The 117,255-nt window shown below is 47.0% G+C and overlaps 1 protein-coding gene across 1 annotated transcript; it reads left to right on the top strand.

Moving 5' to 3' along the window:
* The first annotated feature begins 11,331 nt into the window (after positions 1 to 11,331).
* Positions 11,332 to 96,485, top strand: asap3 (ArfGAP with SH3 domain, ankyrin repeat and PH domain 3). The gene is made up of 26 exons (XM_072457281.1): positions 11,332 to 11,522; positions 37,773 to 37,845; positions 39,959 to 40,104; positions 40,706 to 40,780; positions 43,008 to 43,057; positions 45,274 to 45,397; positions 50,227 to 50,312; positions 50,643 to 50,718; positions 55,658 to 55,744; positions 55,815 to 55,924; positions 63,141 to 63,210; positions 73,417 to 73,504; positions 74,698 to 74,746; positions 76,175 to 76,335; positions 82,561 to 82,694; positions 82,785 to 82,876; positions 83,682 to 83,868; positions 84,350 to 84,435; positions 84,533 to 84,648; positions 87,040 to 87,107; positions 87,359 to 87,466; positions 90,699 to 90,900; positions 91,173 to 91,431; positions 91,504 to 91,960; positions 95,623 to 95,754; positions 95,852 to 96,485. Exons 1-26 carry the CDS (start codon positions 11,394 to 11,396, stop codon positions 95,921 to 95,923), a joined length of 3,237 nt encoding a protein of 1,078 aa, XP_072313382.1. The 5' UTR covers positions 11,332 to 11,393; the 3' UTR covers positions 95,924 to 96,485.
* The last annotated feature ends 20,770 nt before the right edge of the window (positions 96,486 to 117,255 follow it).

Below are 117,255 nucleotides of genomic sequence, written 5' to 3'. Positions count from 1 at the left end.
AGTCTTATGCCAAAAGGGGGCAGTCTTATGCCAGTAGGGGGCAGTCTTATGCCAATAGGGGGCAGTCTTATGCCAGCAGTGGGCAGTCTTATGCCAGTAGGCAGTCTTATGCCAGTAGGGGGCAGTCTTATGCCAGTAGGGGGCAGTCTTATGCCAGTAGGGGGCAGTCTTATGCCAGCAGGGGGCAGTCTTATGCCAGTAGGGGGCAGTCTTATGCCAGCAGGGGGCAGTCTTATGCCAGTAGGGGGCAGTCTTATGTCAATAGGGGGCAGTCTTATGCCAGCAGGGGGCAGTCTTATGCCAGCAGGGGGCAGTCTTATGCCAGTAGGGGGCAGTCTTATGCCAGCAGGGGGCAGTCTTATGCCAGCAGGGGGCAGTCTTATGCCAGTAAGGGGCAGTCTTATGCCAGCAGGGGGCAGTCTTATGCCAGTAGGGGGCAGTCTTATGCCAGCAGGGGGCAGTCTTATGCCAGTAGGTGGCAGTCTTATGCCAGCAGGGGGCAGTCTTATGCCAGCAGGGGGCAGTCTTATGCCAGCAGGGGGCAGTCTTATGCCAGTAGGGGGCAGTCTTATGTACGTTTCCATGACGACAGAGGCTCCACATAAATCTGCTCCTAAAAGAAAAAACACTTAAATATTCCTGAAAGCAGCAGCAGCAGCACTGTGGACACTCTCACAACACATGAACACAGTCATCTTCATCGTTCTTAACGTCTTAATGAAGATGTTTTATACATATTTATATGTGTTTATTTCAATTGTAATCAACAGTTATTCAAATGACCCGTGCACCACATTCTCAGCAGAAACACATGGAAAATATGAGCTTTCTATCAACAACATCTGAGCCTGATGACCTCTGACCCTTCTGTGATCTCTGACCTCCTGTGACCTCATGTGTCTGTGTCCTCCTATCCTGTGACCTCTGACCCTTCTGTGACCTCCTGTGTCCTCCTGTGACCTCTGACCCTTATGTGACCTCCTGTGTCTGCTGACCTCATGTGACCTCCTGTGTCCTCCTATGACCTCTGACCCTTATGTGACCTCCTGTGTCTGCTGACCTCATGTGACCTCATGTGACCTCCTGTGACCTCCTGTGACCTGTGCAAAGACCATTTAAATTGTTATTTGAATATGTTTGGGTTGTTTGTATTTATGAGAATGTGAAATATAAAACCTGTCTTTTTGCTTCAAAAGAATGTGTTCTGAGGCCGCTGCATTTAAAGCTCCACCATGTAACTTTACTGCTGCTGTCTCCATGGAAATGTTACTGCATGTACACACACACGTACACATACATGTACACACACATGTACACACACACGTACACACACACGTACACACACACACGTACACACACATGTACATACACGTGTACACACACACGTACACACACACACGTACACACACACGTACACACACACGTACACACACACGTACATACACGTGTACACACACACGTACACACACACGTACACACACATGTACATACACGTGTACACACACACATATGTTCTCACACACGTACACACACACGTACACACACATGTACATACACGTGTACACACACACATGTTCTCACACACATGTACACACACACGTACACACACGTGTACATACACGTGTGCACACACACGTACACACACACGTACACACACATGTACATACACGTGTACACACACACACACATGTACACACACACGTACACACACATGTACATACACGTGTACACACACACACACATGTTCTCACACACATGTACACACACACGTACACACACGTGTACATACACGTGTACACACACACACACACATGTTCTCACACACATGTACACACACACGTACACACACATGTTCTCACACACATGTACACACACACGTACACACATGTACATACACGTGTACACACACACACACACATGTTCTCACACACATGTTCTCACACACACGTACACACACATGTTCTCACACACATGTACACACACATGTACACACACACACGTACACACACATGTTCTCACACACGTACACACACATGTACACACACACGTACACACATGTACACACACACACGTACACACACGTGTACACACATACACACACATGTTCTCACACACACGTACACACACATGTTCTCACACACATGTACACACACACGTACACACATGTACACACACACACACACGTACACACACGTGTACACACATACACACACATGTTCTCACACACACGTACACACACATGTTCTCACACACATGTACACACACACGTACACACATGTACACACACACACACACGTACACACACGTGTACACACATACACACACATGTTCTCACACACACGTACACACACATGTTCTCACACACATGTACACACACACGTACACACATGTACACACACACACACACGTACACACACGTGTACACACATACACACACATGTTCTCACACACACGTACACACACATGTTCTCACACACATGTACACACACATGTACACACATGTACACACACACACACGTACACACACGTGTACACACATACACACACACGTACACACACATGTTCTCACACACATGTACACACACACGTACACACATGTACACACACACACGTACACACACGTGTACACACATACACACACATGTTCTCACACACACGTACACACACATGTTCTCACACACATGTACACACACACGTACACACATGTACACACACATGTACACACATGTACACACACACACACACGTACACACACGTGTACACACATACACACACATGTTCTCACACACACGTACACACACATGTTCTCACACACATGTACACACACACGTACACACATGTACACACACACACGTACACACACGTGTACACACATACACACACATGTTCTCACACACACGTACACACACATGTTCTCACACACATGTACACACACACGTACACACATGTACACACACATGTACACACTGACAGCTGTGTCCTTCCTCCTGTTGCAGACATAAGCTGACCTCTTGACCCCTGTAAGTGACCTGTCCTATAAACTTGAAGAGTGTGTGTGTTGTGACTGTAGATAGTTCAAGTGAATTTATAATTTTGTTGTAATGATTTTTCAGTGAGAAATATTTTGCTATTTGTACTTAAATGTGTATTTATAGCTATTTCTGGAGTGTTCCACATGAATGTGACTCCAACTGAAGCCTTTGGTGTTGAATGACATGCAGCACTTAAGAGTTTGTAATATTGTGTGTCCAGTTTGAATAAATTCTGAAGCCATAACCTTGAGACGTGTCTTTCCTTGTGACGTCTCATACATGAGAGACCAGGCACAGCCCTGTCTGACCCCTCTGTCCAGAGTCAGTGGATCTGTCACATGACCATTGATTTTTCTTGATGTTGGACCATCGTAAAGAGCCCCAATATTTTGATTAAATAGTTGATTTGAAATTTTTTAGCACTTTAAATAAATAAGACCAGTTAACACAAGGGTGGGCAAACTACGGCCCGTGGGCCACATACGGCCCTTTGTCTTTATAATTCGGCCCTCCAAACATGCCAAGTAAAATTGAAAATATATATATATATATATATATATATATATATATATATATATATATATATATATATATATATATATATATATATTTTGCCCTCTGGCCAGACCTGGGCATTTGTGCCCCCAGGGGAAAGATGTGGCCCTCGGCATGTTTTAATCCGGCCCCAAAAAAGATTTTAGTTCCTATTTTTAAGCTGTCTGTAACATCTGTCTGCACTTGTGTCCTTAATAAAGATGTCATTAAATGAATTAAATAATAGATTCAAAAGGCTATATTTGACAGAAAAATGATATTTTATTTGATATTTATTTATTTTTTCAAACAATGATCGGGGCCGGCCCTCCACTACTTGCCTGGATTCAAATCTGGCCCTCGGAGGAAAATAATTGCCCACCCCTGATCTAACAGAATCAAAATCCTTCTCAGCGTCCAGACTTATGATCACATCTTTGTTTAGTTGTTTGTATTTGTCTCATTGTGTGTGAGGATCGTCTTATGTCGTCTTGTGTTTGTCGATTGTCATGAATCCTGTCTGATCTTTGTGGATTCAGTTTGGGAGGATTTGTTCCATTCTTTTGGACATAATTGAGGTGAATAAACGATAGTCCACATTCAGAATAGAAATAGTCTCTATGAGGCACAGTCCAGTCGCTCCTTCTCTTCTTTTGGTCTCAGGGACATGATGGACTCTTTCACACGAGGAGGGGAGGATGTTGTTGTTGTTGTTGTTGTTGTTTTATGGCGGTTGGCATCCGAGCATTGCATTACCGCCAGACTTTATTCCTCAGGCTTTGTCGCAGTCCTTAAAAGTTCTTATTCCATTGCTTTTGTTGTTGTTGTTGTTGTTTTATGGCGGTTGGCATCCGAGTGTTGCATTTCCGCCAGACTTTATTCCTTAGACTTTGTCGTAGTCCTAAAAGTTCTTCTTCCAGTGCCTTGACTTCCAGTGCAAGGTGACCCAGTCTGGGAGAGACGGGAGATGGCGGAGGAGAGTGGATCGGTGGTCGAAGACGTTCTGGACGGCGTGGAGGAGCAGCCTTTTCTGGCTGCACGTGCCCGGAAACGTAAAAAGTCCCTTAGCTCGTCCGAGGGTTCTGGGAATGAGCAGCAGGATGAGGCTGAAGCTATTGATATCCGGGGTGAGAGCAGAGGCTGTAAGGTGATCATAAAGCTTGCACAGGATAGTGCATCCTTTAAGGAGTGGAATTCAGTGGCATTGTCAAAGAGCCTAACTGTAGCTGTGGGAGTGATCAAGAGTTCGAGTGTCCTTAGAGATGGCTCGCTGCTGGTCGTGTGCAAGGACGCGGCTCAGCAACGGAAGGCGATTGGAACTAAACGTCTGGGTGGAAAGGACATTCTTGTGTCTGATGCTGAAAGAAACACGGTCAGAGGAGTTATCGTAGGTGTCCCTACGGCGACATCTGTGACTGGAGCTAAGGTGGTGGACGCTAGGCGGTTGAAGGTGACCCGGTCTGGGGTAAGATGTGACAGCTTTTCGGTAATGGTAACACTTGAAGGGAGGTGCCTGCCTAGTAAGGTGTTCATTGGGTTCATGTGCCATGACGTTAGGCCATATGTGCCAGCGCTTTGGGCATATTGCAGCGGTCTATAGAGGGAGGCAAAGATGTGGTAAATGTGCAGGAGATCACGAGTATGGGAAGTGTGACGTGGGAGCAAAACTGAAGTGCTGTAACTGTGGGGAAGAACATAGCTCAGCCTACGGGGGATGCAGGTTTAGCAAAAGAGCTGCTGAGGTGCAGAAAATAAAGGTCTCTCAAGGTATATCCTATGCAGATGCAGTCAAGAAAGTTTCAAGTAACGAGTTTAGAGTAAATACAGAGAGAGGAGCCAGCGCTGCTCCCAGCCAGGGCGAAATGAGAAAGGCCAGCGTGGCTCCCAAGAAGTGTGAAGGTTTCAAGAGTGGAGGTCCCAAGTGTGCAGGTTCCAGAATTAATGAGAATACCCTGGTTGTGGATAGAGAGGATTTTGTACTCTTTATGGTGGATGTTGTAAACTGTGCTGCTCAGACTCAAAGCAGAACTGAAAGGATCAGGATCATTGCTAAAGCTGCAGGGAGATTCCTTGGAACAAAGGAGCTTGATTGGGCAGATATAGAAAACAGGCTAAAGGCGCTAAATGGGAGTCGGAGTGATGGGGGTCTGCTTTTGGGGAGTCAGAGTGATCAGAGTGACGAGATGGGGGTGGGGGTGGTCTCCTGTCCTCGTCCAGTCTCGTAGACGCACGGCTACCAAGCAGCGACTTCAGTGGAAATATTAAAGCCTATAGAATGAAGCCTAAAGAATAAAGCTGTACGGTGGAAGCACCGAACGTCAAAGAAGGAGAGGAAGATGAAGAAGAGTCTCCCTGGAATAAAGCCGTTTGTTGTTGTTGTTGTTGTTGTTGTTTTATGGCGGTTTGGTCTCTGAAACAACAACAACTATTCTAGTCACAAAGACATATCATGACCTCATGGGCTTTGTAACACCAAAGCAATGGAAGGAGTTCTTTTACGGACTACGACAGTCTGAGGACTACGAAAAGTCTGAGGAATAAAGTCTGGCGGTAATGCAACAATTGGATGCCAACCGCCATAAAACAACAACAACAACAACAACAACAACAACAACCACTCTGAGGTGTGCCTTTGGAGCTTTATACACTCTGAGGTGTTTTTTTAGAGCTTTATACAACTCTGAGGTGTGTCTTTAGAGCTTTATACCACTCTGAGGTGTGTGTTTAGAGCTTTATACAACTCTGAGGTGTGTCTTTAGAGCTTTATACACTCTGAGGTGTGTTTATCGAGCTTTATACCACTCTGAGGTGTGTCCTTAGAGCTTTATACACTCTGAGGTGTGTTTATAGAACTTTATACCACTCTGAGGTGTGTGTTTAGAGCTTTATACAACTCTGAGGTGTGTTTTTAGAGGTGTGTTTTTAGAGCTTTATACCACTCTGAGGTGTGTCTGTAGAGCTTTATACCACTCTGAGGTGTGTCTTTAGAGATTTATACCACTCTGAGGTGTGTCTTTAGAGCTTTATACCACTCTGAGGTGTGTCTTTAGAGCTTTATACGCTCTGAGGTGTGTGTTTAGAGTTTTGTACCTCTCTGAGGTGTGTTTTCAGAGCTTTATACAACTCTGAGGTGTGTGTTTAGAGCTTTATACAACTCTGAGGTGTGTCTTTAGAGCTTTATACCACTCTGAGGTGTGCCTTTAGAGCTTTATACACTCTGAGGTGTGTTTTTAGAGCTCTATACAACTCTGAGGTGTATCTTTAGAGCTTTATACCACTCTAGGGTGCGTCTTTAGCGCTTTATACACTCTGAGGTGTGTTTTTAGAGCTTTATACCACTCTGAGGTGTGTGTTTAGAGCTTTATACCACTCTGAGGTGTGTTTTTAGAGCTTTATGCCACTCTGAGGTGTGTGTTTAGAGCTTTATATTACTCTGAGGTGTGTGTTGAGAGCTTTATACCACTCTGAGGTGTGTGTTTGGAGCTTTATACACTCTGAATGTGTCTTTAGTGCTTTATACCACTCTGAGGTGTGTCTTTAGAGCTTTATACCACTCTGAGGTGTGTGTTTAGAGCTTTATACCACTCCGAGGTGTGTGTTTAGAGTTTTGTACCTCTCTGAGGTGTGTCTTTAGAGCTTTATACCGCTCTGAGGTGTGTCTTTAGAGCTTTATACACTCTGAGGTGTGTTTTTAGAGCTTTATCCAACTCTGAGATGTGTCTTTAGAGCTTTATCCAACTCTGAGATATGTCTTTAGAGCTTTACACACTCTGAGGTGTGTTATTAGCGCTTTATACCACTCTGAGGTGTGTCTTTAGATCTTTATACCACTCTGAGATGTGTGTTTAGAGCTTGATACCACTCTGAGGTGTGTCTTTAGAGCTTTATACAACTCTGAGGTGTGTGTTTAGAGCTTCATACCACTCCGAGGTGTGTCTTTAGAGCTTTATACCACTCTGAGGTGTGTCTTTAGAGCTTTATACCACTCCAAGGTGTGTCTTTAGAGCTTTGTACCAGTCTGAGGTGTGTGTTTTGAGCTTTATACCACTCCGAGGTGTCTTTAGAGCTTTTACAACTCTGAGGTGTGTTTTTTAGAGCTTTATACAACTCTGAGGTGTGTTTTTTAGAGCTTTATACACTCTGAGGTGTGTGTTTAGAGCCCCCGACATGAGCCCCCCCTGACATGAGCACCCCTGACATGAGCCCCCCCTGACATGAGCACCCCTGAAATGAGCCCCCCCCGACATGAGTCCCCGACATGAGCCCCTGACATGAGCCCCCGACATGAGCCCCTGACATGAGCCCCCGACATGAGCCCCTGACATGAGCCCCCGACATGAGCCCCTGACATGAGCCCCCGACATGAGCCCCTGACATGAGCCCCCCCTGACATGAGCACCCCTGAAATGAGCCCCCCCCGACATGAGTCCCCGACATGAGCCCCTGACATGAGCCCCCGACATGAGCCCCTGACATGAGCCCCCGACATGAGCCCCCGACATGAGCCCCCGACATGAGCCCCCGACATGAGCCCCCGACATGAGCCCCCGACATGAGCCCCCCGACATGAGCCCCTGACATGACTCCCCGACATGAGCCCCTGACATGACTCCCTGACATGAGCCCCCCCTGACATGAGCCCCTGACATGAGCCCCCCGACATGAGCCCCCCGACATGACTCCCCGACATGAGCCCCCCGACATGAGCCCCCCCGACATGAGCCCCTGACATGAGCCCCGACATGAGCCCCTGACATGAGCCCCGACATGAGCCCCCCGAATGAGCCCCCGACATGAGCCCCCGACATGAGCCCCCGACATGAGCCCCCGACATGAGCCCCCCCGACATGAGCCCCTGACATGAGCCCCGACATGAGCCCCTGACATGAGCCCCGACATGAGCCCCCCGAATGAGCCCCCGACATGAGCCCCCGACATGAGCCCCCGACATGAGCCCCCGACATGAGCCCCTGACATGAGCCCCCGACATGAGCCCCCCGACATGAGCCCCTGACATGACTCCCCGACATGAGCCCCTGACATGACTCCCTGACATGAGCCCCTGACATGAGCCCCTGACATGACTCCCCGACATGAGCCCCTGACATGACTCCCCGACATGAGCTCCTGACATGACTCCCCGACATAAGCTCCTGACATGAGCCCCCGACATGAGCCCCCGACATGAGCCCCCGACATGAGCCCCCGACATGAGCCCCCGACATGAGCCCCCGACATGAGCCCCCCGACATGAGCCCCTGACATGAATCCCCGACATGAGCCCCTGACATGAGCCCCCCCCGACATGAGCCCCCCGACATGAGCCCCCCCGACTTGAGCCCCCCCCGACATGAGCCCCTGACATGAGCCCCCCGAATGAGCCCCCGACATGAGCCCCCGACATGAGCCCCCGACATGAGCCCCCGACATGAGCCCCCGACATGAGCCCCTGACATGACTCCCCGACATGAGCCCCTGACATGACTCCCTGACATGAGCCCCTGACATGACTCCCCGACATGAGCCCCCGACATGAGCCCCCGACATGAGCCCCCCGACATGAGCCCCCGACATGAGCCCCCGACATGAGCCCCCGACATGAGCCCCCCGACATGAGCCCCCGACATGAGCCCCCGACATGAGCCCCCGACATGAGCCCCCCGACATGAGCCCCTGACATGACTCCCCGACATGAGCCCCTGACATGACTCCCCGACATGAGCCCCTGACATGACTCCCCGACATGAGCTCCTGACATGACTCCCCGACATAAGCTCCTGACATGACTCCCCGACATAAGCCCCTGACATGAGCCCCTGACATGAGCCCCCGAAATGAGCCCCCGATATGAGCCCCCGACATGAGCCCCCCGACATGAGCCCCCCTGACATGAGCCCCCCTGACATGAGCCCCCGACATGAGCCCCTGACATGAGCCCCCCTGACATGAGCCCCCGACATGAGCCTCCGACATGAGCCCCCCCCGACATGAGCCCCTCGACATGAGCCCCCCCGACATGAGCCTCCCCCGACATGAGCCCCTGACATGAGCCCCGACATGAGCCCCCCGAATGAGCCCCCGACATGAGCCCCCCCCGACATGAGCCCCCCGACATGAGCCCCCCCGACATGAGCCCCCCCCGACATGAGCCCCCCCGACATGAGCCCCCCGACATGAGCCCCCCCCGACATGAGCCCCTGACATGAGCCCCGACATGAGCCCCTGACATGAGCCCCGACATGAGCCCCCCGACATGAGCCCCCGACATGAGCCCCCGACATGAGCCCCCGACATGAGCCCCTGACATGAGCCCCCGACATGAGCCCCCGACATGAGCCCCCGACATGAGCCCCCGACATGAGCCCCTTACATGAGCCCCCGACATGAGCCCCCCGACATGAGCCCCTGACATGACTCCCCGACATGAGCCCCTGACATGACTCCCTGACATGAGCCCCCGACATGAGCCCCTGACATGACTCCCCGACATGAGCCCCTGACATGACTCCCCGACATGAGCTCCTGACATGACTCCCCGACATAAGCTCCTGACATGAGCCCCCGACATGAGCCCCCGACATGAGCCCCCGACATGAGCCCCCGACATGAGCCCCCCGACATGAGCCCCTAACATGACTCCCCGACATGAGCCCCTGACATGAGCCCCCCCCGACATGAGCCCCCCGACATGAGCCCCCCCGACATGAGCCCCCCCCGACATGAGCCCCTGACATGAGCCCCCCGAATGAGCCCCCGACATGAGCCCCCGACATGAGCCCCCGACATGAGCCCCCGACATGAGCCCCCCGACATGAGCCCCTGACATGACTCCCCGACATGAGCCCCTGACATGACTCCCTGACATGAGCCCCCGACATGAGCCCCTGACATGACTCCCCGACATGAGCCCCTGACATGACTCCCCGACATAAGCTCCTGACATGACTCCCCGACATAAGCCCCTGACATGAGCCCCTGACATGAGCCCCCGAAATGAGCCCCCGATATGAGCCCCCGACATGAGCCCCCCGACATGAGCCCCCCTGACATGAGCCCCCCTGACATGAGCTCCCGACATGAGCCCCTGACATGAGCCCCCCTGACATGAGCCCCCGACATGAGCCCCCGACATGAGCCCCCGACATGAGCCCCCCCCGACATGAGCCCCTCGACATGAGCCCCCCCGACATGAGCCTCCCCCGACATGAGCCCCGACATGAGCCCCCCGAATGAGCCCCCGACATGAGCCCCCCCCGACATGAGCCCCCGACATGAGCCCCCCCCGACATGAGCCCCCCCCGACATGAGCCCCTGACATGAGCCCCGACATGAGCCCCCCGAATGAGCCCCCGACATGAGCCCCCGACATGAGCCCCTGACATGAGCCCCCCGACATGAGCCCCCCGACATGAGCCCCCCGACATGAGCCCCTGACATGAGCCCCCCGACATGAGCCCCTGACATGAGCCCCCCGACATGAGCCCCCCGACATGAGCCCCCGACATGAGCCCCTGACATGAGCCCCTGACATGAGCCCCCCGACATGAGCCCCCCGACATGAGCCCCTGACATGAGCCCCCCGACATGAGCCCCTGACATGAGCCCCCCGACATGAGCCCCCCGACATGAGCCCCCCGACATGAGCCCCTGACATGAGCCCCCCCTGAACATCTCTCACTCTGCGCGCCAGCAGCGCAGTCACGTGACTCTGCTAGGCCCCTCCCCTCAGTTCTAACTCTTCTCGGGCGCAGCGGCCTCTTGTCCCTCTTTTATGGGACTTTTCACGGTGGATTCAGCTCGTCTTTGAGCCGCTCTTCAGCTGGAAACATGCCGGACCAGAACATCACTGTGTCAGACTTCATTTTACTGACGAACGAGGATTTAAACTCGCCGAACACGTCCAGCTTCCAGTCCAGGATGAGCGAGTGTCGGAACACGGTCAGCGCCGTGGAGGAGGTGAGAACGCGGCACCACGGAACACACATTCTCACTCTGCGCCACACTCTCTCACTGTGCGCCACACTCTCTCACTGTGCGCCACACTCTCTCACTGTGCACACACATTCTCACTCTGCGCCACACTCTCTCACTCTGCGCCACACTCTCTCACTGTGCGCCACACTCTCTCACTGTGCGCCACACTCTCTCACTGTGCGCCACACTCTCTTCTTCTTCTTCTTCTTCTTCTTCTTCTTCTTCTTCTTCTTCTTCTTCTTCTTCTTCTTCTTCTTCTTCTTCTTCTTCTTCTTCTTCTTCTTCTTCTTCTTCTTCTTCTTCTTCTTCTTCTTCTTCTTCTTCTTCTTCTTCTTCTTCTTCTTCTTCTTCTTCTTCTTCTTCTTCTTCTTCTTCTTCTTCTTCTTCTTCTTCTTCTTCTTCTTCTTCTTCTTCTTCTTCTTCTTCTTCTTCTTCTTGAAAAATATTGATATTTTTCTATGAATTTTCAACATCAGTGTATAATTGCTGAAAGTTGGGCATGTCAGCACTTTGATACTTATAAGAGGAATGTATGATAAAGAATTTAAGATTTGTATATATCACACAAGAAATTAATCAAAACCAAAACTACAATTTCGTCTTAATATACAGAAAAATGTTTAATATATCAGAGTGAAATCCAACCTTCTTTTAAACAGTTAACAGTTCTTAAACAGTTCAGAATAAATCATTGTTACTATCATCTGAGTCCTCTACATCGGAAGCTTCATTTCCAACATCATCTTCCACTGTATCGTGACACAGGAGCATAGATCCGTACACGATATCTCAAGCAGGAGCATTTACCCCCTTTGCACATTCCGGCTTTGCACCCAGATTTCAGCACAGATTGTGGTGCTGGCTCCTGGGTCATCCATGTTTTACAGAGGTCCTGGTCCTCTTTCTTATGACAGCCATGTCTTACTGGATTAGGCGGGTCTATGTGCGTCTGAAGTGCCTTTATAATAAATGGCAGCCTGGTATGTCCCTCGTGTTCTTTTGTTGGTGGAAGGTCCTGCTCAGATGGTGAACTAAGGCAACATTAAAGGTCCCATAACATATAAAATCGACTTTTCAGAGCTTTTAGCCTTCTTACATTGGTATTTGTGCTTCATATATGTGCCCAGAGTGTTTTTTAGATTGATTCCCACAGTGTTTAGCTATATTACAGACTATCTCCTTTCCTCGAATCTCCAAACTGACGGGCGGTGGGTGCAAGACCGCGTCATAACCCCAGGCACGCATCATCATCCCCGCTCCCGCTTCCCGCCTGCCGCCTCCCGCCCCCTTCCCCCCGGCTCCGCGCTGCTGCAGGCTGCCGTGTCTCCCCATACTCCCTGCTTCTTCTTCTACTTCTTCTGCTTCGATTTACGAGGAAACACGGCTCAAAGAGAGTGGACCAGTGGAGTTTTCCAGACATTTAGTCATTATTATTTGTGTTATTGATACTATTATTATTTATATATATATATATATATATATATATATATATATATATATATAAATTATTATTTTTTTTTTTCTCACATGTCAGAACCATCCATGGTAGAACAAAGTACACACTTAAATGATGACACCATTAATAAGATAGATGATACAACTGACTTACTACAATAACTTAAATGATTTAAATGTAAAACATGGTAAATATGATGTTGAGAAGGAACTAGATCCAGATACTTATTGTAGTCAGACATGATTATTTAAGCTTATTCCCAAAGTTTAGTGTAGTTGCTTTTTCTGAAACATGGTTAGATGAGGATAAAGTCTCAGCTGTTGAACTGAAAGATATGAACTGTTTATAATGAATAGAAAAGACCGGAGGAGGTTGTAATGGTGTAGAAAGTACTACAGTTGATAATATGTTATATATGTTATATGAGTGTGTCACGGCTGGGATTCACATGGAGAAACAAACTAAAATAACAGACGACACCACAGTTTACTGCAGACGACACCACAGTTTACTACAGACGACACCACAGTTTACTACAGACGATACCACAGTTTACTACAGACGATACCACAGTTTACTGCAGACGATACCACAGTTTAGTACAGACGACACCACAGTTTACTACAGACGACACCACAGTTTACTACAGACGATACCACAGTTTACTACAGACGACACCACAGTTTACTGCAGACGATACCACAGTTTAGTACAGACGACACCACAGTTTACTACAGACGACACCACAGTTTACTACAGACGACACCACAGTTTACTACAGACGATACCACAGTTTAGTACAGACGATACCACAGTTTACTGCAGACGATACCACAGTTTACTACAGACGATACCACAGTTTACTGCAGACGATACCACAGTTTACTGCAGACGATACCACAGTTTACTACAGACGACACCACAGTTTACTGCAGACGATACCACAGTTTAGTACAGACGACACCACAGTTTACTACAGACGACACCACAGTTTACTACAGACGATACCACAGTTTAGTACAGACGATACCACAGTTTACTGCAGACGATACCACAGTTTACTACAGACGATACCACAGTTTACTGCAGACGATACCACAGTTTACTGCAGACGATACCACAGTTTACTACAGACGACACCACAGTTTACTGCAGACGACACCACAGTTTACTACAGACGACACCACAGTTTACTACAGACGATACCACAGTTTACTACAGACGACACCACAGTTTACTGCAGACGATACCACAGTTTAGTACAGACGACACCACAGTTTACTACAGACGACACCACAGTTTACTACAGACGATACCACAGTTTACTACAGACGATACCACAGTTTAGTACAGACGATACCACAGTTTACTGCAGACGATACCACAGTTTACTACAGACGATACCACAGTTTACTGCAGACGATACCACAGTTTACTGCAGACGATACCACAGTTTACTACAGACGATACCACAGTTTACTGCAGACGATACCACAGTTTACTACAGACGATACCACAGTTTACTACAGACGATACCACAGTTTACTGCAGACGATACCACAGTTTACTGCAGACGATACCACAGTTTACTACAGACGATACCACAGTTTACTGCAGACGATACCACAGTTTACTGCAGACGATACCACAGTTTACTACAGACGATACCACAGTTTACTGCAGACGATACCACAGTTTACTACAGACGATACCACAGTTTACTGCAGACGACACCACAGTTTACTACAGACGACACCACAGTTTACTGCAGACGACACCACAGTTTACTACAGACGACACCACAGTTTACTACAGACGACACCACAGTTTACTACAGACGACACCACAGTTTACTACAGACGACACCACAGTTTACTACAGACGACACCACAGTTTACTACAGACGACACCACAGTTTACTACAGACGACACCACAGTTTACTACAGACGACACCACAGTTTACTACAGACGACACCACAGTTTACTACAGACGATACCACAGTTTACTACAGACGACACCACAGTTTACTACAGACGATACCACAGTTTACTACAGACGACACCACAGTTTACTACAGACGACACCACAGTTTACTGCAGACAATACCACAGTTTACTACAGACGATACCACAGTTTACTACAGACGATACCACAGTTTACTGCAGACGATACCACAGTTTACTGCAGACGATACCACAGTTTACTGCAGACGACACCACAGTTTACTACAGACGACACCACAGTTTACTACAGACGACACCACAGTTTAGTACAGACGATACCACAGTTTACTACAGACGACACCACAGTTTACTACAGACGACACCACAGTTTAGTACAGACGATACCACAGTTTACTGCAGACGATACCACAGTTTACTGCAGACGATACCACAGTTTACTACAGACGACACCACAGTTTAGTACAGACGACACCACAGTTTACTACAGACGACACCACAGTTTAGTACAGACGATACCACAGTTTACTACAGACGACACCACAGTTTACTACAGACGACACCACAGTTTAGTACAGACGACACCACAGTTTACTACAGACGACACCACAGTTTACTACAGACGACACCACAGTTTACTGCAGACGATACCACAGTTTACTGCAGACGATACCACAGTTTACTGCAGACGACACCACAGTTTACTACAGACGATACCACAGTTTACTACAGACGACACCACAGTTTACTACAGACGACACCACAGTTTACTACAGACGACACCACAGTTTACTACAGACGATACCACAGTTTACTACAGATGACACCACAGTTTACTACAGACGATACCACAGTTTACTACAGACGACACCACAGTTTACTACAGACGACACCACAGTTTACTACAGACGACACCACAGTTTACTACAGACGACACCACAGTTTACTACAGACGACACCACAGTTTAGTACAGACGACACCACAGTTTACTACAGACGATACCACAGTTTACTACAGACGATACCACAGTTTACTACAGACGACACCACAGTTTACTACAGACGATACAACAGTTTACTACAGACGACACCACAGTTTACTACAGACGACACCACAGTTTACTGCAGACGATACCACAGTTTACTACAGACGACACCACAGTTTACTGCAGACGATACCACAGTTTACTACAGACGACACCACAGTTTACTACAGACGATACCACAGTTTACTGCTCGGGTCATAATCTTAGTGATGAGAGAAAAGTGCATAAACTAAACAACTGGTTTGCATTAAATAAATTATCATTGAACTTGAATAAAACTTAATTTATGTTTTTTAGTAACAAACATGTAGATAATGATATCAAAATTAAAATAAATAGTTATCAAATTGAAAGAGTCAATTATATTAAGTTTCTTGGAGTGATCATAGATTGTAAATTTACATGGAAAACACATATACAAAATGTACTGAAAAAAGTTTCAAAAACTACTGCAATTTTATACAAATTACAGTATATTTTGAACAAAAATGCTTTATATTTACTGTACTGTTTTCTCATTACACCATATTTAACATATTTAACATATCTAACATATGGTATTGAGATCTGTGGAAATACAAACAAAACTAGAACCAAACAAATTTTCAGTCTGCAAAAAAGGCCATTAGACTGATCAATCCTGCATCTTATAATTCACAGAGTAACCCTTTCTTCATTCATTAGCTTTTTTATGATTTGGTAGACCTGTTTACTGCCAAGTTTATGTATTTATTTCAATGTAATCAAATCCCTAAATTATTGAGGATAAAGTTTACCCAGAGGTAAAGTAAATACAATGTATAATATAATGTATAATGTAAGGGGAGCGTGTGTGTTTGACAGAGCTAATGTGAGAACCATGCCAAGGGTCATTGTTTGTCTACATTGCCATGAATTAAAAAATGCCACTTCTTTATTTCAGTTTAAAATGATCTTTAAGAAAATAATCATAGAAAAATATTTAGCAGAATGAAAATTTAGTTTTGTTGTTATAAAACCTTGAATGCTTGTGGAGGATACTTGTGTGCATACTGTTCAGTATTATGTAGTGTTGTTTTTGTTGAGGCTGAGCAAAATAATATGTCTGTTTGCCGTAACCCGACTGACCCGGTGTGAAAACGACTGAAAAAAGAATATCAGCATTTTGTTGAAAAAAACGTCAAAATCTTTTATTTTTCAATTATTTTGCCGACTCACCGAACGGTCTTTCCTAATCTAGTGTTTCGAAATTTTTTATCACGCTGGTAAACTTGATAACGCACTGCGCAACGCATGTGCATCTTCATAATCGATCCTACATATGCTTCTGTAACAAAACAGAACACGTAAAACGGAAATGGACTGCTGAAGCCTGACCCCTGGACTGTTGAGGCCCGACCCCTGGACTGTTGAAGCCTGACCCCTGGACTGTGGAAAGCCGACCCCTGGACTGTGGAAGCCCGACCCCTGGACTGTGGAAGCCCGACCCCTGGACTGTTGAAGCCCGACCCCTGGACTGTTGAAGCCCGACCCCTGGACTGTTGAAGCCCGACCCCTGGTGGTCACTCCGAGTTTTTTTTTTACATTCAAAGTAAAAAAAATAAGAATTTACCTACCGTCCGACCCACTTGAAAAATGTTGGCTCGGGTTACAGCAAGCAGACAATTTATTTGGGGCAGCCTAATGAACTGTCGATTGTGAACTCTCAACCAATGTTGAGACTTTGAGTGACAGGTCGGCACAATAAGCCTTGGCTTCTGCTACACCTGGTCAAATAACATAAATGTATCTCTAATTTTGTTTTGTGCTTGAATGTTGAGCGCCTTTTGTTTTTGACCAAACCACAATAAAATAATAATTAATTAATAATAATGTCTTTGTAGGAGCTCCAAAGAGCAAATGTAGGGTCACTATCATTCATCTCTTTGACATAGTTTGAATAACTTATGAACACTTCAGAGAATCTGTCTGAGGTCAGGACTATGTTTGTGCCATCAGAGGAATACTCCTGCATTCTATCTGCAATCACTGATAGAAGTCATCTCGGTTCTTCTCTGAGAGTGACTGAAGAAATGACTGGAAACGTAGTAGCTGCAAGGCCTCAAACAACAAGCTGTGGGTGCGGATGCTTCGATTATAGTGGTGATCAGTCAAGACTCCATTCACTGAACCCTGGGCAACAACTTCTGATTCAATAAGAATGTCTTGGAGGCCAGCTTCCTTGAAGCGCTTACCAATGATTGCCATAAACGCCATAGCAGTGTGGAATTCGCCTTATTACAGTCCTATTTGTTAGTACCTCACTTCTCCATCGAATCTTCTGAGCTTTTGCATAGATGGCCTGGTCAAAAACTATGACGATGCAGTCCAATTCCAATCGAGCAATGTCTGCTTCTCTGTAGGATGTATTCACAGTAGTCGTGTCTGTTGGAGACGCCTCAATCACAGGAAGAGAGTGGATGGAAGACTGGGGTAGGGGATTGTCACTTGAGGCAGCATTATAACCTGTCCTGCCAGGTATCGTATTGATTCATTTCTTGTGTGAGATATATAAATCTTAAATTCTTTATCATACATTCCTCTTATAAGTATCAAAGTGCTGAAAAAGTTTAAGGTGTTTACAAACACATACATACAAATACAATGTATTGAAAGTGGCAAAATGCTTAAATGATCATTTCTGACAACTTTCAGCAATTATACATTGATGTTGAAAATTCATAGAAAAATATTAATATTTTGAGAAAGTTAATTGTGAGACGTGGCAAAAAATGTTCAAAAGTTTTTAATGGCTCTTTTTGAAAATTTGATTTTGTGGCAATTTTCAGTTGTATTCATGTCTAAAGTAATAAAGCTACATTGAGGATTCTCTGGAATCCTTTTATTAGTAACAATGTGTAAGTGCTGACCTAGTTTGAGATTTCCATCTATTTCAGTTTCATCTAGTAATAGTAACTTGAAAATGGCAAACATGCCAAAAAGTCACAAAGCTGAGCATTTACCCAACTTCAGGCTCTTGTACCTCACTATTGTGTAACTTTCAGGTGGAGAACTTTTTACCCAGTAAAGAACATATATCTGAGATTACAAAAATGATCAAATTAGTTAGTGCCCCATTTCTGAGCATCTTTTGAGGTTGGGGTCATGTTATAGTTTTGACTTTTATAGTAAATCTAAAATCCATCCAGGGCCCATGCTCAATATTCACTAAGACATTTAAATAACAATAAAGTGACAACGACAAGTGTGGATGGTAATAAACTAAATATAGATTTTTAAAAAAGTAAAATACCTGTAAACCTTTTGGATGTGGCTGGAATTTTGTCAGGGAGAGTTTTAACTTGTGCAGCATCATCACGTCATGGCGTTCTCCTCTGTGGTCATGGCGTTCTCCTCTGTCGTCATGGCCTTCTCCACGTCTTGGTCATCATACATGACAAAGTCTGCATTTGTGACTGACCGTGGATAAACCAGTCACAAGTCTACCCGGAGACATTTTGAGTTATTCACAGAAAGTGTGAATTCAAAGCTATACAATGATGTCTCACTCATGCACTGATAATATTTGAGTAAGTTGTGGTCATTTGAATGTAAACAACTCTCAAAACCTTTCACTGAGAAAACGGCCTCTAAAGATTCTCACCTGAGTGAGCCCAGAGTCACAGGGGGCGGGGCTCATTTGCATCTCACTGAGATAAGCCCTCCCCCTGTCACACTGACACCACCTTCCCCTACAGCTGTCACTGAAGACTCAAGAGGAGTGTTGTTATTGATGGTAACTGGACTTGAATCAGAATTAGAAGTTACTACATTGAAATGGAAATACTTTGATGCTATTCAGGGCCTTTTATAATCCAAGAATCAGAATCAGAATCGGAATAGGGTTTATTGCCATTTGTCAATAAACAGAATTCACAGGTGATTCAGTGCAACACAAACAACAAAAGATAAGATAAGATAAGATGGCCTTTAATGTCCACACATGGGGAAATGTTGGTGTTACAACGCAGTAGATACAGAGGGAAAGGACAGATGACTTATAGGAAGTTTAAAAAACACTCATAAACAGATGCCAGGCCGGTATGCGAACTGCAACGAGTCCATGGCTTTGAATATATGAGATAATAGATATGATATGTACACCATCAGAGTCCTCTTTTGCACATTCGTCTGTGCTGTGACTCTTGGAGCTGGGCATGTGATGTCTTTTGCCTCGTCAGCACAGAAAGGCCTGATTTTTTCATGCAGATAGGTCTGCCTGTCAATGTTCAGTCCAGGTGGGACCAGGACATGGAGATTGTCAACCGGAGGCAGAACAGCTGAATTGCGTAGTAGCTGAAATTCCACAGGTTCTGCATCACAGTGACTTTTTGCAAGCACCACACCTGGTCTCTTGGCATCAAAGCTGTAAACAAATAACAGGACATTTAAGAAATGGCAAACTATTTCACATAAAACACAATGTGAGAGTTTCAATATAAATACCTGAAGTGCTGATAACTCTTGATCTTTGGAAGCCGTCTGAAGAAGGGACTCCGATGCTTCTGCCAGTCGAAGCTCTTGACAAACACTTTGCCATCCGCCGTTCCAACAAGCTGTGGGATATTGAGGTGACTCTCAGGAGAGCTGTTTTCCACTACCTGATGACAAGGGCGAAAATGTAAAAAAAAATAGAACAGAATAAATATATCTTAAGCAGAACAGAGAGCAGCACTGAAGTTTTGCCAGGCTAATGTTTACACATTACAGTAGTCAAATAATATAAACTAACCTCATTGATGTCTTCCAAAGTGTCAACCCTGGTCTTCATGTATGCTCGCTTGATAAGTCCAAAGCCGCAATCAGGGGAGAATTTGGTGTGGCCAGCAATGAGGAAGTGAATGAACACTCGCAATACTGACCTAACCATGTGCAATTCTGTCATATGTGCAATTGCTGTTGGAATTCATGTGCAATTCATGTGCAATTACTGTGAAATTCATGTGCAATCTATGTGCTGTCATGACACATATTCATGTGCAATTACTGTCATGATCACATGCAATGGTATTTATGTATGTATTTATTTATTTATATATGGGAGTTTTTATTTATTTATAGGAGATCTTCTACTGAAAGTGTTTTTCAGACTTCCTATAAGTGATCTGTTCTTCTGTATCTACCTGCGTTGCACCAATGAAATTTCCCCATGTGGGACAATAAAGGAATATCTTATCTTATGTCCATTGTGTGGTGAAGCTTGTGCCCAACACGCCAGGCAGCACCACAACATGAAATAGTTTTTGTTTTAGCCACTGCAGTTGTCACAATGAAGATCCACGTATTTTTCTCCAACACTGAAGTTGTTAAAGAAATGATGCATGTAGCTTATGACTTCATTGCTTCCCTTACTTGACGACATGCCTTCGTCAATCAGGAAATTGACCTGCTTTTGCATCCCTTCACAGGAGACACCAAAAAGGCCACATTTTCGTGGAGTCAGGAAATACATTGGCCCCGGCTGCAGAGGGTTCGACGGAAAGTGTATCTGTAGAAGACAGAGAGAGAGAAAGGAGATTAGATTAATACATATGACATTTGATTAAGACGTATATGTCTCTATAATTGCTATTCTGCATTTGCACTATTAGTAGTACCTGCTGTGCAAAGTGGAAGCTGTAATGCATCCTGATGTCTTTGCTTGCTGGCGGTGAGGGTCCGAAAGACAGCAAATTAGATTCAGTTGTCTGTCTGCAGCAGCAATCAAAGTGTTGTAAAAAGTCCTCTCATTTTGCACAAGGGCAAGATGATGCAATTGCTTCTGGACCACTTCAGATTTTCTTTCATCTGGGAAGTTAGCACTTCGTATCAGCAGCTCGTTGTTGCTTTGACACTGCCAACAGAGATCTGTGCGTGGCCTGCAGCTTCTGATGTGTGGGAGAAGCTGTTTCCACAGTGATCTGAAGCTTGATTTACAAACTGCAGGCTCACCTGAAAAAACAGATGTTGCTTATGGTTAATTATAGTCTAATCATTAAAACATGAAAATCACCAAAATAATGTTTTACACTTACCAAGCTCCTTAGCAGACTTCACGTAGAAACGCCAAACTGAGGCCTTAGTCACATGGGTTGGGAGCAACTTCACATGCCAGTCCCTATGGCCAGGATGTCAGCCCGGCAGCATTATGGAATGGACTTCTGCATAGTTTTTGATAAACTCCACAACGGTGTGGATCACTTCATGGCTGATGAACCTGGCTGTATGTGGCTGTGGCTGTGCACGCTTCTTCCTCAACCCCGGTGTTGCTCCATTTTCCTCATAGTGTTTGATTATGTCAGTCAGGGTGTCTTGGCCAATTCTGAAAAGGGGAAAAAAATAAGGATTATGGTTAACAGTAATATGGGAATAACACGCTTCACAGATAACAGTTCATATTGGCGGCGCACAAACAAACACACAAGCAGAACAGCACACCAAAACAGGCACTTTCAAGCGTGTTTGTAATGCCAATTATTCTGCATTATTCACATTGTGACGTTTACGTTGTATTTAAGATTAAAACGCGGAGAAATGATGGAGCATCGCCCCTAGGCTAGCGGCGCTAGCTAGCTAGCTTGAATTAGGAGGGGGGCCCCCGTGCCCCTGTATCGAAATTCCTCAAAAAAAATCAAGATTTAACTAGTAATTTGGCCATATTTGGGGCATTTTCATTGCTTAAATTTTGTTTTGACAGACATGCCACTTCGCAGTATTCTCGCTTCTCATTGGCCGAGCCGTGTCCGTGATCTAATTTCGATGAAAGCGGGCATCTGATTGGCCGCTGCGTTCGGTTGCGTTCGGATGTACTCGGAAATGCCCGGTCTAATTTTGCGCCAAAACAGTATATGGCGTGGTGGGACACAGTATATGGAGGGGTGGGACAGACAGTATATGGAGCGATGGGACAGACAGTATATGGAGCGATGGGACAGACAGTATATGGAGCGGTGGGACAGACAGTATATGGAGCGATGGGACAGACAGTATATGGAGCGGTGGGACAGACAGTATATGGAGCGGTGGGACAGACAGTATATGGAGCGATGGGACAGACAGTATATGGAGCGGTGGGACAGACAGTATATGGAGCGGTGGGACGGGACAGTATATGGAGCGGTGGGAGGGGACAGTATATGGAGCGATGGGACAGACAGTATATGGAGCGGTGGGACAGACAGTATATGGAGCGATGGGACAGACAGTATATGGAGCGGTGGGACAGACAGTATATGGAGCGATGGGACAGACAGTATATGGAGCGGTGGGACAGACAGTATATGGAGCGGTGGGACAGACAGTATATGGAGCGATGGGACAGACAGTATATGGAGCGATGGGACAGACAGTATATGGAGCGGTGGGACAGACAGTATATGGAGCGGTGGGACAGACAGTATATGGAGCGGTGGGACAGACAGTATATGGAGCGGTGGGACAGACAGTATATGGAGCGATGGGACAGACAGTATATGGAGCGATGGGACAGACAGTATATGGAGCGGTGGGACAGACAGTATATGGAGCGATGGGACAGACAGTATATGGAGCGGTGGGAGGGGACAGTATATGGAGCGATGGGACAGACAGTATATGGAGCGGTGGGACAGACAGTATATGGAGCGGTGGGACAGACAGTATATGGAGCGATGGGACAGACAGTATATGGAGCGGTGGGACAGACAGTAGATGGAGCGATGGGACAGACAGTATATGGAGCGGTGGGACAGACAGTATATGGAGCGATGGGACAGACAGTATATGGAGCGATGGGACAGACAGTATATGGAGCAATGGGACAGACAGTATATGGAGCGGTGGGACAGACAGTATATGGAGCGATGGGACAGACAGTATATGGAGCGATGGGACAGACAGTATATGGAGCGGTGGGACAGACAGTATATGGAGCGGTGGGACAGACAGTATATAGAGCGATGGGACAGACAGTATATGGAGCGGTGAGACAGACAGTATATGGAGCGGTGGGACAGACAGTATATGGAGCGGTGGGACAGACAGTATATGGAGCGGTGGGACAGACAGTATATGGAGTGAGACAGACAGTATATGGAGCGGTGGGACAGACAGTATATGGAGCGGTGAGACAGACAGTATATGGAGCGGTGGGACAGACAGTATATGGAGCGGTGAGACAGACAGTATATGGAGCGGTGGGACAGACAGTATATGGAGCGGTGGGACAGACAGTATATGGAGCGGTGGGACAGACAGTATATGGAGTGAGACAGACAGTATATGGAGCGGTGGGACAGACAGTATATGGAGCGGTGAGACAGACAGTATATGGAGCGGTGATACAGACAGTATATGGAGCGGTGAGACAGACAGTATATGGAGCGGTGGGACAGACAGTATATGGAGCGGTGGGACAGACAGTATATGGAGTGAGACAGACAGTATATGGACCGGTGGGACAAACAGTATATGGAGCGGTGAGACAGACAGTATATGGAGCGGTGAGACAGACAGTATATGGAGCGGTGGGACAGACAGTATATGGAGCGATGGGACAGACAGTATATGGAGCGGTGGGACAGACAGTATATGGAGCGATGGGACAGACAGTATATGGAGCGGTGGGACAGACAGTATATGGAGCGGTGGGACAGACAGTATATGGAGCGATGGGACAGACAGTATATGGAGCGATGGGACAGACAGTATATGGAGCGGTGGGACAGACAGTATATGGAGCGATGGGACAGACAGTATATGGAGCGGTGGGACAGACAGTATATGGAGCGGTGGGAGGGGACAGTATATGGAGCGATGGGACAGACAGTATATGGAGCGGTGGGACAGACAGTATATGGAGCGGTGGGACAGACAGTATATGGAGCGATGGGACAGACAGTATATGGAGCGGTGGGACAGACAGTATATGGAGCGATGGGACAGACAGTATATGGAGCGGTGGGACAGACAGTATATGGAGCGATGGGACAGACAGTATATGGAGCGATGGGACAGACAGTATATGGAGCGATGGGACAGACAGTATATGGAGCGATGGGACAGACAGTATATGGAGCGATGGGACAGACAGTATATGGAGCGGTGGGACAGACAGTATATGGAGCGGTGGGACAGACAGTATATAGAGCGATGGGACAGACAGTATATGGAGCGGTGAGACAGACAGTATATGGAGCGGTGGGACAGACAGTATATGGAGCGGTGGGACAGACAGTATATGGAGCGGTGGGACAGACAGTATATGGAGCGGTGGGACAGACAGTATATGGAGCGGTGGGACAGACAGTATATGGAGCGGTGGGACAGACAGTATATGGAGCGGTGAGACAGACAGTATATGGAGCGGTGGGACAGACAGTATATGGAGCGGTGAGACAGACAGTATATGGAGCGGTGGGACAGACAGTATATGGAGCGGTGGGACAGACAGTATATGGAGCGGTGGGACAGACAGTATATGGAGTGAGACAGACAGTATATGGAGCGGTGGGACAGACAGTATATGGAGCGGTGAGACAGACAGTATATGGAGCGGTGATACAGACAGTATATGGAGCGGTGAGACAGACAGTATATGGAGCGGTGGGACAGACAGTATATGGAGCGGTGGGACAGACAGTATATGGAGTGAGACAGACAGTATATGGACCGGTGGGACAAACAGTATATGGAGCGGTGAGACAGACAGTATATGGAGCGGTGAGACAGACAGTATATGGAGCGGTGGGACAGACAGTATATGGAGCGATGGGACAGACAGTATATGGAGCGGTGGGACAGACAGTATATGGAGCGATGGGACAGACAGTATATGGAGCGGTGGGACAGACAGTATATGGAGCGATGGGACAGACAGTATATGGAGCGATGGGACAGACAGTATAAGGAGCGGTGGGACAGACAGTATATGGAGCGGTGGGACAGACAGTATATGGAGCGGTGGGACAGACAGTATATGGAGCGATGGGACGGACAGTATATGGAGCGATGGGACAGACAGTATATGGAGCGGTGGGACAGACAGTATATGGAGCGATGGGACAGACAGTATATGGAGCGGTGGGACGGACAATATATGGAGCGATGGGACAGACAGTATATGGAGCGATGGGACAGACAGTATATGGAGCGATGGGACAGACAGTATATGGAGCGGTGGGACAGACAGTATATGGAGCGATGGGACAGACAGTATATGGAGCGGTGGGACGGGACAGTATATGGAGCGGTGGGAGGGGACAGTATATGGAGCGATGGGACAGACAGTATATGGAGCGGTGGGACAGACAGTATATGGAGCGATGGGACAGACAGTATATGGAGCGGTGGGACAGACAGTATATGGAGCGATGGGACAGACAGTATATGGAGCGGTGAGACAGACAGTATATGGAGCGATGGGACAGACAGTATATGGAGCGGTGGGACAGACAGTATATGGAGCGATGGGACAGACAGTATATGGAGCGGTGGGACAGACAGTATATGGAGCGATGGGACAGACAGTATATGGAGCGGTGGGACAGACAGTATATGGAGCGATGGGACAGACAGTATATGGAGCGGTGGGACAGACAGTATATGGAGCGATGGGACAGACAGTATATGGAGCGATGGGACAGACAGTATATGGAGCGGTGGGACAGACAGTATATGGAGCGGTGGGACAGACAGTATATGGAGCGGTGGGACAGACAGTATATGGAGCGATGGGACAGACAGTATATGGAGCGGTGGGACGGGACAGTATATGGAGCGGTGGGAGGGGACAGTATATGGAGCGATGGGACAGACAGTATATGGAGCGGTGGGACAGACAGTATATGGAGCGATGGGACAGACAGTATATGGAGCGGTGGGACAGACAGTATATGGAGCGATGGGACAGACAGTATATGGAGCGGTGAGACAGACAGTATATGGAGCGATGGGACAGACAGTATATGGAGCGGTGGGACAGACAGTATATGGAGCGATGGGACAGACAGTATATGGAGCGGTGGGACAGACAGTATATGGAGCGATGGGACAGACAGTATATGGAGCGGTGGGACAGACAGTATATGGAGCGATGGGACAGACAGTATATGGAGCGGTGGGACAGACAGTATATGGAGCGATGGGACAGACAGTATATGGAGCGATGGGACAGACAGTATATGGAGCGGTGGGACAGACAGTATATGGAGCGGTGGGACAGACAGTATATGGAGCGGTGGGACAGACAGTATATGGAGCGGTGGGACAGACAGTATATGGAGCGATGGGACAGACAGTATATGGAGCGGTGGGACAGACAGTAAATGGAGCGATGGGACAGACAGTATATGGAGCGATGGGACAGACAGTATATGGAGCGATGGGACAGACAGTATATGGAGCGGTGGGACAGACAGTATATGGAGCGGTGGGACAGACAGTATATGGAGCGGTGGGACAGACAGTATATGGAGCGGTGGGACAGACAGTATATGGAGCGGTGAGACAGACAGTATATGGAGCGGTGGGACAGACAGTATATGGAGCGGTGGGACAGACAGTATATGGAGCGATGGGACAGACAGTATATGGAGCGGTGGGACAGACAGTATATGGAGCGGTGGGACAGACAGTATATGGAGCGGTGGGACAGACAGTATATGGAGCGATGGGACAGACAGTATATGGAGCGGTGGGACGGGACAGTATATGGAGCGATGGGACAGACAGTATATGGAGCGGTGGGACGGGACAGTATATGGAGCGATGGGACAGACAGTATATGGAGCGGTGGGACAGACAGTATATGGAGCGATGGGACAGACAGTATATGGAGCGGTGGGACAGACAGTATATGGAGCGATGGGACAGACAGTATATGGAGCGGTGGGACAGACAGTATATGGAGCGATGGGACAGACAGTATATGGAGCGGTGGGACAGACAGTATATGGAGCGATGGGACAGACAGTATATGGAGCGGTGGGACAGACAGTATATGGAGCGATGGGACAGACAGTATATGGAGCGGTGTGACAGACAGTATATGGAGCGATGGGACAGACAGTATATGGAGCGATGGGACAGACAGTATATGGAGCGGTGGGACAGACAGTATATGGAGCGGTGGGACAGACAGTATATGGAGCGGTGGGACAGACAGTATATGGAGCGGTGGGACAGACAGTATATGGAGCGGTGGGACAGACAGTATATGGAGCGGTGAGACAGACAGTATATGGAGCGGTGGGACAGACAGTATATGGAGCGGTGAGACAGACAGTATATGGAGCGGTGGGACAGACAGTATATGGAGCGGTGGGACAGACAGTATATGGAGCGGTGGGACAGACAGTATATGGAGCGGTGGGACAGACAGTATATGGAGCGGTGAGACAGACAGTATATGGAGCGGTGAGACAGACAGTATATGGATCGGTGGGACAGACAGTATATGGAGCGGTGGGACAGACAGTATATGGAGCGGTGGGACAGACAGTATATGGAGTGAGACAGACAGTATATGGAGCGGTGGGACAGACAGTATATGGAGCGGTGAGACAGACAGTATATGGAGCGGTGGGACAGACAGTATATGGAGCGGTGGGACAGACAGTATATGGAGCGGTGGGACAGACAGTATATGGAGCGGTGGGACAGACAGTATATGGAGCGATGGGACAGACAGTATATGGAGCGATGGGACAGACGGTATATGGAGCGGTGGGACAGACAGTATATGGAGCGATGGGACAGACAGTATATGGAGCGATGGGACAGACAGTATATGGAGCGGTGGGACAGACAGTATATGGAGCGATGGGACAGACAGTATATGGAGCGGTGGGACAGACAGTATATAGAGCGATGGGACAGACAGTATATGGAGCGGTGAGACAGACAGTATATGGAGCGGTGGGACAGACAGTATATGGAGCGGTGGGACAGACAGTATATGGAGCGGTGGGACAGACAGTATATGGAGCGGTGGGACAGACAGTATATGGAGTGAGACAGACAGTATATGGAGCGGTGGGACAGACAGTATATGGAGCGGTGAGACAGACAGTATATGGAGCGGTGGGACAGACAGTATATGGAGCGGTGAGACATACAGTATATGGAGCGGTGGGACAGACAGTATATGGAGCGGTGGGACAGACAGTATATGGAGCGGTGGGACAGACAGTATATGGAGTGAGACAGACAGTATATGGAGCGGTGGGACAGACAGTATATGGAGCGGTGAGACAGACAGTATATGGAGCGGTGAGACAGACAGTATATGGAGCGGTGAGACAGACAGTATATGGAGCGGTGGGACAGACAGTATATGGAGCGGTGGGACAGACAGTATATGGAGTGAGACAGACAGTATATGGAGCGGTGGGACAGACAGTATATGGAGCGGTGAGACAGACAGTATATGGAGCGGTGAGACAGACAGTATATGGAGCGGTGGGACAGACAGTATATGGAGCGGTGGGACAGACAGTATATGGAGCGGTGGGACAGACAGTATATGGAGCGGTGGGACAGACAGTATATGGAGCGATGGGACAGACAGTATATGGAGCGGTGGGACAGACAGTATATGGAGCGATGGGACAGACAGTATATGGAGCGATGGGACAGACAGTATATGGAGCGGTGGGACAGACAGTATATGGAGCGGTGGGACAGACAGTATATGGAGCGGTGGGACAGACAGTATATGGAGCGATGGGACAGACAGTATATGGAGCGATGGGACAGACAGTATATGGAGCGGTGGGACAGACAGTATATGGAGCGATGGGACAGACAGTATATGGAGCGGTGGGACAGACAGTATATGGAGCGGTGGGACAGACAGTATATGGAGCGATGGGACAGACAGTATATGGAGCGGTGGGACAGACAGTATATGGAGCGATGGGACAGACAGTATATGGAGCGGTGGGACGGGACAGTATATGGAGCGGTGGGAGGGGACAGTATATGGAGCGATGGGACAGACAGTATATGGAGCGGTGGGACAGACAGTATATGGAGCGATGGGACAGACAGTATATGGAGCGGTGGGACAGACAGTATATGGAGCGATGGGACAGACAGTATATGGAGCGGTGGGACAGACAGTATATGGAGCGATGGGACAGACAGTATATGGAGCGGTGGGACAGACAGTATATGGAGCGATGGGACAGACAGTATATGGAGCGATGGGACAGACAGTATATGGAGCGGTGGGACAGACAGTATATGGAGCGATGGGACAGACAGTATATGGAGCGGTGGGACAGACAGTATATGGAGCGATGGGACAGACAGTATATGGAGCGATGGGACAGACAGTATATGGAGCGGTGGGACAGACAGTATATGGAGCGGTGGGACAGACAGTATATAGAGCGATGGGACAGACAGTATATGGAGCGGTGAGACAGACAGTATATGGAGCGGTGGGACAGACAGTATATGGAGCGGTGGGACAGACAGTATATGGAGCGGTGGGACAGACAGTATATGGAGCGGTGGGACAGACAGTATATGGAGTGAGACAGACAGTATATGGAGCGGTGGGACAGACAGTATATGGAGCGGTGAGACAGACAGTATATGGAGCGGTGGGACAGACAGTATATGGAGCGGTGAGACAGACAGTATATGGAGCGGTGGGACAGACAGTATATGGAGCGGTGGGACAGACAGTATATGGAGCGGTGGGACAGACAGTATATGGAGCGGTGGGACAGACAGTATATGGAGTGAGACAGACAGTATATGGAGCGGTGGGACAGACAGTATATGGAGCGGTGGGACAGACAGTATATGGAGCGGTGAGACAGACAGTATATGGAGCGGTGGGACAGACAGTATATGGAGCGGTGAGACAGACAGTATATGGAGCGGTGGGACAGACAGTATATGGAGCGGTGGGACAGACAGTATATGGAGCGGTGGGACAGACAGTATATGGAGCGGTGGGACAGACAGTATATGGAGCGATGGGACAGACAGTATATGGAGCGGTGGGACAGACAGTATATGGAGCGGTGAGACAGACAGTATATGGAGCGGTGGGACAGACAGTATATGGAGCGGTGGGACAGACAGTATATGGAGCGGTGGGACAGACAGTATATGGAGCGGTGGGACAGACAGTATATGGAGCGGTGGGACAGACAGTATAAGATCTCCTTGTGTCAAATGCTGTAAACAGTATTTATTTTGTATCTTAGAAACATTATTATATTGAATTAAACAGTAAAGATCATGAGCTCTGGCTTATAGGAATTCAGTATTTGTGCTCTTCATATCAAATAAAAGACCCTCAGCCCTCAGACCCACGTCCCTCAGGTCCACGACCCTCAGACCCACGGCCCTCAGGTCCACGGCCCACGGCCCTCAGGTCCACGACCCTCAGACCCACGGCCCTCAGGTCCACGGCCCTCGGCCCTCAGGTCCATGGCCCTCAGGTCCACGGCCCTCAGGTCCACGGCCCTCAGGTCCACGGCCCTCAGATCCACGGCCCTCAGGCCCACGGCCCTCAGGTCCCCGGCCCTCAGACCCGCGGCCCTCAGATCTGTGGTGGTCATTAGTTCCATGATCTGTCCTGCTATTAAACCTACAGATCCATATTTTTATAGTTTTATAGTTTTACGCTCTGATTGGTCTAGATCAGGGGTGGGCAATTATTTTCCACAGAGGGCCATATTTGATCCAGGCAAGTAGTGGAGGGCCGGCTCCGATCATTGTGTGAAAAAATATAAGAATAATAATTAAATATAAAATAAAATATCACTTTTCTGTCAAATATAGGCTATTTAATCTATTATTTTAATAATTTCATGTCATCTTTATTAAGTGCAGACAGATGCCTAAGGGCGAAACATTTTTTTTACATTTATTACTTGGCATGTTTGGCGGGCCGGATTATAAAGACAAACGAGCCGTATGTGGCTCACGGGCCGTAGTTTGCCCACCCCTGGTCTAGACGGTCACCGCTCTGACCAATCCACATACGAGCTGGGCTAGAGCGACGCCCGGAGCAGGCGTCCCCAACCACCAATAATCCATCAGTGACATCATCTTCTCCCACGTGACTCTGTCCCTCATGACATTCATGAGCTCGTCTGTGGAGATATACTGAACAGCCTTATGGGAAATCGCTATGAAATCCATTAAATATAATGTAAGTATATTATGTCTCTGCTCTTGTCCTGCGTGAGGACATCACTGATACATGTATTATACGTGATACGTCATCGCGGATGCGTCGCATCAAACACGCTGCCCGAAAGTAGCTGACATTTTTATGCACTTATTTTTTCCATATTTCTCTGAGCTTCACAGTCAGAAGAACAGTGAGGACACGTGTAACTGTCCCTTATGTCACTGATCTTTTGGTGTGGTACACTTGATAATGTACAAACGCGTCTTTTGAGAATATTTTGCCTTCCGAGCTGAAGCGAATGGAAGCCTAAGCCCCGCCCACTTCCGCGCAAGTTAACCTGAGCGCGACATAACCTTGCACACCGGTCCATGAAAATAAAACTTACATTACTGTGGTCCGTGAAAATAAAACCTACATTACTGTGGTCCATGAAAATAAAACCTACATTACTGTGGTCCGTGAAAATAAAACCTACATTACTGTGGTCCGTGAAAATAAAACCTACATTACTGTGGTCCATGAAAATAAAACCTACATTACTGTGGTCCGTGAAAATAAAACCTACATTACTGTGGTCTGTGAAAATAAAACCTACATTACTGTGGTCCATGAAAATAAAACCTACATTACTGTGGTCCGTGAAAATAAAACCTACATTACTGTGGTCCGTGAAAATAAAACCTACATTACTGTGGTCCGTGAAAATAAAACCTACATTACTGTGGTCCGTGAAAATAAAACCTACATTACTGTGGTCTGTGAAAATAAAACCTACATTACTGTGGTCCGTGAAAATAAAACCTACATTACTGTGGTCCGTGAAAATAAAACCTACATTACTGTGGTCCGTGAAAATAAAACCTACATTACTGTGGTCCGTGAAAATAAAACCTACATTACTGTGGTCCGTGAAAATAAAACCTACATTACATAAGAATTGTTGCTATATCTGACATTTCTGTCAGCTGTAGGCCCCTGTCAGCTGTAGGCCCCTGTTACATTGCGCTCTTGGGAAAAAAAGCTTTCGGGCCACAGGATTTCTGTGGCTGCAGAACCACTGGAGTGGCTGCAGTACCACTGGAGTGGCTGCAGTACCACTGGAGTGGCTGCAGTACCGCTGGAGTACCAGTGGAGTGGCTGCAGTACCACTGGAGTGGCTGCAGTACCACTGGAGTGGCCACCGGGGGCGACTTGCTGCGGCGAGCCACGCCCTCCAGATGATATAATAGATCCATGGTTCAGACGCATAAAAAACAAGGACATGCTTTAAGTCTGCTGCAGTGGGAGGCTCCAGTGTGTTCGGGTTTGTGATGAATGAATTCATACATTATCAGAGAATGAAAGAGAGAAATCATAATGAGTTTAATTTGTTTCAGAATGTGTCACTTTTGCTGTATATTTTGACATCTTACAGTCTAATTTCAAGGACAATATACATTAGTTGCGTAAAGTGATTATGATTCTGATTTCAATTGAAAGGTTAACTATGTAAATACAGATCATTTTGTGTGAAACAGAAACATCTTGAAACAAATACAAATATTTAAATATCTACATAGTATCTAAAGCAGTGTGCAGACAGAGTGAGCGTGCAGTGTGCAGTGTGCAGACAGAGTGAGCGTGGAGCGTACAGTGTGTAGACAGAGTTAGCGTGTAGCGTGCAGTGTGTAGACAGAGTGAGCGTGTAGCGTGCAGTGTGTAGACAGAGTGAGCGTGGAGCGTGCAGTGTGTAGACAGAGTGAGCGTGGAGCGTGCAGTGTGTAGACAGAGTGAGCGTGGAGCGTGCAGTGTGTAGACAGAGTGAGCGTGCAGTGTGTAGACAGAGTGAGCGTGGAGCGTGCAGTGTGCAGTGTGTAGACAGAGTGAGCGTGTAGTGTGCAGTGTGTAGACAGAGTGAGCGTGGAGCGTGCAGTGTGTAGACAGAGTGAATGTGCAGTGTGTAGACAGAGGGAGCGTGCAGTGTGTAGACAGAGTGAGCGTGCAGTGTGTAGACAGAGTGAGCGTGCAGTGTGTAGACAGAGTGAGTGTGTAGTGTGCAGCGTGTAGACAGAGTGAGCGTGCAGTGTGTAGACAGAGTGAGCGTGTAGTGTGCAGTGTGTAGACAGAGTGAGCGTGCAGTGTGTAGACAGAGTGAGCGTGTAGTGTGCAGTGTGCAGACAGTGAGTATGTAGTGTGCAGTGTGTAGTGCGTAGACAGAGTGAGTGTGTAGTGTGTAGACAGAGTGAGCGTGCAGTGTGTAGACAGAGTGAGCGTGGAGCGTGCAGTGTGTAGACAGAGTGAGCATGCAGTGTAGACAGAGTGAGCGTGGAGCGTGCAGTGTGCAGTGTGTAGACAGAGTGAGCGTGCAGTGTGTAGACAGAGTGAGCGTGTAGTGTGCAGACAGAGTGAGCGTGTAGTGTGCAGACAGAGTGAGCGTGTAGTGTGCAGACAGAGTGAGCGTGTAGTGTGCAGACAGAGTGAGCGTGTAGTGTGCAGACAGAGTGAGCGTGTAGTGTGCAGACAGAGTGAGCGTGTAGTGTGCAGTGTGTAGACAGAGTGAGCGTGCAGTGTGTAGACAGAGTGAGTGTGTAGTGTGCAGACAGAGTGAGCGTGCAGTGTGTAGACAGAGTGAGTGTGTAGTGTGCAGTGTGTAGACAGAGTGAGCGTGCAGTGTGTAGACAGAGTGAGCGTGTAGCGTGCAGTGTGTAGACAGAGTTAGCGTGTAGCGTGCAGTGTGTAGACAGAGTGAGCGTGGAGCGTGCAGTGTGTAGACAGAGTGAGCGTGGAGCGTGCAGTGTGTAGACAGAGTGAGCGTGTAGCGTGCAGTGTGTAGACAGAGTGAGCGTGTAGTGTGCAGTGTGTAGACAGAGTGAGCGTGGAGCGTGCAGTGTGTAGACAGAGTGAGTGTGCAGTGTGTAGACAGCGGGAGCGTGCAGTGTGTAGACAGAGTGAGCGTGCAGTGTGTAGACAGAGTGAGCGTGTAGTGTGTAGTGTGCAGTGTGTAGTGTGTAGACAGAGTGAGTGTGTAGTGTGCAGCGTGTAGACAGAGTGAGCGTGCAGTGTGTAGACAGAGTGAGCGTGTAGTGTGTAGTGTGTAGTGTGTAGACAGAGTGAGTGTGTAGTGTGTAGACAGAGTGAGCGTGCAGTGTGTAGACAGAGTGAGCGTGTAGTGTGCAGTGTGCAGACAGAGTGAGCGTGCAGTGTGTAGACAGAGTGAGTATGTAGTGTGCAGTGTGTAGTGCGTAGACAGAGTGAGTGTGTAGTGTGTAGACAGAGTGAGCGTGCAGTGTGTAGACAGTGTGAGCGTGGAGCGTGCAGTGTGTAGACAGAGTGAGCGTGCAGTTTGTAGACAGAGTGAGCGTGGAGCGTGCAGTGTGCAGTGTGTAGACAGAGTGAGCGTGCAGTGTGCAGTGTGTAGACAGAGTGAGCGTGTAGTGTGCAGACAGAGTGAGCGTGTAGTGTGCAGACAGAGTGAGCGTGTAGTGTGCAGACAGAGTGAGCGTGTAGTGTGCAGACAGAGTGAGCGTGTAGTGTGCAGACAGAGTGAGCGTGTAGTGTGCAGTGTGTAGACAGAGTGAGCGTGCAGTGTGTAGACAGAGTGAGTGTGTAGTGTGCAGACAGAGTGAGCGTGCAGTGTGTAGACAGAGTGAGTGTGTAGTGTGCAGTGTGTAGACAGAGTGAGCGTGCAGTGTGCAGTGTGCAGACGGAGTGAGCGTGCAGTGTGCAGACGGAGTGAGCGTGCAGTGTGTAGACGGAGTGAGCGTGGAGCGTGCAGTGTGTAGAAACAGTGAGCGTGGAGCGTGCAGTGTGTAGAAAGAGTGAGCGTGGAGCGTGCAGTGTGTAGACAGAGTGAGCGTGTAGTGTGCAGTGTGTAGACAGAGTGAGTGTGCAGTGTGCAGTGTGTAGTTTGTAGTGTATAGTGTGCAGTGTGTAGACAGTGAGCGTGCAGTGTGTAGATAGAGTGAGCGTGCAGTGTGTAGATAGAGTGAGCGTGCAGTGTGTAGATAGAGTGAGCGTGCAGTGTGTAGACAGAGTGAGCGTGGAGTGTGCAGTGTGTAGACAGAGTGAGCGTGCAGTGTGTAGTTTGTAGTGTGTAGTGTGCAGTGTGTAGATAGAGTGAGCGTGCAGTGTGCAGTGTGTAGACAGAGTGAGCGTGGAGTGTGCAGTGTGTAGACAGAGTGAGCGTGTAGTGTGCAGTGTGTAGACAGAGTGAGCGTGGAGTGTGCAGTGTGTAGACAGAGTGAGCGTGCAGTGTGTAGTGTGTAGACAGAGTGAGCATGGAGTGTGCAGTGTGTAGACAGAGTGAGCGTGTAGTGTGCAGTGTGCAGTGTGTAGACAGAGTGAGCGTGGAGTGTGCAGTGTGTAGACAGAGTGAGCGTGTAGTGTGTAGTGTGCAGTGTGCAGTGTGTAGACAGAGTGAGCGTGGAGCAGTGGAAAGCTGTTTGTTGTGTAAATGTGAACAGACGGTTGAAACACTGGGCGTGGACTTGACAAACCGCTTTCTCTGAGCGCTGTGTCACTGTAACCATAGTGACAGTGGGAAAGCAAAACTGTTGCATCATGACATCAAAGAATGAGGATTATTTAAAATGTTTTCATTTTGTTATTATTCTACAAAAAAATCTAAATTTTAATGGTGCAAATTTTAAAAAATGGAACAAAATTTAATTGTGACACGCACGTTGTCTAAAGTAACGTCTGCTCTGAAGGTCAATGACCTGACTTAAAGAGAGTACTTTAATCTACAGTCTCATTAGAGCATAGAGCTCAATCCAACTGCACCTGTGCAGATGACATCATTCTCACGGGCGCAGCACTAGTGACTACACTGTCCCAAAGGGGAGGAGTTCCAGGCTCCTGCCCCACCCCCAGTTCTGTCACCCACATCGCCTTTGTGCTCCTGCTGCGTTCTGTCACCCACATCACCTTTGCACTCCTGCTGCGTTCTGTCACCCACATCGCCTTTGTGCTCCTGCTGCTTTGACAGAGGAGCAGTTCTGTCACCCACATCGCCTTTGTGCTCCTGCTGCTTTGACAGAGGAGCAGTTCTGTCACCCACATCGCCTTTGTGCTCCTGCTGCTTCAACTACTGTGCCAGCGTTTGAAATAAGTTGTAAAACACTCTTGAATGACTCGGTGTCAGAGACGCTCTAGTGTAACTTATGTCATAAATCTGTTCATGTATCATACCACATCCTCCAAGCAAACTATTGAAAAAGCAAATATATTTGGGATTATTTGTCTCTATTTGTTATTTGCACAGCATTAAATGATTTGTCGCTGTCAGACCTTGTCACAATAAAACTTTTTCTGTAGCCGTAAACACAGAGCCCTTTAATTTGTAAGTGACACAGGAAGTGTTCAGTTGCAGTTAGCGCAGCTTCCACAGAAGTGTGTTCTTTAGCCATAACTAGAAAGCACATTTTTGAATCAAAGGAAGCTCCGAGCGTGAACGTGGCTGCAGCGTAGAAAACAGCAGCGTTAGCATTAGCGTTAGCATTAGCGTTAGCATTGTTAGCTTGTAAGAGGGTCGTCTTGTTTAGCTCCCAAAGCGTTAACTTGCTCCATGTCTTTTGGGATGTTATGTGTAACATGTGCAGGCTCTGTGCTGCACATCTATCATGAGGGCTCTAGAGTTTGTCTGTGTTTGCAGGCTCTGGACTTGGACCACAACAGCCTGCAGAGGATGAAGAAGAGCATCAGAGCCATCCACACATCAGGACTGGGTGAGTGTCTCTGAGAACATGGAGCATGTTCTGCTCAGACCTGCAGCAGCTAGAGCTCTACAGAGAGATAGCTCTACAGAGAGATAGCTCTACAGAGAGAGAGCTCTACAGAGAGAGAGCTCTACAGAGAGAGAGAGAGCTCTACACAGAGAGGGAGCTCTACAGAGAGAGATAGCTCTACAAAGGGAGAGACCTCTACAAAGAGGGAGAGAGCTCTACAGAGGGAGAGCTCTACAGAGGGAGAGCTCTACAGAGAGATGGCTCCACAGAGAGAGAGAGCTCCACAGAGAGAGAGAGCTCCACAGAGGGAGAGAGCTCCACAGAGGGAGAGAGCTCTACAGCGAGCGAGACCTCTACAGCGAGCGAGAGCTCTACAGCGAGCGAGAGCTCCACGGAGAGAGAGAGAGCTCCACAGAGAGAGAGCGCTCTACAGAGAGATAGATCTACAGAGAGAGATAGCTCTACAGAGAGAGAGAGCTCTACAGAGAGAGAGAGCTCTACAGAGAGAGAGAGCTCTACACAGAGAGGGAGCTCTACAGAGAGAGAGAGCTCTACAGAGAGAGAGAGCTCTACACAGAGAGGGAGCTCTACAGAGAGAGATAGCTCTACAAAGGGAGATAGCTCTACAAAGAGAGAGAGAGCTCTACAGAGGGAGAACTCTACAGGGAGAGAGCTCCACAGAGGGAGAGAGCTCCACAGAGGGAGAGAGCTCCACAGAGGGAGAGAGCTCCACAGAGGGAGAGAGCTCTACAGCGAGCGAGACCTCTACAGCGAGCGAGAGCTCCACGGAGAGAGAGAGAGCTCCACAGAGAGAGAGAGAGCTCCACAGAGAGAGAGAGAGCTCCACAGAGAGAGAGAGAGAGAGCTCCACAGAGAGAGAGGTCCACAAAGAGAGAACGCTACGGAGAGAGAGAACGCTACGGAGAGAGAGAACGCTACGGAGAGAGAACGCTACAGAGAGAGTAGAGCTCTACAGAAAGAGTAGAGCTCTACAGAAAGAGTAGAGCTCTACAGAGAGAGTAGAGCTCTACAGAGAGAGTAGAGCTCTACAGAGAGAGTAGAGCTCTGCAGAAAGAGAGAGCTCCGCAGAAAGAGAGAGCTCCGCAGATAGAGAGAGCTCCGCAGATAGAGAGAGCTCCGCAGATAGAGAGAGCTCCGCAGAAAGAGAGCTCCGCAGAGAGAGAGAGCTCCACAGAGAGAGAGAGCTCCACAGAGAGTACGAAACAGTCTGCCATGACGGCAGAGGCTAAAGTGAACGGCACACGGAGCTAACCCTGCCACACGACTGCAGAGCTACAGCTCTAAACACGACTGCAGAGCTACAGCTCTAAACACGACTGCAGAGCTACAGCTCTAAACACGACTGCAGAGCTACAGCTCTAAACACGACTGCAGAGCTACAGCTCTAAACACGACTGCAGAGCTACAGCTCTAAACACGACTGCAGAGCTACAGCTCTAAACACGACTGCAGAGCTACAGCTCTAAACACGACTGCAGAGCTACAGCTCTAAACACGACTGCAGAGCTACTGCTCTAAACACGACTGCAGAGCTACAGCTCTAAACACGACTGCAGAGTTACAGCTCTAAACACGACTGCAGAGCTACAGCTCTAAACACGACTGCAGAGCTACAGCTCTAAACACGACTGCAGATCTCTAAACATGACATATGTTTCTGGTTAATTAGTCAGTAAATATATTCAAACAGAACAGTTTGGACTAAAGTGAAATGTTGCTGTTTTTAGGACAAACTTATGTGAAATCAATAATACAATGTTTTATTTTAAGCAGAAACTCCTCATTTTCTTTTATTTTTTCCTTAACGTTTTTTGAAATATTGAAATGATTTCAAATATGCTTTTGAATGGTTTATGTAATTTACAGAAATATTAACTCATCACTTGTATCAATAATAATAATCAATAGAAGACATGTCCAGGAACTGGAGACAAAAGACAAATGTGCCAAACCAATGAAAGAATCTACTGCATGTTTTATTCACTAGAAACATGTTGTTATGTTTGAACTGCATCTGAGTTCATTTACATCAGTTTAACATCTGAGCGTAAAAGACTGAACTGATGATGTAATGAGCATGTGTTGTGTTCAGCCCACGTGGAGCACTCGGAGCAGTATATGGACGTGCTGGAGGACCTGGGCAACAGTCACCTGAGCCAGGACAACCACGAGGTGTCCACAGGCTTCCTCAACCTGTCCGTGTTCAGCCGCGAGGTCAGCGCTCTGCTCAAGAACCTGGTGAGAAACATCATCACATACCTCATTGTTCTTATTCATCAGAAGCAGTACAACAGCAGTACACTTTTTATGAACTCGCTAGCTCTGATTTCCAAACCATCTACACAGTCAAAGCCACGCCCCAGTCACACCCCAGTCACACCCCAGTCACGCCCAAGCCCCACCCCAGTCACGCCCTAGTCACACCCCAGCCACAGCCCCGTCCCAGTCATACCCCAGCCACGGCCCAGCCACAGCCCCGCCCCAGTCACACTCCAGCCCCGCCCCAGTCACGCCTCAGTCACACCCCAGTCAAACCCCAGTCAAACCCCAGCCCCAGTCACGCCCCAGTCACACCACAACCCCGTCCCAGCCACACCCCAGCCACACCCCAGCCACGCCCCAGTCACGCCCCAGTCACACCCCAGTCACGCCCCAGCCACGCCCCAGTCACACCCCAGCCATGCCCCAGGCCCACCCCAGCCCCACACCCGTGCCAGCCACACCCCAGCCGTGCCCCAGCCGCACCCCAGCCACGCCCCAGCCAAAGTGGTCTCTACTCCCACACGTGCTGTACCAAACATAGAGAATGCTAGAGTGTCATGTGTGTTCTTTGTTCCAGGTGCAGAACCTCAATAACATCATGGCGTTCCCTCTGGAGAACGTGCTGAAGCTGGAGCTCCGGGACAGCAGGCTGGTCAGTTTACGTCATACATTAAGTTTTGGTTTGTTCAATGGCCCAACCAATTATTTGTTTTGCCAATTCAATCTGCCAATTTAGGAGGTTCGTTAGACATTGGCCAGGGGCCGATCTGCCACTGATGTCACCAATGTTTGGGATTGGTTGAATTAACACATTTTTTACACTTTTCAAACCTCCAAATCTGGACATGCCATATTTGAAATCTCTGATGTTTGTCTGACAATCCCAAAAGAAATAGTTGCTTAACATGCATATTAATTACAATTTAAAACGCGTCCAAAGCAGGTCTAAAACAGGTCAAAAACAGGTCTAAAGCAGGTCTAAAGCAGATCTAAAGCAGGTCTAAAGCAGGTCTAAAGCAGGTCTAAAGCAGGTCTAAAGCAGGTCTAAAACAGGTCTAAAGCGGGTTAAAACGGGTCTAAAACGGGTCTAATGCAGGTCTAAAATTGGACTATAGCTGGACTATAGCGGGACTATAGCTGGACTATAGCGGGACTATAGCGGGACTATAGCGGGACTATAGCTGGACTATAGCGGGACTATAGCGGGACTATAACGGGACTATAGCGGGACTATAGCGGGACTATAGCGGGACTATAGCGAGCGGGACTATAGCGGGACTATAGCGGGACTATAGCGAGCGGGACTATAGCTGGACTATAGCGGGACTATAGCGGGACTATAGCGAGCGGGACTATAGCGAGCGGGACTATAGCTGGACTATAGGAGGACTATAGCGGGACTATAGCGGGACTATAGCGGGACTATAGCGGGACTATAACGGGACTATAGCGGGACTATAGCGGGACTATAGCGGGACTATAGCTGGACTATAGCTGGACTATAGCTGGACTATAGCGGGACTATAGCGGGACTATAGCGGGACTATAGCGGGACTATAGCTGGACTCTTATAACTATTACAATCTGACGTATATTGATGGAGAAATGATCATGAATTTAGACGCGTCTAAAACAAAAACGCACATGTCCCGGGACGAGACCGCGGCCCACCTTTCATGACCAGACCTGTGGGACAATCTGCACATCACGCACAGATGTCTGACGTACCGTGGACTCGCGCAGGTCTTTCAATCCAACGACGAAGCCTGGAAACAGGCTGTCCTCCTCCGGTGCCACGGCGCGTAAACTTAACAAGCAGACTTCCAATCGCTCAGCGCACACGGTCCTTACGCGTGTCACATTTACACCAAATCATCCATAAAGCTGTTCTTCACTGTGTCTGCAGCACCAGACGTTTAACAGTGTTTCAGATGAACTGGAACGCTCTGGCAGCCGGGACCGTGGTGCGTCGCGGAAGTGCGACAGATTAAAAAAGATAATTGAATTTTATTACGGGAAACTTGGTCTCAGGCCAGAGCTTCGGGTCCTGACTAGGCCCGCGGGCCGTCTTTTGGGCCGACCCTGCTCTAGAATGTACGGTCAAATATTAACTTGTGGATAAAGTATAGAGGCTGTGAACATACATGGATGGAAGAGCCATATGTTTTATCTATTTCTGTTCAATTTTTTTTTTTTTTTCAATTTAAGTTTTGTTAAACACAAAACACACATTAAATAAATCAAACATCACAGCTCAGATAATGAGTCCCATCTCGTCCAGAGTCTTTGTTGTAAGCACAGATTTTACCCAGGAATAATAATTGAGCATATTTACGACTGATCTAAGTCTCATTTCCTTGTGGCGTGGACAGCTGAGTAGTGTCAATCATTGTCAATGTAAATCATTCCCTGCGTGCTACTGCACACCTGCAGCCTGGTTCCCATAGCAGCAGTTTCCCTGGTTACACATGTGTGGTTGATATGTGTGTGTGTTTAGTGAGTTCCTTCAGTTACAGGACAAACATGACACAGAAAGACTGTGATCGAGCTCAGAAGCGATGATGTGATGATGTGCTTCTGCACGAGGTTTGATGGGAGGCGGCCTCTGGGAAAGGAGGGTGGGGGGTGAGTGTGCGCATGCGCATTTAAAGAAAAATTCTATTCGAGTATATTTTTTCTCCATAATTGTTGATGGTCTCTATCAACACTTAAATACACCTTATTATTTATAGTAATCAGCACTGTTTTGTAATTCATGGTTTAAGGATTGTGATTCATTGGAGCAATGATTTATCCCAGTTACAGATGAGTCATTTCTAACATGGATGAATGACACGTGTGTGTGGTGCAGCCTGACTGACTTTGACCTTCTCCTCCAGGAGCTGAAGAAACAGATGGAGAAGAGCTGGAGGGATTATGACCTCAAAATGTAAGGACACTGAGCAGATTCTGAAGCAGGTGCATTATGGGTAATGATCTTCTCTACCGAGCGTTCTCCCCCGAGCGTTCTCCCCCGAGCGTTCTCCCCCGAGCGTTCTCCCCCTGAGCGTTCTCCCCCTGAGCGTTTTCCCCCTGAGCGTTTTCCCCCTGAGCGTTCTCCCCCTGAGCGTTCTCCCCCCTGAGCGTTCTCCCCCCTGAGCGTTCTCCACCCTGAGCATTCTCCCCCCAGAGCGTTCTCCCCCCAGAGCGTTCTCCCGAGAGGTGACTGAGCTCCAAACCACAGTGCCAGGAGCGGTGAGCGGTGATTGGTTGTAGACGTCCTCTCTGAGAGACGTGTCCTTGTGTGTCCCTGAATGAACTGGACATAATGCTGCCACTAAAGAGTGATCCTCTGATTATTTATTTAATGAGTTAACTAGTCAAACGATGGTTTCTACTGTAAACTGAGATTTGATCAAATAAAGGGTAAAATGTGGATATAGAGAATATTAATAAATTGTTCATGAAAATTGAAATCCGGTGGTGCTGATCGAGTGGTTGGGACGCGGTGTCGTGGATTGGCTAAGATGGCGCAGCTGGTGGCGGCCTCGGCGTTCCAGCGGAACAGGATGTTAACAGACTATTACTGACATCCAACCCTCGAAAAGCTGCTGGACCAGACGGTGTCTCTCCCACCACCTTAAGACACTGTGCAGGCGAGCTGGCCCCTGTCTTCACTGGCATTTTTAACACCTCCTAGAGTCATGCCACGTCCCAGCTTCAAGTCGTCCATCATTGTCTCTGTCCCCAAGAAGCCCCGGATCACTGGACTTACTGACTACAGACCTGTGGCGCTGACGTCTGTCATAAAGTAATTTGAGCGCCTGGTCCTCCCCACCTCAAGTCCCTCACCTCCCCCCTGCTGGACCCCCTGCTGCTGGACCCCCTGCTGCTGGATCCCCTGCTGCTGGACCCCCTGCTGCTGGACCCCCTGCAGTTCACCTACAGAGCCACAGGTCTGTGGACGACACCATCAACCTGGCTCTCCACTTCACCTGCAGCACCTGGACTCCCCGGGAACTTACACCAGGATCAACACCATCATCAACACCACCTCCTGCTCTGCTCCAGGACAAGCTCTCCCAGCTTAACGTGCCTGACTCCACCTGCAGGGGGAGCGCCGACTCCACCTGCAGGGGGAGCGCTCACTCCACCTGCAGGGGGAGCGCTCACTCCACCTGCAGGTGGAGCACCGAATCCACCTGCAGGTGGATCATGCAGGTTTCAAGTTTGCGGACGACACCACCCTCATCACCATGACGACTCTACCCTCATCGGGCTCATCTCGGACGGGGATGAGTCTGTCTACAGGAGGTGGAGCGGCTGGTGTCCTGGTGCAGCTCTAACAACCTGGAGTTCAACGCCCAGAAAACAGTGGAGATGATCGTGGACTTCAGGAAAGTCACAGCCCCCCAGCCCCCCTCACCATCTCAGACCCCCCCATCTCCACTGTGGACTCCCCCCACTTCCTCTGCTCCACCATCACCAGGACCTCAAGTGGGAGCCCACCATCACCAGGACCTCAAGTGGGAGCCACCATCACCAGGACCTCAAGTGGGAGCCACCATCACCAGGACCTCAAGTGGGAGCCCACCATCACCAGGACTCTGGGACGAACAGGTCGGATCACAGCCGACCCTTCTTACCCTGGACACGGACGATTTGAGCCACTCCTCTCAGGCAGGAGGCCACTCCCCTCAGGCAGGAGGCCACTCCCCTCAGGCAGTAGGCCACTCCCCTCAGGCAGGAGGCCACCTCCCTCAGGCAGGAGGTTCTGGACCAGAACCTCCCTCCACTAGAACAGTTTCTTTCCCTCTGCTGTTGGACTCATGAACACTTCTTAAACACTGTCACTTTAACTATCATTTAATCACTGTTCACTTTCTGCTCTACATATTTAAACTCAGCTGTACAGTTTTTATAATATAATAAGCCTATTTTTGTTCTCTTATATCAGATTTGAATTGTGTTTCTTTTTTACTTTTACAGTTGTTTTTGCATTGTTCATTGTTTGATGCACTTGGGGCTAAGAGCCCACCTTGTGGCGCTTGGGCCTGATAATAATGAGAATCTGAGCATATTTTATAGTTAAGTTGTAATATTATTATAACGTGGTGAATCGTATTATGAGGTGAAAATGTCAGTGATGTGGTTGTGTTTGGTCAGAGGGAAACTGGAGAAGGAGCGAAGAGAGAAGAGCCGAGCGCTGAGCCTGATCCGCCTGGAGAGCCCGGAGCAGGGGGAGGAGCTGGAGAGGGAGAGGAGGGGCTTCCAGCTGCAGATGTGTGAGGTCAGACATCATTAAAGGTGGTATAGACGATTTTTTTCAGCAAATTTTTTGTCATATTTCCTCGTGGCGTGGATAAATCATTTGTCCTGCCACGTATCAATCATAAAACGCACCTATCGCTCACCTGCAGCCGCGTCAGGCTCGTCCCCACGTTTCCGCGTGCCTAAGCGCATGGATCTATCATAATATAGTTCCCTCAGTGTACGGGGCAAAATGAAGACGGAGAAAGACAGTTCGAGCTGACGCAGAAATCTACGGGAGACGAGCAATGCGATGCGCTCCGTTGCGCTAATAAACAAACGCACGTGTGTGTTGTATCGGTCCGCACGGGGTCTTCCGCCTGCGTTCTCAAATCGCCGAAAAATCGTCCATACCGCCTTTAAGGGCGTGGTACTTGAACAATACCTGCTTTTGATGCCACTTCCTGAATGGTTCTTTTTTCTGTGCAATTGTGCAAAAGCTAAAACAAACTTGTGTGACGTTTGTCCAGTTATAACTGTGTCTCATGTCTCTGTCTGTGAGTGTCACAGGCAGCGCTGCACCGCACATGCTCATGACACAGGCTTTGAATGCATGTTTACTGCATCTGCGTTACCCACATTGCCACATGTTCAGAAGGGTTTACTGCCATCGTCAATGAACCACATTCACAGAGGAACGTGGTGCATCTTTATACATCTTTACGCAGAGTTGCTCCACGCTGGATTCTGACTACACCAGCAGTGTTTGGTGGTGTTACTTTTAAAAGTAACTTGTTACATTACCTCGTTACTGCCCTGGAACGCACTACTTTTATAACACAGTAGCACGTTCCAGGGCAGTAACGAGGTTAGAGTTCTCTTGTGTTATCAATAATCATCATTCTTGGATAACTTTCCCTTTGTGTTCATTCACGCACAGTAAAACGGAGGTCAAACCCAACTGAGTACTCCTCCGAACACCAGGCTGTCATTACTGTTCTATAACACCAGGGGGCGAGCCTGACAAACACAGTGACATTATCATTAAAATATCAGATAAGCAAAGTAAATGCATTTAATGAGCTTTATTTCTCTTTTCTGTTGAAGATGAGCACAACACAATGTCATCAATAAACACGTTTCGTGCTCCAGCAGTGAACAACATGAGCAGCGACGCACAACAACACAACACACTTGTTTAACTGTAGTTTATTTAAATCACACTCACCACATCGCTGGTACTTACATTGACTCCTCACATACTAAATAGTGCTGAGAAAGAAGGAGGAGGACCCAGGCCCAGCTCTGGGACTGTGCTGAGGACACGCCCATCTCTGGGACTGTGCTGAGGACACTGTGCCGAGGACACGCCCGGCTCTGGGACTGTGCTGAGGACATGCCCATCTCTGGGACTGTGCTCAGGACACGCCCATCTCTGGGACTGTGCTGAGGACACGCCCATCTCTGGGACTGTGCTGAGGACACGCCCGGCTCTGGGACTGTGCTGAGGACACGCCCGGCTCTGGGACTGTGCTGAGGACACGCCCATCTCTGGGACTGTGCTGAGGACACGCCCGGCTCTGGGACTGTGCTGAGGACACGCCCGGCTCTGGGACTGTGCTGAGGACACGCCCGGCTCTGGGACTGTGCTGAGGACACGCCCGGTTCTAGGACTGTGCTGAGGACACGCCCGGCTCTAGGACTGTGCTGAGGACACGCCCATCTCTGGGACTGTGCTCAGGACACGCCCATCTCTGGGACTGTGCTCAGGACACGCCCAGCTCTGGGACTGTGCTGAGGACACTGTGCCGAGGACACGCCCGGCTCTGGGACTGTGTTCAGGACACACCCAGCTCTGGGACTGTGCTGAGGACACGCCCAGCTCTGGGACTGTGCTGAGGACACTGTGCCGAGGACACGCCCGGCTCTGGAACTGTGCTGAGGACGCGCCCAGCTCTGGGACTGTGCTGAGGACACGCCCAGCTCTGGGACTGTGCTCAGGACACGCCCGGCTCTGGGACTGTGCTCTGGACACGCCCAGCTCTGGGACTGTGCTCAGGACACGCCCGGCTCTGGGACTGTGCTGAGGGTGGGTGCACAAAACGAACACTTTTACGTTCCTCTAAAAAAGTAGTTACTCTCACACGTTACCTCCAACTCTGTGCTACACACTAAGATGACCTCCATGACCTCTGACCTGGACCAAGCACAAGGATTAGAGTGACGTTTGGATCATATGATCAGCTTGAACATGGAGGACTGATAAAACGTACTGTTTGTGCCTTTGTTTGTATATTTGGGTTAACCATAACTGTGTCCAGCCCTATCTTAGCAAGGCAAGTTTATTTGTAGAGCACATTTCATACATAAGGAAATATAAAGTGCTTCACAACAGGAAACATGCATTAAAAACATAGACATGACAGAAATCACAAAATAGTTTAGGCCGTGGCTGCAGAGCCGCGGCGCGGTCAAATGGCCCAGCAGTTTCAGGAACCGCGGCACTGCCATATAGCCTCATGGCTAACCCTAACCTTAACCCTAACCCTAACCCATGGCTAACCCTAACCTTAACCTTAACCCTGACCCTTAACCCTTCATCTTTACGCAGAGTTGCTCCACGCTGGATTCTGACTACACCAGCAGTGTTTGGTGGTGTTACTTTTAAAAGTAACTTGTTACATTACCTCGTTACTGCCCTGGAACGCACTACTTTTATAACACAGTAGCACGTTCCAGGGCAGTAACGAGGTTAGAGTTCTCTTGTGTTATCAATAATCATCATTCTTGGATAACTTTCCCTTTGTGTTCAGTCACGCACAGTAAAACGGAGGTCAAACCCAACTGAGTACTCCTCCGAACACCAGGCTGTCATTACTGTTCTATAACACCAGGGGGCGAGCCTGACAAACACAGTGACATTATCATTAAAATATCAGATAAGCAAAGTAAATGCATTTAATGAGCTTTATTTCTCTTTTCTGTTGAAGATGAGCACAACACAATGTCATCAATAAACACGTTTCGTGCTCCAGCAGTGAACAACATGAGCAGCGACGCACAACAACACAACACACTTGTTTAACTGTAGTTTATTTAAATCACACTCACCACATCGCTGGTACTTACATTGACTCCTCACATACTAAATAGTGCTGAGAAAGAAGGAGGAGGACCCAGGCCCAGCTCTGGGACTGTGCTGAGGACACGCCCATCTCTGGGACTGTGCTGAGGACACTGTGCCGAGGACACGCCCGGCTCTGGGACTGTGCTGAGGACATGCCCATCTCTGGGACTGTGCTCAGGACACGCCCATCTCTGGGACTGTGCTGAGGACACGCCCATCTCTGGGACTGTGCTGAGGACACGCCTGGCTCTGGGACTGTGCTGAGGACACGCCCGGCTCTGGGACTGTGCTGAGGACACGCCCATCTCTGGGACTGTGCTGAGGACACGCCCGGCTCTGGGACTGTGCTGAGGACACGCCCGGCTCTGGGACTGTGCTGAGGACACGCCCGGCTCTGGGACTGTGCTGAGGACACGCCCGGTTCTAGGACTGTGCTGAGGACACGCCCGGCTCTAGGACTGTGCTGAGGACACGCCCATCTCTGGGACTGTGCTCAGGACACGCCCATCTCTGGGACTGTGCTCAGGACACGCCCAGCTCTGGGACTGTGCTGAGGACACTGTGCCGAGGACACGCCCGGCTCTGGGACTGTGTTCAGGACACACCCAGCTCTGGGACTGTGCTGAGGACACGCCCAGCTCTGGGACTGTGCTGAGGACACTGTGCCGAGGACACGCCCGGCTCTGGAACTGTGCTGAGGACGCGCCCAGCTCTGGGACTGTGCTGAGGACACGCCCAGCTCTGGGACTGTGCTCAGGACACGCCCGGCTCTGGGACTGTGCTCTGGACACGCCCAGCTCTGGGACTGTGCTCAGGACACGCCCGGCTCTGGGACTGTGCTGAGGGTGGGTGCACAAAACGAACACTTTTACGTTCCTCTAAAAAAGTAGTTACTCTCACGCGTTACCTCCAACTCTGTGCTACACACTAAGATGACCTCCATGACCTCTGACCTGGACCAAGCACAAGGATTAGAGTGACGTTTGGATCATATGATCAGCTTGAACATGGAGGACTGATAAAACGTACTGTTTGTGCCTTTGTTTGTATATTTGGGTTAACCATAACTGTGTCCAGCCCTATCTTAGCAAGGCAAGTTTATTTGTAGAGCACATTTCATACATAAGGAAATATAAAGTGCTTCACAACAGGAAACATGCATTAAAAACATAGACATGACAGAAATCACAAAATAGTTTAGGCCGTGGCTGCAGAGCCGCGGCGCGGTCAAATGGCCCAGCAGTTTCAGGAACCGCGGCACTGCCATATAGCCTCATGGCTAACCCTAACCTTAACCCTAACCCTAACCCATGGCTAACCCTAACCTTAACCTTAACCCTAACCCTGACCCTTAACCCTTAACCCGGTGCGGTCTAAAATAGCGCAGCAGTTTCAGGAGCCGCGGCACAAAATAACATGGCAGTTTCGGCCGCGCGCCGCGGCTCTTTGGACACTCCCTATAGTTTAAGACATAAAAGAAGAGTGCAGAGAGAATCCTTTCAGTCAAACACAGCGAAGCAAAACTGTTTTTATCTTAGATTTGAACATTGTCAGAGCAGAACCTGTCTCACATCTTCAGACTGTTCCGCTTCCTCTCCTGATGATCCTGGGGGGGGGTTGGGGGTATAATTTTCTACTGGATACAAAAGCTTCTGTAGATTGGTCTGTTGGAGCAGGTAGTTTGCTGGTTGTAGTATTTGTTACTTATTTAGTTGAATTACATGTTCCATGTTCTTCTGTAGTATCTCCTGAAGATCCAGGAGCTGAAGGTACGCCAAGGCCCAGACCTCCTGCAGAGCCTCATCAAGTTCTTTCAGGCCCAGCTCAGGTCAGTCCTGGTCAAAATCCCCTCCTTGCCCTGACCTCCAGGAGCTCACCGTGACCTCCAGGAGCTCACCGTGACCTCCAGGAGCTCACCGTGACCTCCAGGAGCTCACCGTGACCTCCAGGAGCTCACCGTGACATCCAGGAGCTCACCGTGACATCCAGGAGCTCACCGTGACATCCAAGAGCTCACCGTGACCTCCAGGAGCTTACGTGACCTCCAGGAGCTCATTGCGACCTCCAGGACGACCTCCAGGAGCTCACGGTGACCTCCAGGAGCTCACGGTGACCTCCAGTAGATTAACCCTGACTCAGCTGCCTTCTTTCTCTGTAGTTTCTTTCAGGACGGGCTGAAAGCCGCTGAAAACCTGTGTCCTTTCATCGAGAAGCTTGCGAGCTCCATTCACACGGTAACAGTCTCCACACTCTAATAATGATGGAGACTTTAAATGTTCTCACACATGTGGAAGGTAGAACGGACCAATGAGGCTTCACATGATTAAGTCGTGCAATTATATCTACTCTGACATGTAGAGATGATTTAGTCTAGAGTAAAGTATAATAACGTCGTCGTCGTCGTTATCATCGTAATAAGATAAGATAACCTTTAATTGTCCCACAATGGGGAAATTCCAGTGTTGACAGTATTGCACATGGGTATGACAGTATTGCACATGGGTATGACAGTATTGCACATGGGTATGACAGTATTGCACATGGTTAAGTCAGTATTGCACATGGGTATGACAGTATTGCACATGGAGAAGAATGTCTCAGACACTGGGACTATCAGCACAGGAGTTCCACAGGACTGTGTACTTTCTCCCCTGCTCTTCTCCCTGTACACAAACTGCTGCACCTCCAGCCACGACTCTGTAAAACTGATAAAGTTTGTGGACAACACCACCCTCATCGCCATGACGACACCACCCTCATCGCCATGACGACACCACCCTCATCAGGCTCATCTCAGACGGGGATGAGTCTGTCTACAGGAGGTGGAGCGGCTGGTGTCCTGGTGCAGTGCTAACAACCTGCGGCTGCTGAGGAAAGCCAAGCTGCCAGCGCAGATGGTGCAATTCTACACGGCCATCATTGAGTTCATCATCACCTCCTCCATCACCTCCTCCATCACCTCCTCCATTACCTCCTCCATTACCTCCTCCATCACCTCCTCCATCACCATGTGGTACGCTGGAGCCACAGCCAGGGACAAACAGGGACTACAGCGCCCTCTGATGAGAAGGTGATCGGCTGCAGACTTCCATCTCTGCAGGACCTGTAGGTCTGCAGGGCTCTGGCACTCCCCTCAGGCAGGAGGCCACTCCCCTCAGGCGGGAGGCCACTCCCCTCAGGCAGGAGGCCACTCCCCTCAGGACCAGAACCTCTCTCCACAAGAACAGTTTCTTTCCCTCTGCTGTTGGACTCATGAACACTTCTTAAACTCTGTCACTTTAACCATTATTTAATCACTGTTCACTTTCTGCACTACATATGTAAACTCAACTGTACAGTTTGTGTAGATAATAAGCCTATTTTTATTTTTATCCTATTGCAGATTTAAATTGCTTTTCCTTTTTACTAAAAGCAAGTTCCTATGTTGTGAATTATGTTCATTGACAATGGCAATAAACCTTTTCTGAAGATTGATAATAAATGTATACAATTTAGATATTAATCCCCTATAAAGTTCGGATTTATGAGCTTTAATGAATGTTTTAGTCAAAAGGTTATGATGATAAACATCATTTTTAATTTCTTGGTTATAAAAAATCCTTTTTTGTTTCTCCAAGTCAAATGATTCTTTCACCTCCTCAAAGCTCTTCAGATGATTCTCTTTTACATCTGGTAAAAGACCTTTATACATTTTGTTGTCCAGACTTTAAATCTTGAGTCTGAGTTGTAGGTGTGACATTTGGATTGAAAGCCAGTTTAAGATTTTAACATATTTGTTTAGTTTGTATGTTTTGATCAGCTCCTTCCATATTGTAAGAACAGATTTGACCCAGGGATTCTTAACTTAGCGTCTGTTATCTGCCAGTAAGACCTGCACAGGAACCTCCGGCACCACATTACTCTCAATATGAGACCATTGAGCTTCATATTCTGAGTCACACCAGCAACGCTCTGATCTGACCTGAAATAAAGTATTTTTTTTATTAATTTGTTTTGATAATTGTAAAGTTTTTAATCTAATACAGATTTTATTCCCCATGCCATATAAATCTAGAGATTGTTTTATTCCACTCATCAAACAGTCGGTTGGGGATGGAAATCAGAAAAGTCTGGAACAGATCCGGGTAAAAGATTATTTTTTATAGTTTCAGTCTTTTGACATGGACTTAAGTAGGGGATAAGGTTCAATTCAAGACATGTTTTTATAATAATATTTTTTCTCCAGAATTGTTAGGTCTCTATGGAGACCACACCTAAATATCTAAGAGATGTTTGTCATTTAAATGGGAAGGTCTTTCTAAAGGTCAGAGGGGGCGTCAGTAAGAGAGAATTTAAGTTTTTTGTACATTGAATTTGACATTGGACCAATTTTTTTGAGAAAATGCATCACATTGGGTATGAATATTTCTGGCCTTGTCAAATACAATAGAACATCAACTGTAGCAGGCGATTCCATTTTCCGTCCTGTAATTATAACTCTTTGAATTGTTTTTGATTGTCTAATAAAATTGGACCAATGGTTCCAAATGCAAATCAAACAGGAGGAGAGACCAGGCACAGCCCCGTCTGACCCCCCTTTCCAGACTCAGTGGATCTGTCAGATGACCATTGATTTTAATTCCTAATGTTGGACCATCTTAAAGAGCCCCAATAGTTTTTATAATTAGATATACTATTTAAATTTGTTCATCACTTTAATAAATAAGTCCATTTAACAGAATCAAAATCCTTCTTCAGCGTCCAGACTTATGATCACATCTTTGTTTAGTTGTGTTTGTATTTGTCTCATTGTGTGTGAGGATCGTCTTATGTCGTCTTGTGTTTGTCGTTTGTCATGAATCCTGTCTGATCTTTGTGGATTCAGTTTGGGAGGATTTGGTGTATATACGATATTTCACATTCAGAACAGAGATTGGTCTGTGTGAGGCACAGTCAAGTCGATCCTTTCCCTCTTTAGTATTAAAGGATATGATGACCTCTTTCACACTTGGAGGGATCTGAGCTTTTTTAAAGGTCCAGTTAAACGGTGATAAAAGAAAGGAGTAAGTGTGTCTTTTAGAGCTTTATACCACTCATCACTCCCCGGAGATTATTATTATTTTATTCTTTGGATTGCACTTTGAATTTCAGGAGCTGTTATTTCAGCACCTAATTTTTGGTTTTGCTCTTTGGTCTTTGGTCATTATTTTAAGGTATTTTTATGATTTTTTTTTTTGTAAAAAGATTCAAACGATTTTTTTAATTTGCTCTCGGCCTAAAATTACATTATTCTGGTTGTCTCGTGTTTAAAAATTGTTCTTTCTGTCTGTTGTTGTTTGAGCTTTCAAGGTAGTAATTTAGAGAATTTTTAACCACGTTAGTATTAACTTTAAAATGATTTCCTGTGAGATCAGTTGATTCATTTCAACTCTTTTTTTTAAGTTACTGTAGCATTTGAGGGTTCCTGTTTTCTGTCTGTTTAGCTTCCAAACGTTTTAATTTGTTCTGTAAATTGTATAGTTTTTCCTATTCAATTTACAGAACAAATTAAAAATTTGACTTTTTATTTTATTTTTAGCTACATTGCTTGATTGTGTTTCTAAAAATAAAATGTACCTTTTTTATTTTCAATTTTTTTTTGATATTTTTGATTGTTTGATTGGGTTCAATTTTCCGTTAACGTTAAAGTGTTCAGGACCTTTTTGATGCTATTGATTGTGTTGTTAAATAGTCTCTGGTCGAAAAACGCACTCGCACCCGCACTCGCTCTCGCACTCGCTCTCGCACTCGCTCTCGCACTCGCTCTCGCACTCGCTCTCGCACTCGCTCTCGCTCTCGCACTCGCTCTCGCACTCGCTCTCGCACTCGCACTCGCACTCGCACTCGCTCTCGCACTCTCTCACTCTCTCACTCTCTCTCACAGTCACACTCACGAAAGTCATACAATTTAAACAAAAGACCAGATACAATGAAAACAAGATTTTTTCCCAAAAACTTATCCAGTTTGCCACAAACCTAATCTCCCACATTTTTCATGTAACTAGACACAGAGTGTCAGAAGTACACGTTTTATTTAAGATAAGATATTATTCAAGATAATAGAGCTATTTTGTTCTGCATCCTCATAGTCACAATAGTACTTTTAAGATGCAATAAAGTCAGAGGCCAAAACAACATAAATGTTCTCTTCTGCTTCTGCTGGTGTTTTGTGCGTGTGTTTTTTGGAACCTTCAACAGTAAAAAGAGTCACAGGATGTGAGAAGGAGACTGAGGAGTCTGTAGTTGGAGTAGATTTAACTCTGCCACAACAAGAAAGAGTAGCATTGTTGAAACATGACTGTAGGATGATGGTGTAGTGTGCTGCTTCAAGAACACATCCATATGCACAAACAAATCAATACGAAAACTAGTTTAATAACTATGTTCTCATTTGAGCAATTATCAAGAGCAAGTATTAAAAATGTTATAACATAACAAAATTGCTGCTGCGCTTTAGCCTGGTCTTGATCTGAATGATGCCTGATAAAAGAACAAAGTATTATCTAATCTAATGAAATAAGTACCTGATCAAATTAAAGGATCTACACAATGTTGTATAAATAATTATTTTAATTGTGATATTTAAACCAGTATTGAGTATCAAGATGTTTTCTTAATATCAAAATCGAATTTGAAAAGTATTTTAACAGCACTAATGGTTTATTATAGGCCATTGTTCTGATCTGTCCCAGACAAAACGACATATAAAACTGAAAGTATGTGAGTATCTGAGTATGTGATGCCACTCGGCTGTACACCGTGGCCTGAGATGACTACGGTTATTTCATTACTTGGTTTACAGATTAGATTATTGATCTCTACAATAGAAATAAAATAAATTATCAGTTTTTTTTTTTTATAAAGTGCTGCCGACAACGCAAACGCAGGGACTCCCAGACTTCCTCCTCCCCAGACACTTCCTCCAACTCCTCCGGGGGGGTCCCGAGGCGTTCCCAGGCCAGCCGGGAGACATAGTCCCTCCAGCGTGGGACATGCCACGGGGATTTATTTTTGGGCAAACCTGGGAGAAAAAATCTTTTGAAATTGAAATTATATTTATATTTCGGCCGCCTGTTCAATATATTTCATTTAAAAAATCTGTAAACCAAGCAATAAAATAACTGCGGCCTAAGGATGAAAATGTTTGGTGAACAGGTCCGTCAGGAGCAGGACGAGGAGGTGAAGAAGCTGATCCAGTTAAGAGACTCTCTGAGGCTGCTCCTGCATGTGGACGCTCAGGAGGTGCTGTTCCACACTCAGCTTCTCTCCTGTGTCAAAAGACATGTCTGTGATGTGTTTGGGGTCTTTTCAGGAACACCTGAACAGGAAAAACTCTGGGAACAGCTACAGCATCCATCAGCCCCAGGGCAACAAGACGTACGGGACAGAGAAGTCCGGCTTCCTACTCAAGAAGAGCGATGGGTAAAAGATCAACCCTTTAGTTTATTCAGTTAGTTTTTAACAAAGTACATATCATTTTACATTCATTCATTGTAAACTTCAATAGTTAAGCGAAATATATTTGGAAAATGAATTTTGTTTTCGTTTTAAAAATTCACTTTGTGGAAGTTTAGTCTATAACAGACTGCGAGAGGCGAGGATCGTTCTCAAGTTCTTTATTTGATGAAAACTGGGAAAAACAGGCAGAACAGCAGCATGTTGTTCATCTGAGATTTGACTTTCCACAAGATTTAACTGTGTTTTATAAAATGCCCTAACGTCAGCTTTAAGATTGTTTGTAGAGAGATAATCAGAAAGTACACAGAAAGTGCATCGTGACCCAAATGATGAATAGGACACAGAAATATAAGATAAATGCATGACAATAATTTGGTCAATATTCACAACTTCACGACTAATAAGTCCGGGGTATACAAGTAAATGAGCTTTACTTGTATACCCCTGTCTAATTAGAAGAAAAGGCTTTATCAGGCCATACCTGCTGACTAATGCCTGATCTTGTCAGCTCTCAGAAGCAGGACAGAGTCTGGTGCCAGAGTCTGGTGCCAGAGTCTGGTGCCAGAGTCTGGTGCCAGAGTCTGGTGGTCGAGGGAATGTTGTGTCCTTCACAAAGATCCTGCTCTCATTGTGTTTAAAGCACTTTGAGTGGAGGACTTTAATATGACTTCAGCGTTGACGCTCGCTTGCTCCGCTGCTGCCGAAATGTATCTTGAAAAATACCTTTTCACCCACAAAATCCCAAGAAACGAGGAGCAAGAGATGAGCAAACATGGAAAACTGGTAACACTACGAGAATAAGCAAACAATGCTGACCGTCTATTATAAGGAAGTTGTGACCTTCACAATGAACTAAACTTGAACTTGTGTCACATTTGGCACATCAGGCTTCATTCTATAGGCTTTAATATTTCCACTGAAGTCGCTGCTTGGTAGCCGTGCGTCTACGAGACTGGACGAGGACAGGAGACCACCCCCACCCCCATCTCGTCACTCTGATCACTCTGACTCCCCAAAAGCAGACCCCCATCACTCCGACTCCCATTTAGCGCCTTTAGCCTGTTTTCTATATCTGCCCAATCAAGCTCCTTTGTTCCAAGGAATCTCCCTGCAGCTTTAGCAATGATCCTGATCCTTTCAGTTCTGCTTTGAGTCTGAGCAGCACAGTTTACAACATCCACCATAAAGAGTACAAAATCCTCTCTATCCACAACCAGGGTATTCTCATTCATTCTGGAACCTGCACACTTGGGACCTCCACTCTTGAAACCTTCACACTTCTTGGGAGCCACGCTGGTGTAGGGTCTCAAAACTACATGTATTCAGTTTATGATTAAGGAAGATTTCTTAGCAGAAACGAGACAAGACGGGGCACCAGGGTTAAACCCAAAGAGCTAAGATACGGTCCTTAATCAGGCTCGTTAAAAAGGTCTGAAGGGTGTTTCACGATTCAGGGACTTACACATAGTCTAATCAAACAAACAATAGTCAATAACTCTTTCGTGTAGTTTATTTATCAAAAGGGAAATCAAAACACCGGAGCAGAAATGCGCACAGGTAAATCACAGGTGATGTTATATCAGATTTAACAGCAGATTTCATGCAGATAATGTTAAACCAGGGTTTTGCCTTTGATAACCAAACGTGTCTATGCTAATCTATATCAAAAAGAGGGAAAGTGAGAAGCTAAAGGGAGGAGGAACCGCTGAGCTCTACCCAAATCACGCTACAAAACGGACCGCACGCAATTGACTCGGCTTACGGTTCTGTAGACTCGGTCCGACTGGTCCTGGTCCGCGGACGAGGTCCGGAGCGAGGCGTCGCGTGGAGCGGTGTGGCGGCGAAGATTCGTGAAGCGTGCGGCGGCCGTGGAGCGATGCGTCGCGTGGAGCGGAGGAGGCTGCGACGTGCTGTAAGGTCCTTGGCGCCGGGGAGCGGTGTGCTGCGACGTGCTGTAGGGTCCTTGGCGCCGGGGAGCGAGGGGTCGCGTGGAGCGGTGTGCTGCGACCTCCTTGAAGCGGCGGCGGCAGCGGAGGCGATGTCGGGGAGTTCCTTGGCGGTAGAACGCTTTAGCGGTGTGTTAGCTCCTCACGCGGCCTTTACTCAGATGAGGACGTAGTGCTGATCCACGTAAACGGCGTAGATTACTTCAAAAAGAAAAGAAACGAAGTAGCAAAGAAAGTCTCTGTCCGGTTTAGCGCTTAAGCTTAGTTCCAGGCGGTTTCAGGTAGTTCCAGGTGGTTTCAGAGTCCTAGACTGGCATGGCCTTGTCGACCACGTGACGGACGGATTTTGTTGAGACAAAGGAAAAGTGAAAGCTCGCCCGGGGAGACGGCTTCAAGATAGAAGAACAAGAGAAGAACAAAGAGAGGGACAAAAAAAAGAGCGTTTCTAGCTTGGAGCGTCCTTTTGATACCTGGCCCGCAGGGCATGCTGGGAGCGAAAGGGGCGGGCGCTACTGCGAAAACTTCCTGTTTAACATTTTCCTGACCGAGAAAATAAAACTGGAGTAACGTAAATAATAATGGCAAAAACATTGAACCCTGTTTTAACATTTACACGTTAAACACTTTTGGCAGTTTGTGCACATTATTTCTTGAGGTAGACACATTTTACATCTTCTTTCACCTGTGATAAAAAATATCGAGTTAAAGCATTGGGAATATAAAACCTTAAACAGTGGAAAAATACGTAACACAAGGTGAAACATGAGTTGATTCGAAAAACATTCATGGCATAATCACATAAAACAGTTCATCGGGGCATCTTCCTGTAAGACTGTGGGGAGAAGAAGGTCTTTTGTCACAGCGGCTCCCCTGATGTTCAAAGAGAGATTTTCTGTTATCTGGCCGTGGAATGTCCATCTCCATTCCCCTACACTGGCCTTTCTCATTTCGCCCTGGCTGGGAGCAGCGCTGGCTCCTCTCTCTGTATTTACTCTAAACTCGTTACTTGAAACTTTCTTGACTGCATCTGCATAGGATATACCTTGAGAGACCTTTATTTTATGCACCTCAGCAGCTCTTTTGCTAAACCTGCATCCCCCGTAGGCAGAGCTATGTTCTTCCCCACAGTTACAGCACTTCAGTTTTGCTCCCACATCACACTTCCCATACTCGTGATCTCCTGCACATTTACCACATCTTTGCCTCCCTCTACAGACCGCTGCAATATGCCCAAAGCGCTGGCACTTAAAGCAACGCAGGGGCGGTGGAACATATGGCCTAACGTCATGGCACATGAACCCAATGAACACCTTACGAGGCAGGCACCTCCCTTCAAGTGTTACCATTACCGACAAGCTGTCACATCTTACCCCAGACCGGGTCACCTTCAACCGCCTAGCGTCCACCACCTTAGCTCCAGTCAAATTCTCCTTAACTTCATCCACAGACGTCGCCGTAGGGACACCTACGATAACTCCTCTGACCGTGTTTCTTTCAGCATCAGACACAAGAATGTCCTTTCCACCCAGACGTTTAGTTCCAATTGCCTTCCGTTGCTGAGCCGCGTCCTTGCACACGACCAGCAGCGAGCCATCTCTAAGGACACTCGCACTCTTGATCACTCCCACAGCTACAGTTAGGCTCTTTGACAATGCCACTGAATTCCACTCCTTAAAGGATGCACTATCCTGTGCAAGCTTTATGATCACCTTACAGTCTCTGCTCTCACCCCGGATATCAATAGCTTCAGCCTCATCCTGCTGCTCATTCCCAGAACCCTCGGACGAGCTAAGGGACTTTTTACGTTTCCGGGCACGTGCAGCCAGAAAAGGCTGCTCCTCCACGCCATCCAGAACGTCTTCGACCACCGATCCACTCTCCTCCGCCATCTCCCGTCTCTCCAGACCGGAGACTAGCTCTTCTTCTTCTTCTTCTTCTTCTTTGGTGTTTTATCGTAGTCCTGTCGCATTACCGCCAGACTTTTTCATGTTGTTGTATCCTACAGAAGTCCTTCCTCCCCTCGATCGGCCAATATTGAGGGCTGCGTGGTTTGCGTGTAATTAGCATATTACAATGATGGAACTACAGTCAAATTCAACAATACTGGACACTGGGTTACAGAAAATAACATAAATGCAGTTGTTGTGCACGCGTACAAAATACATACCGGCAATGCAACCTCAAAATAAAGACATTTGCGATCTCCAAAGGCAGCCAAAACTGCGTGCTGCCGTGCCTGGTGCCTTCATGGCTCGCTGTTTCTTCTGGTTAAATAAAGTTTTGTTCGAAACGTGTGCTCTGCCTGCGACATTTAAAGTGTCCACTAGATGGCACCGTAAGAAAGCAAATGGATGCTCATGGATGTTCTGTTCACCTTCATCATCTAAAACACTGCTTTATGCTTGGTCTTCTGCGCTTTCTTGAGCTCTTGGAGCTGTAGCTCTTGCTATCCAGCCTTGACAGTTCAATATCATGACAGACTGCTGATCGTCTACCTGGAGACAGGCCTTAGTTTCTTTGAGCATTTTGTCAATTATCACAGGTTTTTACAGCCTGACCTTCTCTAATGCCTGGTGGTTGCTGTCAGAGCTAACGTTGACACCCTGGTAGCTGTAGGAACCAATATGAGACTTAGCTATCGTGTCCAAAACATGCTCTACAGGGCTTCAAGTTCACGCTCTGACTTACCTATAGCATCAATGTCACAATATCAACTCCTTCACCTTGAAACACCTTGCTCAGAATAGAAGCTGGCTTCAGAATATCAATGAAGAAGGCAGAATAAAGTAACATGAGAGGATCTTTCCACTTTGGTAAGAATCCTGCAGTTTCTGCATTGTTACCCTGAGCCACCAGACTTTCCAAGTGCTGAATATACAAATGTGTCACAAACAAGCTTAAAGCTTGAGATGTATAGATGATCCAGCGAGTTCCACAAGCTTTTCTTGGTTTCCATGCACTGTTTGCAAAGTCATAACAGTCTTTGAGGATATCTACAAGACCCTTCAGTTCATCATTTCTTTTGATGATTTGAAGTATATGTAATACAGTCCCATCTACATATGGTCCACAGACTTGAAGTAGCTGTCATCCATGTTGAGGATGCTTTCATACATCGTAAAGCGCATCTCTTCTTTGGCTGTTAGATATGCCACTTCAGACTTTTTCTTTTTTCTTTGATTGTAGCATCCATTTTGGAAAATCTTGTTGAAAATCTAGGATCTTTTTGAGGAATCTGTAAAATAAAAGCCAAATAAAACATGAGAGAAAACATGTTTTTATGATCCCAGTTAGTAGTAGGGCTATACGTAGGCCTACAGGTGTGTTGTGTAGATTATGAATTAAAAGCCTATGACATGATCTGACATGTAGTAATTCAATAATCACTAATACAAACAAGAATACAAGCAGAAGTCTATCATTAATTAAACAATAACTCTACAATGCACTGACTGTCAGTTAAAAAACAAACTTCTGATCTGCTGATTGGTCCTAGTCACTTGCGATATTGATCATCTTGTGGTCGATGAAGTTAATTGAGTTGAAATTGCCGGTACACACGGCGCTAGTACAGCCTGGTACACAACAAATAATACTCTGAGTTCACGACCTGATCAGCTTTGCCGATAGCTCTAAGGTGATGGGTGTCTACTTTGGCATGGCGGTTTGAACGGGTGTGGTCCCTTTGCAAAGGTGTAGGTTTTTACTGCCTTCGATGAACAGCAGACTGTTCACTTCAGAGCGATCACAACACCTTTGTTCTCATCATACTCATCTCATCATCAATCCATCTTGACCGTGATCGTCTGGAGTGTTCCTGCAGCCGCTGGTTTTAGTTTGTGTTTTTCAGCAGCAGCGCGGTGTTTCTCAGCGCGCACATGTGCTACGCTGCTTCCGCTGAGCAGCCAGTTTTTGCAGACGAATCGCTGTGGGTATGTTCACCGCGCTGTTTCTTTTAATATTAAAAATATATTACGGGAAAAAATGAGCGTCGGTCAGTGTGTCCAGAGACTTTATTTTTGAGTCGATCAAAACTGATTTTTCTGTCGGTCATTGTCCATTTCCGACCCGTAATTTCGAGGCTTGTGAGCTGCATATTTGGAACAAGGAGCTGCAGAAGGAGGTCAAGAATATGAAAAGTAAGATCCTGGATTTGGAGTCCAGATCTCGCGGAAACAATATCAGACTTGTTGGGCCACCGGAAGAAGAAGGTGAAAATGGTGAACATATTCTTGAAAAGGTAATTCTGCGAATATGACGCTAACTTTACGCACAGCTGATACATCAGGGCAGTGTCACAGCTTTTGATTGATTCAGGAGAAGGGCGTATCAGCCCGCTGCGCTCAATATGGCTGGAAACACTGCATCTGTGAGGAATTCACAAAGAGAAAACTGAAACATGGGTTTTCTTTCCCCGTGACTAGGTTGACATACAAAGGAACAAAAACATTTGCTCAGAACACCAGGAGAAGCAGAGGTGCTCCTCAGGACACCAGGAGAACCAGGAGAAGCAGAGGTGCTCCTCAGAACACCAGGAGAAGCAGAGGTAATCCTCAGAACACCAGGAGAAGCAGAGGTGCTCCTCAGAACACCAGGAGAAGCAGAGGTGCTCCTCAGGACACCAGGAGAAGCAGAGGTGAACACCAGGAGAAGCAGAGGTGCTCCTCAGAACACCAGGAGAAGCAGAGGTGCTCCTCAGGACACCAGGAGAAGCAGAGGTGCTCCTCAGAACACCAGGAGAAGCAGAGGTGGAGAAGCAGAGGTGCTCCTCAGAACACCAGGAGAAGCAGAGGTGGAGAAGCAGAGGTGCTCCTCAGAACACCAGGAGAAGCAGAGGCGCTCTTCAGAACACCAGGAGAAGCAGAGGTGCTCCTCAGAACACCAGGAGAAGCAGAGGCGTTCCTCAGGACACCAGGAGAAGCAGAGGCGCTCCTCAGGAAGATGCAAAACACAGAGAACTGAACAGCAACAAGAGATGGAGCCTCCAGCGTAGAGCATGTGTGTTCAGGTTGTGGTCACATGGTGATTGGTGATTCAGTGCAACATAAAACAATGAACAATGATAAAACAACCCATATAAGCTAAAAAGGAAAACAATGCTATAGGATAATGTACACACATGTACAGTCGTACAGTTGTATACAAAATCAAGTGGCACTAAATTGTCTAAAACGTAATTTCATAGTGATTTATTGAATAGAAATATTATAAAACTCATCCCCGTCTCTGTGCAGGATCCGTAAAGTGTGGCAGAAGAGGAAGTGTGGGGTGAAGTTTGGCTGTCTGACCATTTCCCACAGCACGGTGAGAACCATGAGCATGCACTTTTTCACTCATCATTTCTTCCTCGAATACGGCTGTGGCGATATTGCAGTACTGCCCTATTGCAGTAACTGCACTAGTGCAGTACTGCACTATCGCAGTAACTGCACTATCGCAGTACTGCACTATCGCAGTAACTGCACTATCGCAGTAACTGCACTATCGCAGTACAGTACTGCGATAGTGCAGGCACTGCGATAGTGCAGTTACTGCGATAGTGCAGTTACAGTTACTGCGATAGTGCAGTTACTGCGATAGTGCAGTTACTGCGATAGTGCAGTTACTGCGATAGTGCAGTACTGCGATAGTGCAGTACTGCGATAGTGCAGTACTGCGATAGTGCAGTTAGTGCGATAGTGCAGTACTGCGATAGTGCAGTTACTGCTAGTGCAGTTACTGCGATAGTGCAGTACTGCGATAGTGCAGTACTGCGATAGTGCAGTTACTGCTAGTGCAGTTACTGCGATAGTGCAGTTACTGCGATAGTGCAGTTACTGCGATAGTGCAGTTACTGCGATAGTGCAGAACTGCGATAGTGCAGTTACTGCTAGTGCAGTTACTGCGATAGTGCAGAACTGCGATAGTGCAGTACTGCGATAGTGCAGTTACTGCGATAGTGCAGTACTGCGATAGTGCAGTTACTGCGATAGTGCAGTTACTGCGATAGTGCAGTTACTGCGATAGTGCAGTACTGCGATAGTGCAGTTACTGCGATAGTGCAGTTACTGCGATAGTGCAGTTACTGCGATAGTGCAGTACTGCGATAGTGCAGTACTGCGATAGTGCAGTACTGCGATAGTGCAGTACTGCGATAGTGCAGTTACTGCGATAGTGCAGTACTGCGATAGTGCAGTTACTGCGATACTGCGATAGTGCAGTTACTGCGATAGTGCAGTACTGCGATAGTGCAGTTACTGCGATAGTGCAGTTACTGCGATAGTGCAGTTACTGCGATAGTGCAGAACTGCGATAGTGCAGTTACTGCTAGTGCAGTTACTGCGATAGTGCAGAACTGCGATAGTGCAGTTACTGCTAGTGCAGTTACTGCGATAGTGCAGCTACTGCGATAGTGCAGAACTGCGATAGTGCAGTTACTGCGATAGTGCAGAACTGCGATAGTGCAGTTACTGCTAGTGCAGTTACTGCGATAGTGCAGCTACTGCGATAGTGCAGAACTGCGATAGTGCAGTACTGCGATAGTGCAGTTACAGCGATAGTGCAGTACTGCGATAGCGCAGTTACTGCGATAGTGCAGTTACTGCGATAGTGCAGTTACTGCGATAGTGCAGTACTGCGATAGTGCAGCTACTGCGATAGTGCAGAACTGCGATAGTGCAGTACTGCGATAGTGCAGTTACTGCGATAGTGCAGAACTGCGATAGTGCAGTTACTGCTAGTGCAGTTACTGCGATAGTGCAGCTACTGCGATAGTGCAGAACTGCGATAGTGCAGTACTGCGATAGTGCAGTTACTGCGATAGTGCAGTACTGCGATAGCGCAGTTACTGCGATAGTGCAGTACTGCGATAGTGCAGTTACTGCGATAGTGCAGTTACTGCGATAGTGCAGTACTGCGATAGTGCAGTACTGCGATAGTGCAGTACTGCGATAGTGCAGTACTGCGATAGTGCAGTACTGCGATAGTGCAGTACTGCGATAGTGCAGTTACTGCGATAGTGCAGTACTGCGATAGTGCAGTTACTGCGATAGTGCAGTACTGCGATAGTGCAGTTACTGCGATAGTGCAGTTACTGCGATAGTGCAGAACTGCGATAGTGCAGTTACTGCTAGTGCAGTTACTGCGATAGTGCAGAACTGCGATAGTGCAGTTACTGCTAGTGCAGTTACTGCGATAGTGCAGCTACTGCGATAGTGCAGTACTGCGATAGCGCAGTTACTGCGATAGTGCAGTACTGCGATAGTGCAGTTACTGCGATAGTGCAGTTACCGCGGCAGATCCTTCCAAATTGATATGCATATGATCTTTTTGTCTGATTTTGCCAAATAATCAATATAAATGACAGTCGTCATAATTTCCAAGTCATCAACCTACAATTCGAATGTTATTGAACAAATGAACAAACATTTTTTTTTATTTTAAAAAAAAACAACTTAAAATGCACTGTTCCAAACAGAGTTTCAATCCATGTTATTGTTGTAAAGAACTGAAAATGGTCATGGCGATAGTGCAGTTACTGCGATAGTGCAGTTACAGTTAATGCGATAGTGCAGTTACTGTGATAGTGCAGTTACAGTTACTGCGATAGTGCAGTTACTGCGATAGTGCAGTTACTGCGATAGTGCAGTTACAGTTACTGCGATAGTGCAGTTACTGCGATAGTGCAGTTACAGTTACTGCGATAGTGCAGTACTACGATAGTGCAGTTACTGCGATAGTGCAGTACTGCGATAGTGCAGTACTGCGATAGTGCAGTACTGCGATAGTGCAGTACTGCGATAGTGCAGTTACTGCGATAGTGCAGTTACAGTTAATGCGATAGTGCAGTTACTGTGATAGTGCAGTTACAGTTACTGCGATAGTGCAGTTACTGCGATAGTGCAGTTACAGTTACTGCGATAGTGCAGTTACTGCGATAGTGCAGTTACAGTTACTGCGATAGTGCAGTACTGCGATAGTGCAGTACTGCAATAGTGCAGTTACTGCGATAGTGCAGTTACTGCGATAGTGCAGTACTACGATAGTGCAGTTACTGCGATAGTGCAGTTACTGCGATAGTGCAGTACTGCGATAGTGCAGTTACTGCGATAGTGCAGTTACTGCGATAGTAGTCACTGCAAATTGATATCCATATGATCTTTTTGTCTGATTTTGCCAAATAGTCAATATAAATGACAGTCGTCATAATTTTCAAGTCATCAACCTACAATTCGAATGTTATGGAACAAATGTCCAATCATAACAGGTTTTTTTATTTAAAAAAAAAACAACTTAAAATGCACTGTTCCAAACAGAGTTTCAATCCATGTTATTGTTGTAAAGAACTGAAAATGGTCATTTGTTAAATGACGTATGTCAGTGTGCTCTCACACCCATGAAGAGCTCTTAATCATCAGATCAACAACTCCTATGGATCTAGTCGCAGTTTGTTATTTTTTTGGCCAAAGTTGTGAGACGAGGAAAGTGAGCCTCATATCACTGCTATGCAACAGTCAGCCACGCCTTCCACGCCGTGGGCGGAGGCACGCCGGGCTCGTCAGACCACGTCATGATTCACCTGATCCCCACGTACAGACAGAGGCTGAAGCTCTGCAAACCTGTAGTGAGGACTTCAGAGAGGTGGAGCAATGAGGCAGAGGAGGAGGAGCTACGTGCGTGTTTGGACATTACAGACTGGGTGGAGCTACATCACAGACTGGGAGGAGCTACACAGACACTGTGATGTCATACATTCTGTGCGGACAGCATTAAAGTCACTTTCAACAATGACAAACCCTGGTTCACACTTAAACTGAGGTTGTGGCAGAAGGAGGCGGAGCACAGGGCGGAGCTAGAGGGCGATTCAAAGATGCAAAGTACGGGTTCAGCAGGAGGTGTCCAGAGCTAGATCTCAAGGCAAGTTTATTTGTAGATTTCACATTTCAAAGTGCTTCACAACAGGAAAAAAATGCATTCAAATCACAAAAAAATTACAGAAATCACAAAACGGATTAAGAAATAAAAAAGAGTGCAAAGAAAATCCTTTGCACATCTAAACAAAACTTAGATTTGAACATTGTCAGAGTAGAACCTGTCTCACATCTTCAAGAAGAACGTCCCAGATTTTAGCTGCATAAAACTGAAACACACCAGCAGGAGTCCTGACTCTGGCACCAGCAGGAGGCCGGTCCATGTTTAGTCCTGACTCTGGCACCAGCAGGAGGCCGGTCCATGTTTAATCCTGACTCTGGCACCAGCAGGAGGCCGGCCCATGTTTAGTCCTGACTCTGGGCACCAGCAGGAGGCCGGTCCATGTTTAATCCTGACTCTGGCACCAGCAGGAGGCCGGCCCATGTTCAGTCCTGACTCTGGCACCAGCAGGAGGCCGGTCCATGTTTAATCCTGACTCTGGCACCAGCAGGAGGCTCGGTCCATGTTTAATCCTGACTCTGGCACCAGCTGGAGGCCGGTCCATGTTCAGTCCTGACTCTGGCACCAGCAGGAGGCCGGTCCATGTTTAGTCCTGACTCTGGCACCAGCAGGAGGCCGGCCCCTGAGAACAGGACTAATGTGATCGTACTTGCTGGTTCTAGTCAGGACCTGAGCAGCAGCGTTCTGGATGTACTGCGGCTGTTTTACAGCTGAACAATTACTTTCCAATCCATCTTTATTTGTACAGCACATTTTACCAAAGCACAGAGTAAAAACCAAATAAAACCAATGTAAAATATACAAAATAATAACAGGCGGTCAAGAAAACTGTCATTGTCAGAGTAAAAAAGGAATGTCCTAAAATGCAACAAGACATTAAAAAGATAAGAGGAGAAATGAATGATCTGACTTCACATGAAATAGTTAAGAAAATGCTCTTTAAAAAACAAACTTATTATGAGAGTGGATCAACATTCTCTATCATGTGGGTGTGTCCCTCATTTCTCCAGGAGAATTATATTGTAGAAAAAGGTCCAGTTGTTTCATCTGGACTCAAACAAGACATTTTGACTCTCATCCAAGAATCATTGTCAATCTGTGAATTTAGACCAGGACCTCAGATATTTATACTAGTCTGTGGTAAGCCCCGCCCACCGGGCGGGCCCTCCTGAAGTAGAAAAAAAAAATTGAAACTTCACCTCTTTATTTTCTCTCAAGCCTCTTGTTTACTATCAGTCCTTTAATGGGCTATTAGTCTCCCTTTTGTCCCTGGCTCACTCTCTCTCTCTTCACTGAGGACCTGATGAGCATCCGAATGCCCTGGAGAGGTGACGTCCAGGGCATTCAGATACTACAAACAACAAGCTGAAAGAACTTTTTTTTAAATACGGGACAAAATGATGTAATCTTAACCAAACAAGACCAAATTCAATCAGTATTTGAATCCTTCTATGAGTAAAATCAAAAATTTCAGAGGATAAAGAGGATGATATTAATTCCTTTTTGGACCTTAATTTATCTGTTATGACTGAAATAAGTTTTGGAAATACAAGGCCCAATCTAAAGATCAAATACCAATAAATCTCCAGGAGCGATGGGTTCACCTCAGAGTGGTATAAAGCTCTAAACACACACCTCAGAGTGTATAAAGCTCTAAACACACACCTCAGAGTGGTATAAAGCTCTAAAGACACACCTCAGAGTGGCATAAAGCTCTAAACACACACATCAGGGTGGTATAAAGCTCTAAACACACCTCAGGGTGGCCTAAAGCTCTAAACACACACCTCAGAGTGTATAAAGCTCTAAACACACACCTCAGAGTGGTATAAAGCTCTAAATACACACCTCAGAGTGGTATAAAGCTCTAAATACACACCTCAGAGTGGTATAAAGCTCTAAAGACACACTTACTCCTTTCCTTTTGGAAACTTAACTGGCCCTTAATAAAACTCCTCCCCTTCTTGTGTGGAAAAAAGAAGAAGAAGAAAAGAAGAGAAGGAGCGACTGGACTGTGCCTCATAGAGACTATTTCTATTCTGAATGTGGACTATCGTTTATTCACCTCAATTATGTCCAAAAGAATGGAACAAATCCTCCCAAACTGAATCCACAAAGATCAGACAGGATTCATGACAATCGACAAACACAAGACGACATAAGACGATCCTCACACACAATGAGACAAATACAAACAACTAAACAAAGATGTGATCATAAGTCTGGACGCTGAGAAGGATTTTGACTCTGTAGCTGGGCTTATTTATTTAAAGTGCTAAACACATTTTAAATCAACAATTTAATTATTAAAATCTTAGGACTCTTTACAATGGTCCAACATCAAGAATTAAAATCAATGGTCATGTGACAGATCCACTGACTCTGGAAAGAGTCAGACAGGGCTGTGCCTGGTCTCACCTCCTGTTTGATTTGTATTTGGAGCCATTGGCCTAATTTATTAGACAATCAAAAACAATTCACAGAGTTACAATTGATGGGACATAAAGTTGCTGCAGATGATGTTCTATTGTATTTGACCAAACCAGAAATGTCCAAACCCAGTGTCATGAATTTTATTCAAGAAGTTGGTCCAATGTCAGGATACAAAATTAAAGTACAAAACATTGAAATTCTCCCTTTCTGGCTCCCCCCTCTGACCTATAAAAAATTTACCCATTTAAACGGCAAATAGAATCTCTTAGATATTTAGGGGTGGAACTTCATAGAGAGCTATCAACTATTCTTTTTACTACCATAAAAGCATCTTGAAAAATTGAACATTATCTCCTACTTAAAGGCGCAATGGACGATTTTTCGGCAATTTGAGAACGCAGGCGGAAGTGCGCATGCCACTCTCCCGTTCGGACTGATACAACACACGTGCGTTTGTTTATTAGCGCGACGGAGCGGAGCGCATCGCATCGCTCGTCTCCCGTAGATTTCTGTCCACTTCTGCGTCAGCTTGAACTGTCTTTCTCGTCTTCATTTTGCCCCGTACACTGAGGGAACTATATTATGATAGATCCATGCGCTTAGGCACGCGGAAACGTGGGGACGAGTCTGACGCGGCTGCAGGTGAGCGATAGGTGCGTTTTATGATTGATACGTGGCAGGACAAATGATTTATCCACGCCACGAGGAAATATGATTAAAAAAAATTGCTGGAAAAAATCGTCCATACCACCTTTAAGGTTAAAAACTATAAAAAGGTTTGAAACTATATTAATTATTGTTTTGCCAAGATTTCTCTTCTGATTTCCATCCTCAACAGACTGTTTGATGAGTGGAATAAAACAATCTCTAGATTTGTATGGCAAGGGAAAAAAAACATATTTGTTTCAAAAAATATGTAGTATTTGTTCCACTCTTTTGGACATAATTGAGGTGTATATATACAACTCCTATTTTTTTATTTTGTTCTTCTGAAATTCCATCATCTTTATCGTCTGGAATTTTTGCAAAATGTTTTTTATAACAGGATTCAAATGCTGATTTGAATTTGGTCTTGTTTAGTTAAGATTACATATTTTTTTGTCCCGTATTTTAAAAATTGTCCTTTCAGCTTGTTCTCTAATTTTCCAAGATAGTAATTTAGAAAATGTATTTACACTCTCATAATATCTTGTTTGGTAAAGAGCATTTTCTTAACTATTTCCTCTGAAGTCAGATCATTGATTTCTTCTCTTATTAATCTCTTATTAATCTCTTATTATCTCTTCTCTTCTCTTTTTAATTTCAAGGCTTTCCTCCAACATTTTTTTTTTTTGCATATAATTTTTCTTTTCCTCCTTTTGTTTCTTTTCTCTGAGGCTATGGCTATAATTTGTCCTCTCAAGACTGCTTTGGAAGCGTCCAAAAGGATGTGATCAGTATAATTTTCTCCCAGATAAGTCTTAATGTTGTTGGACATTTTGTCCTTAAACAAAGGGTCATTAAGCAGCTGCATTGAACCTCCAGTGTGTTCTTTTGTCTTTACTCCAAATCTACAGAAATGTGGAGCATGATCACTTAGGTCTATTGTGTCTATATCTGCTTCAGTCATTTTACATCTGTCTTTATTGAGAACAAAAAAGTAATCCATTCTGGAATAGATTGTTTGCGGATTAGAAATATGGGTATACTGGGGTGCTCCCCCCCACGATGTATTTAGTCAGAGTTTATGTCCTAAAGCAGGCGCCAACATGGAGCAGAAAGTCTGATGTTAAACACAAATAAATCATGTCATCAGTCTCTTCAAATGAACAGAAATGTATCTCCATGGTGACCACGACCTGAACTCACATGCATGCCCCACGCTGGAGGCTCCACCTCTCCCGAGGAGCACCTCTGCTTCTCCTGGTGTTCTGAGGAGCACCTCTGCTTCTCCTGGTGTTCTGAGAGTTTTTTACCTTCTAAAGTCAGAAGAGTCTCAAGGAAAGAGAACCCATGTCTCAGTTTCCTCCTGAGTTCGTCACAGATGTGGTGGAACTTTTGCCGTTGTTGACGAACCTTGTATGGAATATCTGGAACAAAGAAGACGCGCTTGTACTGGAGGTCTCCTTTAACCCTGGAGGTCTCCTTTAACCCTTGAGGTCTCCTTTAACCCTGGAGGTCTCCTTTAACCCTGGAGGTCTCCTTTAACCCTTGCAGCCTTCATGACCCGTTCCTTCACACGATCTTTAAGAAACATAATTTTCAGGCCTCGTGGTTTATCAGCTGCTGGTCTTGGTTGTCATGGTGATGTGCTCTTTCTATTGTGACAGGAGAGACTTTAACTCCTGAGTCATCAAGGAGCTCAGGAATAATCTTCTCCAAAAAGCTTTCTGTTTCCTCTCCTTCTTCTCCTTCTCCTTCTTCTCCTTCTTCTCCTCCTTCTCCTCCTTCTTCTCCTTCTTCTCCTCCCACAAGCCTCAGGTTAGAACCACGTGATTTGGACTCCAAATCCAGGAGCTTATTTTTCATTTTGTTGTTCTCCGACTCCAGCGTGGTCACCCTGGCCCACAGCGCCTCCATGTGACCCACAGCGCCTCCATGTGGCCCACAGCGCCTCCATGTTGCCCACAGCGCCTCCATGTAGCCCACAGCGCCTCCATCTGGCCCACAGCGCCTCCATGTGGCCCACAGCGCCTCCATGTAGCCCACAGCGCCTCCATGTGGCCCACAGTGCCTCCATGTAGCCCACAGCGCCTCCATGTGGCCCACAGCGCCTCCATGTGGCCCACAGCGCCTCCATCTGGCCCACAGCGCCTCATCTGGCCCACAGCGCCTCCATCTGGCCCACAGCGCCTCATCTGGCCCACAGCGCCTCCATGTGGCCCACAGCGCCTCCATGTAGCCCACAGCGCCTCCATGTGGCCCACAGCGCCTCCATGTAGCCCACAGCGCCTCCATGTAGCCCACAGCGCCTCCATGTGGCCCACAGCGCCTCCATGCCATGTGGCCCACAGCGCCTCCATGCCATGTGGCCCACAGCGCCTCCATCTGGCCCACAGCGCCTCCATCTGGCCCACAGCGCCTCCATGTGACCCACAGCGCCTCCATCTGGCCCACAGCGCCTCCATGTGACCCACAGCGCCTCCATCTGGCCCACAGCGCCTCCATGTTGCCCACAGCGCCTCCATGTAGCCCACAGCGCCTCCATCTGGCCCACAGCGCCTCCATGTGGCCCACAGCGCCTCCATGTAGCCCACAGCGCCTCCATGTGGCCCACAGTGCCTCCATGTAGCCCACAGCGCCTCCATGTGGCCCACAGCGCCTCCATCTGGCCCACAGCGCCTCCATCTGGCCCACAGCGCCTCATCTGGCCCACAGCGCCTCCATCTGGCCCACAGCGCCTCATCTGGCCCACAGCGCCTCCATGTGGCCCACAGCGCCTCCATGTAGCCCACAGCGCCTCCATGTGGCCCACAGCGCCTCCATGTAGCCCACAGCGCCTCCATGTAGCCCACAGCGCCTCCATGTGGCCCACAGCGCCTCCATGCCATGTGGCCCACAGCGCCTCCATGCCATGTGGCCCACAGCGCCTCCATCTGGCCCACAGCGCCTCCATCTGGCCCACAGCGCCTCCATCTGGCCCACAGCGCCTCCATCTGGCCCACAGCGCCTCCATCTGGCCCACAGCGCCTCCATCTGGCCCACAGCGCCTCATCTGGCCCACAGCGCCTCATCTGGCCCACAGCGCCTCCATCTGGCCCACAGCGCCTCCATCTGGCCCACAGCGCCTCAATCTGGCCCACAGCGCCTCATCTGGCCCACAGCGCCTCATCTGGCCCATAGCGCCTCCATCTGGCCCACAGCACCTCCATCTGGCCCACAGCTCAGCGGCTCCTCTAGCAGATTCGACGGGGCCATGGCAGTGATCACTTCGGCTCAAAAGTTCTCTCCATTCTGATGCAAAGAAGTCCAGAGTGTTATTGTTGTTGACTTATTTGTTGTCTGTTGTACATGTTTCACCCAGTAATCTGTTTTTACATGGACTCGTAATCTTTTATATTTTTCTACTGATCCTAACTGTACTGAATGTAAATGTATGGTTTGTATATTTCTGGCATTTACAGGGACAACGGTTGGAAACGAGCTAAGCTACAGCTTACACTGGTGATTAACATGTGAATCTTACAGGTAAACCGACCTCCAGCAAAGATGAACCTGCTGACCTGTCAGGTGCGACCCAACCCTGAGGACAGGAGGACCTTCGACCTGGTCACTCGTATGTATCTGACCTCTGACCTCCTCTTTGACTGCTGGCTGAATCCGGCTGGAGCGTCCTTCAGTGTCTTGTGCCGACTCAAACAAAACATTACTGACTTGAGCCAAGAGATGAGAGGAAAGAGGCATGTCCCACCCTGAGCCTCTTGCCTGACCAGCCATTCCCAACACATTTGACAGACTTTACAAAACCTGAGGGTCTGGGATCCAACCCATTCGCGCCAATTCCCAAAGGGAGTGATTGACAGGCGGATTAACCAATCAGACAAACGAGTTGTCCGTTCGTGTCTAAACAAACATGGTGGATTACGAGGAATGAATAAAAATAACAGACTGAGAAACGTTGAGTCAACAAGCGACGCACTAAACTCTGTAAATCTCAGGTAAATAAAGTTATATATTTTGTTCTGAATGTTCCGAAAATATTTGAGAGACGTCTTCCGCATTTGAGAGACACGTGACACAAAGTCTTCTGCATGTGAGAGACACGTGACACAAAGTCTTCTGCATGTGAGAGACACGTGACACAAAGTCTTCTGCATGTGAGAGACACGTGACACAAAGTCTTCTGCATGTGAGAGACACGTGACACAAAGTCTTCTGCATGTGAGAGACACATGACACAAATTAGCGGTGATGGTTGGAGCGGTAAATGCTGGAAAGTTTTTTTTGACGCCCTCCAATGGTCCGATTCCAGACCGAGATGCATTCGAACAGAATATGGGCGGGGCTGGTGGGTCAGGCAACTGAGCCTCTGACCTCCACACACTCTGACCTCCACGCTCTCTGACCTCCACATTCTCTGACCTCATCTGACCTCCACACTCTCTGACCTCCACACTCTGACCTCCACACACTCTGACACCCTCTGACCTCCATACTCTGTGACCTCCATACTCTCTGACCTCCACTCTCTCTGACCTCCACTCTCTCTGACCTCCACACTCTCTGACTTCCACACACTCTGACCTCCACACTCTCTGACCTCCACACTCTCTAACCTCCACACTCCCTGACCTCCACACTCCCTGACCTCCACACTCTCTGACCTCCACTCTCTCTGACCTCCACACTCCCTGACCTCCACACTCTCTGACCTCCACACTCTCTGACCTCCACTCTCTCTGACCCTTGGAGGACCCTAAAGCAGTGCATTCTTGCAGTGACCCTTGACCCTTGTGTTTGTTTGTCCAGATAACCGCACGTACCACTTCCAGGCTGAGGATGAGCAGGAGTGTATGATGTAAGTCACACATTTGTGCTCAGTTTAGGGCCTGAGCAGAACGTTCTTGAGTGAAGAGAACAAATATGAAAAGACGGCTCAAAAATGGATTGACACGGCAGCGATGGGAGCGCCGACCAGACAAACTTCAACGTAGACGATTGAAACTTGGCATAAAATGTAGGTCAATGATCTTATGACCCCGCCCTAAACCCTACAGGAAGTGGGCCATATTCACACATCATCATCTTTTGACATTTCCTCCAACAGTTTTCATTCAACACTTCAAACATGGTCAAAATGTGCAAATCCCGCGTTTGATTAAAGATGATGAACAGTGGGTGTGGCCATGGTGACAGTGGGTGTGGCCATTGTGACTTTGTGAAAAAATTAAAATACTAAATTCTTTTACAAACCCTGTCGTATTTGAACACGTCCCCTGGGGCCTCCACAAGTCTGAGATTGTTCCTACGTCATGCAAGCCACCATCTTGGTTCTCAGCGCCCGTAACTCATCCATAGTGTCTGATATATGTTGCTCCGCCTCAACGATGCATGCTCTGCCCCCTCCTCTCACTTCTCTTTCCTCCATGCTCTCATGCCCTAACTTCCTCCATGCCCTCACTCCCTCCATGCCCTCATGCCCTGCATGCACTCACTTCCTCCATGCCCTCCATGCCCTCACCTCATGCCCCGCATGCCCTCACTCCCTCCATGCCCTCCATGCCCTCACTCCCTCCATGCCCTCCATGCTCTCATGCCCTCCTGCCCTCACTCCCCTCACTCCCTCCCTCCTTTCCCTCATGCCCTCCATGCTCTCATGCCCTCCATGCCCTCACTCCCTCATGCCCTCCATGCTCTCATGCCCTCCATGCCCTCACTCCCTCCATGCCCTCCATGCTCTCATGCCCTCCTGCCCTCACTCCCTCCCTCCTTGCCCTCATGCCCTCCATGCTCTCATGCCCTCCATGCCCTCACTCCCTCCATGCCCTCCATGCTCTCATGCCCTCCTGCCCTCATGCCCTCCATGCCCTCATGCCCTCCTTGCCCTCACTGTTGCCATGTCACGCTGCATGTCACACAACATCAGGGCCACCTGTTGTAAAGTTCTCTCCTCCCTCCAGCCTGTAGGATACTTGAGAGTCCACACTGGGAATGGAGTTTGGTTTATTGTGGGAGGGGCTGTAAGCAGCCACGCTGGGCCTGTTAGCCATGTTAGCTTTGTTAGCCATGTTAGCTAGTGTGGCGGGCTGTTTTCAATGGAGGCCTCGGTCCGTCAGCTTGTTTTGTTTAGTTCCCGTGCTTACTCCTCTTGCTCCTCCTTAAATCGAGAAAAAATATTTATAAATTCAAACTAGAAAACGGTAAAAAACTGTTGAAAACAAATGATCTTCCGTAAAAGAAAGTCAGAGTTTGTCATCCAGACCGTATGGGCTCTTTTGTGTCTCAGCTGGATGTGGGTGCTGCAGAACAGTAAAGAGGAGGCTCTGAACACGGCTCTGGGCGGAGAACAGCTGCAGGGAGGCGGGCTACACGAGTTATCTCGCTCCATCATCACTGAACTCAAACACACACCCGGAAACGACGCCTGCGCCGACTGTGGAGCTCCAGGTGGGAATGTTAACTGAGCTACATGTCTTCAGTCTGACATTTTGTATTTGTACGTGATTATATTGACATGGATTAAACCTGAATGACCATTGAAAGTCCTCTTATATACTGCGGTGGTGGAAAGTACAAAAGTAAAAGTACTTTGTTTTAGATATCTGTACTTTACTTACAGTGGATACGTTTTACTTTTAACAGGACTTTAGAAGTTCTATTGCATAATCACTCTTATTTTTCATTATCAATAACAGTAAGTTATACATCATTTTAAAGATTATTTTCTCCACAAAACAAATAATGATACGCAAATACCAATAGTCCCAACTTTTCCTAACACATGTTTTACCTGTTTTGCTGTTTATGACGGCCTCATCGACGTTCAACCCTTCAGTAAGTGGACTCGTTCTGTCCGTAATAATCCACAGAAAAACAATATCCTCTTGTATTTTCCTGAAGTTATTGGATTTCGAGATATTGTCAAGTAAACAAAGTTTTCTTCTGTGAAAAAAATCACAACAAACGCTCGTCCGGCGCATTTCTCCGTCCATAACAAATGACCTGTTTGACTTAAAAAATGGTGTTTGGCATTGATCTTTTCTTCAGACTGTTAGCTAAAGAATGAGACCATCCACGCATTTTTTTGTCCACGGGTTTGTTTTTTACAGCCGCCGGGGGAAAAAAGGCGCCGCCATTGCAGCGCTTCAGACGCGTGGATCTTTGTTGTTTATCTGCACCTAGCGTTGTGTAAAGATGACGTAGAACATTTTGATTGACGTTATTCTAGCCAATGAGCCAAGCTTTTGAACAGTGGGTGGGTTTTAGGAAAGAGCCAGACGGAGAGTTCTCGAGGCCTATGCGCGAATACAATGAGGAGCCAGTTTTTTCGGCGTTTTCTGATTTTGTTAGATATATGTATAATTATACCAATAAAAAATGAAAATATATATCTATTTTTTCACCTCTATATGGGAAATTCATGGGTAAACTCATTTACACATTTTCACATACATTGTTTTTAGCAGTTATAATAGGTATTAGTGGCCTACAAAACATCAAAATGTATGTTTTATGATCATAGAGGAGCTAAAATTGTAATAAAACAGTTTGGCACAGTTGTCGCATATTTGGATCACTTGTTCCGAATATACTTTTTCATACAAAAAGGTCAACAGCACCAAAATGCCTGTTCCTAGAGCTCTGAAACTTTACAGGCCTCCTGCCTGAGGGGAGTGGCCTCCTGCCTGAGGGGAGTGCCTCAAATAGTATCCAGGGTGAGATACTATTTGATCCGACTTGCTCGTCCCAGAGTCTGCAGCCGATCACCTTCGCAGCAGAGCGCACAATGAGCTGTAGTCTCTGTTTGTCCCTGGCTGTGGCTCCAGCGTACCACACGGTGATGGAGGAGGTGATGGAGGAGGTGAGGATGGACTCAATGATGGCCGTGTAGAACTGCTACATCATCAGCTTGTCTTTCCTCAGCTGCTGCAGGAAATACATCCTCTGCTGGGCCTTCTTGATGAGGAGCTGATGGTGGGCTCCACTTGAGGTCCTGGTGATGGTGGTGCAGAGGAATCGGAAGGCTTCTACGGTGGTGATGGGGGGGTTCTGAGATGGTGTAGGGGGGCTGGGGATCATCTCCACTGTCTTCTGGGCTTTGAACTCCAGGTTGTTACCGCTGCACCAGCCGCTCCACCTCCTGTAGACAGACTCATCCCCGTCCCAGATGAGCCCGATGAGGGTGGTATCGTCATGGTGATGAGGGTGGTGTCGTCCACAAACTTGATCAGTTTTACGGAGTCGTGGCTGGAGGTGCGGCAGTTGTTCACAGGGAGAAGAGCAGGGGAGAAAGTACACAGCCCTGTGGAGCTCCTGTGCTGATAGTCCCAGTGTCTGAGACATTCTTCCTATGCTGCACGCACTGCCTCTGATCCATCAGGAAGTCGGCGCTCCCCCTGCAGGTGGAGTCAGGCACGTTGAGCTGGGAGAGCTTGTCCTGGAGCAGAGCAGGAGATGGTGTTGATGCAGACCTGAAGTCCACAAACAGGATCCTGACGTAGGTTCCCGGGAGTCCAGATGCTGCAGGATGTGTAGAGCCAGGTTGATGGTGTTGTCTACAGCCCTGTAGCTCTGTAGGTGAACTGCAGGGGGTCCAGCAGCAGGGGGTCCAGCAGGGGGGAGGTGAGGGACTTGAGGTGGGGGAGGACCAGGCGAATGACTTCATGACAGACGTCAGCGCCACAGGTCTGTAGTCAGTAAGTCCAGTGATCTGGGGCTTCTTGGGGACAGAGACAATGATGGACGACTTGAAGCTGGGACATGGCATGACTCCAGGAGGTGTTAAAAATGTCTGTGAAGACAGGGGCCAGCTCGCCTGCACAGTGTCTTAGGGTGGTGGGAGAGACACCGTCTGGTCCAGCAGCTTTCCGGGGGTTGGATTTCTGAAAGAGCCTGAAAAAGGACAAAATCAATAATCCAATAACATTGGAAGTTTTACATGTCGCATCCCTTAACATGAACAGCATATTGAACCATATCTAACAATCAAAACATTTAACAGAAATGAGAAAATAAATAATATACATTATATTTTTACTAGAGACCAATTTGAATGACATTGAACATCAAAAACTAACCACATTTTGTAATAAAAAAAATCTTACTTTTCACCACACAATGTTAATGGCAGAAAGAAAATATAAACAGAAATATTTTTACTCCACTCTGAGGGAACCCTCATCAGTGGTAAGGATTGGAATTTTTACCTTCATTAGACGTTTTGAACTCGAGAGGCACTGGAGGAACAATAAATAAGAAGTTCTGTAAATTGATGAAGAATTAAGATCAATGGCCACCTGAAAGATCTGCAGACTCTGGAGAGAGGGCTGAGACCAGGCTGTGCCAATATAAATAAAATCAAATACATTTCATGGTGTCACAATCGATGGGATGGAATATAAAAGTGCCTGCTATGCAGACGATGTTCTATTATATTTGACCAAACCAGAAATTTCCATCACCAAAGTGAAGCGATTAAAAAATGGGCTCGCTGTCTGGATACAGACAAATCTTTTTGGGGAACCTCCTTTTCCCTTGAGGAAGACCTACCCATTTAAAGGGCAAATGGATTCACTGAGATATTTGGGTGTGGTCCTGCATAAAGATTTATAAACTATTCTGGAGAAAAATTATACCCCTCTTTTTACTGCTGTAAAAAATACTTTGAAAATGTGATATTCCATACATAAGTCTAAGTCAAGCGATTGAAATCAAAAAAATGAATCTATTGCCCAGATTTCTTTATCTGTCCCTAACTCTTCCAGTCTCCACCCCCAATCGGCTGGTTGAGGAGTGGAATAAAACAATCTTAAGATTTGTATGGCAAGGCAAAAAGCCATGTATCAAATTGAAAACTCTACAACTATCAAAAGGAGGCGTGATTTACCTTGTCTGAAAAAATAATCTTATTTCAGGTCAGATCAGAGCGTTGCTGGTGTGACCCAGAATATGAAGCTCAATGGTCTCATATTGAGAGTGATGTGGTGCCGGGGGTTCCTGTACAGGTCTCATACTGAGAGTAATGTGGTGCCGGGGGTTCCTGTACAGGCCTTATACTGGGAGTAATGTGGTGACTGAGGTTCCTGTACAGGCCTTATACTGAGAGTAATGTGGTGCCTGAGGTTCCTGTACAGGCCTTATACTGAGAGTAATGTGGTGCCGGGGGTTCCTGTACAGGCCTTATACTGGGAGTAATGTGGTGCCGGAGGTTCCTGTACAGGTCTTAAACTGAGAGTAATGTGGTGCCTGGGGTTCCTGTACAGGTCTTATACTGAGAGTCATGTGGTGCCGGGGGTTCCTGTACAGGTCTTATACTGAGAGTAATGTGGTGCCGGGGGTTCCTGTACAGGCCTTATACTGAGAGTAATGTGGTGCCGGGGGTTCCTGTACAGGCCTTATACTGAGAGTAATGTGGTGCCGGAGGTTCCTGTACAGGTCTTACTGGCAGATGACAGACGCTTGAGTCATTTGGAGGAAGTGAAGAATCCCTGGCTCAAAGGAGCTGATCAAAACATACAAACTGTTGTTGAAATGTTAAAATCTTAAACTGGATGGCTTATGACCAAGGTTTTGCACCTACAACACAGATTGTTACCACCCAACTGTCCGCCGGCGAGCATTTTCTATATCTCAAATATTCTCTTACATCATCACTTTTATTTCCGTGGTCAATACCAGGAAGTTATACATCATTTTAAAGCTTATTTTCTCAACAAAACGAATATGTCATTGATTTACATTGAATAATATGCCCCAAGAAGCAATTACCAATAGTTTGTGAGAAAGTCTCAACTTTTACAAACGCATGTCCTGTTTGCTGTTTATGACGGACGAAACGGCTTTAATTCTGTACATCCTTGTACTCAGTCTGTCCGTAAGGAATCATTGAAAAACAATATCCACTTGTATTTTTCCTGAAGTTTTCCGATTTCGAGATATTGTCAAGTAAACAAAGTTTTCTTCGTTTCTCGCCGGACGAGAATGCGCTTGTTCGGCGCATTTTTCCGTCCATAACAAATGACCTGTTTGACCTATAAAATAATGTTGGATATCCTTCTTTTCTTCAGACTGTTAGCTACAGAATGAGACCATCCACAATTTTTTTCTGTCCACAGGTTTGTTTGCTACAGCCTCCGCAAAAATAAATGTGCCGCTTGCGACGCACATGGATTGCACTGTTTACATCTAAATAGCGCCGCATGCTAGCGACGTAGCAGACTTTGAATGACATATTATTCTAGCCAATAAGAATAGCTTTAGAAAGAGGGGTGGGACAAAGGGCTTATTGACACAGAATCTTCTGTATTATCGTGCGTAAGGCTCATGTAAGGCTGTAAAGAGCCAGATTTCTCGACAGTTCTCATTTTGCACATAATGTTTTCTGATTTTATTAGCCTTTTGGATGTGCATTTTGTTAGATATATGTATTATTATACCAATACAAAAATAAAATAAAAATGTTATAATTGTTTTTTTTTTTTTTTAACCTCTATATGGGAAATTCATGGGTAAACTCATATTTACACATTTTCACATATATTGTTTTTAGCAGTTATAATAGGTATTAGTGGCCTACAAAACATCAAAATATATGTTTTATGATCATAGAGGAGCTAAAATTGTAATAAAACAGTTTTTGGATCACTTGTTCTGAATATACTTTTTGATACAAAAAGGTCAACAGCACCAAAATGCCTGTTCCCAGAGCTCTGAAACTTTACACAGTTGTTGTCAACAAGATAAACATCATGTACAGTGAACAGCATAAACACACAATGAAGTATGTCCTGCTCAGGACCATTACAAATTGACAATATTCAGGCGAGACTAAAAAAGGATGTTTTGTTTATGTTTGGGCTTCTGTAGTGTAAGTTCTGAAGCCCTGACAGTGTGACATGTGCACATCTGCAGAAACTAGAAGGCCTAAGCTTTCTAATGATGTATCACACTTGCATGTGGAACATAAGATCCTCTTTTAATAAGCAATGTCATTTGGGTATGTCCAACCATTGTGCACAGGGCGAAATAGGTGGATGGTAACAGGTTACGAGTTTTTCACCAGATTGTAAAAGATAATCACATGAAAAGTTTTGTGTTGCCTTGTGGCCGAGTGGTTACGAAACTGCACACGTAGGCCTGGCTCTGAGAGGCATACGTGTGTAGTTTCATAACAGTGTCGTTTAAATCCAGACTTTGACAATTTGCTGCATGTCCTTCTCTCTGATCCCCCATTTCTCACTCATCTGTCCTGTCTAATAAAGCATACAACCCGAGCTAACGAGCATCACACACAAATGATGCCCCTCCTCTTTTCCTCCTGTGTCTGACGTCCTCATCTGTTTGGAGACAGCTTCAATGACACAGGTTTTCCTCTGAGGTTTGACTCCCATGGGTTCTTTCTTTGTGGTCCATGTTCTCACCTTTTCTGTGGACGTTTCCTCTGGAGTGCTCCGCCCGCCCTACCACTTATAACATGTACAATAGGCTCCTCCCCTCTGTGGCCAGGACTCCCCTGAAAAAGGTATTCTAAATCTCAGTGGGACTTTCCGGGATAAATAAAGGTCGTTACGTATATTTTGTCATGTCACACTATTACTTTAATATTTTTTTCTCATTTAACAAAACTAAGTGATCTTCTGCCACACGGCGACACTGCTGCTCTCTGTGCTGCAGAACCCATGTGGCTGTCCACTAACCTGGGCATCCTGACATGCATCGAGTGCTCGGGGATCCACAGGGAGCTGGGCGTTCACTACTCCAGGATCCAGTCGCTCACGCTGGACTTCCTCAGCACCTCGGAGCTGCTGGTACGGCCCGACCCCATCGTGCAGTCTCTGATTACAACTGCGCCTGTCAAAATATGTCTGTGTCACATTATATTTCTGTGTATATTATAGTTGGCGGTCAGTATTGGCAACACGCTGTTCAACGACATCATGGAGGCGGGGCTTCCCAGCGATTTGGTCAAACCTTTGCCACACAGTGACATGTGAGAGAAAGTTCTCTATTTTCTTTTATACAATATACAAATAGTACCTTTCAACCCAGAAAAGCAATACAAGGTACATTTAAAAAAAAAAAAAAAAAAAAAATATATATATATATATATATATATATATATATAGTTTCTTTAATGTTGCACTATTAAGTTTTGAGTACGTATGTATTATTACACATACTTACTGTATGGTCTTAATTGGATTGTTTAATTCTGTCTAACGTGTATTTGATCGTGCTCATGAAAAACGGGAGATATTCGTCTTTGAGGCTCAAATAGTTTTTAACTCATGTGTGAATGTCAAACACTGCTGTATATATATATATATATATATATATTATATATATATATATTACACTAACGACATGATACTAATCGCACCATCAAGCACTAGAGCCACTTTATATAATCCACGTATGGAACATGGGGCCAAAAATTGCTTAATTTTAAATTGGACAAATTTGATCATATTGTTTTGTAGTTTCTATGCCTTAGTTTTATCTGGATGTGTTTTATTATTATTTTTTGTACTTGTTTGTGAGTTAAGTGTTTAAAATTAAATTTAAAAAAAGAAGATGGAAGTTGAATCAGATTCAGGGCTCAATGTATTTGATCTGAACTCTTCAAAAACACTTGGACCAGGTGACGGTCGCTAATGTTTATTCTCATTATGTTTTAAGATATGTTCTTCTTTTAATGACAAAGATAAATCCCAGGCTCAGGCCTCAGTTCTCTCACTTCTGCCAGGATGAGCTGATCCTTCTGGAAGGTTCTCACACTGAACCTGTCTGTGCAGGAGAGCCAGGAAAGAGTACATCGTGACAAAGTACGCTGAGCGGCGCTACGTGGTGAAGAGGGCGGAGTCAGACCCAGGCCGACTGTACCACGCGGTCAGGACTCGGGACATGAGTGCCCTCCTGCAGCTGTATGCAGAGGGTCAAGACCTGGTCAAGCCCCTTCCCCTGCCCGACACACACGCACCGGTCAGTCCAAAGCCCCTGCCCGACACACACACACACCGGTCAGTCCAAAGCCCCTGCCCGACACACACACACCGGTCAGTCCAAAGCCCCTGCCCGACACACACACACACACACACCGGTCAGTCCAAAGCCCCTGCCCGACACACACACACCGGTCAGTCCAAAGCCCCTGCCCGACACACACACACACACACACCGGTCAGTCCAAAGCTCCTGCCCGACACACACACACCGGTCAGTTCAAAGCCCCTGCCCGACACACACACACACCGGTCAGTCCAAAGCCCCTGCCCGACACACACACACACCGGTCAGTCAGTCATGTTCTCTTTCAATCTTTATAATGCTTTTAGGATATATTTTCACCCCAAATGGTTCAAACCTAAAACAAAGATGAACTCAGATTAATATCTACAAAATGGATATCAATCTGAGTAAACTTTGAAGTTTCATGGCTTCTAGTTGTGTTGTGATGTTTCAGCCGCTGAGGGAAACGGCTCTGCACGTGGCTGTGCGTCAGGAGGAGAAGAGCTCACTGGCCCTGGTGGACTTCCTCTGTCAGAACAGGTCAGAAGCACCACTGGCTCTGACAAGAGCACAGTACTTTGTAATGATGCAGTACTTTGTAATGCTGCAGTACTTTACAGTCTGTGTGCTCCTGCAGTAACTGCGTGGAGAAGAAGACGAGTGAGGGCAACACGGCTCTGCACTACAGCGTCCTGCATCACAAAACAGAGGCGCTCAAGCTGCTGCTCAAGGCCAAGGCCGCTCTGCACACAGGTACAGAGGAGGTTCTGCACACAGGTACAGAGGAGGCTCTGCACACAGGTACAGAGGAGGTTCTGCATACAGGTACAGAGGAGGCTCTGCACACAGGTACAGAGGAGGCTCTGCACACAGGTACAGAGGAGGCTCTGCACACAGGTACAGAGAAGGCTCTGCACACAGGTACAGAGGAGGCTCTGCACACAGGTACAGAGGAGGCTCTGCACACATGTACAGAGGATGCTCTGCACACATGTACAGAGGAGGCTCTGCACACAGGTACAGAGGAGGCTCTGCACACATGTACAGAGGAGGCTCTGCACACAGGTACAGAGGAGGCTCTGCACACAGGTACAGAGGAGGCTCTGCAGACAGGTACAGAGGATGCTCTGCACACATGTACAGATGAGGCTCTGCACACAGGTACAGAGGAGGCTCTGCACACATGTACAGAGGAGGCTCTGCACACATGTACAGAGGAGGCTCTGCACACAGGTACAGAGGAGGCTCTGCACACAGGTACAGAGGAGGCTCTGCACACAGTACAGAGGAGGCTCTGCACACAGGTACAGAGGAGGCTCTGCACACAGTACAGAGGAGGCTCTGCACACAGGTACAGAGGAGGCTCTGCACACAGGTACAGAGCAGTCCAAGTATGGCTTTGCAGCGATTGTCACGTGGTAATTGTCAAGAAAAAGTTGAAAGTTAAAATACCAGGTCAGGACTTCCAGGATGTTAGTTTGGACGCGTCGGGTCGGCTACGGTCGTATCCATGGAAATAATCCGCCTTTTTTACGAGTTCACCTGGCAAGACCCAATATTTACACATGGGAGCAGACATAAAATGAGTTTGGACACTTATTTAAATAAAGTGTCTAAGATAAACAAGAAGAAAAACGCCACCGAGAATCAGGCTAGTAATGCTGCACCTGAGCGAGCTAACTCTGCTCCAGCGCCAGCCTCTGCGCACTCAGGTGGAGGTCGCTTCTACACCACCCGCTGCGCGCCCTGGCCCTGGCCCCGCTGTGCGCCCTGGCCCCGCTACTGGCCCTGGCCCCGCTACTGGCCCTGGCCCCGCTACTGCCATGGCCGCGTCACACAACCACAACTGCTCCAGATCCGATTCTTCTTCAAGGGAGACCCAGAGCGAGATAGACCCGGTGATCATGGCGGGTTTAAGGGAGAATACAAAGACACAAAGATGGATGCGGCCCTGGCCCTGGAGGAGGCCTCTTATCTGAGGGACACTGCGTGTTTTGACAGATAAACTGGACAACCTGGAGATTGTCTGCATTCCAGAGGACCCTGAGGGCAAGGGTGTGGTCAAGTACATGGAGATCTGGGTCCTCCAATATCTCAAACTTCCAACGAAAGCTGGGACAGTAACGATAGACCGGCCCGAATCAGCATCCAAGACCCATTATGCTGAAGTTCTACAGCTTCAGTGATAAACAGCATGTTATGACGGCATCTAAGCGTCTCAGGCGGCAATTTTCCCTGGACCCCTAAAAGTATGAGTTAAGAGAGGACCAGTGAGCTAATGACACCGCTGATGTCGTGACTTAAGTACTCCAATCAGACTGGCTACACAGGGCTGTGTGGAAGGCCCATTTTGGCTGCAGAGGAAGCGGCACCGATGCAGAAGAGTGAACTGAATAGTCTCTTGATGATGTGTGAATGTGTGAATATGAGTGTATTGACGTGGCATGAATGGATGGGTTGAATGAGCTCAAAGGGGTGAATTCCAAAAACTGGAGGAACCCAAAGAAGGCAAGCAAGAACATGCACCCGATTGTTCGAGTGAGAGTAGGAGAGATGGGACCTGAGCAGATGTGTGCAGCGTTTGAGAAGGTTAGACGCTCAGGGAAGAGCAGGGTCTTTTCTCTTCTCATTAGGTTTGATTGGATTTAATATGCTGTTAACATGATCACTTTTCAGATGCCGTTATTTGTTGTTAATTGTATTGAAATTACCCTTATTCATGTACCAATGCTTTGAAACTGTCTCCTGATCAAATCAAACCGGAGGGAAGTTCTGAGCCTAACCCGAGCCGTCTCCGGGTCCCAGCCCCGCCAAAGAGCTGGGTGTAAATACCATCCTTAAATCAGTGTCATAATCATCAATCATCATCATGACAACTGAATGTGTCTTGATCATTCAAACTCCAAAAAATGCCAAAAAAATGTCTAAAAGAAAAACAACTATTTAAATAAAAAAATAGATAAATGAGCAGACATGAGCAGCAGGATGAGCTGGGCCGTTCTCAGAGTAAACAGAGTAGACCCTTTCTTTGAAGTAATCCACTCTTACAATACTGTCAGAGATATGAGTGAATGAACATGTACAAACACATGGATGCTCACTGGAGCCGGGCCCGTCACGTCCCAATGGTTCTTGTGTCCACAGTGAACGCTGCAGGGGAGACGCCCCTGGACATGGCTCGGAGGCTACAGCACACACAGTGCATTGAACTGGTGAGACCTTCTCTCCTTTTCACAGAACACACAGAGACAGGATGAGTCTATATGAGTGTGTTCTGAAAGTAGCAGAGGGAGAGCACCACATCCAACAACTCCACAGCATAAACCTGCACCGTGTGATTTCATTTGTGCTCTACAGCTGAACAAGTGCATTCTTTATTTAAAGCTAGCAAATGTAGCAGGTCAAACCTGGTACTTTCACATAGCATAATTCCTGATCTCAATCTCTTCTTCTCCTGCTCCAGTTGGAGTTGGCGCAGAGTGGAAAGTTTAACGCTCAGATCCATGTGGAGTTTATGTGGGAGAGCCAGGCCCAGGAGCTGTACGACAGTGAAGACGATCTGGATGAGCGGGTAACATACTGCACACTGTGGTGTTCACCTGTATGTCCACTAGGGGTGTTTGCCTGTATATGTCCACTAGGGGTGTTCACCTGTATGTCCACTAGGGGTGTTCGCCTATGTATGTCCACTGGGGGTGTTCACCTGTATGTCCACTAGGGGTGTTCGCCTATGTATGTCCACTAGTGTCTGGACTCTGTGTGATGCTGACCCTTTGCAGTTTTGGTCTCTGATGTCAGATTGAATGAGTGAAGCTTGTGTCTGGAGCAGGGTCTGATTGACACTAGTTTAAACTTTTGTTTGCATTTGACAATTCCTCTTTAAAAGCTGATGTTAATTTAACCAAACATTAGTTTTATGGACGTAATAAACAGTGTTGTGCCTGAACGCGTTCATTCTGGTGTCTGTGAACGGCACATTTATTGGCTCGAGCCTTCCATGGAACATGGAATGCGACGAGACATTGTTCTTGCCTGGTTTCTTATTATAGTTTTTCATGGTCAAATTTTGCCACAACTCGGGCATTTTTGACCCCCTAGCATTGATAAATGTCACACATGGGGTCATAGGACACACAAGGGACATAGACGCGATCGGCTCGGCCCGAACTCCAATAAAATTGAGGTTGTGAGAACGCCCGTCGCAACAGTGCCGACTAGTTCAAAAAAGAAAAAACATGAAACTCCTTATCTTTGGCCAAGGCACATGAAACTTGGGACAGTGATAGAGCTACCTTTGACCTCTGACCTTTGACGAGTAACGGTACGTACACACCGCAGACGCCTAAACGCGCCCGACGCAGAATTTGAGCGCGTGTACATTTGAAAGGTTTACGCAGTGGACGCGCGCTCTCGACGCCCCGGCCACTATACACAGGCGCGCGTACGGCGCACTCGAGCTCTCTGCGCACATGCGCAGTAGAGGTGTTGTCGCTTGAGCAGTGGAGTTGTTGTCCGTGTGGCCTTTCATTGTGTAAAATGGCGGATATCGAGAGCGTTGTTTTCACGTTTTTGGTTTTCAAAACCCTCACACGGAGGCGCCGGGCTTGTTTCTGTCTCTGTTCCACCGTGAACACATAGTACAGCTCCTATCAGTCTTTCGTCTGCCATGGTTGACGAGCAAGGAAAAAGTGGCGCTTCTTGGGGAATTCCACGGGGAATACGGGAAATGCGAGGGGAAATACGTACGTACGTACCTCACTGGAGCGTCAGCTCTGATTGGCTGCTGTGGCGGCTGCTACACTTCTGCTGCAGAGACCTCAACATATCTGAACGCGTCGCGTAAGCCGCATCGGCCGCATTGGCCGCCTCATACGCGCGCTCAAAGCGTCGAGAGCGTAAGAAAACGCACCAATCGCGCCGCAAAAACGAAGACAACGCACTACGTGCTCGACGCGCGTTTACTATAGACTTTAAATGTAAACTGGACGCTTCGGCCGCGGCGGTGTGGAACCCCCTTTAAATGCACCTGGCAGCATCGCTCTATGATAAACAGGAAGTCAGCCATGTTGAATCAAAGTGGCACCGCCATGCTTGACTTTTTTTTTTTCAAAATCGTACTTGTCCTAGGTTTTTTGTCCGATTGAGCTCAAAACAACACTTTTTGCATCTAAAGACATTGAAATTTAATAAATATCCAAAAGAATGTTGATATTCTTTACGGTCTCCGCGTAACACGCCCTCCAAAAAGGCTTAATTTTCAGTGTTTTCAAGGACAAGTCACGCCTAATGGAATTGATCTGCGGAGCTCATATTTCACTCACTAATGTGTTTTTATGTCTGATTGGAAATAAATACCCATGTAACAAATGTACTCTCTAGCGCCCCCTACCCATTGTGTGAAAACCTCAACATTGTCTGATTTGTTTGAAACTCATGTATTATATTCTCTTCGAGACGCCATGAAAAAAAGTGCATTGCTGATATTGTGTATTTTCACAATTGGCCGGCAGAGACGCAATGAATGCCTTCACTTCCTCTTCCGCTTTTATTTTGATGGGACATTTCCTCTCATGCCGCATTAGAATTATTATTCTTTAGACTTTATTATTTAGGCTTTATTCTTTAGACTTTATTCTTTCTGCCACAACTCGAGAGGGAGAGAGAGAGGGGGAGAGAGGAGATTGTAGGATTTTTGACGCGTTTCCACGCTGTAGCCCGGGTCATTTTGTAGTCTCACTCCATTTTTGTAGTTCCTCCTCCTTATTTTCCTGCCTCTGGACAGGCGGGAAGCCGGTCGGGCGGGAGGCGAGAGCATCATCGCCATCAAAGGCTTTAATTATTTTTAATTTCGTTCAATAAAGTGTCAGATTTCTAGAGACTTCCAGGTGAAAAACACACCGTTATGTTCAACCTGAGCCTGTGTCTGGCAAATGTGAGAGCTCCAGAGTTGTAGCGGCCGATAGTGTCGCACCGCACTGCACATGTGCATCAAAACAAAAGGCAGCGACAGCAACAGAGCAGCAGGAGTCGCTCTACGACTAGTTACATGAGTTTTATGATAAGGTTGGTGAGAATGGGAACAATCTAACATTTCTGTGCAAACTTTGCCTCTGGAGAAGTCTGTCCCTTCAGTGTGAATGTAAATCCTGGGGAAGGATTCAAAATTGGATGAAGATGAAATCTGACATAGTTTCAGCATTAACCTAATACAATAATTGCTGTCTGTGGTTGTATTTGGGCTGTGGAAATAATTTAGAAACATTATAACATAATATTGAAAAAAATAACTGAACTAGTTCATGTAGAAAGTGAACTTTCCCAACACTGGTAATAAAGCAAAATATTCCACGTAGAATCCATATAAAAGTCCTGTAAACATTTTTATGTTTTAACGTTTTCGGCCCTCAGAGGCGACTGTTGTTGTGATTTTGGGCCTTACAAAAATAAATTGATTTGATTTGATTTGACATTTTAATTTCAGGCTAATATTTTAATTTCATTCATTCATCCCAGAATGGTTGGTTTGAGTGAAAATAAGTTTCTTTTATGATTATTCCCTTTAATCCGATGATAGCCATGTCCCACCGGTGAGCCTGGCCCTTTACTAAATCATTACTAAAATCATTCAGTCTGACGACTGTTTTATTGTTTGATTTTTTTACTTTTAACAACCTATGCTGGTAAAATCAACAATTTTGTGCAGCAGCTGCTGTTGGGAATTGGGGCTCTACAAAAACAAATTGAAGTGAAATTGAATTGATAAAATTGCACAGAAAATCATTGCTTGTCTTCCTCGGTCCTAGACGAGCCCGTCACCCAAAAGCCATTGCTCTCAAGGAGTTGAGAATGGGAGTGCATTTGCCCGCTGGAGTGTGGCTAACGCTAGCACGTCCCCCGGCAGCCGCCCCTGTCAGACCTATGAGAACCTGGACTTCCTCTACAACAGCACCCCCACTGGAGAAGTCACGCCACCACCGCCTCTACCTGCCAAGGCCATACAAAGAGGTGAGGGTGCCATGGGTGTTTAAGCCTGTCTGAGTGTCTCCATAGACACATGGTATGATACCTGCATGAGTCACCCAAACATGTCATGATTAAATAACCTTTCTGAGAGGCACAAACATAATTGCAGCACAACTGAGCCACAGATCTGCAGAGTCCAGAAAAATGTCAAATTTTAAAGATATTTTATTGTAATGATCAAATACCTCTTCATCTTGTGCCCCTCTCCTGCTCTAGTATTGTGCATTTAATGTGACTGTTGTCTACTTGTGTAGGTCGCTCAGACCCTCAGATCTCCATCTCCTCTCAAGACTCCACCAGGAGCTCGTCCAGTCCCCAGAGTCAGCCCAGACTCAGCCCCATTGTCCCCAGGGGCCAGGGGGGAGGCGCAGGTCGAAGCGGGAGGGCCCCTGGCTCTCCACAGAACCAGGGCTGCCTGCAGGAGAGTCAGAGGTCTGCAGGACATGTACAGCCTGTGGCAGGATCCGGGACACAACCGGCCACTGCAGCAAACAACCGCAAAGGGCCTGTCAGGTAAGACGGCCGCACAGACGCACACAAACACACATATACGCTTTGTGTGACTGTGTACGTGTGCTCTGACAGTTCACAGAAGACCACGTCATACCGCAGGACCAGCAGTGTTGGACCGGCCCAGTCCAAAGTGCTGTCCCCCAGTGCACAGGGCAGTGCACAGGGCAGTGCACAGGGCAGTGCACAGGGCAGTGCACAGGGCAGTGCACAGGGCAGTGCACAGGGCAGTGCACAGGGCAGTGCACAGGGCAGTGCTCAGGGCAGTGCTCAGGGCAGTGCACAGGTCACGGCACAGGTCACTGCACAGGGCACTGCACAGGGCACTGCACAGGTCATTGCACAGGGCACTGCACAGGTCACTGCACAGGTCACTGCACAGGTCACTGCACAGGTCACTGCACAGGGCACTGCACAGGGCACTGCACAGGGCAGTCAGGAGGAGCTGTACTGCAGCTTGCAGTCCTCCTCTTCCTCAGCACACTCTGGGACAGTGCTGATCCCTGCCCCTCGATCTCGCAGAAATGCCATGGTAAACTCACACTGTTTACAGCCTCTGTCATCTGCCAGTAAGGCCTGCACAGGAACCCCCGACACCACATTACTCTCAATATGAGACCATTGAGCTTCATATTCTGGGTCACACCAGCAACGCTCTGATCTGACCTGAAATAAAGTAATTTTTTAGACACGGTAATGTTTTTTTTCCTTGCCATATAAATCTAGAGATTGTTTTATTCCACTCATCAAACAGTCAGTTAGGGATGGAAATCAGAAGAGTCTGGAACAGATGGAGAAATCTGGGCAAAACTTTCATTTTTACAGTATAAATCCTTTGACTTAGACTTAAGTAGGATTTAAGGTTCCATTTTCAAGATCCTTTTTTATAGTAGTAAAAAGTGGGGTATAATCTTTTCCAGAATTGATGATAGATCTTCATGTAGATCCACACCAAAATATCTCAGTGAATCTGTTTGTCTGTAAATGGGTAGGTCTTTCTAAAGGTCTAAGGAGGTTTTTGTACATTAGTTTCATATCCAGACATTGGACTTGGGTATGGGAATGTCTGGTTTGGTCAAATATAATAGAATCATCATCAATTTGATGTTCCGTCCCATCAGTTGTAACTCCATGAATTGATTTTGATTGTGAAATAAAGTTGGCCAATGGTTCCAATACAAAGCAAACAGGAGGGGAGACCAGGCACAGCCCTGCCTGACTGTGTAAATGGTAAATGGTCACATTTATATAGCGCTTTTCTACCGTCAAGGTACTCAAAGCGCTTTACATCAAGGAACCAGTCACCCATTCACACACACATTCACACCCCAGATGTACGCAGACACTGGGGGGCAAGTTGGGTTAAGTGTCTTGCCCAAGGACACAACGGCAGTATTCACATGAGGCAGCTGCGATCGCACCGCCAACCTGCGGGCCAGTGGATCTGACCGCTCTGACTGAGCGGGGAGTCGAACCGCCGACCTTTGGATCAGAAGACGAGCACTCTACCACTGAGCTACTGCCGCTACTCTTTTAGAGCCTTCCTCCATCTTTGTTTTATTCATTAGGATTCAAATACTGATAGAATTTGGTCTTGTTTGGTTAAGATGACATCACTTTTGTGTGTCCCGTATATTTAAAATTGTTCTTTCAGCTTGTTGATTTTTTAAGTTTTCCTAGATAGTAATTTAGAACATTTTGATCCACTCTAATAATATCTTTGTTTGGTAAAAATCCTTTTCTTAACTTGTTACCATCCACCTGCGCGCCGGCGCGCATTTTCCATATCTCACATATTCTCTTACATCGTCGGTGTAATCCCTCATTCGACTACAACTGAAGCTTTTTCTACTATTCTCTTACATCATCACTTTTATTTCCGTGGTCAATACCAGCAAGCCATACATCATTTTAAAGCTTATTTTCTCAACAAAACGAATGTCATTGATTTACATTGAATAATATGCCCCAAGAAGCAATTACCAATAGTTTGTAAGAAAGTCTCAACTTTTACAAACGCATGTCCTACCTGTTTGCTGTTTATGACGGACGAAACGGCTTTAATTCTGTACATCCTTGTGCTCAGTCTGTCCGTAAGGAACCATTGAAAAACAATATCCACTTGTATTTTTCCTGAAGTTTTCCGATTTCGAGATATTGTCAAGTAAACAAAGTTTTTTTCTGTGGAAATATTCACATGAAGGCTCGTCCGGCGCATTTCTCCGTCCATAACAAATGACCTGTTTGACTTATAAGACGGTGTTTGGCACGGGTTTATTTTTTACAGCCGCCGCCGCAAAAAAAAAATGTGCCGCTTCCGACGCACATGGTTCCACTGTTGACATCCACATAGCGCTGCATGCTAGCGACGTAGCAGACTTTGATTGACATATTATTCTAGCCAATAAGAATAGCTTTAGAATGCGGGGCGGGACTTAGGGGTCCCACACACAGAATCCTCTGTATTCACATGCGTAAAGGCTGTAAAGAGCCAGATTTTTGGGCAGGAGGCGACTAGATTTTACGCATAACGTTTTCTGATTTGATTAGCCTTTTGGACGCGCATTTTGTTAGATATATGTATTATTATACCAATACAAAAATAAAATAAAAATATTATAATTTTTTATTTATTTTTAACCTCTATATGGGAAATTCATGGGTAAACTCATATTTACACATTTTCACATACATTGTTTTTAGCAGTTATAATAGGTATTAGTGGCCTACAAAACATCAAAATGTATGTTTTATGATCATAGAGGAGCTAAAATTGTAATAAAACAGTTTGGGCACAGTTGTCACATATTTGGATCACTTGTTCCGAATATACTTTTTGATACAAAAAGGTCAACAGCACCAAAATGCCTGTTCCCAGAGATCTGAAACTTTACACAGTTGTTGTCAACAAGATAAACATAATGTACAGTAAACAGCATAATCACACAATGAAGTATGTCTGATCATTAATTTCTCCTCTTATCTTTTTAATGTCTTATAGCATTTTAGGACATTCCTTCTTAGCATGGTTTTCCTTCAATTTCCATCAATTTTTAACTTTTCTTGCAGATCTTTTAGCTTTTTCTCCCTTTGTTTCTTTTTTTTCGGCGGCTATGGCTATAATTTGTCCTCTCAAGACTGCTTTGGAAGCGTCCAAAAGGATGTGATCAGTGTAATTTTCCTCCAAATAAGTCTTAATGTTGTTGGACATTTTGTCCTTAAACAAAGGGTCATTAAGCAGCTGCATTGAACTTCCAGTGTGTTCTTTTGTCTTTACTCCAAATCTACAGAAATGTAGAGCATGATCACTTAGGTCTATTGTGTCTATATCTGCTTCAGTCTTTTTACATCTGTCTTTATTGAGAACAAAAAAGTAATCTATTCTGGAATAGTGTATGTGGGTTAGAAAAATGGGTATACTGGCGGCCCCTAGGGTTCATTTCCCTCTAAATGTCGCCGCCACAGATTAGGGTTCCCTCAGTGTTTTTTTTCTCACGTCTATAATATCTGGTGGAGGGGGCTGTAAGCTGTTGCATCGGGCCTCATGACTCGTGTGTGTGGTTGGTGACTTCATGACTCGTGTGCATGACTCGTGCGTATGTGTGACTTCATGACTCGTGTGCATGACTCGTGTGTATGTGTGACTTCATGACTCGTGTGTATGTGTGACTTCATGACTCGTGTGTATGACTCGTGTGCATGACTCGTGCGTATGTGTGACTTCATGACTCGTGTGCATGACTCGTGTGTATGTGTGACTTCATGACTCGTGTGTATGACTCGTGTGCATGACTCGTGTGCATGACTCGTGTGTATGACTCGTGCGTATGTGTGACTTCATGACTCGTGTGCATGCCTCGTGTGTATGTGTGACTTCATGACTCGTGTGTATGACTCGTGTGCATGACTCGTGTGTATGACTCGTGTGTATGTGTGACTTCATGACTCGTGTGTATGACTCGTGTGCATGACTCGTGTGTATGTGTGACTTCATGACTCGTGTGTATGACTCGTGTGCATGACTCGTGTGTATGTGTGACTTCATGACTCGTGTGTATGTGTGACTTCATGACTCGTGTGTATGTGTGACTTCATGACTCGTGTGTATGACTCGTGTGTATGACTCGTGTGCATGACTCGTGTGTATGTGTGACTTCATGACTCGTGCGTATGACTCGTGCGTATGTGTTGCAGGTGTCTTGCAGCAGGCCTCACCACAGAAGGGTCCGTGCTCTTGTGGACTGCAGAGCTGTGAGTTCAGAGCAGCTCTCCTTCTTCATGGATGAGGTCATTATAGTCACAGGCAGCAGTGACCCCCACTGGTGGGTAAGTGCAACTGCACCACTGTCATGGTCTGAAGTATTTCAATACTTTAACATTTACATAGTTTTTAAAGACTTAAGTTAATATTTGTGTCTTGTAGGTCGGTCACATTGAGGGAGACACATCCAGGAGTGGCACGTTTCCTGTCAACTATGTCCTCAAACTGACATGAGCCCTACAGGAGGTGTGAGGACACCTCTGAAGGACAGAAGACAGTTCTACAGAACATTTGAGAGCGTCTCTCATGGACATGGACAAGACTTTCATAAACTGGACATTGAGAGGACACGACATCTGGACTGACCAGTTGTGCTGCTGCCGATATTTGTCTTTAAAATCTACATTTCACCCTCAGAGTGAGGAGCAGGTCAGAGGTGACTGACCCTGAACAGCTGAAGGAGCTGGTCAGAGGTGACTGACCCTGAACAGCTGAAGGAGCAGGTCAGAGGTGACTGACCCTGACCAGCTGAAGGACCCTGAGCAGCTGAAGGAGCAGGTCAGAGGTGACTGACCCTGAACAGCTGAAGGAGCAGGTCAGAGGTGACTGACCCTGAACGGCTGAAGGAGCAGGTCAGAGGTGACTGACCCTGAACAGCTGCAGGAACTGGAAGGAAACTAGACCTGGAATGTTCCACTATGAACTCTTTGGACCTTGAGGATAATAAGGGCGCTTACACTGCCTCTCCTGTAGAGGGCAGAGTTTGTGTTAATGTACACTTTATTGTTGCCATAAGAACCGTGTCCTCTGCATTTGGCTGGAGCAGGACTGTTGCTCCCTGTTCACCTTGTTTTAGGATCTTTCATTATTTTATTGAAACATAAACTACTTAAGGTACTTTTATTTTGCCAATTTCTTGCACTTATTTGTCACATTTAGAAAAAGTAATGAGATTTGTTTCTCTTTTCAAACTCACACAGTCAGTCTGACTGCTCCAGAGACCATCAGTGAAGCGTGCTGTCACTTTAGAGCCCTTCATGTGTCCAACACCAACAACAAACAATACACCAGTTGCCCTTCCCTATCGTCTCTGTGAGGGACAGGCTGGTTGACTTGGTGGTGTCTCCTCCTGGAGTGAGCAGCAGATGGTTTCAAATGTACTGGAGATCAACAGATGAAATAATGTTCATTTAGCAATGTCCCAAAGTCCCCTGTCCCAAAGTCCCCTGTCCCAAAGTCCCCTGTCCTTAGACCGTGTTCCACAGTGAAGGAGAGATCTGACTCCCTCAGACAGACAGTGCAGCTGGTTCCACTCAGGAGGAGAACCGGTTCTTCAGGAGGAGAACCGGTTCTTCAGGAGGAGAACCGGTTCATCAGGAGGAAGCGGAGGGGAGTGGTCTCGCACGTGAGGAGGAAGCGGAGGGGAGTGGTCTCGCACGTGAGGAGGAAGCGGAGGAGAGTGGTCTCGCACGTGAGGAGGAAGCGGAGGGGAGTGGTCTCGCACGTGAGGAGGAAGCGGAGGGGAGTGGTCAGGACCGTGCACATGTCAGTAAACAAAATTCACTGGCTAGAAATGTAATAATATTAATAATAAAAGCAAGATACATCAAATAATGTATACATTAAAAACAAAGTACATTTACTAATAAGATCTTAGTCTGAGTGTATATAAACATTTTCAGTTAAATTTACAGATGTTGTGCAGAAAGTGACACCAGCCCATCCGAGATGAGCCCGATGAGGGTGGTGTTGTCATGGTGATGAGGGTAAATGGTCACATTTATATAGCGCTTTTCTACCGTCAAGGTACTCAAAGCGCTTTACATCAAGGAACCAGTCACCCATTCACACACACATTCACACCCCAGATATACGCAGACACTGGGGGGAAAGTTGGGTTAAGTGTCTTGCCCAAGGACACAACGGCAGTATTCACATAAGGCAGCTGCGATCGCACCGCCAACCTGCGGGCCAGTGGATCTGACCGCTCTGACTGAGCGGGGAGTCGAACCGCCGACCTTTGGATCAGAAGACGAGCACTCTACCACTGAGCTACTGCCGCCCAGGGTGGTGTTGTCATGGTGATGAGGGTGGTGTTGTCATGGTGATGTGGGTGGTGTCGTCATGGTGATGAGGGTGATGTCGTCATGGTGATGAGGGTGGAGTCGGCGCTCCCTCTGCAGGTGCATTTTTTTGGCTGGTGCGACTTATAGTCCAGAAAATACGGTAGAGTGAATTGTGAAGTTCCACACTGGTCCAGTGTGAGCCATGAAGATGTTCATGAATATTATACTCAAAAAATGCCATTTTGTACCACAGTCAGTTGTACTTCTGAACATGGCACACACTTTACTTCTTGTATGACACTGTTCTGGTGCTAGTGCTGGATCTGGCAGGTGTTTGTGTAAAAGTTGGAGTAATTGAAGCCTGCGAAAGTTCACCTGGAAGACCTAACTTAAATCTGCGTCGGCCCCATGGAAGGACACCTGTCCCCAGCTCCATCATCGCACTCAAGCGGGCGTCCGCCTGTCCGTCTGTGAGAGTCAGATCCCTCACTTCACCATGGACTCTTCCAGGTTTCTGCGCTTATCCCAAAGAGGTTATGCAGTTTTTCCCGGCCAAGAAGGAGGGTGGAAGGACAGAAGGAGGGTGGAAGGACAGAAGGAGGGTGGAAGGACAGAAGGAGGGTGGAAGGACAGACAGAAGGAGGGTGGAAGGACAGACAGACGGAGGGAGGAGGGAGGAAGGACAGAAGGAGGGTGGAAGGACAGAAGGAGGGTGGAAGGACAGACAGAAGGAGGGTGGAAGGACAGACAGAAGGAGGGTGGAAGGACAGAAGGAGGGTGGAAGGACAGAAGGAGGGTGGAAGGACAGAAGGAGGGAGGAAGGACAGAAGGAGGGTGGAAGGACAGAAGGAGGGAGGAAGGACAGAAGGAGGGTGGAAGGACAGAAGGAGGGAGGAAGGACAGAAGGAGGGTGGAAGGACAGACAGACGGAGGGAGGAAGGACAGAAGGAGGGTGGAAGGACAGAAGGAGGGTGGAAGGACAGACAGAAGGAGGGTGGAAGGACAGACAGAAGGAGGGTGGAAGGACAGACAGAAGGAGGGTGGAAGGACAGAAGGAGGGAGGAAGGACAGAAGGAGGGTGGAAGGACAGAAGGAGGGAGGAAGGACAGAAGGAGGGTGGAAGGACAGAAGGAGGGAGGAAGGACAGAAGGAGGGTGGAAGGACAGAATGAGGGTGAAAGGACAGGGGGCGCCTGTACCATGGCCCCCGCACCCGCTCCTCATCCCCAATCAACGCTCTAAAGTGACTCCTCCCCGCTCCCAATCAGCACCCAGGCGGTCGCATTTAAGCCTCAGGCAGATGGCTCGGCCGCTTCAAACCGTACTGCGACCCACCACCTCCCCAGCTCCTCCTCTGCATTCCCCTCATCCTCTACCTTCCCTCCACATCTACCACCTCCAGGCTCCGGGGGAGACATCTAATACAATCAGATCATGGAGCGCCCATGATCGCTACGTCTTCCACCGGGGTCTGAGCGCCAAATAAACTTTGCAATAAAGTTCGCTAAAACATCTTTTCTCTCCAGGGTGAACTACTCATAGTGGCAAGTCTTGGTTGAACAAGTTTGTTGAGAAACCTCACGCTGAGGACGAGGCTGCAGCTGGTAAGGTTAGTTTTTTTTAATATAACTACATTTGCTCTTAGTGACATTAAAAGGAAGGAGAACACCCTCAGAGCTGACTTCCTGTGTCAAAGTCACAAAATAAAGGACACATGGACTTCAGGTGATGTTAAAGGTGAGACGACTCTGACCTGAGCCACATGTGACTGTGACTAATGCAGGAGTCATAGTTACGGCAATAAAACAATGACCTTTATTTTAAAACCATCATTAGACTATTTGAAATAATATATATCATGAATTGGTCAAAATCCACCTAAACGGACGCATATTATATCACAAATTATGGATGCCTTTTAACAGTTAGACTGTCCTCTCAAAAATAGAGCTGGAGTAATATTTTGCGTGATTCGCACTTGAGTTTGTCTGTGTGTGAGCCTCAGAAACCTGAAAGTGTGTAAACCACGTCCTCGTCACCACCACGTCCTCGTCACCATCACGTCCTCGTCACCATCACATCCTCGTCACCATCACGTCCTCGTCACTAGTGCTGTATGAACCATCACGTCCTCGTCACTAGTGCTGTATGAACCATCACGTCCTCGTCACCATCACGTCCTCGTCACCATCACGTCCTCGTCACTAGTGCTGTATGAACCATCACGTCCTCGTCACCATCACGTCCTCGTCACCATCACGTCCTCGTCACTAGTGCTGTATGAACCATCACGTCCTCGTCACCATCACGTCCTCGTCACTAGTGCTGTTTGAACCATCACGTCCTCGTCACTAGTGCTGTATGAATCATCACGTCCACGTCCTCGTCACCATCACGTCCTCGTCACCATCACGTCCTCGTCACCATCACGTCCTCGTCACCATCACGTCCTCGTCACTAGTGCTGTATGAACCATCACGTCCTCGTCACTAGTGCTGTATGAACCATCACGTCCTCGTCACCATCACGTCCTCGTCACCATCACGTCCTCGTCACTAGTGCTGTATGAACCATCACGTCCTCGTCACCATCACGTCCTCGTCACTAGTGCTGTTTGAACCATCACGTCCTCGTCACTAGTGCTGTATGAATCATCACGTCCACGTCCTCGTCACCATCACGTCCTCGTCACCATCACGTCCTCGTCACCATCACGTCCTCGTCACTAGTGCTGTATGAACCATCACGTCCACGTCCTCGTCACCATCACGTCCTCGTCACCATCACGTCCTCGTCACTAGTGCTGTTTGAACCATCACGTCCTCGTCACTAGTGCTGTATGAACCATCACGTCCTCGTCACCATCACGTCCTCGTCACCATCACGTCCTCGTCACTAGTGCTGTATGAACCATCACGTCCTCGTCACTAGTGCTGTATGAACCATCACGTCCTCGTCACCATCACGTCCTCGTCACCATCACGTCCTCGTCACTAGTGCTGTATGAACCATCACGTCCTCGTCACCATCACGTCCTCGTCACTAGTGCTGTTTGAACCATCACGTCCTCGTCACTAGTGCTGTATGAATCATCACGTCCACGTCCTCGTCACCATCACGTCCTCGTCACCATCACGTCCTCGTCACCATCACGTCCTCGTCACTAGTGCTGTATGAACCATCACGTCCACGTCCTCGTCACCATCACGTCCTCGTCACCATCACGTCCTCGTCACTAGTGCTGTATGAACCATCACGTCCACGTCCTCGTCACCATCACGTCCTCGTCACCATCACGTCCTCGTCACTAGTGCTGTTTGAACCATCACGTCCTCGTCACTAGTGCTGTATGAATCATCACGTCCACGTCCTCGTCACCATCACGTCCTCGTCACCATCACGTCCTCGTCACTAGTGCTGTATGAACCATCACGTCCACGTCCTCGTCACCATCACGTCCTCGTCACCATCACGTCCTCGTCACTAGTGCTGTATGAACCATCACGTCCTCGTCACCATCACGTCCTCGTCACTAGTGCTGTTTGAACCATCACGTCCTCGTCACTAGTGCTGTATGAATCATCACGTCCTCGTCACCATCACGTCCTCGTCACCATCACGTCCTCGTCACCATCACGTCCTCGTCACTAGTGCTGTATGAACCATCACGTCCTCGTCACCATCACGTCCTCGTCACTAGTGCTGTTTGAACCATCACGTCCTCGTCACTAGTGCTGTATGAACCATCACGTCCACGTCCTCGTCACCATCACGTCCTCGTCACCATCACGTCCTCGTCACTAGTGCTGTATGAACCATCACGTCCTCGTCACCATCACGTCCTCGTCACCATCACGTCCTCGTCACCATCACGTCCTCGTCACCATCACGTCCTCGTCACCATCACGTCCTCGTCACTAGTGCTGTATGAACCATCACGTCCTCGTCACTAGTGCTGTATGAATCATCACGTCCTCGTCACCATCACGTCCTCGTCACCATCACGTCCTCGTCACTAGTGCTGTATGAACCATCACGTCCTCGTCACTAGTGCTGTATGAACCATCACGTCCTCGTCACCATCACGTCCTCGTCACCATCACGTCCTCGTCACTAGTGCTGTATGAACCATCACGTCCTCGTCACTAGTGCTGTATGAACCATCACGGTTAAGTGTCTTGCCCAAGGACACAACGGCAGTATTCACATAAGGCAGCTGCGATCGCACCGCCAACCTGCGGGCCAGTGGATCTGACCGCTCTGACTGAGCGGGGAGTCGAACCGCCGACCTTTGGATCAGAAGACGAGCACTCTACCACTGAGCTACTGCCGCCCAGGGTGGTGTTGTCATGGTGATGAGGGTGGTGTTGTCATGGTGATGTGGGTGGTGTCGTCATGGTGATGAGGGTGATGTCGTCATGGTGATGAGGGTGGAGTCGGCGCTCCCTCTGCAGGTGCATTTTTTTGGCTGGTGCGACTTATAGTCCAGAAAATACGGTAGAGTGAATTGTGAAGTTCCACACTGGTCCAGTGTGAGCCATGAAGATGTTCATGAATATTATACTCAAAAAATGCCATTTTGTACCACAGTCAGTTGTACTTCTGAACATGGCACACACTTTACTTCTTGTATGACACTGTTCTGGTGCTAGTGCTGGATCTGGCAGGTGTTTGTGTAAAAGTTGGAGTAATTGAAGCCTGCGAAAGTTCACCTGGAAGACCTAACTTAAATCTGCGTCGGCCCCATGGAAGGACACCTGTCCCCAGCTCCATCATCGCACTCAAGCGGGCGTCCGCCTGTCCGTCTGTGAGAGTCAGATCCCTCACTTCACCATGGACTCTTCCAGGTTTCTGCGCTTATCCCAAAGAGGTTATGCAGTTTTTCCCGGCCAAGAAGGAGGGTGGAAGGACAGAAGGAGGGTGGAAGGACAGAAGGAGGGTGGAAGGACAGAAGGAGGGTGGAAGGACAGACAGAAGGAGGGTGGAAGGACAGACAGACGGAGGGAGGAGGGAGGAAGGACAGAAGGAGGGTGGAAGGACAGAAGGAGGGTGGAAGGACAGACAGAAGGAGGGTGGAAGGACAGACAGAAGGAGGGTGGAAGGACAGACAGAAGGAGGGTGGAAGGACAGAAGGAGGGTGGAAGGACAGAAGGAGGGTGGAAGGACAGAAGGAGGGAGGAAGGACAGAAGGAGGGTGGAAGGACAGAAGGAGGGAGGAAGGACAGAAGGAGGGTGGAAGGACAGAAGGAGGGAGGAAGGACAGAAGGAGGGTGGAAGGACAGACAGACGGAGGGAGGAAGGACAGAAGGAGGGTGGAAGGACAGAAGGAGGGTGGAAGGACAGACAGAAGGAGGGTGGAAGGACAGACAGAAGGAGGGTGGAAGGACAGACAGAAGGAGGGTGGAAGGACAGAAGGAGGGAGGAAGGACAGAAGGAGGGTGGAAGGACAGAAGGAGGGAGGAAGGACAGAAGGAGGGAGGAAGGACAGAAGGAGGGTGGAAGGACAGAATGAGGGTGAAAGGACAGGGGGCGCCTGTACCATGGCCCCCGCACCCGCTCCTCATCCCCAATCAACGCTCTAAAGTGACTCCTCCCCGCTCCCAATCAGCACCCAGGCGGTCGCATTTAAGCCTCAGGCAGATGGCTCGGCCGCTTCAAACCGTACTGCGACCCACCACCTCCCCAGCTCCTCCTCTGCATTCCCCTCATCCTCTACCTTCCCTCCACATCTACCACCTCCAGGCTCCGGGGGAGACATCTAATACAATCAGATCATGGAGCGCCCATGATCGCTACGTCTTCCACCGGGGTCTGAGCGCCAAATAAACTTTGCAATAAAGTTCGCTAAAACATCTTTTCTCTCCAGGGTGAACTACTCATAGTGGCAAGTCTTGGTTGAACAAGTTTGTTGAGAAACCTCACGCTGAGGACGAGGCTGCAGCTGGTAAGGTTAGTTTTTTTTAATATAACTACATTTGCTCTTAGTGACATTAAAAGGAAGGAGAACACCCTCAGAGCTGACTTCCTGTGTCAAAGTCACAAAATAAAGGACACATGGACTTCAGGTGATGTTAAAGGTGAGACGACTCTGACCTGAGCCACATGTGACTGTGACTAATGCAGGAGTCATAGTTACGGCAATAAAACAATGACCTTTATTTTAAAACCATCATTAGACTATTTGAAATAATATATATCATGAATTGGTCAAAATCCACCTAAACGGACGCATATTATATCACAAATTATGGATGCCTTTTAACAGTTAGACTGTCCTCTCAAAAATAGAGCTGGAGTAATATTTTGCGTGATTCGCACTTGAGTTTGTCTGTGTGTGAGCCTCAGAAACCTGAAAGTGTGTAAACCACGTCCTCGTCACCACCACGTCCTCGTCACCATCACGTCCTCGTCACCATCACGTCCTCGTCACCATCACGTCCTCGTCACTAGTGCTGTATGAACCATCACGTCCTCGTCACTAGTGCTGTATGAACCATCACGTCCTCGTCACCATCACGTCCTCGTCACCATCACGTCCTCGTCACTAGTGCTGTATGAACCATCACGTCCTCGTCACCATCACGTCCTCGTCACCATCACGTCCTCGTCACTAGTGCTGTATGAACCATCACGTCCTCGTCACCATCACGTCCTCGTCACTAGTGCTGTTTGAACCATCACGTCCTCGTCACTAGTGCTGTATGAATCATCACGTCCACGTCCTCGTCACCATCACGTCCTCGTCACCATCACGTCCTCGTCACCATCACGTCCTCGTCACCATCACGTCCTCGTCACTAGTGCTGTATGAACCATCACGTCCTCGTCACTAGTGCTGTATGAACCATCACGTCCTCGTCACCATCACGTCCTCGTCACCATCACGTCCTCGTCACTAGTGCTGTATGAACCATCACGTCCTCGTCACCATCACGTCCTCGTCACTAGTGCTGTTTGAACCATCACGTCCTCGTCACTAGTGCTGTATGAATCATCACGTCCACGTCCTCGTCACCATCACGTCCTCGTCACCATCACGTCCTCGTCACCATCACGTCCTCGTCACTAGTGCTGTATGAACCATCACGTCCACGTCCTCGTCACCATCACGTCCTCGTCACCATCACGTCCTCGTCACTAGTGCTGTTTGAACCATCACGTCCTCGTCACTAGTGCTGTATGAACCATCACGTCCTCGTCACCATCACGTCCTCGTCACCATCACGTCCTCGTCACTAGTGCTGTATGAACCATCACGTCCTCGTCACTAGTGCTGTATGAACCATCACGTCCTCGTCACCATCACGTCCTCGTCACCATCACGTCCTCGTCACTAGTGCTGTATGAACCATCACGTCCTCGTCACCATCACGTCCTCGTCACTAGTGCTGTTTGAACCATCACGTCCTCGTCACTAGTGCTGTATGAATCATCACGTCCACGTCCTCGTCACCATCACGTCCTCGTCACCATCACGTCCTCGTCACCATCACGTCCTCGTCACTAGTGCTGTATGAACCATCACGTCCACGTCCTCGTCACCATCACGTCCTCGTCACCATCACGTCCTCGTCACTAGTGCTGTATGAACCATCACGTCCACGTCCTCGTCACCATCACGTCCTCGTCACCATCACGTCCTCGTCACTAGTGCTGTTTGAACCATCACGTCCTCGTCACTAGTGCTGTATGAATCATCACGTCCACGTCCTCGTCACCATCACGTCCTCGTCACCATCACGTCCTCGTCACCATCACGTCCTCGTCACTAGTGCTGTATGAACCATCACGTCCACGTCCTCGTCACCATCACGTCCTCGTCACCATCACGTCCTCGTCACTAGTGCTGTATGAACCATCACGTCCTCGTCACCATCACGTCCTCGTCACTAGTGCTGTTTGAACCATCACGTCCTCGTCACTAGTGCTGTATGAATCATCACGTCCTCGTCACCATCACGTCCTCGTCACCATCACGTCCTCGTCACCATCACGTCCTCGTCACTAGTGCTGTATGAACCATCACGTCCTCGTCACCATCACGTCCTCGTCACTAGTGCTGTTTGAACCATCACGTCCTCGTCACTAGTGCTGTATGAACCATCACGTCCACGTCCTCGTCACCATCACGTCCTCGTCACCATCACGTCCTCGTCACTAGTGCTGTATGAACCATCACGTCCTCGTCACCATCACGTCCTCGTCACCATCACGTCCTCGTCACCATCACGTCCTCGTCACCATCACGTCCTCGTCACCATCACGTCCTCGTCACTAGTGCTGTATGAACCATCACGTCCTCGTCACTAGTGCTGTATGAATCATCACGTCCTCGTCACCATCACGTCCTCGTCACCATCACGTCCTCGTCACTAGTGCTGTATGAACCATCACGTCCTCGTCACTAGTGCTGTATGAACCATCACGTCCTCGTCACCATCACGTCCTCGTCACCATCACGTCCTCGTCACCATCACGTCCTCGTCACTAGTGCTGTATGAACCATCACGTCCTCGTCACTAGTGCTGTATGAACCATCACGTCCTCGTCACCATCACGTCCTCGTCACCATCACGTCCTCGTCACCATCACGTCCTCGTCACTAGTGCTGTATGAACCATCACGTCCTCGTCACCATCACGTCCTCGTCACTAGTGCTGTATGAACCATCACGTCCTCGTCACTAGTGCTGTATGAATCATCACGTCCTCGTCACCATCACGTCCTCGTCACCATCACGTCCTCGTCACCATCACGTCCTCGTCACTAGTGCTGTATGAACCATCACGTCCTCGTCACCATCACGTCCTCGTCACTAGTGCTGTTTGAACCATCACGTCCTCGTCACTAGTGCTGTTTGAACCATCACCGTCCTCGTCACCATCACGTCCTCGTCACTAGTGCTGTTTGAACCATCACCGTCCTCGTCACCATCACGTCCTCGTCACCATCACGTCCTCGTCACTAGTGCTGTATGAACCATCACGTCCTCGTCACCATCACGTCCTCGTCACTAGTGCTGTATGAACCATCACGTCCTCGTCACCATCACGTCCTCGTCACTAGTGCTGTATGAACCATCACGTCCTCGTCACCATCACGTCCTCGTCACCATCACGTCCTCGTCACTAGTGCTGTATGAACCATCACGTCCTCGTCACTAGTGCTGTATGAACCATCACGTCCTCGTCACCATCACGTCCTCGTCACCATCACGTCCTCGTCACCATCACGTCCTCGTCACTAGTGCTGTATGAACCATCACGTCCTCGTCACCATCACGTCCTCGTCACTAGTGCTGTATGAACCATCACGTCCTCGTCACTAGTGCTGTATGAATCATCACGTCCTCGTCACCATCACGTCCTCGTCACCATCACGTCCTCGTCACCATCACGTCCTCGTCACTAGTGCTGTATGAACCATCACGTCCTCGTCACCATCACGTCCTCGTCACTAGTGCTGTTTGAACCATCACGTCCTCGTCACTAGTGCTGTATGAACCATCACGTCCTCGTCACCATCACGTCCTCGTCACTAGTGCTGTTTGAACCATCACCGTCCTCGTCACCATCACGTCCTCGTCACTAGTGCTGTTTGAACCATCACGTCCTCGTCACTAGTGCTGTTTGAACCATCACCGTCCTCGTCACCATCACGTCCTCGTCACTAGTGCTGTTTGAACCATCACCGTCCTCGTCACCATCACGTCCTCGTCACTAGTGCTGTTTGAACCATCACGTCCTCGTCACTAGTGCTGTTTGAATCATCACGTCCTCGTCACCATCACGTCCTCGTCACCATCACGTCCTCGTCACTAGTGCTGTTTGAACCATCACCGTCCTCGTCACCATCACGTCCTCGTCACCATCACGTCTTCGTCACTAGTAGAGTCAGATTCATCATGATCACTCTTCATTCACACATAACATTAAGGCGACGGACTCTTGCATCTTATTTACAACCGTGTACTTCTGTCGACGACCCACAAACGCTAAAACTCTATTCCAAGTGTTGGTTCTAATTACTGAGAATAACAAGACAAGATTCTGGTCGTTATAATAAAAGTATTTATTCCCTACGATTACAAAACTAACAGATTAAAACGCATGTCATGTCCCTCAAGTTCCCATCAGACCTCTGTGCTCCTCATCTGGGGGCTTTTCACACACAGGACAAAGAATATGAATATTCATAAGAAGGTGGATCTTTTCTGGCACCTCTTGGTACCAGGCTGTACCAGGCTGTACCTTCCAGGACGTCCTAATATGGTCGTGAGATGCGACCCTTGACCCAGACAGAGAAGCTGGGGGAGCAGAGACAGACCAAGCAGACAGAGCAAAGAATGTGCAGTGTGTGTGTGTGTGTGTGTGTGTGTGTGTGTGTGTGTGTGTGTGTGCGTGTGTCCAGTCTGTAATAACAATGAAAGGTACATTAATGCATTACAATATTAAATGCTTATTAATTCCTTCATTCCCTCTTTTGAACTCATTTAAGAGTTCACAATTTAATTAATGTGGTCTGTAACTGAGGGAGCATATAGTCCCTTCAGTTCTTACTTTGTTGATTATTATTTTATAATTATTGTCTTTGTAACATATATAAAAAGTGGAATTTTGGTGTGAAGGTTCATAGCCAATCCAGTCCTACGTAAAATTCTTTAGGAGGTGTCCAGTTAGTCTAGTTGTATTGGAACTGAATCTAATCTTGCATAGAATATACTGTCTGTGTTATATGTGTTTGATGTCTAATGATTTCCGATGCGTCCCAAAGAAGAATACCTATTCTACCTACAACTCTACATCCTATTAAAACAATGACTGCATAAACTAACCACATAAACCAACCTATAACCTGATAAACCAACCTCCCTCTCTTGGACTGGGGAATACCCAGCCCACCTGAAAAAAGCAATGTAAGCGTGTGTGTCACCAAACAGGACCCTGGAGAGTGCACGTGTAAGAAGACCACCAGACCATCTCTAAGCCACAGAGCTCAGAGATCTACCGAGTCCTAAAACCAGCACTCAAACGGAGTCTACAACACAGAAATGTTTAGCAGAAGCACAGGAAAAAAATAAATGTAAAAAGTTCAATTTAAAAAGGAAATGTTCTTTTGAGAGTCTCTTGTGGCAGGGGTAATCTGAGATGTAGATGACAATTCTCCTTTATCCACCAGTTTCTCTGCGTGGGAGGTCCTGGCTTTGACAGTGAATGGACCAGACCAGCGAGGTTCAGTCCAAGATCTCCGGAGCACTTTCAGGAGAACCTTGCCGGGCAGAGGTTCAGCCAGAGCCGGGACTGCCTCCTTGTGGATCTGGGTGGAAAGACTAGATGCCCAAGGCATGTAATTGAGAAAACAGGAGCGGTGTTAACATTAGGATCTAGGGACAGAAAAGATGTCCCAGTCAACAGTTCAAATGGGGAGTGTCCCGTTGCCCTGCACGCGGCCTGTTTTACTGTAAGCAGAGCAAGGGGAAATAAATCAAGCCAATTCACGTCAGTGACAACCATAATTCAGCTAAACATAATTGTAGTAAAAATTAAATAAAATATACAAAATAGTAATTTTAGAGTGCCATTGAAGCGTTCGAAATCTCCTTTGGGACTGGGGATGACAACAGTGCCAAAAGATGTGTCGAATGCCACACATGGCAACAACAGTGTGCATATAAACATTCTTAAAATGGGAGCCTTTGTCAGATTTGATTCAAAGCTAGGATATGCTTTTGGCCAGTGGGAGAATAAGTCAATTATAGTCAAAAGGAAACATTTGCCACAAACTCTGGTACTCATGTTCATAATATAATTAGGGGGTGGCACCGGGGTGAGGCAAATTAGTTGTAGTGGGGTTTAACATGTGACGGACTTGTCAGTTAAAGCAGCGTCTAACAGCAGTCCAGTGAGAAGAACAGGCTTCCCTTTAGGACCCCGCCAGAGGCCAGTGTCACGTTGGTAACAGTGATGGAGTCATTGTCAACGCTTAGGCTTTGACAATGACTTCAGTAGATAATGTAGGTAGCAGCAGTGTGGAGAGCAGAAAGTTACTCACCATCCGACAGCGTCTGAGGCGATATAACCCGCCGCTCTCCTGGTCAGGCAATCTGCAGCCTCAGTGCCCCTGGAAACAAACTCCTGCCCTTTGGTGTGGGCAGGGCATATAACAAAAGCGATAGCTGAGGGCAACACAAGTGCATAATCTAACATTTTGATTAAATCTGGATGTCTGACTGGACCTTATTTAACTGTCCTGAAATAATTTCTTCACCATTCTGTCAGGTGAGTGACTATAACGCCCACAGCGTTAGCAAAGTCTGAGTAGATTGTCACCGGTTAGTCAGCGGAGTCCTCAAGAGTAAGCACAATATTTAAGATCTCTGCACGTTGTGCAGATGGGCAGTAAGAGAGTGTAGAAGAACACCAGTCAACAAAATAATTCTCCAGCTTGAACAACAGCAGCAGCAGCAGCAGACAGTCCCGCTTCCTGAAACAACAGCCATTAGTAAAGAAAACTATGCGTCAATCAGAGGTTTAAAAGAGAGGTCATATTGTGCCTTGGCCAAGGTCTTAGTAAGAGAAACACAGTCACGAGGAGAAGGTCGAGGTCGTCAGCCATGTTGACAAAGAAAATCAAGTCCAGTCCAAAGTGGCAGTGTTCTTCATCCGTTTCTCACAAATAAGTGCATGCAACGAGGCAGTGAACAACGTATAGTCGGGTATGAACAGGCAGCTGTAGCCACAAAGGCTAAGAAAAGAGAGCATGTGTCCACAGTCCTGGGTTAAAGATGGGTCAGAATCATGTTTTCATATTCAGGAGACTCCAAGCCCCCACCTTTTTTCTTTCTTTCCCTGACTGTCACTTTCTCTGCCTTCAAGAAGATTTTTCCTTTACTTCTTTTTTTTAATTTCTCCTTTTTTTTTTATTTCTCTATCCAATTTTCCATGGAATTTTGTGTCTGCTCTGTTGAATTCTTCGTCCATTTTCCTGAAGTCCCTGACTTCTGAATTAGTTTTTGGAGGGCCTCAATTCTCCAAGGTACTATTAAACCTCACTACGACAGAATCACGTCTGATTCGTCACCCGTGACGGTAGACTGGAAGTCCCGGACTTCCCGAAGTCCCTGACTTCTCGAAGTCCCTGACTTCTTCTTGGACGCTAAGGACCCTATCCTTTTCTCTAAGGACCCTGTCCTTTTATTTTCTCACACTGCGCAGTGTTTTATTCAACGTCTAGCCTTGACACAACAATCCGGTGTTTGGACCCAGGTCAATTCCACAACAAGTTCAATTTATCAATTTAGGCAGTATTTCAATAAAGTCACCTTTAACTTATTCAACATCTGTTATTCCACATTCAACATTCAACAACAGTAACATAATTTAGACAAGACAAAACATCACAACATTGCCACAATTGTAAAACAGCAGTGCAAAAATCAAACATCCCACATAGCAAACTATCAAAAAATAAAAAAAACTATAAAATCTAACAAAAATAAAAAAGGTCCTTTAAAATTTTCAAAAACGTTTCAAAAAAAGTAACTACAAAAAAATCCCCTGACCCTATTTATGCCCCAGAAAATGTATTTTGGGGTTTATTCGAAAATGTACGAGTGTCCTATAAATTTGGGACAGACTATTCAACATCCAACACATACCTCCTCCACAATTTAAACAGTTCAATCAGAGAAATTTATAGAAAAGGTTTTCTCTTTACCTTTAAATGTTGCCACGGCGGGAGGAGGGAGAAGTTGGATAAAAGAAGTCTACTTACCTCATGACCAAATCGAGTCCAGTTCTCAGTCCCGGACGTCGCCCCCAAATTATTGGTTCTAATTACTGAGAATAACAAGACAAGATTCTGGTCGTTATAATAAAAGTATTTATTCCCTACGATTACAAAACTAACAGATTAAAACGCATGTCATGTCCCTCAAGTTCCCATCAGACATCTGGTTCTCATCTGGGGGCTTTTCACACACAGGACAAAGAATATGAATATTCATAAGAAGGTGGATCTTTTCTGGCACCTCTTGGTACCAGGCTGTACCTTCCAGGACATCGTAATGGTCGTGAGATGCGACCCTTGACCCAGACAGAGAAGCTGGGGGAGCAGAGACAGACCAAGCAGACAGAGCAAGTGTGTGTGTGTGTGTAGTAATGATAGGTATATTAACGCATTACAATATTAAATGCTTATTAATTCCTTCACAATGCACCAGTAATAATCCTCGTCTCAGTAATGGAGAGACTGCTTTAGATTCTATCCAGCTCCTCTTCTCTCGTGCCACTCAGTAACATTATTTCCAGCCAGGTTAACGTCAAGATCCAGATCATCTTCCTTCATTCTAAATCATCTTTGGGGGTTTGAATCGGCTGATAACCCAAGACAGAGCCCCCATCCTGAGTCTCTACCCAGCCAACTATCATCGAATCATCATCGATCCATCATCGCTCCTTCATCGATCCATCATCGCTCCTTCATAACTATTATCAATAAACATTCTTTCGTATTTCATTGCTGTGGCGTGGTCCTTTTTAGTGACTCAGATAATACAATCATTAAGTGTGATTTGTGCGTTTACAGCACAAAGGGCCGATGATAATTTGAAAATACAATGAATTTAAAGTAATTATTTAAATCTTGATTTCTATTCTTGTTTTATTTTGACCACATTAGTTTCTCTGACATGTCTCTGATCAGCAGATCCTCCATCTTTGTGTGTGACTTACAGTGGGTTTGAGCGTTGCGTCCCCCTCATGGGGTCGTGGTGTTGGTGTGGCAGTAGGCCCTCATAACCGCTGACAGCCTATGACCTGTGACCTGGGCCTTTAAAAGGAGGTTTCCTCACCTGCGCTGGCCCTTCTCGCCTCTGACGTCACCCGCCACCTGGGAGCAGTGAAAGCGGCACGAGGACCGGAGCATTCGTTCTGATCGCCCCAAAAACACCCCAAAGTTTAGGCTTAAAACCAGCGATCACACCAGCGTGTTAACCAGGTTGGTTTGCGCATCGTGCGCTCACCAAACCCTGCTCAAACCTTGTATGACTCGTGCCGCACGCTCCCCAGGTTTAACGCCCCGGTAAGCTGTCTCGCTTCCATAGATTTATATTTCTAATCAAACTCGCTCTAATTTAGCCCTGTTTGTAGTGCGTGACGTTACGTGCCGGCTTTGTGCGCCGGGATTCCTCCCAGTTGCGGCGCGCATTGTGCACAGATTCGAGCACCGGATTGGTAACCCCGCGGGTCTCTCCTCCGACCCCAAACCCAGAACTTCCCTCCAAGTGCCCTTGGTGGGTTCGGGCACGTTCGCACCGGCCCCATTCTACACACGACTACACGAAAGACTGTAACATATCAACGTGTGGAGTTTTTGAATGTCGGCTCTGGCACCCAGCTGGACTGTGGGACTTGTACCGGGTCCCAGGCCTGCTGCTAAGGACCAGCGCCACCTCCTGGTAGGGTAATTGGGCTAAGTGCATCAAGGGACAATCTGGGCTGCTGTTTTATTTTTACTCTTGTTATTTCGGTGAATTGTTTAAATCTGAGTCTCCTGGTCCACTCAAAGAACTTGCGCTTGCTTTACCTGTGTATGTGTCCCTGGCACCAATCCAGGGTGGCGTTGTTGGAAACTAATACAGTCAATAATTATTCATTTAACCCATAAATTGGAATTCATGTGGAAGACATCCACCTAAACATCATATCCCTATCGTAGCCACGACATTGGCACGGACATAGGGCACAGGAAAAGCCCACCTAGAGCCGTCTTTCTGAACGGGCCACTGGAGCCTGTTGCCAGGGGGAACATCGGTACCTTTCAAGATTGGAGCCGAGGAATAGCGGCCCTGGGGAACATAGGGCTGACCTCTGCAGCAGACACGCGCTGTGGCCGAGGAATCCTGAATATAAACGGTGTAGTGTGGAAGAAAGGAGTGGAAAACACACAGAACTCCAGACGGTTCCACGGTCACATGTTAAAGCCTGTTGTGTGGCTCTGGACATAGAAAAGGCTGATGTGGAGCTGTGTTTAACTTTGGAGTCATAACTGGCCCTTTAACCTGCGTTTAAGTTTTTCTTCTTGGCTTTGTTTTGCACAGCTCCAGAGATAAAGTGTGGGTGACTTCATGCTCTAGTATATCAAAGAAAATCAACAGAAGTTTTGGTCATAAAATGGAAAATAACATCCAAAACAGACTGTGCTGCACTCACTTCCTGCCACCAGGGGGCGGCGCGAGCAAAAACCCTTTGCTGAACCAAATAACATAAACATTCAAATCAAATAAACAATCAAAGTAAATGTATTTGACTGAACTTTATTTCTCTTTTATGTGGACAGATGACCACAATACAACGTGTCGGCCTCAAGCAGTGAAAAACATGAGCAGCGACGCACAACAACAGAATGCGCTTGTTTTAGAACAAAAAAATATTATTTTAGGCTTTATTGAGGCCCGTTCAGACCGCGGTGTCAAAGCGTCCAGTTTAAGATAAGATGAGATATTCCTTTATTGTCCCACATGGGGAAATTTCATTGATGCAATGCAGGTAGATCCAGAGGTAGATACAGAAGAAAAGAAGACATCACTTATAGGAAGTTTTAAAAACACTTTCAGTAGAAGATCTCCTATAAACAAAACCTCCCATTTCCCAACAAGGGATGGAGGGGAAAAATAATAAAGATAAAAATGAATAAATACATAAATACCATTGCATGTGATCACGACAGTAATTGCTCATGAATATGTGACACGACGGCACATGGATTGCACATGAATTTCACAGTAATTGCACATGAATCACGACAGTAATTGCACATATGACGGAATTGCACATGGTTAGGTCAGTATTGCGAGTGTTCAGGACTAACAGTGTTTGTTATAAAGTCTGACAGCAGCAGGAAGGAAAGACCTTTACATTCAAAGTCTATGTGGACGCGTGGACAGAGCGGTCAAAGCAAGCTGTTGGATTTATTAAATGTTATCTTAACTGATGTAATAATGTATTATGCTTTTTCTAAATAACCTCGTGTGTGTGTGTCTCTCTCTCTCTCTCTCTCTCTCTCTCTCTCTGCTGACAGTCTGCATCAGCTGTTTTAACATGTTACAATGTATTTACTAGTGTCTTGTCCGAACTGCGTTTGACCCCATCCCCTTAGAGCAGTTCTGACCATATGTGTGTGTTGAGGGCGTTCCTAATAAATATGAGGAATGAACAGTTGGACAGCTGAGAATGCAACGGACCTGTTTGTAACTGGTGCTTTTCCTCTGATCCATTCTCTCTCCGGATGATCAAACTTATTGTTTCCTTGTCTCTTCTTCTCTCTGTTGCATTAATGATTGGATTTGTGCAGATTTAGATCCATCACAAGCCCAACATGCATTGCTTTCCTCTTGTCCCGTCTGTAAATGATGGATCTTGCTTGAAGTTACTAGGACCAGTCCACAGGAAACTGTGGCTTCATCTTTGAAGAGGTGTTTGTGATGGGCCACCACAGCACCATGCCACACCTCCCATCCATCCTGGAGTCCACATTAGAAATGTTGGATGGAAATGTATCCTTACCAGGTTCTCTCAGCTCAGAAGTCTTCTTGTAGAATAAGGCAGATGTTTGACTAAATGCAGAGGCTAGAAAATGTTATCAAGGCTTATAAATCAGAACTTTCAAGGGGAATAATATTTAAATTATATCAGTGCATAATCTGGACAACAATTCTACTAAATATATTTAAAACAAATGGGAAAGAGAAGGAGATCTTGTTTTGACAGATGAAGAGTGGGAACATGTGTGTACATCTCAGTGAGGACAAAATTACACGTCTGGAGTGAATGTTGCAGGAAAAATGTGTCACGTTTTTGGAAAGGAAATGCAACTGTGGGAGAATCTGTGGCACCAGGAGGCAATGCGCCATCACGTGTTTTAGGACTGTCCTGTCGCTCAAAAATACTGCACTGAAATGAACAATGCTCTGGACACTGTTTTCAACATACCTTCCAGTTTTAGAACTATGTATTTGGGCCCCAGAACTCCTGCCATGGACTCAATGAATGGAAACCTTTGGAAAATACTTCTGGCTGCAGGGAAAAAGCACTAAGAAAAGGCTGAAACAAACATCACCAACGATCAAGGACTGGACATAATAACAGACATTAGACACATGGCAAAACCAACATTCTGACTTAATTTGGAAAAGGACAAATTTTAAAGAGCCAATGGAACGTTCATTTTAATTTAAATGAGCCATGATTTGGTTTATTTTATATCTATTTGTGTTTTGTTCTGTGTCAATGTTCTTTTTTTCTCTTTCTTTAAAGGTCCCATAACATGCAAAATCGACTTTTCAGAGCTTTTAACCTTTTTACATTGCTATTTGTGCTTCATATATGTACCCAGAGTGTTTTTTTTGATTGATTCCCGCAGTTTTTAGCTTTAGTACAGACTATCTCCTTTCCTCCAATCTCCAAACTGACGGGAGGTTGGTGCAAGACCGCGTCATAACCCCAGGCACGCGTCACCATCCCCCCCTCACCACTTTCCACGCTCTATCAGTGCAAAGGAACGCAACAAGTGATGGCCAAGGGGCGGCAACGTATGACAAGGGGACCGGCCCCGTCGTCTTTCACCGCCGCTAGAATCAAAAACGTGATTATTGAGTCATTTTGTTTACACCCCCACCGTCTCCGGGGTGGGCGGGGCACACACGCGCTCTCTGAGACTACGTCACGGGTGGGCGGGGGACACACGCTCTCGCTGAGACTACGTCACGGGTTGGGCGGGGGAGCCAGATCGCTCTTTGCAAGGGTGGGGGCGAAAATCAAACCAAGCCGTTTGCATTTCCGGGTTGGTGAGGGGGTCCAAGGTCTGGGTGATATTTCTTAACTATTATGTTAAGGGTCTTGCACAACCCTTTTTATTATCAATTATACACTTAGGATAGACTACGAAACGTGAAAAAAAGCATGATATGGCACCTTTAACTTGAAAAAAGAAAAAGAAGCAAGATGTCACAAACGGCAGAACGGAGCCAAATATGGAACTGGAAACAGGTGATGATATGACAGTATTTAATGGTACAAGCAGTAAAGATAAAGTCACTGGTGTCAAGACGACAAGGGGAGATACTTCCAGTGATGGTCAGGTCCAGCATACAGCGGTGTCAGAGCAGGCGAGAGTCAAAGTCATAAATCCTTTCCAGGTTCGGTACACAGGCAAACAGCAATATCAGCGATCAGACAGAAGGGAATCACAAGACGGTCCAAGGTTGATGACGGCAAACAGGAATCACGAGGAGCAGGCAGGAGTCAGAGTCAAAAGTCCAAAATAGGTATCAGAATCAAAATGCTCGAATGCTGGGATTAACAGGGCAACACAGACAATCTCGCACCGAATAGAAAAAACCAACACCTAAAATACTACACCCAGTGATTAACAATGAGCTACAGCAGTGATGAGCTGAGAGACAAAAGGGGCGGTAACCAGAGGGAGAACAAGAAGGGAGGAG

This window comes from Eucyclogobius newberryi, unplaced genomic scaffold (genome assembly GCF_026437365.1).
Source record: "Eucyclogobius newberryi isolate DKJ021-1_F unplaced genomic scaffold, fEucNew1.0.hap1 SCAF_21, whole genome shotgun sequence".
Classification (NCBI taxonomy): domain Eukaryota; kingdom Metazoa; phylum Chordata; class Actinopteri; order Gobiiformes; family Gobiidae; genus Eucyclogobius; species Eucyclogobius newberryi.
The sequence above is the reverse complement of the archived record's forward strand: the minus strand, read 5'-3'. Positions and strand labels throughout refer to the sequence as shown.

Bases quoted from the DNA above. Each gene is read 5' to 3' on its own strand.
- asap3 (XM_072457281.1), top strand. From the start codon at position 11,394: ATGCCGGACCAGAACATCACTGTGTCAGACTTCATTTTACTGACGAAC. The intron at 55,745-55,814 runs GTGCTGTTCCAC...GGGTCTTTTCAG, and splicing joins TGCATGTGGACGCTCAGGAG to GAACACCTGAACAGGAAAAA. The intron at 91,432-91,503 runs GTAAGACGGCCG...GTGCTCTGACAG, and splicing joins AACCGCAAAGGGCCTGTCAG to TTCACAGAAGACCACGTCAT.